The following is a 144179-nucleotide window of genomic DNA, read 5'->3' on the forward strand; positions in this document are numbered from 1 at the left end:
GATTCCGTGAGGAAAGCGATGTCAATATCTTCAGCGAGCAGAGCTTCAGCAATGTCAGTGGCGTGTTGTAATGCTGATCTGCAGTTAAGGAGCATACAAGAGAGAGGGTGCGGGGCCTCGATGATGGGGGGGAGTTAGGTGGATAGAGGTGTATTGAGCAGAGGGTCTGGGCGAGTGGACAGTATTAGGGATTCTGTTTGTGCCAATAATAACAGGGATGTGGAAAGGGGAAGACTTCTGTTTGGAAGCGAGGTAAGAGTCATTGATCTCCTCTGATTTCGGTACCGAGAAGGGCTGGCTATCCCAGTTGGGACTAAGTGTCTGACTCGCTGCTGGACTGGGTGGTCGATGGGTGCGTTGGGGGGGCATGAGATGTGTATTGAGTGGGGCCAAGGAAGGGAGGTGTATTGGGTGGGGTAGGGGCAGGAATACCCAGGGGGAGGGAGCACGGTGGCTTGTCTCTGTTGATGAGGTTTTGCTGTAAGTGAAGCAAATCAGCAAGTAAGGGAGTTAATTTTCCTCTCCATTCTGTTCAGTTGCTGTGTTATTGCACTGAAAAAGTTTGCGGTTTTAGGCGGGGGTCGAGACAGACTTGGGTCTATGGAGGTAGATTTAACAGGGGTCAGGGATAGGATGGAGTCCCTGGGATTAGGAGAGGGGAGAGGTTTTACACAGGGAGCCAGATTAGTCATGTTCCCATTCGAGTAGTTCAGGGGAGGAGAAGTGGGACTAGTGTCCAGGAGAGGAGGGCGAGAAATTCTAGGCAGGGCGTCCGAGTTCTGGGCCATGTCAGAGAGATTAGCGGTGGTGGTAGGTTGTGTACGTGGGAGTGCAGCAGCAGAAGGAGAGTGTGCAGAGGAAGGAGGGGGAAGAGGGGAGAGGAGAGAGAGACCATAGTATTGGGAGTGCATTCGACCCAGGGGGAGTCCGGGTCGGGGGAACAGGGACTGTGTAGGGGGTCGGGGAAAAAAGTGAGGAAGGGTTCAGATTATCAGAGGTGGGGAGGGGATTACAGTCGCAGGAGGGCTAAGGTCAGAGACCAAACTGTCTGGATCGGCCATGTGGGGATTGTTAGTTGTGAGTTTGTCGCTCCTGGTATGCTCAGTTGATGTGATCGTGGTGGGTATTTGGCGACGGAGAGTAATGATAGGGGTGGTGTGATTGTAGTGAGTGATGGAGGATGTCCATGAGTTGAAGAGAGGGTCTTCGGGGCAGGGAGATTGGGTCAGTTCCACGTTATTAGTGAGGGTAGTGAGGGGTGGGGGAGATATGGTTTGATGGCTCAGTTGAGTTAACGAGGAGAGAAGAGTGGGGAAGTGGCGGTCAAAAGTGGTGAGGTGCGGGTCGGTGGCTTGTATGAGAATGGTTCCAGTTCTGTAGATGGAAATGGTGAGTTCCCCTTTGAAGGTCGGGGAAATGGAAGTGGAGATTTTTTCACCATAGGGAATGACTACTGACTTCCCGACTTGGAGGTGAAGAGAGAAGGTGTTTTTCCATTTAGCCGGGCGATTGGTGTAGAAAAAGAGGTTAGTTTTCGTGCAGCTGTTGGACGCTGTTTGAAGTTCTTTTTAGCGTTACTGGTCCTTTTGTTAGGGTAGTTAATGGACCAGGAGTTGGGTCCGTAACGCACGAGCGTAGAGTTTCGGGTGGGGTTAGGCGGGCGCATGATTGGAAGGTAGAAAAGTCGAGACGTAGTAGGTGAAACCTAATAAGCATAGAAGCACATCTAAAAGCATGAATCAAGGTGCATAAAACATACTACAAACATTACATTTCCAAGCACCTATAAAAAGCAAAAGTAATAGTCCCCTGGGCCAACTGGCCATCTCTAAGGGGCTCCAATGCCCTCTGTCCAAAGTCAGGGCAACAAACCTAAACATGGCAGCTGCCCACTACTTGCTGGGCCAATGGGCATCTTCAATGATGGGCCTAAACTTTGCAGCTGGCATTAAGTGCTGAGCAGTTGTGCAGGCCAAGGTAGGGGCGAAGGAGTACATCTCACTCCTAAATAAAGCCCATGACCCCTAAAAGCGAAGAACCTAAACGGTGCACTGCCCACTACCAGTGGTGAGGGTTCCAATCTGTTGTTTGATTGCCTTACGGGAGTCTCTGCCTTCCTGTAGAATCAAATCAAGTTTGTCAGGGGGAGCCTTGAGAGACCGTGAAGAAGAGGATCCGGGAGAAGGGGGTCTATCCACAGTGGCTGGGAAATCTGTTGGGTTCCCTGTAACAGGATTATTGTCTAAAGTCTTCCCCTTAAGTCTCCCAATGGCGCCTACAGGTTTACGCTGGGTGTACACTGTGTAAGCAAAGCAGCGAAGTGATGGGCACCACACAGTGAGTTCTGAACAAGATGATAGCGTTCCAAGGAGTAACTGAGTTAATGGGTGTGTGATCTATCCCCTAAGAGGGCCAATGACATAGGTAAACAGGCTGGTATATGCCAGTGTCAGACGCAGGGTGCCGCCGCTCAGGCATAATACAATACCGGACACATCTGCCAGTCGCACCTCGCCTCCCATCTCTGCCCCAACTGTAGTGGCCGCAAATCATGCCCAGCAATTAGTGCGGGTCCCCCATACTCTCCAGGGGCCCAAAGAGTGCAGTCCTGTAGGTCGTGCAGCGACCCCTGTGGGCAGCACAGTCACTCCAGAACGGTGGCACTTCTGCCTTCACCACTTGTAGATCTGAGGGGATAGCTCCATTTAGGACCTTGCCATTTTTGCTTCCACTCCCTTAATGCTAGTAGCGGTTTGCGGGACTCAGCACCATTTTGGGCTGTGCAGGTTTCACTTTCACTCCCTTTTTATCCTTTGATTGTGGCTCAAAGGGCCCCAGGCACTCTGTACGCTGGCTCGTGCTCAGGATCCCTTGGTACAGTCTCATCACAGTCGCATATGCTTCGCACCTGTTTTAGGGGCTTTGCCAGCTCGAGTAGGGAGTGTCAGCAGTCTCTATTGCATCGCTGCCGCCACTCCCTTCCCTCATGCAGTCGCTCATTAATGCATTCGCTGCCACTCGTCGTTTATAGGGCTAGACTGTCTGTTGTCTTGGCTTACTTGTTAGGTTATCGGCTGGCCCTTCCCATCACTTTCAGTTTCCTTACCCCAGTCGGCTTGTTATTCTTTCAAGGGTAAAAAATGTAAGACCCGGACACCGCAACGAGATGTATAATTATTATGAATTGTCCGCGCGCATTCATCTGTGGACAGGCATATGGTTACAAGCACGACCGTCTCACGCAACACACACAAAATGCTACCCACAAACTCTTTCTGCTACACACAACACGCCCATGCAGACAACACCACTTTGTATACAATACACATGTCACAAACTGACAACACAAGCCAACGTCACCTTATACTTACATGAAACACCACAACACTGACACAAGTCTACAAAACACACAAGCCACAAGACATCGCACCACATACACGTGCATGAAACTCCACACTGCAGGCACATGGCTCCAAAGAACGGCCATCTCACCCAATTCACAAAAAATACTACTCACAAACCATCTGTCCCACTCTCAACACACACGCACACACCGACACAACTCAGGCTATCATCACCTCACACAGCGCAACTCACAACAGAGACTCAACTAGACAAGGCACTGCCACAGCGACAAACGCACAACACATTCCCCACGACACATGCACCCCTCCCCCCCCCCCCCAGCAGGCCAGCGACTCACAAGTGCACTCTGAGACGTTGCCCACACACAACAGACACGCACACATTCCACAGCACATGCACGCCCATTAGAAACACCACGCTCCTGTCAAGCACACCCCTACAACACAGGCGCACTTACAAGTTCACAACCACGCACGAACTCGAAGCGCACGCACCCACAACCCATGCAGAGCATGAGAGTGCCATCCCTCGGCCCCACAGCCACGTCCCACCACAGAACCCCCAAGGACCGCAGCACCCGCAATGGGCACCCACAGAGTGCCCTTCACAGCTCCCAGAAGCCCTTCACCTGCAGTCGGAGTGTCCCGGGGTTCGGTGGGGGCAGTGGGGGGCTGGTAGCGCGCAGAGCCAGGCGGTGCGAGGGCAGGAGGTGCTGGAGACAGCAGCTGAGGCTGGGAGTAGAGAAAGTTTTGTGGAAGAGGCAACTCTGCTTTCAGGCGCGTCACAGGCACAGGCGGCCACATCACCCTCTGCAGCAGGGTGGGTGAGCGGTGTGCAGGAGAGGCAGTGGGGTCCGCAAAGCAGGCCACTGGGTGCCACCCACCGCACGGGGACCAGTCACATCACGGACAGGGGGCCCAGAGCTGCACGAGGCTTCCTGCAGGGGTTGGGGCCACTGGGTGCCACCCACCGCACGGGCCCAGTCACCTCACACACGGGGGGCAGGGCTGCACGAGGCTCCCTGCTGGGTGTGGGGGCAATGAGGTGCCACCCATCGGGGTCTGCAGAGCAGGCCACGGGGTGCCACCCACCGCACAGGGCCCCGTCACCTCATGTACAGGCAGCCACATCACTCTCCCGCAGCAGGAACTGTGTGCAAGAGAGGCAGCGGGGGTCTGCAGAGCAGACCTCGGGGTGCCACCCACCGCACGGGGCCTGGCCCAGTCACCTTGCCCGGGGCTGCACGAGGCTCCCTGCTGGCATGGAGGGCACTGTCACCCACCGCACGTGGCCCAGTCATCTCACGCACACCTGGCCCCAGGGCTAAGGAGTCTCCCTGCTGGACGTGGAGGCCACTGCCTGGCTGCCACCCGCCACCCACCACACATCACCCATTGGCGTGCAGGATAAACTTTGGAATGCTGCAGAAAATATGACATTAATATTTCCACCATAGCAGCTGCTTACACGTTAAGAGAGGATGATGGTGTTATGGCCAAAGTTGCCTACTTTCGAACTGGGGAACCCGTTTCAAGTGTCAGCGTTTAATCAACATCCTGTGATTTTGAGCAAATGACTTAATCTCCAGTGCCTAAAAAACACAAGCATTAAAGTGAACTTGTGTAATGTAAAAGGCGCTCATGTAAATAGTCTAATACAGTCATGCTGAGCTCGTGCAATATAAAACTGCAAAAAAGATAATGGTTTAAACAGCACTTGCAGCATGACAGGAACTGACTTTCACCTTGCTTTTCTTGTTTTCACAAAATAAGCTGTGCAGAAAATACATATTCCTAATATGCAAACGCACAAACTGAGACGTTTTGCATGCAAAGAATCAGCCAGCCTCGTTTTTTAGGTCGAGCATGGGCAGCGTATGCACTTCTCTGCGAGGCATGCTGTATTCAGGTAGGGACTTGAAGCTTCGCCCACTTTCCACCCATATTTTTCATTGGCTTGTGTCATTGTCCACTGTAAACTGTGTCTGTTCCTTAGTCAAAAGGCTTAGCAGTCCTTCCTTAGTACTGCCTTGTCTCATTTTGTAACCTTCCATGGCGACACCCCTTTATGTGTGTTGTTGCTCAGTAGGCTTTAGTTACAGCCTCTGAGCACTATTTTCTTAAATAGGTTGGTCCTGCCTGCTATTGCAGGCAGTACACGTCCTATCCTAATGCTTTTAATTTATTTTTATAGCACATGCTGGCATTTGCAATGTAATAGGCCTTGCATTTGCAACAGTTTAAGCTATTGGCATTGTAAATGACAATGCCTTTTATTTATCTGTTTTAAAAACAATACATAAATAAAAGGCATTGTCGTTTACAATACCAAAAGCTCAAACTCTCGTAAATGCGAGACCTATTGCATTGCAAATGCTTGTTATATAATGTTTGTAGCATAGCAAGTAGGGTATGTTACATTCAAATGAATCTTTTGACCTGAAAGGAAGTTTTATACCCCAATACGTAACGGAGGATCCACTCCAGATGAAGCCATGCTACCTTAGGGAATTCCTGTGCCTCACGCTCTGGTTCAGCAACGCCTGTCTTGGGATTTTACGTAGTTTATTTTGAATCCCAAGATCTTTGCGAAAAGATCAAGTTCAGCTTGTAGCGCTTCCAGTGACTGTCTTGGGTTGGTGAGCAAATATCATCTGTACTTCGGCTAGTTTGTGTTTCGCACACCTCACAATGATGCCTTTATTATCATGGTGTACAAAAAAAACTAATGGCTAGAATGCTGGAATTAATCTCAACCCCTGGTAATTACATGGCGGCAACATAATCCACCGTTAATTTGCACACCATGCCACCTCAGTTTGGACCAAGCTATAGCCTATATGCAAATCAGTCTTGCTGCAGCTCCAAAGGAACAGTCCAGCCTGAACTGCTAAGGCAGGTCCTCCCCGAACCAGAACTCAAGACCAAGAAGGAGTAGTTTCTGTCCAGTAACTCCAGTTCTGTAATAGGGGTATCTCTGTTATAGTCATAATCTAGTGAATAGTCCCGCCCATGTGCGAGGACCCCGGCAATCAAAAATAATCTCTTAAGTTGTCAAAAAATTGCAGAACTGCAAAGACACTTAAGAGAGAATTTAAAGACAAATAATGCAGCCTATATCCACAGGCTACACTGTCCAGTACTTCAACTAGAAATTCCACCAAAAATCCACAAACAGCAAAGCCTGTCCAGATTTCCCTTGCTTTAACAGCAAAAACCCCTCTGGAATGATAGAGAGGAAGGCATGGACAGACAAGCCCCATAGGCTGCCATTATGTGGCTTAAATAGGGTACTGTGCCTTTAAGAGAACTTTCCAGAACTTCTCCCAGTATCCCAGAATGCATAGCAGGTCCCTCTCACTTTCAGTTCTTTTTGAAGGCGTAACACGCCAGACCTGTAGCATTCCTTAAATGAACACCTCTCTCCACCGGGGAGGAGGGAGGGCGCTTATGACTATAACAGAGATACCCCAACTACAGAACTGGAGTTACATGACAGAAACTACTCCTTCTGTAGTAGGAGATCTCTGTGTATAGTCATAATCTAGTGAATAGAATGGCAAGCCCACCCCCACACCAAGCGGCGGTGGAGAACAAAGAAATTACGCCACTATTGTGCGAACAGATTCCGCAGCGAAGCCTGCCCAACCTGAGCGTCTGCCTGGCATCAGCGTCCAGGCAGTAATGCTTAGCAAAGGTATGGACCGACTTCCAAGTGGCCGCCTTGCAGATATCTGCAATGGGAACATTACGGAGCAACGCTGTCGTGGCAGCTTTGCTCCTGGTGGAATGAGCCTTAGGTTTGCCCCCTAAGGTCTTATTAGCTTTGTAGTAACACAATTGTATGCAGGACACAATCCACCTCGAGATGGACTGCTTAGAGGTAGCAAGACCCGTCCTGACTGATCCATAATTGATGAACAATTGGTCGACCTACGAATATCCTTGGTTTTATCCAGATAAAATTTCAGCACCCTCCTAACATCCAGGGAATGCAAAGACCTTTCCGCTGGAGAGGAAGGATTCTGAAAGAACGTAGGTAAAGTTATAGTCTGGTTGATATGAAAATCAGAAACAACCTTGGGAAGAAACTTAGGGTGAGTACGCATAACAACCTTAGCAGCATGAAATACAGTATAAGGTTCTTGGCAACACAACGCCTGAATTTCACTCACCCTGCGGGCCGATGTAATGGCCAGGAGGAACGCCGCCTTCCAGGACAGGTGCTGCAACAAAGCCTTATGAATAAGTTCAAAAGGCTCCTTCATCAACCTGGACAGCACCACATTCAAGTCCCATGAAGGCGAAGGAAGCCTGACAGGAGGGAACACTTTCTTCAAGCCTTCCAAAAAGTCCTTGATCACAGGGATCTGGAAGAAAGAAGTCTGTGAAGGGCATTTCCTGTAGGCAGTCAAAGCAGCCAGATGAACCTTAATGGAATGGGCATTAAGGCCAGACTGCGCCAGATGAAGTAGATATGGAAGGATGACATCCTCCTTGCATGCCGTAGGGTCATAGTTCTTGGACTTGCACCAGATGCAAAACCTCTTCCACTTGTAAGCATAAGAAGTCCTAGTGGAAGGTCGCTTAGCCTCCTTCAGTATGTCCATACAATCCTCTGGGAGATTCAGATGGCCATATTGCACTATTTCAGGAGCCATGCCGCCAAACTCAAAGACGAGAGGTTGGGGTGCACCATCCGCGCCCCGAACTTCGTGAGAAGGTCCGGCCTGCACGGCAGCTTCATGTGAGGAAGGAGAGACCGGTGAAGCAGGTCCGTGAACCACCACTGTCTGGGCCATTCCGGGGCAATCAGTATCATCCGCGCCCTGGACTGGGACAGCTTGATGAGAACCGTCAGAATCAGGGGAATGGGTGGAAAAGCGTACAGAAAGCTGTTCGACCAGTCGATCCATAACGCGTTCCCCAGCTGGTAGTACCTGAAGGCGAAGTCTCGGCATTTGCTGTTTTCGGCGGTGGCGAACAGATCTACGTCTGGAGTTCCCCACCTTGCGAAGACTTCTCCTAGTACTTCGTCGTTTATGACCCATTCGTGGTTTTCCTGGATCAGTCTGCTCAGTGCGTCCGCCTGAACATTTTGCACACCTGGCAGATGGGTAGCCGTTATCGTCAGTCCTCGAGCCAGAAGCCAGCGCCAGATCGCCTGCGCCTCCTGCGACAGGGTGCGTGACCTCGAGCCTCCCTGCCTGTTGAGGTAATACATTGTGGTCGTATTGTCCGTTTGTACAAGTAGAGAGTTGGTCTGGAAGGACGGGTGAAAGGCCTTCAGTGCCAAGTGAACAGCTCTGAGTTCCAGGAAATTGATGTGGTACGTGGACTTTGTCGGGGACCACGTCCCTTGAATCTGTAGGTCTCTGGAATGCGCTCCCCAGCCCTGGAGAGAAGCATCCGTCACGATAACCTGAGTGGGAATGTCCTTGTGGAAGGGAACCCCTCTGAGGAGATTCTCCGCTGAACACCACCACGTCAGAGACTGAAGAGCGTGCAGAGATAGACGTATCTTGTCGTCCCAAGATCCTCTCCTCTGATCCCACTGATCCTCCAAGCACTCTTGCAACGGTCTCATGTGCAGCCGTGCATGGGGCGTAAGGAAGATACATGAGGCCATCAATCCTAGTAGAGAAGACACCGTCCTCACTGTCGTGGATGGAGCGGTCATGAGAGCCCGAGCCTTCCGAAGCAGTGATAATCGTCGCTCCTCCGAAGGAGACACGCTTGCTGACAGCGTATCGATGGAGGCTCCCAAGTACTGAATGCACTGGACTGGAGTCGGAACCGACTTGGACATGTTGATGTGCAACCCCAGCTTGTTCAAGAGAACGCACGTCCTCTGGAACTGTGCTTGCGCTTCCGTGAAGGAGGATGCCTTGATCAACCAGTCGTCCAGGTATGGGTAGACAAACACCTTGTTCCTCCGTAGGTGTGCGGCTACCACCGCCATGCACTTCGAGAATGTCCTCGGCGCAGACTTCAGACCGAATGGCAGTACTGTGTATTGATAGTGATTGGCGCCGACTTAGAACCGCAGGAACTTCCTGTGTTTGTGTGCAATGGGCACATGGAAGTAAGCATCCTGGAGGTCTCTGGCACACAGCCAGTCTCCCCGTTGCAGCTGAGGATAGATCTGATGCAACGACAGCATGCAAAACTTTTCTCTGCGAATCCACTTGTTTGCTTGTCGCAAATCCAGAATGGGCCTGAACTCGTTCTTGTCCTTTTTTCGAACCAGAAAGAACCGGGAGTACAGACCTCTTCCTCTTTGAGACAGAGGTACGACTTCTATCGCCCTTTTCCTTAACAGGATATCGGCCTCCGCCTGGAGCTCGCGCAGTTGATACTGCGAGCGGACCGGAGGAATCGATGGAGGCGGGCTGGTGAACCGAAGACTGTATCCATTGCAAACAATATTCAGCACCCACTTGTCCGGAGTAATTTTTCTCCACTCTGCCAGAAAAGATTGAATGCTTCCCCCCACCGGAGCGGGTAACAGTTGTAGTGGAAGTAAGTGCTCAGGGCCTAGACCCGGCCTGGCCCTTAGCCGCTGGGGCCGACTGATGGCCGCCTCTGACTCTCTGGCGTTTCTGGAATGGTCTTCTGAACTGCTGCTGTTGTTGTTGCTGCTGTTGTCCAGAAGACTGACCAGGCCCTCTGCCTTGACCACCGAACCGGCGTTGGAACGGACGGTACGTCTTCTTGGTCTCCTTGGGCTTCTCCAAACCCACCACTGTGAGCGTTTCAGCTTCCGCCTTCATGCGGGCCATTTTATCATCAGCGTGCTTCCCGAACAGGGTTTCGCCAGAGAATGGCAGATTGGCAACCCTTTGCTGAGCGTCCGGTTTCAGAGACGTAAGGCGGAGCCATGCATGTCGTCGCTGGTTTATTCCGTGGCAGAAACCATGCGCCGCCAGTAGAGAGGAGTCGGCTGCAGCGCTGATGACTTGATTCGCCACCAACATTCCTTCGTTTAGCACCTCTTGGAAGTCTTCCCGCTTGTCCCGTGGAAGGAGATCCACAAATTGTTGAAGGGATTCCCAGAGGGCTCTGTCATACCGACCCAACAAGGCAGTAACACTAGCAGCCTTCATTGAGGTCGCCGAGGTCCCACAAACTCTTCTCCCAGATGAATCCAACCACCTAGATACCTTATCTGGTGGAACAGTGGAGGAAGGCGTGGTGGCATGCTGTTTGCGCGCCGCCGTCACAATCACAGAGTCTGGAGGGGGCTCCAGCCTTAGAAAGGCCGGGTCCGAGTCCGGAGCCCGGTACTTCTTCTGCAGTCTGGAAGGTGCCGCCTTAGTCACCGCTGGAGTGAGGAAAAGATCCAGGGCCGGTTCTTCCAGGCCCGGCACCAGTGGCAGTAACGGCCAAGACAAATGCTTCTGATGGAGCGTCTTAAAGATGACCGATGTCTTGGGAGTGGGCACCGTCAAAGTAATGCCCAATTTCGCCGCACCCCGTAACAGCACGTCCTGGAAGGACACCAGATCGTCGATCGGTGAAACCCTCGTGTCCGGCGAATCCGACAAGGTCGGAGAGTAGTCCCTGGTCCCAGACGACCGGGTCCGTGAACGAGACCTGTGTCTCCTGTGGCGCCGTCTAGATCGTGTGGAAGACCTGTAACGCGAACGTTCCCTTCTCCTGGAGCGGGAGCGCGACCTCCCAGCATGTGGGCGCGCCACCGGTTTCCGTGGAGGCGTCTTCCGTGGCCTATCCTGGGGCTTCGGAGTAGGCGTACCCTTAGGAGGTGTCGGAAGCAGAGGCAGCGACACCGACCTCGGTGGCCTATGAGGAGGGACCGGCGGCGGAGGCTGCCCCGCAGGAGGCAGCGGAGGAAGGGAGGGGAGCGGCGGATTAGCCTGGAGGAGCCTCCTTCGGTAGAGGTGGAGGGGTCGCAGGCCTTGGTGGTGTATATACCACCGAGTATACCGTGCCCGTTGACTTCTTCGAGGGAGGGGCCTGTGATCCAGACCCTCCAGAGCGTGAGCGACGCCTCCGACGTCCTTCACCAGATCCAGCGTGACTTTTGGCGCCAGAATCCCTCTTGCGCCTTTTAGAGGAGGTTGGGATCCTCGGTGACGCTGATCTGTTCCTGCTCGACGTCGAGCGTCGTTTTTCAGGCATGGAACGGCGATCCCTCGACTCTGGCGTCGAACGCCGTCTCCTCGACGTCGAGTGTTTCTTCCTTGACGACGATCGTCGCCCCCTCGACGACGAGCGGTCAGACCTCGACGGCGAGCGTCGACTCTTCCTCCTCGATGACCGTTCCCTCACGGTCCTCGACGCCGAGGATCCCCCCCGACGTCGAACTGGTCGACGGCGACCGGCGGTGTCGCTTCGACGGCGAGCGCCGGTGCCTTCGTCGACGGCGATGCCTCGACTATGACGTCGACGGTGACCTCGACGGCGGCCTAGCCAGGCCTCTCGACGTCGATCTTCCACGCTGTCTCGACCCGGAGCCCCGGGGAGAAGGGGAACACACCGTCGTCATCCCTCTCGACGTCGTCGTCGATGCTATCGACGGAGACCAGGATCTTTTGCTGGTCTTCCTGCCTCTGGGGAGCCCCCCAGAGGCTTCAGCAGGGGCAGAGGGAGCCTGCCCAGACCCACCTGCAGCCTGCAGTCGCCTCTCTTCCAGGCCTTGGAGCCTAATTTTCAGCCTTTCCCTCAGGGTCCTTGTAGAAAAGGTCTGGCAGATGTCACAATCTTCAGGGACATGTTCTTCAGGGAGGCAAAGAATGCAGACGTCGTGTGGATCAGTCTTGGCCTTCTTCCTTCCACATGCTGGGCACTTGTCGAATAAAGCAGGCATTTTAGATCCCTAAAAGCCTGAACAAACACACAGAAGTGAAAAGGAAACACCAAGAATCAAATGAGAACACTTTTAAATCCAAAAAGTGTACAAAACTCCAATAAACCCTTGAAAAAGGGAGAGCTCAATGCACAGGGTCCTGTAAGCAGGAGCCGGAAAAAAGAACTGAAAGTGAGAGGGACCTGCTATGCATTCTGGGATACTGGGAGAAGTTCTGGAAAGTTCTCTTAAAGGCACAGTACCCTATTTAAGCCACATAATGGCAGCCTATGGGGGTTGTCTGTCCATGCCTTCCTCTCTATCATTCCAGAGGGGTTTTTGCTGTTAAAGCAAGGGAAATCTGGACAGGCTTTGCTGTTTGTGGATTTTTGGTGGAATTTCTAGTTGAAGTACTGGACAGTGTAGCCTGTGGATATAGGCTGCATTATTTGTTGTTAAATTCTCTCTTAAGTGTCTTTGCAGTTCTGCAATTTTTTGACAACTTAAGAGATTATTTTCGATTGCCGGGGTCCTCGCACATGGGCAGGACTATTCACTAGATTATGACTATACACAGAGATCCCCTACTACAGAACTGGTTTTGCCCTACTTAGGGCTCATAAGCCAGGTGTAGCTTGGTGAGTGTGCATGGGAGGCCTTTGCATACCTGTCCTACTTAGGGCGACATCCTAAAGTTGATATCATGGTGAGCATAAGTATTAAGAGGGGGCATCCCGGTGGTACTCCCAATGTTATTGGGATGTTAATAGAGTACTCACTGCTGATCTTGAGTTTGGTGGAGGGATGTTTAGAATGTGTCTGAAAACATGTTTTAATTTTTAGAGTCAATTGTATCTTCTCTCATATTTTAATTAGGTATGGCCAATCCACCATGTTGAAGGCGGTCTCTACATCGAGTGAGAGAAGGACAAATTGGTTGTTTAGTTGGCTTCCATTAGGGGGATCGCCAATCTGGTGTTGTTGCCCGCCTGTCTATTTTCAATGAACCTAGATTGCTGCATCTTGATTAGCTTAGGCCACAGTGAGTGCAGCCTCCCCACAAAGATGGAAGCAAATAACTTCACAAAACAATGTTATAGTGCGATGAGCAATGGAAGCCACAAGACTTCGGGTCCTTGTCTGGTTTTAGTAACAGGGTGAGAGAAGACATAAGCATGGTCTCAGTTACAGTTTTCGGCATTAAGAAATCACTGAATACTTTTGTGAGTGTGATCAACAAGCAGATTCATAGAAATTGTACAGAATGAGGCAGAGAATCCTCCAAGTCCAGGGACAATATTTTTAATGGCCTCACAAACCTTATCTGTTACGATATCTTCTCCTAGCTCTTCAAAGTCAAGTCTAAGGTCTAGAGTAGTATAACTAAGGAGGCAATCATCTTGTTGGTGTGAGTTTAGCTCTTGTTGGTGGAAAAGGTACGAATATCAGGCTGAGAATACTGAGATTATTATTTTCGGGGTTATTAAATATGTATTACCTCAGTCGTTGTCTATCTCTTTGATGTGGTTACAAGTTTATGCGTGCCTTCATTTATACGGAAACATTTGATCAGCCTGGTTCCCCTTTTTTGTAATACAATAGCTTCACATAAAGAAGCTTCTTTTAACAATCGTTTATCAAATTTTCATCAACTGTGTTGCTCCTCGAGGATCCTTGCAGAACAGTTTTGTTTAGGTGGGGCCTTTGCTGGTGAAAGTTATTTTTGCAAGCCTAGTTTTTTTGGCAGCTCAAACTTTCAAAGGTAGTAGTGTGAGAGTAACTAACCCCTGATGACCACCATTGCTGTTCCCAAAGTGTTGATTGGTTTACTTCCACATGATCAATCTTATTGACATATCAGTTTATAGTTTCTCTAACGTCCTCTCAGAAGGCTGAATCTCTTAGAGCTTTTACATTTATTAACTTTGGGGGTGGAGGGACCTTTGTGTTGGGAAGGGGCTCATTTATAGCCACACAAAGCCATGGTCAGATGGCGTTTTTATACCAACAGTATAATCTAGAACTCTAGGTTGTATAATTCTAGAGACAAGGAAGAAGTACATTTAGGAATAGGTTTTATGGATATTTGGTTAGAATGTACTGTACCTATTGCCTTCGTGCTTGTAATGTCAAATCTTTAACAAGTTAAAATCTTGTCCTTGGGCCACAGAAGTTTGGGGTGGGCCCCAAGTCTATGCATGTGCAAATCCAAGCATGCAAAACTATATTAAAGTCGCCTCCAATAAGCAGCTCTCCTGGCGAGTACTGGGCTGCTAGGAGGAAAATGTTGGCATAAACGTTTTCCCAATTGTCATTGGGGGCATGGATTGAGAACCAGGAGAGGGCCACTTGGCCTACTTTGTCCCCCAATAACTTCCGGTGAACTTCGCTCTATTCGCTGAGATTTCTGCAATCCGGAGCTTGCTGAGTGCAGAAAACTCCACTTCGCGATGTGCGGCTGAGTTTTTTTCCCACCTCGCGATCGGTACGTTTTCAAGCTGCCGCTCGGGTAGAATTTCTACCCGAGCGGCAGGAATACCAGCACAAATTGCAGTTCGCACTGCACTTGCGGAACTTCGCAGAGTTTTTTTGTAACTTCGTGGAGTTCCGCGTACCAAAACTCCGCGAACTATGCCCAGGCCTGCCAATAACCATCACCTTTCCCTCTCTATGTGCTTGTTTTCTACCAAAAAAATTGAATCATCATCTAAACAAAATTGCTACGCCTCTCATTTCTGAGGTCAAGGTGGAGTGGAATTGGAGGGAAACCAATAGTACAGTCTTTTGACATAGTTTGTTAGGAAATTAGTTTCCGGAGGATGATATATCCACCTCCAAGTTTAACCCACTGGAGCAGCACCCACCGGGGAACTAAGACACTGTACATTCAATGAGACCCAACGCTAATGCTGTTATTGTGTACTAGTGAGTTTTTGCTGATGCTGGACTAGATTTAATGTTATGAATAAACAAAGTTACCCAGAAAAAAGAATGTATATTCAAACCTGATCCCACATGGTGCACCCATCCAAATCATGCCCTCTCACAACCGTGCCCCACCCCACAAGGCCAGACTATGCATGTCTCGTAAAATTGTTTTCACTGCACTCGGATGTTGGTACTATGTAACCAAAACTCTGTTCTAAGACTATTTGCCTAAAGGAACACAGTCCAGTCTTATTCCCTTACAAGTACATTTTCTTTTATCCATTATTCGTCTCTATTCTTAGAATAAAAATTGTGGACAAAGCAAGACTTAAGTATAAAAAAGTTGAATTTGTTGTCTCAAACCCCAATTCTCAGAATGAGGATTTGGAGTTTTCCCCCCCAAAAAACACATATTACATTTTGTGACTGTAGAACATGTGCAAGTAGTGGAGGTTACGGGAGTTTGGGGGAGAGTTGGCCATGCAATATGCTTGGAACATGCACACTTGTAGAATTCTGTGCTAATTCACAAACTTGTTGTCCCATCCGACCCTGAAAATGCATGTGCACATCTTTCTGGGAATCCTGGGGCGTGATTCCAAGGTGGAAAAAAGTGTGAAACACTAATGTTCCTTTGGTTTGTAGGGGGTGAAGGGCTTTCTTTATCTAGAAATATCTTCTATATTCTGAACGTAAGAAATAAATTACAAGTGCTAATGTACTTAAATCCAATACCTATCTCTCTGGATTTTCCACCCTACAGTATATACAAACATTTGAGAAACAATAAGCATGGAAATCTGCAATTTGTGCAGATTATCATGCTAAATGTTTTTTTAAACTCCTTTAGTGTCACAATTTGTCTGGCTTTTTTTGTGGAATGGTCCCACTAGCAAAAGTACCAAAGTCAAAAGCATGCATCAGCAGCAGAAAGCTAAAAGCCCTAGAGAAGCCCAAGTCTTATCAGCCCTCGTAAAGGAAAGCATCAAATAGTAAAGAGGAAGCAAGCTGTAAGGCACAACAGGAAGCATGTCAAAGTAAGAATAGGTCAACATTCAACATTCTTTTATAATAAGGACCAGGTTAGTAAAAACAATCAAATAGTGAGGCTATAAATACAAGATGTATATAGGTATTGGAAATTTTAACAACAGATTGCGCTCTTTGGAGCTATTTGTATATCAAAGAACAAGGCTTGTATCTTTTCCTTAAAGCATATTTAAATTCACACGCTTATTTTAATATAGAAACTTGTTTTATTAAATATAAGACCACTTTTTCCACCAGGGACATGTCCCCCACATAATAACATTCTATTCCAATTATGGACTACAGCCTGATAGATAATGTATTTCCTCCTCTTATAGAAGAGAAATGAACTATTATGACACAACAAGTTTTAGTTTAATTGGATAAGTGAAGCTGGGGGGAGGGGTAACAGTGGAGTATGTCATCATCAAGCTACAAGCATTTCACAAGTGTAAATGTGGAAAAATAGCTTTTCAGAAAATACAGAAGAAAACTTTGAAGATATCTTAAGATTATCTTTAGACTGAGAGAAATAGGTTCTTTGAACAACAGTGTTTACTACATAATTAGAGTGTATAGTCTGAATGAAAAATTGTGTCGCACAATAAGTTAGATTCAGCTATACTCTGATAGGTAGTGCAAATATAGACATACATTCTTTGGATTACTGTTTTAAACTCTATCCTCTGACATAAAATCTCTTTGCCAAGTACCAAAATATAATATTAACAAAGTATACATTTTTCTAGTAACAATATTTTGTAATAGAAGTTAAAATGAATAACTTGTCAGCACAGTGTTTAACGTACCAGAAATATTATTTTAACTTCAATAAACTTCATCTGTAGTTGATAACCTAGTACATTTATATTTAAATAGTAAATTTTGAAGGCTGAATTAGAAGCTTACATTTTAGTGTGATGAATATTACAATTTACATCACGAGATTACAAATTACAGCACTCCATTTACTAGAAGGCATTAAAATACATGATTGTTCTCATACAATACCTGACTGGTACAAACTACCAATCAAAACCAGTACATACATACACAATGCATAAACTTGCAGTGGGGACTCTCGAACAAAAAAGTATTTCTTTCTGGAGGGCCATGTGATAAAAACAAAGCCTGAAATGAAATCTACAGTAATGGTTTCTCTGAAAATCTATTCACTGCTATCTCATATTACTAGCTGCTTGTATGCGTTTACTTGTTGTGGCTGACAGTCCATTCCCACTGGTGCTGTTGGTTGTGTTAGTTGAAGAGCCATTTACTACATAGTCAACTTTGTTTTCCAGTTTCACAAGGCGTAGTAAAATATCATCCAGGAGAACAGCTATTGTTCTTTTCAAATCAGCTGCAATGAGGAAAAAAAGGTTATTTTAAACACTGAAAATAATCGTGGGCAAAATTACACTTTCAAAATAAAGAAGGATGTTATACAGTACAATGTAATATAAAGAAGTAAACGGTCAACTGTCTTGTGTTTAGAGCTGAAGCAAACCTTTAATGTTTTACTTTTGCTCTATATCTTTCTCAAACAGTTGCATTGTTCTGTTCTAACATGTATGGATTCACACAATACATACAACTTTATTTTGCTATGGAGAGCTTCAAAAGTTGTCAAGTCCTCTTGTACAGTAGAACACTTCACAACTAGAACAAGCATTTGCAATGCAATAGGTCTCGCATTATTTAAGTTTGAGCTATTATTATTGTAAATGGCAATGTTTTTTGCTTTATGCTATAGTTTTCTTATGTACATAAAAAGCTACATATAAAGTATTTGTTGTTAAAATTATTTATGCAGTATTTAAATTTGTTTGCATAAAAGATTACAAGAATATCTTAGCAAAAAAGTTAAACTTTTTAATGGTAATTGACTAAATGTCCATTTGTACATTTTAATTTCAAATAGGTAAGTGTAAACATCACAAATATATTGTGCAAACAGTGCAAAATATTTTAGCCATAAATATTTTTGTTTTACGAGGTAGTTTGTAAGAAAATGATTGTAAAAGGCAAACACTGTAATTAAAATGTAACATATAACAGTACAGTTATGGCTAGTAAACATACATTAGTAGTATAGTATAATTGTAAACAAGATGTAAATAAGACTACAGAAATTAGCATGAATTATCACTTTAATATCAACTTTACAAACATTTTGAAAACACGATCACAGCTGGTAATCATGCATTGGCTTGTTATTACAAGCATTTCATTTTAATAAATATTTCTGATTCCCAAAAACAAATATGACAGTCTCTCAAAATAATGGCTTTTCAGTTTTAGTTGTATCTTTGATCTCCATGTCATCAAGTACTCATGAATATTACTGCCCCATGGACAGAGTCTGGCTTTACATGTCTACATATCAACATCCAATTCCATGAACACCCATCGCATGCCAGGGATGACCATCACCGCTGGTGAAGAGAAGCACAATTGGGTCAAGAATGCCCACAATACGTTGTGGTCCCATTATACCAGGGATGGGCTCAATAATGCCAAAGATGCCAACATCATGCCAAGCATTGCTAGACTAAAAGTGGGAATAATTCTAACAGGGACACCACCAATAAATTAAGAAGGAACACCATTACGCTAAGGCAAGCATTACCGCCTTCGGGTAAAGTCCGCGCTATATAAAAATGCATAAATACATGAATAAAGAAATACCGCCTTCGGGTAAAGTCCGCGCTATATAAAAATGCATAAATACATAAATAAATAAATACCGCCTTCGGGTAAAGTCTGCGCTATATAAAAATGCATAATTAAATAAATAAATACATACCGCAAAACATCCTCGTTACTCTGCCGGCCTGCGACCAGGAAGTCAGGCAGGCCGGCGCGACACCCGGAAACAGGAAGTAGGAGGGCGGGAGCCTACCCCGCCTCCCACGGAAGAGCCGCGATTGGAGCCGTGTTGGGAGCAGGGAGCACCGGAGCAGGCAGGAGCCTACCCTGCGCCCCGGTGCCGAAGGAGGGAAGAAGAGTCCTGCTGCCGGGCCTTGCAGCTGAGGAGAGGAAGCCGGTGAGTGCGTTGCTGAGCGGCGGGCGGGCGGAGGGAGAGGAGCATGTAGGCGCGGGGGGGGGGCGGCCTGTGTATGTGTGTGTATGTGTGTGCGTGCGTGTGTGTATGTGTCTTGGAGTGCGTGTGTGTGACTGTGGGGGAGGGGGTGTGTGGGGGAGCGAGTGTCTGTCTGCGACGTGTGTGTGTGTGTGTGTGTGTGTCTGTGTCTGTGTGCATGCATGCATGCGCGGTAGGCTGGGAGGGCGGCGCATGCGCAGTAGGCTGGGAGGGCGGCGCAGGACGGAACGTGCGCGTTCGCGCAGCCAAATCCGACTGCTAAAAATCGTGCCAGTTTTGTGTCCCTCATTCCCCGGCATCAGCCGACTATAAGTCTCCGTCCCTGTTCCAGGGCGAGACCTAAAAAGGAAATGCCCATCTGCATGGTAGTTCCACACACCACCTCCTTGGTATTCAGTGACATTCCTGTTTGCACAGTAGAACGTGTGAACTCGAATTGTAATAGGCTATGAAGATAAAGTTTAGGCAGTATGCTTCCTTTTTAGAGCTTGGCCTTACAGTTCCTACTTCAGATGCCAAGACTTAATGAGAAGAACACTTTCTCTTGAAGTTCTCCCCTGCCAGGAGCTCTAGAATTTGCTGTGACAATTAGAAATTTGAAAAGTTCTTCTACACACTCTGCAGTCCTTCTCCCCGCTAATATGGTATGCCAAGACCTTAAGTATTGTTACCCCAACTGTATGTGAAACACTAATCAGCGGTCACTGACAGTTTTTTGGGGCATTCACTGTGCAAATTAGCCAGCTCATACCACAGCTAAACTTAGCCAATAATCTCAAAATAAGCAAAAGATATAGCAGTCCTTCATAAGCCGTTGACTTCTTTCTAGTCATCCATCCTCTCTTGTGCTCTGTGCACTATCCATTCGTGAGAACTCATTGCTTTCTCGCACACACTTTAAATTCTTCACATACTTTGATAAGAAAGGGTGAAAAGCCAATCCAAACAAACATGTTTTCTATTGCAACTGTCATACTTACCTCGTGTTCCTCATCTTTCAGTTGTCTAATAGCTTGCTGGAGGAACAAACTACTTAGTAAAGAATATGCTTTCTTATTTCCTGTAAGCCTCTGGCATGCCAAATGCCAATTCAGATACATTTAGCCACACACCACATGAGCACAAAAAAGTGTTGCTGAAGTTCCTTGGGGAAGAGAGGGCTAGAAGGTAAACTCTAGCTTGCATTGCTTTTCCAACTGGTAATGTAGTTAGTGCTTCCAAATTGAACTCTGTAATTTTCACGTTGTTTGAAAGCTCCCCCCCCCATTTTAGCTGCCTGTACCCAGCATCCGCTACTCCCTTACATTCCCATTACTTGCTTGCCTTGTCCTCAATCAACTCTGAGTTACTCCCTCTGTTCCTTGTGCACCTCACACATTTAAATACTAATAACATGAAAATAAGTTGAATACATAGCTACAACATAAAGCTTCACTAACAGATTTCTGTAAACACAAGCATTGCATCATTAGTACATAACTACATTAGCTTTTCCAATCAATATTATAATATATACTACAACAACGTGTCTGATATCCTAAATAGCTGTAAGTTTTTGTCAGAATAGAGTGTAATCTCATCTGGAATACCCACAGGGGCATATGCCTAAAGAATCTAGCAACCATCCAGGCATGAGTTCATTATGTTGATTTATTGCATTTTCAAAAAATTCATTTCCACAGTACGTTATTGATACTTATTTAGATAGGGGCGTTCAGGACGACTTACAGTATCCATTGCCAACAATCCTAGATCATTGGTTTCTTTGGCTCAGGTTTCTGTTAGTCCAATCTAAGAATTACAGATATCACTGAAGTTATTAATGGTAGTCCATTTCAACGAACATTTGAAATACAATGTACGGTATGTTATTTGTGTCTGTTGTGCCTTAGAATTTCAAACAAGGGTTTTTAGGTAAAACAAGTTCAAGGCAGCATGTCTTCATAGTTGAAAAGATGGCAGGGCTTCTTGCTCGAAAATCCGAATTTGTAGCTATGTGCAAGACTAAAATTCATGAACTGTGCATGAAATCAATTAACTAAACGTTAATTACTGAATTAACGCAGGCTTGCTCATATCAATGACTTCTCTAAAATGAAAGCTACACAGTGATTTCATCAACCAGGCAGATTCATCACTGGTGGTCTATTACAAATAGAAATTAAACAATCCTCTACACCGGTTCTCACAACATGATGAGATCACAACTGGAGATCAGAGTGGGTTTGACTCGCTTTAACCGCATCGATGCGGTGCATTTTCCCGTTGTGTGCTGGAAAATGCAAAAACAAATGTTCCATGACGAGCTGGGCTCGTCATCAGCGTAGCAGGAGGCTACCTCATGACGAGCCCAGCTCGTCATGAGCGTGGAAGGGGTTAAAGACATCCAAGTTAATTGTTAGTAACGGGCGAGAGGAATGGGGAAAACAGCCTTACACGATCCTCCAATTTAACACAACCCCAGTAAATAGTATGTCATTGCTGCCAAGTCTGTCTGACGGATAAGTGTATCAAATGAATTTATCATCATCCAGTGTCACAAATAGTAAGTTTAGTCTTTGATCAGCTGGATGACGATTTGCAAAACCACTCTACAGATATGAGGTGAACGCCTTACATAAATCCTCCCTGATCCAGAAGGAGTAGGGAGAAATGAGAGGTAATAAATATTTTACAGAAATTTGAACAAGTACATTTTATCCAGGTTAATAAGCAATAATAGCCTATAAGACAAGTACATGTAAAGCTATTTCCTTGGCTTCAATAGAAGGAAGTTCATCGCTGCCCCTAAACGGTTGGTGGCCAAACTTCCCTGCTGAAAATCCTCATGTACTATCATTAGTTGTCGTACTAAGAAATACAAAAATTCACAATGGAAGTCCTCAGTAAAGCAGTCAGTCCCTGTGGCTTTATCCCCAGCGAGTCCCTGTGGCCTTATCTCAAGCAAGTCTTTCAAGATACATGCTAATATTTACTCCAGGGTGGGTATACACAAATGTAACTCCATTTGCTGGGCTATCCAGCCCAGAGAGCTTTAGCTCTAATATTGTTTAATTTCCTCAAAATGCATATGCTAGCAGAGTGAGCTATTTTGTATTACTCCATGAAGAATAGGTTCAAATCTCGGTTCACTACATCATCATCCACATAGAACCCTCTGACAGAATATGATCCTCTATCTTGTCTGTCAACCCGGAAAACTCTTGAAGACCTCTCCTCATCACACTACCATCAACCCTGCAGCAAATTCTTTTTATTGCGCCATCTGCAGCTGGTCTAAAAGCATCCAAACTCTCAATTTCATGTGTCAACAGTTAACACAGAACAACTTTTAGATGGTTCCTACTTATTCTCCATTTCTTACAATTGTCTCTCAAGACTGTCTATGTCTTGATGCAAAGTAGTTAAAATGCCAGCCTCTTGAGATCCTCTAAATGATCACTCTAAAGATATGTCTACAAACAACCTAGCACTCTGGAGTTTTGCCCTGTATGGCAACTCAAATGGCAGCACTCAATGTGGAGTAATTTTAAAACCACCATATGATTGGTGTGACTGTTGAGTTGACAGATCTATACACTGCCACAGTAGCCAGAGCCTTGGCATTACATTAGTATATGCAGCTCATATGTATATACCTTGCAATATGAGCAGATTGTCTCCTTCTGACGATGCATTGTGGACAGAAGGGAATACATTTTTTAGAAGGATTTGCTGCGGATTTCCAGAAAGTAGCATTTTGTGACTTTCTTAGTTTCTGGCTTACATTCTGTGAATTTTATCATGTATGCTGCTTTTGAATTGGAGGAGTATGCCATATTTTATGATGCTCAGGTCTTTGAATGTCGAACATGCAGATACTCACTTTGCATGTAACTGGTTTAGTGATACAATTTGCACACTTCAAAGTTTACCATGGAGCCAATCGAAAATGTTTTCTAACAAGACCGTCATTCAGAGCATATACACAACCTGGTGGATTTTTACATTTGTATGGGCCTTCATTTAGTTCCAGGTGTACTGTAAGACACTCTTATCAGATGTATTAGGCCTAAGGCAATGCCTGGGTATTTAAGGGTAATGGCCCTAAGACATTCCTTGTACCTGGAGGACGTGACCGTCTTTAAGGGATCTGATGTTAGTGCAAGGTTGCAAGGTGTTCGTCCCTCAAGCAACCACTCGGTGACTCTCCCGCCCCCCACCCCCTCACGGAACAGCAGGTAAGTAGTAACCCAGCACTTTCAAAAACTATAGATCCGTTCAACAAGGCCAGTTTTGCCTCCGTGAAGCCCTGCTTCAGACCATCCAGCCTTACGAAGTGAAACACAGTCCAGACATGTACTGCCCAATCATCTGAGGGTAACAATGACACAGATATCACATCAACTGACCCGGGTACCAACAAATTCCAGTGGGCTCCATCCACCAAGCCCAAAAGGACATTGTACTGTACTAGAACAAGACTATGTGAAGAAGGGTGTACTACTGGAAGGTGTAATGAGAAAGGATATTTTGTACACAAGATCTCTGGAATGTTCATGATCTTCACAATTAGAAAACTACATACAGAAAAGTTTATGAAATGTTTACGTGGTTTTGGGGGGGGGGGGGACTGTAAGGAATAAAAAAGAAATCACAAGACAGTTGTGAATGCAATGTTCCTGCCCCAATATTGAAGGTAAAGTGACAGCAACTTCACAGATGGATTCTGGTATGGTGCATGCCTGGTCAAAATACTATAAGGACACCAAGACATGTACTGACAGATTCTCAAGGGCAAGCTATGATACCTACAAGACCAGTTGGAATCCATGGCTAGCGAGGGGAAGGACAAGCTATCAGGTGAGGGGTGGCCGACTAGGTCCAGAGCAGGGTATGCCTTTTTTAGGAAATATCAACTGTGTCATATCAGCAAAAATATGCAGGGGCCTGCTTTTAAATATCAATCTTAACATCTTTCTTAGATTGTTTTCCCTTCCTAGTCTTGCATAAGCACTGGCCTATGTATAAACCGGCCGTCCAGCTGCTTTTCAAACTCCAAATCAAGAAGTAACAGAGTGTTGCAGCAGCAGGACTAGTCCAAGGATTCAGTCCTGAAGTCTTTGGGTTTCAGCTCCAACACATGCCTCATCTGGCTTGCGTCTATGCTCACCTTGTTTGCATTTCTTTGATAGTTATTATTCTTGAGATACCTCCATGACCAAGTGGAGTGCAAAGCACATATAATTGGGATCTAAATAAAAAATAATCTCAGAAACATAAGGTAATGGTCTCCAAGGTATAATACTAACTGTGATGGGAAACCTATTAGTCTGTACTTAACTCTTCTTAAGTTTTGTTATGTAGGATCACTTTTACATCACAAGAGGCTCAGAGACAGGGACATGGTGTGTATATAGTAGAATGAATGAAACATATAGTAAAGATCATTCAAAATAAAAAATAACAAGCATTGGCATAGCCAATAGGTCTCGCCTTTGGGACCGTATAAGTGTTTAGCCATGCAACAGTTGATGTTGTTGCACAAAGGATATTGTGCTGGATAACTAAATACTTATAAGGTCAAAAAGGCGAGACCTATTGGCTATGCAAATGATTGTTACTACTTTCCATTGCTTTTTTCAAAGGGAAGGCAATGTCATGTCCAATACAACTCAAATTATGCTGAATTTCAAAGTATGGAATAATCACAAGCTGTGTGGCTTGATTCAATCGCGCACTGTTCACCTGGTGTTGAAAACACCTAATGCAAGTAATCAAAAATGAATAACACAATTTATCTATTCATACTATTTTCAGTCATCATTTTCAAATTCAAACAATGATTTTACATGAAAATATACATGTTCTTTGTAATTTCCAAAACATAACAATGCAATTTCTTGATCATTGATGCATAAATCACAATACAATTGATTAAGAACTGATAAGCATAATCTTTGAAAATGCCCAATGCATTTCGGAACCTAACTGGTTCCTTCTTCAGTGGCTGATCTGCAAAATGAAATATTAGGTATAATATGTTAATGCCCATGGTACTCAAACACCTAAAATGTGTACATGTACTTTGGTACTGTGTGTAATATTGTCCTACCTTGTTAAAGTTGTGTTCGAAGAATAGAAAACCTGGAATCTACAATAACCAGAAACACCATAAATGACACCTACCATCATATCACTAAGACGGAAATAATGTGAATATTAGAAAACCACAAAATCATTGGAAGCTTACCGATAGGTTCGCAACCTAGTGTCCTATTGGCCTGTCAATACAAAAACATGCCAAAGTTTAAAAACACTGTAGCTACGTGAAACCAATATTCACCAGACTATAACTGTATAAATCCATTATACACCAGACATGCTGGTATTGTAAATGTCATACCGGAGTTGCTACGGCACAATGTTATGCTGTGAACAGAAAAAATCTGGTAAAAGTATTAGAACCCGACCACACGGGGATCCATCACATCACGCTCTGAAGAAACGCTGTGGTGACCATACCTTATCTCCTCTGGTGTACTGAATCACCTAGAGGAAAATACCAAAAACATATAAGTCAACTAACGTTGGCCCGGAACCTACGGGGATAGTAACTGGATGTTATGCGCTGTGAACAATTATCCAAGCGAATTTCTTACCTCTATCTTGGATCTAATCCGGCGTATACACACGACGAGTGGACAGAACCTCTGTTTCCGTGCTAAACCCCGCGACGCCAAATTACGTGGTCGGATGGTGTAGAAAACATAAACGACAGACTAACGAAGATGCCTGTAACCGAACCATGAAGGACTCCGGCTGCCATATATAAATGGAGTTACTGCTGAATGTGCGCCGATACCATGTGAAATACACTGAGCGGTACTACTGTAACCCAGAACCGGTTATCCAAATCACAAATAAATGAATAAATGAACGCAAATGTAATAAAAACACGTTCAATCTGCGCGCTCCACAACCTATATGCTGAACAATCCGTACAGTCCATTCTAGTAGCTAATGATTTTTGCCAATCAGTGATATAAAAAGCTGTGATATGGTCTATCCTTACTTGTACTTGATTCCCATCATAGTGGTCTATGTATGCAGTGAGATATAGAAAAATGGTAGTATGTAGCTGATAATGGAGTAACATCTGATGATCAGATAATACATGTCTCATCTGTGTAATACTGAACTCATGTTCGTACTCCTCATAATCACTATGATTTCTACATATAACATGACAGATCAAACCTCTCATTAAGACCCATTGGGGTCATGGTGTTCAGAGTATTAATCCAATATGCCTCTCGTTGTAGGAGTATTTTATGATTATCAACTCCTGATCTCAGTATCACTTTTTCTATGATTAGAAAGCGTAATTGGGAAATAGAGTGTTTCTCTTAAAACCAATGGGTTGCTAACGGTGAGGTCATGTTTTGTATGCGGATCCGGCTCTTGGGCTCCGTGATTCTTATTTTCAATTTGCGTTCTGTCTTGCCGACATACATTTTGCCGCACGGGCATTTAATGCTGTAGACAACGTTTTGTGAATTACAGTCACTAGTGTGTCTTAAGGTAATTGAATAACCTGTTGTCGGATGTGTGAATGTATTTCCAAGTATGACATTATTACAATGGGTACAGTTTTGGCATTTTACGGTTCCTTTAAAAGATTGGTCTGAAAGTCGTGTATTGGTCTGTTTTAGTAATTGACGTAAATTCTTTCCTCTAGTGTAGGCATATATAGGAGGGTCCTTATAAATGTTATGAAAGTCTGGTTCCTTGGAAAGAAGTTCCCATCTAGTATTGATAATTCGTTTGATGGCATTGGATTGAGTTGTAAATCTGGATACAAAGACCATTTTACTCGATGTTTGCCAGAGTTTAGGTCTTAATAGGCCACGTCGATTAATTAGAGCCACTCTAGTCATGCTGGATTGCAATGTATCCTGAGGGTACCCTCTGTCATTGTATTTTTGAAGATTTTCATCCATTTTAATTTGACATGTTTGTGAGTCAGAGCAGATTCTCTTGATTCGTATCAGTTGAAAAAATGCTAAGTTATTGATTAAACTTCTTGGGTGGAAACTGGTGTATTCTAATGCATTATAGCGATCAGTTGATTTGGTGTATAGTTCAGTTTGCAATCTTCTCCCGGTCAGTGTTTTGATAACTGTCACATCCAAGAACTCTATCGATTTATCATCAATCTTATGGGTAAATTGTATTCTAGGGTCCACCAAGTTCAAATGTTGTATCATGTTCTCTAATGCCTCTATTGTATCCATCCAAATCAAAAAGATGATATCAATGAAACGACAATATAATCTGATATTAGTCCACCATGCTTCATAATTCATCAGATGTTGTGACTCAAACTCAAACCTCGGAATTGCAGCATATATTAATTAATCGCCTAATAGTAGCTTGACTCTATTATTGACATATATGGTTTCATAACCATTATTGTTGCACTTTCCGATCAGGCAGGTTCACTCATTTATTAACTGCCTTATAGTAGCATGACTCCCTTATTGATGTGCACTTTTCGAACAGACAGGTTCACTTGTGACCACCTCCACCAGGGATTCAGCGAACACGAATCCTCGGGTCTTTCGTAGTTCCAAACCAGCACTGTTGCCTTGACAATCACCCAAGCCCCCGCTTCTTGGCCTTATTCGGCACCCGTAACATTTGGCTCACACGCGTTACTTAGGCAACCAACATGTGACGAGCACGCAACTCCGCCTTTTCCGGAAGCCGTCTCCTTACTTATACTTACACGAGACACTACGGCTCTGTAGCAGGGCAGCGGAGGACCGATTTAGGTTAATGGGCATTCCACCACGAGAGAACTGTGAGTAAAACAGCTTTGCTTTACAGGGTCAGAGGCCATCACGGTATCTGGTTTCTACCGCCAACCGTAGCGGTTCCATATTCTTATCGCTCTCGATAACGTTTGTTTTTCACAGAATATGTCTCAGTAGTGGGGACACCACCTTCCGCCCTCGATGATAAAAGACACTCAATCAGGAGTAAGCCATACATTTCCAAAAAATTTAATGTTTGTATGTCTTTTACGTTTTATGTCAGTAAGTCCTTGTGTGTCCACAGTATTTTTACAGATAATCTATGCACTTTCAAACAAATTCTCGCGACCACAATAGCGGATAAGCGAGAATGTGATACCACATCACCACTAAGACAGTAATACGTACGCAAGTGTATAAAAGTAGTGAATGTCCCAGAACACGCTGCCAATGAGCGCGCACCTCTTGATAAGTATGAGTGATTTGGCTCCACAACTAGCCCCGAGCGGGCTCTATTACACGTGATAATTTCACTGAAAAACCTCCACAACGTTCCTAATGAGAGTGGCATGAAGCATGAAGAGATACATGACATGACACTGCACATCGTAACAGGCATGTAACATAGTTCACGTCTGATTGATGTCGGTTTTTCTTCTTCCTTCCCACAGGTCTTTTTTTTATTTTTTCTGACTCAGACATTGTAGCTAGAGTCTTTTTACCATTTAGCTGATTTTTTGCTAAAATTTGGTCACAAGGAACTAGGATTGGGTGTGCCTTTTAGGGGGCACATACCATCCAGCTCCCTGTTATAACGGTCCTGATGAAAACCTGGTACATCCCAACTAAGGTTGAAACATGTAGACCAGCACACACATAGAGATACTTTTGGTCCTAATTTACCCTCACGGTATCTCGTCTCACCTTTTTAATATTGTCCAGTTACTTGTAAATAAAATTTATCGTCCCACTAAGTTAAACCAGGACAATTTTTAACACTTTTTTCTGCACCCACACTAACAACCTGCTCCACTGTACTTCAGGTGTTGTAGCACACCCTGGTGACGCTAGGCCACCAGCGTGGAACCCGATGATGAAGCATGTCACCACTAGGCTGGTGAGTGAGGGGTTTTTAACAAAAGGATGAATTCTTTCCTTTTGCCCATTCTCCACCACATTAGGAAACTCTGTTTTGGTTTTCCAATGATGGTCCTCCTCGATTTGTTTATTTAGCCTTTCCACAGGGGAACAGGAGTACTTTCCGTTCACCAGCGGTGAACACGATCCCTTGCTCTCCCTTTTGTTAGTATATGTGACTCAAACTGGGCCATGAGAATGTTTGCATATGCGGGTGCCCCGGAAAAACCCATGGATGTACCTGTTAATTGGGCATAATAGTGCTTATTCCATGTGAAATAACTGTTCTGAAGGCAAAATGTAAGAATTTGGAGTGACAAGATTTTGTTGGTGGAGAGGTCTTCATGCTGTAATAATGCCCATTCAACTGATTCCAATCCTGCGTTGTGTGGTATGGAGGTGTAAAGAGCCACCACATCTATGGTGCAAAGTAGCCATGTGTCTTTCATGTCCTGCTCTACTTCTTCCAGTTTTAAGAAAAAAACAGTAGTATCCTCAATGTATGAGCGCCATCGTTGAACAAATTGTTGAAGAAAATGATCTAAATAACGTCCAAGGGGGTCAAATATTGACCCACACCCTGAGACGATTGGCCTGAACGGTGGGTCTGTAAGACTCTTGTGGATCTTCGGGATCATGTATAGACTGGGACACCGTGGATAGGTGGTTGTAAGATACGCTTGTGTTGGATTATCGATCCACTCCAGGTCCACTGCATTCTGTAGAATTTAATCCAATAGTCTCTGTAATTCAATTGTGGGTTCTGAATCCAATAGTAGATATGTGTTCTCATCCTTGAGATGTTCATCCACTTTATTGGTGTAAAAACGAGTGTTCCCCTTATCAGCCGGTTGTATCGTCAATTCAGTGTTATTTGCAATTGCCTGTATGGTGCGCCGATCAGATTTTGTGAGGTTATATCATTTGACCTTCTTCAAATCCAAAGATTTGATATCCTTTTTAATCATGATTTCGAAAGTATCAAGCATTTTATGGGATACTGGTGGTTGATAGGTACTCTAGGGTTTAAACCGTCCATCCGTTGCGGATTCTGTCTGTTGTGCATGATCAACCACATTAGTGAAGAAGTGACGTAGACGCAAGGTTGTCATAATCCGATATAGAGCTACTTCCAGTTCAATTTTATTTGGTGTATTGGTGGGCACAAATGAAAGACCTTTGTTAAGAACTCTAAGCTGTTAGGTTGAAAGTTGTTTGGATGATATATTGATAAATAGACCAATGTTTTCCCGCTCCGTAGAGACTTGCCTGCCTTTTCCTCGCCTTGTCCGACGTGCCTGCCTCTGGCTCCTATCTGTTGTGATGGTGGTAGTCCTTGATCTTGTACCTGGGACAAAAAAGACATTGTGCTTGTCGTTGGTATTGCTTCAATGGATGCTGGTATTGAACCAGTTATATTAGATCCCGAGGTTCCTGATTGCACTGGTGCTATACTTATAGAGGTGTCTTTATCGGTTACCAAACTTTCTTCAGAAGACTGCGTCATGGTTTCTTTGTTCGAATCTAGGTCGGGCATAGATTTCGGCCCACATGAAACTTCGTTAAGTTTATAGTCAATCGTTTTGATTCAATCCTTAAAGATTTATTTGCGAGGTGTTTGCTTCCATTCTGGTTTCAAGTTCAGTCTTAAGAGTATGTATCTCATCTTCTAATTCCCGAATTGTTTTCGATAATTCCTCTATAATTAGTAGGATGAGATCCAAGGAGCATTTATTAAGAATGCTATACCACTTATCCATGAATTTAGCATTTAAATGAAAACGAAACATGGGTTTGATCGATAATCGTAATCCCCTAGGAATCCTTTTGGCTTTATGATATTGCACCAAAGTTGAGGCATGCATCTTCTGGTTCAATTGTCGTCGGGTTAAATATTCTAATTGTTTGAGTTGCTGGGATATTGAGCCTCCATGGGCATCCATAGAACGTACTTCCTGTATGAGTGAATACATTTCGTTAGCTTGATCTGTTGTATATGCCAATGTGTTGGCTCTGTTATCTGTAATACTGGTTATAGAATCAAACATCATTTTGTGGGTTGGGTGCTACCCCAAGGGTTTGACAAGGTCTATATGAGAAAATATTTAGTTATGGGGTGCACTCCTAATGATCAATTTAAATCCTAATAAACTTTATCCATAGGTGCTGTGACTGACAAGGGCTGTCACTTCTTGTGAACTCAAAACAAGGAATTATCACAAGCTGCGTGGCTTGACTCAATCGCGCACTGTTCACCTGGTGTTGAAAACACCTAATGCAAGTAATCAAAAATGAATAACACAATTTATCTATTCATACTCTTGTATTTTCAGTCATCATTTTCAAATTCAAACAATGATTTTACAAGAAAATAAACACGTTCTTTGTAATTTCCAAAACATAACAATGCAATGCAATTTCTTGATCATTGATGCATAAATCGCAATACAATTGATTAAGATCGGATAAGAATTTCAAAGTATGCCATTGTGTTTCGCTGTCTGAGGACATTTTTGTACAGTTTGTAGTCTTCCTGCTTTACTTGCACTTAAGACTTACTTAGCCTCAGATGACTCCATAACTACCCTTATTTTCTTTTTTTTTTTACTACTGAAGTGTTTAGAGGCAGTAGGAAAGTGGCATATAGCACTTCCTGCAAGGTAGGAATGAATGAATAAATCAGATTAGTATACTTTTGCAAAAGTGTGATGGCAAATAATATGATCTCAAACATTTCAGGATGTATTTGAAATTTTGATCACTTCGACATCTTTACACATCATACCCACAAGTGGTTTAAACCTCCCAATCGAAGCCATGCAAGGTATATAATATGCTTGTAAAGAAAACGCTATTCTCCTTGCTGCAATAAAAGAGATAAAACTAAGAGCACAATTTTGTTTAATTATGTGGGTATATTTTATTGCATGCATGAATAAAAGTACGGAGAAAAAAAACCCATCGCCGGGGCTTAGTTGAATAAAGACGCCATTTTTTGTGTGCCTCAAAGTTTTAAAGAGGCAAAACCTGGAATATTATTCACCACAGATACTACCTGCTCAGCGAAGTAGATGACCCCCAACCTCAGTCCTAGACCGGACAGCAGATCGGTGTCTTTTGGTTGCTGCAACTATGAACCCACCACAGAAGGGGAGCAGAGAGCATGCGCGCTCGCAATGCGCCCACACATTTAGGTCTCACCCGTGAAAGACTAGGCTAGAGTTCGGCAAAAGCCAACCAAGCTGAGCCACGTGAGAAGAAAAACAAAAGTGAAATATTGTTAGAATTACACAGTGAGGGATGCAGAAAGAAGAGTGATTTTGCATCAAAGGCTGAGCCCTTATATGAATCAAATTGGGAATTTAGCCAGAACACGCAGGGCCTCTCACCTGTTAATTTGTCTGTATGTTTAAAGGGCATGTGGGTTGAATATTAAATAATAACCACACATTTGCATGTGATGCCTTGAAAGCTAAAAGGAAGGGGTGTGTGTCACTGTGCCCCGCTTTGAGAGGCGGGGTGCATGTCTAGGAGACATGATTTCTCAGAGGGGGCTGACTGCCGAGAAACTGAAGGGCTCCTAGAAAGAACTCTTCAAAGCAAACCGATGCATTCAGCAACACACTGCATGAGGGCCCGGCAGATCCAGTCTTTGTCTCCTCTTAGCAGAGGCAAGTGACATCTTGAACTCCTCAAGAAGATTAAATAGTAAAGCCCAGTCGGAAGTATGGAAAACAATCAGTCTCTGCGTGGTAACAGGGACCAGACATACACAGCGTTTCCCTTGCGGGAGCGACCAGGGACACTATTTGTTTGCAAGATAATTACAAACAGATGTCGCCAAAGCTCGCTCCCGCAAGGGAAACGCCAAACGTGCATGCGTTGCAATACAAAGCAATGCAAAACATGCACGTTTTTGCCCAAAAAGCTGATAGATTCCAAAAGGTTCCCTCCTATGCAGCGCATGCGAGACCTAAAAATATTCTGTATTTTAAATATTATCAATACAATAAATATTACTGAACACATCAATCATACAAATGATTGATAAACAAATTGATTGCTGAATAGGTCTGGGGATTACTGCCAGCCTTTTGGCTTTGCAAACAGTTATTTAGCTATCTGATTTGCTAATGGGGGTCTCTTACTGTTGTGCCTGCACCTAGTTTTTGGCCCTGTCTGAATCCGATTTTATTTTTTATCTCCCACCTACAATTGTCTTCGCTGCATGTCAGGGCCATAATAAATTAACAGAGGCTGGAGTGTGCTCACCCCATGTCCTTTGAAGTATGCTGTGGTACTGAGTATTTGGCAAGGTTAAGTAATACTTTGGGGTTTTTTGGTCTTTCAATGTTTTTTGTGTCTTTGGAGAAGCTGCTGCATTGATCTTGGAGACATGCTGTATTCAGGTGTGGGCTGTAAGCTCCGCCTACTCTTTGCCCATCTAATTGGCTCCTGTCACAGTCCTTTGTAAAGGTTGATCTTTGATTTGTTAATAGGCTTATTAGTACCTCCCGCTCTTCTTTTGTTACCTCCCATCAGGACACCCCCCTTTTACCTGTGTTGTTACTCAGTAGCTTTCAATTACAGCCTCAGAGCACTCTTGTGTTAATGAATGCAGGACACGCTCTCCAGCAAAGTATTTTATTTAACTAGCGCGGCCGGCACAAATAATAGCGCTGCTCTTTACTTCTGTTCCTTGGGATCGCTGAACGCAGCTGCATGCCTTTTATAAAGAGCATTTGCAATGCAATAGGTCTCTCGCATTTACACGAGTTTAAGCTATTGACATTGTAAATTACAATGCCTTTTATTTATGTTTTAAAAACAAAACAAAAACTAAAGGTAATAGCTCAAACTTGCGTAAATACGAGACCTATTTAAGTGCAAATGCTTGTTTAGGTAAAAGTGCCTGCCTTTCACCACAACAGAATCAAGTCTTTTTTTATTTTTTTTAATGTTTTATTGAGCAGAGCATATGGTTCATAATACATTAGATACTTGAAAAAAAAGCAATTAAAAACAGCTAAACATCTTCTCAATTTAAGCAGCAGAAAAGTTCAGATTTTCATAGCAGCAATAAGAGAAAACCAGTTTCCTGATACGCCTGTAGTGGATGATCAAAAAAGTGCAAATGCAACCAAACCTAAATACATACAACGTATAAAATTCAAAGTGAAAAATGTAATTTTTTTTAACAACTAATTCTATAGTTATTCACAAAACTAGACTTACATTCATTGACCATATAAAGTGCAAGCGTGCAAAGTGCAAGTTTATAAAAAGCTAAATCAGTCCTTCATGAAACAAAGTGCAAAATGCCATTTATCTTTAGAAAAAGTAGCCAAAAAAATATATATATTTCCTACTACATTTAAAGTGCAACCGGACTAAAGTGGTAGTGCTCTATTATTGACCAATTCCTTCATAGCTGCTAACAAGCACATGGCCTAAATAAAACTCATACCCATTAGGAATACAATTTGATAACCAATTCAAATATATCCTAATAAAAAGTTGCTACATTAGTTTGCAACTTCCAGTATTATAATACCCCTTTAATCTTATCAAAATCATTAAAAACGTCCAATTTCTTTCATTTTTTTAGTGGCTCCTACCCTCCCTGCATAGGCTCTCTCAAATTTGCGGGTCCTTTTCATTTTGGTAAACCATTTCAAATGGGAGGGGCCTCCCTGGATTTCCAATTTTGTAAAATTGGAGAGCGAGCTACCGAGCTCGCAATACATATAAAAGCTAGTTTGGGCTCAGATTGAATTATATCCCCTCTACAGAATCCAAATAAGGCAACTTCGGCCTCAAACAGAATTTATTTTCCGATTGCTTGCTCTATATCTGAAAAAACTGTCTCCCAGAAAATCCTTAAACCTGGACATGAAAATAAGTGTGGTGCCACCCGCCTTCCCCTTCTGTTTGGCATCGGAAACACCTATTTTCTACTCCCGGGAATCTTTTGCTTATAATAGCTGGCGTTAAATAAGCGAGCCATCGTGATAGAAAAGCCATCCAAGTCTCAAGTGACGTGCCTGGCTCCAACTCTACCTGCGCCACTCATGCATAAGAAAACAGCAAATTAATTAAATAACCAAGCGCGGCCACTAAATTGAAAGTTGACCGCGCTGCAAATAAAAAAAAAAAAATAGTGCTCTAAGCCATGATAAAGCAGACTGTGTAGCATCACCAGTAAAAGGTCTAGTCCTTATGGGCATTAATAAATGGAGACAAGGCGGTACCAAGTAGGGACTAAAAAGCCTATTTACCATTCAGAAACCAGCATTTAAGAAGGACAATGACACAAAGCCAAGAAAAAATATGGGCGGAGAGTGGACGAGGCTTCCACAGCATACCCTACTACAGCATGCCTCGAACAGCGCATGTTCTAGGTTCGACCTAAAAATGTATTTACTTTTTTTTTACAATGCCATCACCCGTGCCTTAGCTTTAAACAGCTTAAGCTAAAACGAGGGTGCAGCAATACCTTCAAATAACAAGAAAAGGAGTTGTCCTAGCTGTCATTCAGATGCTCTTAAAGCAATTTAACAGACTAAAGACCATAAATTCAATTAGGATGGACTTCAAGCATATATTTGCTAAATCATTCTTTTATCCTTAATCCACATTATTTCATGGGTCAGATAAGTACGGAATAGCATCTGAATGTGGTGGCTGGGACAACTCCTTTTTCTTGCTAAAAAGTAAATAAATAGAAAAAAAAGTAAGGCTGCCATTTCTTTTTGTTTGCTTACATTCGTTACAAACGCAGCACTCTTGCTTCAGCTGTAAACATCATAGGCTAAAGCGAGGGTGCCGCGATTGCTCAAAAAGTAAAGAAATAGAAAAATATTTGTTTCCATTTCTTTACTTCAGTCAGTCAAATACACTTTATTCGATTTGTTAAAAATCATAAAAGGCATAAAATCACATACATGGTTAAAATAGTATATTTTAAGCATTTAACCATTCTTTACTTTTTAAGCAAACAGGGCACCAGCGCTTTAGCTTACGATGTTTACAGCTAAAGCACGAGTGCCACACAGGTGTTGGAATTGCGAGAGTTTAGGTATTGGCATTGTAAATGACAATGCCTTTTATTTATGTGTTTTGAAAACCCGCAAGAGGTATGCACCGCTTGTAGGTTTTCAAAACACATAAGGAAAAGGCATACAATGCCAATACCTCAAAGTCTCACAGATGCGAGACCTATTGCATTGCAAATGCTTGATTTATTGTTGCACACATCTCACAGTTGCACACACCCACAGACTGCTTTAGAACCATGCTTCTGCCTTCTACATAGGACAGTGTTTGAGAAGGAAGGTTTTAGACAGTCCGAGATGGCATCTCAGTGGAGGACTGCTGGCAAGGCCCTAACTTGAGTTATGGAGGACAGCTTGGAGGCATGATCAGAAACTGAGACAGCGTCTGAGGGAGAAAAAAATGAAGAAGAATTCAAGAAGCTTCCATCACAGAAATGTAAGAAAAATGTGGAATTTTAGACACAGTTTGATGTTTTGTAGGGCACAGTGGGTAAGAAAAACCTTTGGGATCCAAGCAAGACACCACCCTGGAACCCCCTGAAATCTACTTTTCAAAAATGTCTGTGGTTGATAGGTTTCCATGGGTGGTGGCTGAGCATGGTCGTAATACCGTATCTACCTATCGCTGATCTCTCCATGTAGCGCTTTAGGGCATTCTGTGTTGTGGTCTCTTGGTTCACTCACACAAGTGGGGTACCGTTGTTAGCAGCAGACACGTGCAAACTCAGGGTGATATTAAAGCTGTGGCTCCCCACAGATTCCAGAACTTTCAGACACAGCATGTGAGGAAAATTTGTGTTTTCAGCCAGACTTTAAAGGTTTGAAAAGACTTCTGGGTAAAATTACTCAGTAAGAGTCACAGAAGTCATGCCACCCTGGATTATCCCGGGTGTCTAGTGTTCAGAAATGTCTGGTTTTGGTAGGTGTTCCTGGGTGGCGGCTGAACTAGAGCCCAAAATCAAAAGCTACCCATGTTGTAAAAATAGAGTAGAATCTGCTGGATAAAATATGAAGCCTCCTGGTCATGTTTTGGGGTCTTTTGGGTCGCAGGTGCTAGGTACATTTTTCATATTTTTTATTTCAACAGTTACCTTCTTTGGGAATACTTTGAGGGACCTACACAAATGAATAGGCTCTTAATTCCAATCTTTTTAAAAATAAACATAAGGGACTGCGCTTCCGCAATTTTGATCTGCTTTAGTAGCTGACTGCATCTTAATCAGCAAATTCAAATACATGAATGTGGTTTCAAAATGGATTAATTTACTACATGCTGTATCATATATTGTATTTTAAAAGCATAATTCATGCTGTTCAAAATGCAAGCACAATGTTCAAAAGGTTTAATTAACTATAAATAAACTACATGTTTACTGTCTACAGCGTGTCTACATAAGCTTGATAATCGTTTAAAAGGTGTTTTGCACAGAATTGTACAAGTATGATCTATTAACTCTAAAGTACCTGCAGAAAAGCCACTGGAGGCTAATTGAAAACAGCTTTGGGATCATTACAGCTTAAAGAATAACTCTGGACATTCTTAACTCTAATTTGTGTTCTCCAATATCATCTTATATTTTTCACTTCATTGCAAAGGATGTAGTTTGTAAAAATAAGACTTAACATTTGTCCATTTTATTTTTTTATAATGGTTTTAATTAACTGTACAAGTAGACTATTTACATTACAAAAAAAGACAGTGACCGTAAAAGAGCAAGTGACTAAATGACATGGGTTACATGGTGAAGGTGTTCTTCCCAGAAATTACTATAGATGATAATGTCATCTAAGTAAGCAGCGGCGTACTGTTGATGAGGCTGCAGGATCTTATTCATAAGTCGTTTGAAAGTTGCCGGCGCACCATGTAACACCTTGAAGTGATACAATCCTTGGGGCATGCAAAAAGCGGTCTTCTCCTGATCTTTATGTTTTAATGGTACCTGCCAACATCCTTTGCATAAATCAAGTGTGCTGACAAACTGCGCTTTCCCGAGCCTTTCAACCAGCTCATCGACCCTAGGAAGGGGATAGGCATCAAACTACGATATTTTATTTACCTCTCTAAAGCCTACACAGAACCGGATGGACCCGTCCAGTTTAGGTACTAATACGATTGGTGAACACCATTCGCTTTTGGAGGGTTCAATAATCTCCATTTGTAACATTTTAAGAATTTCCTGGTTGATGGCCTCTCTTCTGGCTTCAGGTATATGGTAGGGCTTTAACCGTACCGTTTTCCCTAGGATCGTGTGTATCTCGTGTTCTACTAAGGTTGTTCTACCCGGTGTTAGGGATAATACTTCTTGGAGCGGGGCTAAGGTTCTTCTTAAGTCATGTCTTAATGATTCTAATAAGTTGATGTGAAAGATATTGATGTGAAAGATTTCAGTGGTGCTATCAGTGGCGGCTGGTGACATTTGAAAGTGGTGTGGCGCAAAAATGATTGTCGTACTGCACTGCGGCGAGCGAGCCCGACTAGCAACAGAAAAAGAAGTGTGTTTTCAGTAGCAGAAACCGTTTACCCTCACAACAGTTCACCAACCTTTGGGGAATCCATAATGTATGTTTAAATACTCATAAATCCACAAAGAGTTAATCCAATAGCAAGTACAGTAAATACGTATTTTCCACTTTCAAAAGAATATTCGAACTCGACCAGTTAAAAAGTGAGAGGGTTTGTTGTTTGCGTTAGGACTCCATATTCAACCTTGAGTGCGGGGACAGTCTCTGTCACAAAAACAGGAAAACACAAAAGTGATCCAGAATGCATGGCGGGCATTTAACAAGTTTACACAGGCAAAACCTTTAATAAATCAGCCCAGCGAAAGCACAGACACAAGATGATCACTCACAGACAGCACCACCGCAGCAGAGTGAGGTATTCATTCACAGGAAGAATAGGACCTCCCATCACTCTGACAGTATCAGCAAGATGGATAAAGACCTCGCAGCACGCTTCCTGTATCCTCAACTGGCACTGCCTAAGCACTTTTTCACTAGCACTTTTTCACGTAGGCATTATGACAGTTGATACTGATGAGGTGATTCCAAAATAAGGTAATCTGCTTACAGCGCATCATATAATTAACAATTTAAAAAGAAACAGGTAACCTTCACTCCCACAAACTACTTCGCAAATGTACACTGTGTTACAGATTGCATATAACTAAGATGATGATGCCGGTGTATATATTTACAGACATATACTGTTTCCCATAGAAAGCTTGGATCAGCATCCTTTAAAAAACAAAGCTCAGGTGTGGCCAAATGTCTAGCAAACAACCCACATTTTCCATACACATAGACACGTATCCAAATAAAACCCGGATGCTTCATATTTCTATGTGGTGCCTTTTGCTTGCATACACTCTGGTGTGATTGCATGTTGAGTTTCTGTGCATGAACTATCATTTTCCCTTATGTATTCCATGTGCACTTCCTTTAAGATCACGCTAGTCATCGTTTTCTATTTATTTCAAAGATACTCAATTCTTTATGCAGTTTGTTAATTTGCACAATCGGAAGGCAGGCATCGTTTTAGTTGGGAACTGAACGAGCACCTGCATAAAACTAAAACTGACCCAAAAATGTCACAGGTTCCTCGTGATCACAATACTTTAAGGACGGGACGTAGCAACCAACTTCTAAAACGTATTTTGACAGAATATTGCATGTGCACAGTTTTCTGGAATATGTATTAAGTATTATGTAAACGTCACAAAGCTGAAGCGTTGTTCTGCAGGGCAATGCTGGTAAAATGCTGCTTGCATTACGGAGTAAAATTACATGTCTCCCAAAATGCAGAATAATGAAACAGCCAAGTTTAATGAAGTGCTTTTTAGTCTCAATGGACAGCTGTGTTCAGGATTTCAATTCTACGAGGTCTTGAAATGCTACTGTAAGGCGAAGTGCGGTACTAAAGGAAATGGTCCTAAACAAGGTTTTTGGACGAGACGAAACTTGAAACCACTGCTAATAAATCACGCCAGTCTTAGTTGCGGTACATCTATGTGCGCATTAATTTATAACAGATTTAACAATGCACCTCGATGCCCCAGCGTCTAATCACATCAGACCAACGTTGGCTGCATGTGTAGTTTACGCTGGAGAATTTAAAAGCACTTTGTGAATGACCGTGATCTGCGTTCTATTTCCCTCACCCTGCTGCTATATAGGGCTCTCGTCAGGTAGAGGCATGTGGCGCCAGTCTGCAAAGCAAAGGCCGCAGCTGTGGCCAGAACTTGAAGAAAAGTTCTCTGGTCTTCTTAAGGTTCATAATAGCGGGAACGCCGCCGGAACGCACGCAACGGTTCAAGAGCTCTGAGCTAGCCTGCCATGCCTACACAGACAAGTGAAGTCACGGCTCGCAAATACTCGCGGGGGTCGGGGGAGGGAAGTGGGGGGTCACACGGGGGTCGAGGCCGAAGGGGAAGTTTAAAATTAAAAATGAATGAAAGAAAAAACTTACAGGTCCGCGCCACCTCTGCTCGACTGCTCCTGGGCCGGGGTCCCGCCTCCTCAACAAACAGGAACAGCTGCGACGTCACTGGTAATCCTTCTACGTGGCAGGGCCAGGATTGGCTTAAGGGCAGAGATACTCCTGCCCATTAGGAGACCGGGGGCTGCGGCATGAAGCAACCCTCGGTCCCTTAAGGGGAAGGCTAGGGCGCATGCTCGCACTGATCGTAAATATGATCAGCCCAACAAAAACATGAGCAGTAGTAATGCAGTGACGTGACTATTTAGTGCCGTGCCTGCTGTCACTCAAACGCCCTGAGAAAAGGAGAGCTGCCGCAGCCCCCGGCCCCACCCCCTTCAGCATGACGTGCCTCGTTCTACTTTTCCGACGCTAATTCCAATCAAAGGATTTCTGATTGGAATTAGCGTCGGAGTCTCGGAGAAGTAGAACAAACAATTTGAATGGGGCCCATGGCTTTAGTGGGGCAACGCCCCAGCGCCCCTAATGGACGCACCGCCACTGGGTGCTATTCTTGGGATCCATCTCTAGTTTATAGGTAACAGGGGTTATTTTGTCTATAACCTTGAAGGGTCCTTGCTATTGGCTAAGCAATTTATGTTCTGAAGAGTGACGGAGTAGTAGGACCTGATCCCAAATTTCTAAAGATCTTTCTTTGGTGGACTTGTCATACTGCTTCTTTTGGGCGGTTTGTGCCTGTTCCAGGTTGGCACCCACAATCTCCCTTTCTTGATTTAAATGAGACTTCAGACCGACCACATAATCCAACAGGGCTTTAGAAGTATCTGTTTCCTCTTCCCATTCCTCTCTAGCCATGTCCATGAGGGTACGTGGTGGTCTCCCGTACAATAACTCAAAAGGGGAGAACCCTAGACTTTTTTGTTGACTACATCTGATAGCAAAAAGTGCTAAGGGAAGCATGTCCTCCCACTTACGGGCTTCAAGGTTTAACAACTTCCTTAAGGTGTTCTTTAAGTTGGAACTATAGTGCTCTACCAGCCCATCTGTTTGTGGGTGATAAGCTGCTGTACGTATCGGTTTGATGTGTAACTGTTGACAGACCCGTCTCATAAGTCTAGAGGTAAAGGGGGTGCCCTGATCCGTTAGGATCTCTTTTGGGAATCCCACTCTAGCAAATATATTTATCATGGCTTTGATGACCTGGGTAGTGTTGGGTTGTCTTAGGGCAACAGCCTCGGGAAATCTCGTGGCATAATCCACCAATACTAAGACATAACAGCATCCGCTTTTCGAGGGTAGAAGAGGGCCTATAATATCCATTCCTACCCTTGAGAAAGGAACATCTATTACTGGTAGGGTTTGAGTGGTACTCGAGGGGGAATATATAGGCTGGTCTTCTGCCACACTGCACATTCCCTACAGTATTTTCTAACCTCGTGATGAATGCCTGGCCAATAAAATCTCTCTAGAATAGCTTTCTCAGTTTTCTCCGCACCAAAGTGCCCACCCAATAAGTGGCTATGGGCCAGATATCGAACTTTTTTCCAGAAGGGTACAGGAACCAACAGTTGGGAGGGAAGTGTTTTTCCTCCTTTGCGATATAACAGCCCTTTTGAAGTAAAGAATTGAGGACCTACTTGAAGGGGGTCTTCTTGTTCTTGGGTTTGTTTCCAGGCCTCTTGTAATGTACTGTCTTCCCTTTGAGCGGAGCGAAAATTTCTGTCGTGCTCCCATAAAGGAGATTCTGAATTGGTCAGAAGGACCGGTTTTCCTTGCTTCTTTTTTCTCTTCTTCTTTGTTGCTTACTTTTTCTATCCTTTCCCGGTTCTCACTCGGGATTGGATTCTGAAAAGAATGGTGCTTCTTCTCTCCATTCTTTTTCTGCATCCCCTAGTAGAGTGTTCACATGGGGATAGTCAGTCCCAATGGATCACAGGTTCAGGGAGGTGGGGAAGTAGACCAACACACATGTTTACTGGGGCCTGGGCTGGCCGATGTTGAATTGCAACGTCAGTCATGGGGTACATTTTACAGTCACCGTGAATACACTGGATGTTTACTACACCCGTGGTAGTGGTTGTTCCTCCCAGGACCACTTGAGGCCTCATCAGAGTCTGCTTCCTGTGTCTACGAGAGCATCTCTGGGTTCACTATTAACAGCGATTTGTCGATGGAAGGACTGTTGTTCTCCATTGGGACCACAATACAGGACACTGCTATAGCCAACCTCCACGGCTTCTTCTTTTTGTGGGCACACCCGTGCTAAATGTCCAAATGTTCCACAGTGATAGCACTGAGGGCCCGAGGGAGCGGCGGGTCGGGGCATAACTGGCAAAGGGCTCGGGATCATGGCTACTGCTTCTATTTTCTTAGGGTGTAAGGATGGTCGAAGGGGGTCTTATCGGGGTATGAGTAGTTTGTTTCCAAGAACCCTTATCTTTTCCTTTTTGTAGCTCTTGGCCTCTGAAATATGCCACTGCAACTTCTACGGCTTTGTCGAAGGACAAGTCAGTGTGTTGTCGGACCCATCTCTGAATCAGGGTATGTAGGGAGGTAAGAAATTGTTCCAGGTATATTTTTTCTATAATGGCTTCTTTAGAGGCAGTCAAAGGTTTTAACCAGCGGTCAGCAGCGTCATTGATACGGTAACAAAGGGCCCGGGGATTCTCTTGTGGACCTTCTTTGATCTGACGAAGCCGCATTCTATAGGTCTCTTCATCTATGCCCATTCTTTCTAGGACACATCGTTTAATATCGGGTAGGGAGTGAGTCCAAGGGGATTTGCGGCTTGATAGGCAGCCTGTAAATCTCCACTCAGAAGGGGCCCAAGATACTGTCCCCAGCGATCTTCTGGCCATTGAGTGGCCCTGGCCATTCTTTCAAAATTGGCTAGAAAGAAATCGGGGTCTTCCCCTTAAACATATTTTTGCACCACCACTGATGGGGGAGCGGCATACCCTCGAGGCTGTCCTAGTGTCTCAGCCAACTTTCCGATAGTGGCTTCTTGGGACTGCCCTTGGCTCTTAAGGGTCTTATGTAGGGCTTCCCTCTCAGTCTCTGCAGTTCCCAGGAACCGGGCCATGATTTTCTCAAGGCGATCTTGTCCCTCTGCCATTTTTTTTTACTATGGCCTCCATTTCCTCCAATCCCACTTCTGACACCAATTGTCGGAGGGCTGGTCGGAAGCAGAAGCGAGGAGGCCGTATGGGGTCAATAGTGAGAGGTTTTATTTGGGGTATGAATACAAGTTGCTAAGAGAAAAGAGAATCTTGTGAGTCCAAAATAAAACATAACAGTTTGTTGGCTCCAAAAGGATGTAGGGATGTCTTCTGTGTCTGGGTGGCGCCGGATGTGAGAAGGTCTTCACTGTAGCTAAGAAACCTATTACGGGTTTCTTATGTCTCCCGGATCCGGGAGCAGCTCAAAACAGAACAAGAGAAAAGTAGTGGTCAGACACGAGTCCTGCACCGAAGCCCACCGTCGACAAAACCATGTGAGGGGGTGGGTAAAGTTAACTAAAGTGCCGGCTTGGGTGTTTATTTGGGAACTGGGGAAGGGTTGTGTGCTGTACTCGGAAGGCAAGGCTCGGAGGGACTTAGGCGGGGGTGCACATGGATCCTAAAAGAAGGCGAGCACAGGGCGGGGGGGGGTTTAAAAGCTACATGCCCCTCGTTTTTCCCCTTCCTCCCCGCCGCCCATAGCACACTCCCTCCCTAAGCCCCTTTCCCGTCACGTACCACTATGAGCCACAACTCTGCGCAGTTGTGGCGGCTCGCATGTCCTCTGGGACCCATCAATCTTTGAACCATGTCTTTGGACCGTCGTCTTCTGGTTCTCCCGCTCCGCTGTCGTCGTTCCTCCTTTCGAAGTCTTCTGTTTCTTGTCTTCTGGCGTCCACGTGGATTCTCGGAAAAACCTCAGCTCGATAATCTCCCTCCGGGGTCTTCCTGGCTGGCGCGCCTTCTGTGGTGTTCTCGTTCTTTTTTTGCCTACCCTGACCTTCCGAGAGCATCCCTGATTGGTCCGCTCGGGTTCCCGTCCCGCCTTCCTGATGGCCAACAACATCCGGATCATTTTAATCGTGCTGCGGGAGGAGGGAAGAAGTGTCCATTAGTGGTGCCGTTTTGAAGAGGTCTTCCTCTTTTGCAAGGTAAGGGTTCCACAGACCGGGTTGTGGGATTTCTGTGACCTGGGTAGGCTTAGGCCCGAGGTCTCCCTCACAGTCTCCCAAGGCAAAACATACATTCTACGAAGACAGATATTTGTTTGGCCCTATGCAATACTGATCACCTATCGGGTAATAACCAAGATAGTGGGCTTATCACACATTCAGGCTACTTTATCACGCCCAAGGCACAACGTGCACTCCACAAACTAAAGATTCATCACTTCTGGAAAAGGGTTCCATGCACTGAGAAAGTCCTCTGCCAATTTTAGAGTATGATTAGACAGAGCTACTGTGAAAGCTTGAAAGGGGGTGTGACAAATCACTGATTGTCAGAACATAGGAAAAACTTCTGGCCTTAAGCTCGGAACCTGAAATCTAGTCAGGTGGAATTGTTTCTTGGCCTAAATCTAGTAGCAAGTTGAACATCTAGTATCTAGTTGATTACACCAATTGAATGTGGTAGTTATGACAGCCTTATAAGATATGGGGCTTGAGCTATGGCCTCTTTGCATCTTACCGTAGCATGCAGATCCCTCCAACTTCAACTGGGAACCAGGTCAGAAAAATAACAGATATTGCATTTTTCTTTAGTATTTGAAATTGGAACTGAGCAATGTATGTATTCCCTTTGTTCACAATCTCCTCAGAGCTGGTTCACGTCAGCAGTCATGCAATGCTGCGGATTCAGATTATATGCCTCTGAATGATTCATGCTTTTTTTTTAATAAACAATTTTTGCTGATTTTAATGTAGAAGAAAAAACCAACAAAAATAAACCATGCACACAGTGTAATCATAGCAAGAGGAATCACCAGAACATAGTAAAAGGCAAATTACAGCTTATCAGTCATTGGCCAAGTTATAATAAGACCATCAATCCCCCCAAACTTCGAGTGTTTAAGCGGGCAACCCCATGCTTTGTAATCCGTTCCTCCAATTTGGCGCACCCATCGACTGCAGCCCCACACTATGCTAAAGGCAGGAACTTTGAGGTCTGCCAATATATAGCAATATCTTGCTTGACTATTGTTCCAGTGCCCATCAGGGTACACTCCCTTCTAAGGTCACCCACATTCTCAAGAATACTCAACAGAGCAATATGGGTAGAACAGTCATTTGGCTTTTCCAGTATTTCAGAAAGGATGGAGAAAACATTGGACCAGTAGCGCCCAATTAAAGGATATTCCTGTACCACGTGAAAGAAACCACTGTCATCATTGAAGCAGGCAGGTGAGGTTAGTGTGCCCATTCCCCACAGGCGCTCACGAGTAAAATAAGCAAGAGACACACAGTTGATGGACAGAATGCAGAATAAATCAAAACATTCACCCCCAGTCAAGAGATCTGGGTTAAAGCCATCATTCTTTTGCTCACCTTGCCACCCCAGTTTAGACCTGGCCATATGCAAATCAGTCTTGACCCTGTGCCTCATTGGAACAGTCCAGCCCGAACTGCCAAGCCAGGTCCTTACTGGACCAGAAACGAGCATCCTAGGACCGGTTTAGGGGTTTCACCCCATATCAGCCAGGATAGCTTGATTCCAGTGGAACAGTGAGCCCGGGACCCACGTCTGGGCATACCCGGCGCACTTAGGGCGAGGAAGCAAAAGACACATAATTGATGGACGGAATGCAGAACAAATCAAAACATTAACCCCCAGTCAAGAGATCTCGGTTAAATCCATCATTCTTTTGCTCACCATGCCCCCCCCAGTTTATACCTGGCCATATGCAAATCAGTGGGTTCCTTGCTCACTGTGCCACTGGATTCAAGCTAGCCTGGCTGATGAAGGGTGACATACCCTGAAACCGGTCCCAGGATGCTTGTTTCCGGTCCAGGGAGGACCTGGCTTGGCAGTTCAGTCTGGACTGTTCCCATGAGGCATAGGGTCAAGACTGATTTGCATATGGTTGGGGCAAAACTGGGGTGGCATGGTGAGCAAAAGATTGATGGCTTTAACCCAGATCTCTTGACTGGGGGTGAATGTTTTGATTTGTTCTGCATTCGGGCCATCAATTGTGTGTCTTTTGCTTATTTTACTCGTGAGCGCCTGTGGGGAATGGGCGCACTACCCTCATGTCCTGATAGTGAAATACAGTGGAAGCCTTCCAATAGTGAATAACGAATATGATAGAATGGGGAATACTTTGTACACATCTTACAAGTATAACTTCCCATAGGGACTAGATAGAAAGATGGAGTTTAGTATGCCTGAACTCAGAATATAAAAATGCATCTTTTAGTAAAGACAATTTTTATAGTGTGAGTGTTTGAAAATAACCACTTTTAGAAAGTGAATATTTTCTTGCTTAGCCATCCTGTGGGCCTCTGCTTGGTTGTGGGTTGACCGTCTGGCATTGGAGTAACAGGGGGCTGGGGATGGGCATTCTCTTCAGAAAGCCAATGGGGGTGGGGTGGGGGGGTTTGAGGTGTGTCTTACCGTTCCTGGATGAGTCAGGGCTGAGCTCAATAGACTGGGCCACATTGAGAGTAATGTGAGGAGATTTCCTTGCACCTGAATGGGACTGGTCTGCCTTGGACAATACTGTTGCCACCTCCTGCCAGGAAGCTGGGCCAGAGAGGACCAAACTGGTTTAGACTGAGCACAGACACACTCTGCCCTAGAGAACAAAGAGAAATGCAGTATAAATATGGGGGGGCCGGACCCCAGAATTTTAGAACTCGCTTGGATCAAGGAACCTGCCAAGAACAACAGCTGGAAGAAGTGCCAGGAGGAGTACTGCCCCGTTGCTGTGTTGTTGCTTTGTTGGGTTGGCCTGCAGTTGCTGCTTCTGCCTTAGGCAGTGAAATGACTGGACAGAACTTTCTTCACTTGTTGCAGAGTTTCTTCAAGGGCTTGAAATTGAGCTTGCCTCCTGTTCACAAAGTCTCAGGGACAGCAAACACTTCACTTACCTCTGGAACTGTGGGTTTCAGTTGCCACAGAAGGGGAAAGCAGCCGACACCATGACCTACACCACAGCTGGCTCCGTGTCCTGAAGACACCACAGCTGGCTCCGTGTCCTGAAGGCACCACAGAAGGCACTGCTGCACTTTGCACCGCAACCCTTGTCTCACCGATGACGACCGCCACCACAACCAAGCTGCTGCTTGCACTGCGACCTATGGGCACCGGACTCCGCACACCGCCTCGCTTCACTCCGCCGGCCTGGTCTCACCAACGTCGCCGACCTCAACACCCATGTCTGCACGGTGGTTTGGGGCAGGGCTCAAAAGTCACACGACGCACCTCTCCACACCACAGCAGACCGACGCCAGCTCCCATCAACCGGCACGGTCACGTCCACCGTGACCTGTCAGCACCGACACGAGCACCGCTTCACTCTGCATTTTAGCTCTGGTCTCACCAATGCTGCTGGATGACCATCACCGAGCCACTGCCTGCACCGCAACTTGAGGGCACTGCACTGCTTCACATCGCAACCGCAACAGTTGCCACGACCGGCCAGCACAGACACAGTTAGCCGAAACCAAAGGTACTGTTTAAGAGTCTGCTGATTCAAACACCTGTCCACACAGACGCAGTCGGCCGGAACTGTTGGATTCTGTTGTTTTCAGCATCCTGGTAGCCCCGGACAGAGCTACCCACTGCATTTTAAAGTCATTCTTGCAAAGTGCATATTTTTGATCACTCTATGTTGGTCTTTTATGACTTTGGTCTTGTTTGCACAGATACATATTGGTTATTTTTCTAAAAACTGGTGTGGTGTTCTTTTGTAGTGTTTTCACTGTATTACTGTTGGTTGTGTGCAAATGCTTTACACACTGCCTCTGAGATAAGCCGGAACGCTCATGCCAAGCTACTAAAGGGGTGAAGCAGGGGTTATTTCAGTAGTGTATCCCTCCTCCCCCCTCTCCCCCCTTAGTCTGACTAGAAGGAAGGGTCCCTATTTGGACAACGGTGCAAACCATTGCCAATTGAGACCCCCATTTCAAACATAAGGTGACTCATAGTTGAAGGATTTTTTTTTAAGTTGCAGTAGATGATCTTGACAATGGGGATTAAACTGTAAACAATCATAACAGCAGCCTCTGGATTTTACTTTAAAATACAGATTTTCTATATTAATCAAAAATAAGGTCGCCGTTCTATTTAAGGCAGAATAACTTATTTTCTTTTAACATAACAAAACATTTGGTGAACTGAATGTTTTGAAACTGCTTCCTGGCTGTTACTTTTTCACTGTTGTCTTTGCGAAGTAGGGTCCTTTTCTTGATTCACATACATAGTTGGATTACCCGATCACAGTGACTAAAGAGAAGTGTGGCTTTGCAATCAGCGTGGAAAGGTAAAGGCACATTTGGTTAGCAAGCTACCATATTATGGTTGGAATACCCTGAGGTTTTGGTAGATTGCAATGTTCACATCAAAAACAGATTAGGAGTCTTGCCAGGAAGTGGACAATCAAAGAAGAGACAAGTCCGGAATTGGGCAATAAAAACAACATTTTTGTTGGGACTCTTTTTCTGTGTACAGTTTTTGAAAATTAAAGCTGATGAAAGTTAAGTTGTTGATGAAGACTTGGTTTGCTACAGAGAGAACAATAAAATCTGTTTCCATGTCTTTAATAGAATTGCTAATTATATATCGGTAAAGACAACTGGGATTTTGATTAAATTACTGGGAACTTAATGGTTGCATGTGAGTCACAATATCTTACTGTAAAAAATGATTGCTAGGCAAGCACATTCCACTACCGGACAGGTTTTGAATGGGAGTGAAAGAAAACATGCTAGTGTGTAGAAAGGTAAGGTACTTTTGCAGGTCTAATTCTAGACAATTTTCTAAGTATACATAATCAGTTAGCTTCTCTGACAAGGAAGGTCATATCTAACTGGTACTACAGTAACGTTACCATTTCATATCGGCACTTCAGTGCACCTAGGGCGAGAACGATACAGAAAGTGTGTAAAACAGGATGATTGGTCACAATTATTGTCCAAGTAAGTGGACTTGAAATGTTTCTGTAATCTCAAGCAACATAGTGATAATAAAAATGATCAACGCATTAGGAAATAAAGGTTATATAGTGTGGGCATCACCTGTGTGTTCTTGCACAAACACTGCAATTAAGCTGCCTTTTAGAGTGTACACCTGAGAACATTTTAAAAAGTATGATTTTCTGGTCAGGATGGACTCAAAATTAAACTCAACATTGTCAAGTGGGAGAGTTGCATCCAACTAACACCATCCTCTGCAACGAAACTATAATATTTAGTAAACATTTTCATCATATAAGGCAAAGTTAAGTCTCATACGTTATACAAAAACTCAAAAGATCAAGGAGAAAAGGTAAGTAGATACCCATATAAAATCTTGATGAATCCAACAATCAAAAATAGGCAGGGTTAAGACCAAAAAACTTAAATGGATCTTAAAAGCTCTAGACTGTCCAGTTTTGCATTCAACCCAAAACACGTAAAATATTGTATGTAAAAAAGGTTTTACCATATCCTGCCATGGAGCCTCCATTTCCACCATCTACCATGTCCTTATTCTCCTCTGCAAGTGCTCGCACGTACTTCTTACTCAAGTCCAGTATTTGTTCACGCAACTCTGAACTGCTTTGCTGCCTTGGATGCTGAAATGTATATCGCAGTAACAGGACACCCCACATTAATCCAAAAGCAAGCAACAAAAGGCTCAGTTTCTGAGACATGTTTTTTCTAGAAAACGATAGAAACATTGTAGTTCAGGAGAAGTCGCCTGTAAGATTGTTCATCAGGGACCTGAAAGGATTTTCTGGTCACTACATGGTAGTTAAATAAAGAGACCTACAGCAATCCGGATTCTTCATGTAATATCACGTTGATATTCAAGAAGCAGTGGTGAAATACTGCAAAATATAAAAAATAGATAGAAACAATTAGTGTATTTCAAAATGAACACAGAACATTAATTATTAGTATTTGATTGTAATGGGTCGGTTATAATGCATGAAATGGATATATATTGATATTAGTCAGTTCTGATTATTCTAATCTGGCTAGTTAATCTACAGAACAATATTTCATTGATGGGTCGCTTAGCTATATAATGATGTGACCGATTCATTGCATTTAATTTTCTGTGTTGTAAGATTTGAACAGATGTTAAATAAAATAAATTGTAACTGATTGTTAATATAATAATGTGCAAACAGGAGAGCGCATACACCAACATTTTTCGGTGTGATGTTACACTCACATGCACCAGTACAAAAAAGCATTGGCAAAGCTAATAGGTCTTGCCTTTGAAAGCAGTTAGCTGACCTTTCAGCTTTACCGATGCCGCCAGCAGCAAATAAGGAAAAAAGACAAAATAGCTGTCTACAGAGTGATGACATATGTGCGCAGGCACCACTACTCAAGCTCAGGAATGTGTCATGACACTGTTGTAGTCATTTTTGTCTTTTCACATTAAATTTACTGTTCCAAGATGGCGTACACTAATCTTGGAGTGGACAGTTAAAAAAATAACAAGCATTAGCAATGCAATAGGTCTCGCATTTACGCAAGTTTAAGTTACTGGCATTGTAAATAACGATGCCTTTTATTTATGTTTTAAAAACCAAAACATAATTAAAAGGCATTGCCATTTACAATGTCATTAGCTCAAACTCGCGTAAATGCTAGACCTACTGAATTGCAAATGAATGTTGATGCTGGGAAAGAGGAAACTGAGATGTTAAATGTGGATATTCAGACAAAAGATGGGTTAAGGTAAACATGGAAAGAAAAGAAACGTGGAGAGCAGATGGTGCCCTCAGATGCTGTGTGCTTCCAAGCTGTCATGGGATGCCACAGCAGGGTCAGACTAGATTGGAAGGCATTCCATCGCAGAGCTTGTGAGGGCTGAAGGTGACTGCTTCAGCAGTGCAGAATTTAAGAAGTGTCTTTAAACCCAAACTGTATCCCATCTTGGTCACAGGCTTCAGAGAGGCCAAATACTTTGGTGGAGCACCGTGGCTCAGGAATTTTATCTACCTTTAAAAGGATGAACCGCTAAATCGGTCTGCAGGTATTAAAAATCAGGGAGTTTATAGGTTGCTCACACAGATCTACAGTAAGCACCTTAACCCACTGATCTATATCAACTGCATACACGTATTGGGAGTGTGTAGCCAAATAGATGGAACACTGGCTTGAAGCACTACATGTATATTATTTTCCTCATTTCAGTGTTTGTGTCAGATAGGATGTGCACCTCGCAACTAAAAGGGGAGAGGGTGTGGTCCCACGGCTAGACTGCCAACTTCGGAGCTGGAAAACCAAGGTTCGAGCCTCAGGGTCGCCTACACATCCTGTGTTTCTGGGCGAATCACTTAATCGCCCTGTGCCTACCAAAAAAATGAATATGTCCTTGTGTAATGTAACTGGAGCTCATGTAAAGCGACCAATACTTGCTGCGGGTCGAGATCGCAATATATAAATCTGCTAAAAAATAAAACTAGAAGACGTGTACTGCAATAACATTTTCCCTATCTAAACAGCTTCCCACTCCCTGTCTTCCCCCTCTCAAATACTCCACGCCCCTGCCAATCTGTATGTGAACAAATAGTGTTTACCACACAGAAGTTAAATGATTGGCTTTGCCACGGTTTGCTTGGCTGGAGGAGACAGCTGTGCACTGCACTGTCAACCCAAGACACAGTGCATACATTGCAGTCACTCCAAGACACAGTGCACTACTCTCACTGCCCCCCACAAACAACGTGGCCTTGCCTGACACCTACAAGGCACCTCTATTCCTGAACTTAAACCAACACGCTGGGGTTCGACTATTATCAGCACTTTACAGAAGAAGGGATGTTGTGAGGTATGAACATGTTTCATGTGTGGGGCCGGCCAGGAGCGGAGCCCAGGGCAGGCTGGCCCACGCTCCACCCTCTACTGGCGTGGCTGTTGGAACAAAAGGATCTCTCCCAGCGCCACCGAGAAGGCATTATGAGCGCATTCTTTAATATCTCATCCGGGAATAGCTGCCCACAGCTTGAGTACTTGATTTCAGTGGCAATTTGGTCGCCATTGTCTGTCGTATCTATCAAGTTTCTTTGAGTGAAACTCTCAAACCGTGAAACACTGGTGATAAAAAAAATATTAAAGACGGGCTGATTGTATGACGGCTCAAAATAACAGACACAGCCATCGTGGTGTGTGTGTGTGTGTGTGAGAGAGAGAGAGAGAGAGAGAGAGAGAGGGGGGGGATGGAATAGCCGCAGCAGGATGCTGCATTCGGAGCTGTGTGTTAACGCAGAGGGAATCAACTGGAAAAAAACTGCAGAAAAAGGTCCTTCAGTTGGCAGTTCCACAAACGCTGCATTTCGTATGCGATACCTTGAGACAACACTGACTGAAAAGTCAGAAGCACTGTGCATTCTGGGACTTTAAGTTCCACACTCTGAAAAGCACAGACACTAGCATTCTATCCATACACAGACTAAAAAGGCAGAACCAGCGAATAAATTCACATTTTACACCAGTCAATCGGCAGCTGTGGACAGGAGTAGTCATTACAACGGGCATTTTAACAATCTTTCAGCTATTTTTGGGACTCTTTCGCCACCCTTAACAAATGACTAGATTCTGCTTGCGTTTCTTATTTGCAAATTGCTGAAAGGTGGTGCTTTTTCAGAGAGTTGTTGGGACATCCGAAGAAGCGGGTGAGGGTCGGGGACAAGGAGCGGCATTCAAAAGATGAAACCGGACCCAAAACAGATGGCAGCCTGCACGCCACTTCTGGCTCCCGAGAGCAAAAAGCTCTGGGAGTAAACATTTCCATAAAAACCTGGGACATCGACACGCCTTTGGCCAATTGCCTGCTTTCAATTTTGAAAGACAGACGCAAAGGCCAATAGCGTGTGAGCACCACACACACGAGCTTGAAGAAAAGCTGAAGTGTTTACAAAAGGCCTTTTCCTAGAGCAGCGCATGCACGCTGTGCTAGGCTCGACCTAAAAAGTGAGTGTAAGCTTTTTATAAACAAAACAAAACAGAGCAAATTGCTAACAGGCTTTTCAAAAAAAGAAAACAAAGGAAAACGGGACAGAGAGGGGTAGGGTAACAACAAAGAAGCAGGTGGATGGTGGACAAGCAAAACAGTGCAGAGGACGGTAGAGAATGCTGAGCAACACAACAGTAAGCAGGAACACGAAAGCAACATAAGGGGGATTTTTTAACAAATGAGAACAAGCACTGGCGTTGCCAATAGGTCTCGCATTAGGAAAGTTTGAGCTATTGGTATTGTAAATGACAATTTTTTTTTTGTGTTGGTTTTGAAAATAGCGAAATTAATAGCTTTGTCATTTACACTGCCAATAGTTATAACTTTTGCAAATTTGATACCTATAGCATTTGTAATGCAATATGTGTTGTATGTACATGACTTACATGTATTGATATTACAAATAACAATGTTTTTTAATTTTTTTAAATAAAAGTTATTGTAATTTATAATGGCAATAGCTTAAATTTTGTAAATAACTTTTGGGAAGATTATGTTTAGGGTATTTCATTGTGACAAAAATCCAAGAACAGAAGTGAAATAACATCGTTTTGTGACATTTGTAATGAAGCTTGAAAAATTGACAGAACATATTTGAACTAGTTGTTGTTGATTGGTTGCACAGATTGATGCTGTGGTGGCGCCGAGTGATGTTGTGGTGGCGCCGAGTGATGTTGTGGTGGCGCCGAGTGATGTTGTGGTGGCGAACGAGTGATGCTGTGGCGTTCAGTGATGCTGTGGTAGCCCATAGTGATGTTGTGGTGCCCCTGAGTGATGCTGTGGTGGTGCTGAGTGATGCTGTATGCTATGCTATGTTTGTTTTGCTATCCTATGTTTTGTTTTGCTATGCTATGTTTTATTATGCTATGATATGTTTTGTTTAGTTTTACTATGCTATGTTTTGTTGTGTTTTGTTAAGCTATGCTATGTTTTGTAGTGTTTTGTTATGCTATGTGTTGTGTTTTGTTATGCTATGTTTTGTTATGTTATGCTGTTTTGTTTTGCTATCCTATGCTTTGTTTTGCTATCCTATGCTTTTTTTTGTTATGCTATGCTATGTTTTGTTGTGTTTTGTTATGCTATGCTTTGTATGCTATGCTATGCTTTGTTGTGTTTTGCTGTGCTATTGTTTGGTATGCTATGCTATGTTTTGTTGTGTTTTATTATGCTATGCTTTGTTTTGCTATGCTATGTGTTGTTGTGCTATGTTTTGTTGTGCTATGTTTTGTTATGCTATGCTTTGTTATGCTATATTTTGTTATTCTATGCTAAGCTTTGTTTTGTTATGCTATGTTTTGTTGTGTTTTGTTATGCTATGCTATGCTATGTTATGCTATGCTATGTTTTGTGATGCTATGATGTTTTTTGTTATGCTATGCTTTGTTATGCTATGTTTTGTTATGCTATGCTATGTTTTGTTGTGCTATGCTATGTTTTGTTGTGCTATGCTATGTTTTGTTGTGTTTTGTTATGCTATGTTGTTTGAGTTTTGTTATGCTATGTTGTTTGTGTTTGGTTATGCAATACTATGTTTTGCTATGCTATGTTTTGTTATGCTATGCTATGGTTTGCTATTGGTTGTGTGGTTGTGTGTGTGGTTGTGTGTGTGTGTGGGTGTGTGTGGGGGGTTGTGTGTGTGGGGGGTTGTGTGTGTGGGGGGTTGTGTGTGTGTGGGTTTGTGTGTGTGTGGGTGTGTGTGTGTGTGTGTGTGTGTGTGTTGTTGTGGGTTTGTGTGCCTGTACCAAGTGCCTTATGGCATGGTGCAGCACCATGCAAGAACAAACGGAATTCAGTCTGCTAATTATATAAATCCTTTTTTGTGAAGCTGATTTTCTTTGATTTCTAACCAAAACGTGCAAGAGAAACGAAGACATTAGGAATGAAAGAATTGGCAAGGACTTAAAAATCTTGAAATCGCTGGTTTGAAGCGCCTGCCGTACCTCTGCGGTGATCAGGGACGTACAGAAAAATAATCGTGCACTGAGTGTGCTGTGTAGCTCACAGCATTGCGGCTGTGAGTCCTTACGGAGTCTGATAACAAACAGTAAATTGAGGAGGGGCGCTGTGCGCCCTGATGGCAGATAAGTGTGAAGGGTAGAAAGAAACGCGAGAGCGCACGAGCAGGCTTCTGCTGCAAACACGCTGAATTGTTTGGGTCTGGTGTATATAAGGGGCTGCGGACCCAGATTGGTGGGGGGCGGTAACCCTGCAGAACGCTTGGCCTGTTTTTTGGGGGTCTCTCTCTGTGTTATGAGCCCAATGGAGGAGAGAAGCAGATACAGAGAGAGAGAGAGCGAGAAAGTCAGACAGGAAAGAAGGAGTCAGACAAAGAAACACACCAGAGCGCGGAGAGTCAGAGAAAGAGAGGAAGGCAGGAAAGAGAGCGAGATAGTCGGTGACGGGCAGAGGTGGGGTGGGGGGAGCAAGCGAGAGTGGTGGCGATCAGGGAGTGAGACGGTGCAAACACGTGGGTGTTTTGGTGAGCAATAGAGACGCCCAAGAAAGGAATAGAAAAAGATGCGTGGAGGGAAGCCGGATGGGGGCGGGAGAGCCTGGTCGAGGGGCGGGAATGCGAGCGAGGGGAGGAGAAGTGTGGCAGGACTTCTCTTCTCATTAAGTGTCTTCAGTTAAGGTCATTCAGCTGGGCTGCAAGCAGACACTTACCCATAGATAGTGGAAAAGATGGTGAGAAGATGTAACAAACCCTTCAATGTACGGTTGTGGTATGGTAAGACAAAGCTTGGAAAGGTCGGTAAAAGGAGTTTGGCAAGGATGTCTTCTTGGGTTATAAACAGAGAAATAAATAAAGCAGGCAAGAACAACAAGAACAACAAGAGCGTAAAGGGAAACTGAAAGTACGGCAGGCCACCGGCCAGCCATGAATAATTAGGGGAGGAGAAGCCGCACAGCACACGCTGGGAGAAGCCCTTTGATGTGCTGTGCGGCCGTGAAAAAATGCAATTAGGAGGGAGGGAGGCTGATGCGCGTGCTTGTTTGGTCACGTGATTCACGTGAACTCAAAGAAAACCGCACGAAGAAACCCTTGGTTTCACGAGCATTTTGAGCACTTGAATTCTCGCTCCGCTCAATGCGCATGCGCGCATTGATAGGTCGCGAGACCTAAAAAAGCAGCGAATTATGGGAAGCGGTTGAGGAAGCAATGGATGAGCTGGGAAGATCACAGAGCATGGGATGTGCAGGGAAGCAGCAAACAGGGGAAAGAGAGCAAGGAAACACACACACACACTCATGGAGTGCTGAAAGAAAACCAAGAAAGGAGTCCCCTAAATGTAAGCAACAAAAGGATACCGCTCATCCAATCAAAACACAGAGACTGAAATGATACTAGGTAGGACAAACACAAGACTAGGGAGGAAAGACATCAAATCTGGAGAAGGGGTGTGAGACACACAATCACAAGTAAGGATCCGCCACAAAATCTACACAATGCATTGGATTGTTCACAAAAGGACTTTCACAATACTCTGCTGATGCAGTCTAGTGGTGGGACCTAAAAAGAAACCCCAATGTTCCGTAAAGTGAAAAGTCAACAAACAAGACCAAATGGACTTTGAGGCAGGGAAAGTGGAAGATGCAGGAGGCTCTCAATAAGGCACAGGAATGATTCCCTAACAGAGGTCTACAATTAAAGTGACCAATATAGAACAACTCCGTACTCTGTTGATCTGAGTACACTACTATAAAGACCCGTCCACCACTAAGAGTGCACAACACTGTAGTTATTCCAGTTGCATTTTTTGTCCTGTCTCCGTGGCCATAAAATTCAAAAGGTTTCGGAAGAAAAACAAACAAGCATTTACAATGCAATAGGTCTCGCATTTGCAAGAGTTTGAGCGATTGGCACTGTAAATGACAATGCCTTTTATTTATGTGTTTTGAAAACCTGTAAGCTGTGCGAAAACACACACTTTGTACTTATAGTCGTTGCTTACGAGAAGCAAGGCTGGCAGTGACTGCCTTTTTTACTGCCAGTTTTTGTTCTTGTAAGCAAGGAGTATAAGAACAAAACACATCTTGCAGGTTTTAAAAACACACATATGAATGGCGTTTTCATTTACAATGCCAATAGCTCAAACTCTTGCAAATGCGAGACCTATTGCATTGCAAATGCTTGTTTTGATATTCATGAACACAGTTTCCCTATGGGGAAAAAAGTGTGCAGCGTGAGTAACAGCTGAAAGGAAAGGCACGTGATGACCTCTGTGAAAACAAACGTGGTTATATAACAGCTTGTCACTTTTTACACGCTTATTTGTGCTCAAGCAGCTACCTGTCCCCCACCACCAGCAAACTGCAAGACACTTTAGAACTGTTAACATTCTGCCCATGTATGTAGTGTGTGTCTACCCCTTAAGTCCCTCCATTGTGTACACTGCACCGAGCAGCTGGATTGCAACACCACGTACGTTCATATAAGGATGCATGTGTCACAATGCCTTGGGCCAACATAAACGTTTCCAGAGAGAGAGAGCCAGAGGTTGTCTAATAGAAATATGGGAGCTTGTCCACTGCGTGCCAGTCACTGAAAGGTATATACTGTGAGTACCGTCTGTACCCTGAGACACACTATACTTTCTAAAAACTGGAAAAATGTAAATACTGATAAAGAACATAAACAATATGTGCACCACAAAATGCAGTGATACTGCTTGTTTTTACTATATATTTTCCTTACAACACCCACAACCGCTACCTTTCTCAAAATACCTTAGAAGCCCACCTAGATAAAACAGTGTTAGGAAGTGGGGCACAGCTGGCAAGTGGCCCCGTATGGTGAGTCAGCCTGGCATCTTAACCCACAGAAAACTGCATTCAGGGACTTGTAGTTACAATTTTAACACAAAGTATGGTTGAAAAAAACTCCGGGTGCAAAGCACTATTAAGCTAAAGAGCCAAGGAATGAGGATGCTTAGCTGGTATTTACTACATAGGCTTCTTAAAGTTACTTGTAGATACTGATATTCACCTTCCTAGCAAACACAACTCTAATTTAAAAGATAGCATCACCAATATGAGAGCAGACTAACGCTTCACCTGATGTGGGGTATGCTACCACCACACACACCCGAATCAAAAGCTGAGATATGGAAGACATCTATCTGCCTTTTCAGCTGGTGAATCCTTCTCACTCAGATGCCTGTTTAGCGTGCACCACCTGTAAGAGCAGCGGCTCGGCACTCGCCAGCAGTCACGCACTCTCACCTGGAGAAGGAAAGTCAGTCCGTCCACATTGGCAGTATTGATGTCCATCCCACGAGCCAAGAAGTCGCTTCACATGTTCCTGCACCTGGGCGTGCCACTCCAGTGTTCAAACGTCAGATGCCAATGCTGCCCCGATTGGGGATTTGGAATGAGGAATACCGCCGTCTGGAGACCTGTTAAAGTTTCCTTATCATAAACTATAAAAGCTCTTTGTAATCAGTTCTTTAAATTGTACCAAGTTCCTACTAATGATACAGGTGTGATGTGCTTTAAAATGCACATTTCCAATCATAGCTTGGACTTGTTTTGGATTTATTTCTTTGGCGAGGCTTCTCCCACAGTTACGGCTGAGTGGGTCACAGGTAAGCACGGGAGGGAGGTGGGAAGAAAGGCAACACAAAGTACGGCGGGAGAGGCTGGGAACAGAGACAACATGGACATAAAGAAAACAACACGGACAACTGGAGGGGGGTGGGAAGAAAGACAACGCAGACTACAGAAGGGGCGGGAACAAAGATAACACAAACAACAGGAGGGGGCGGGAACAAAGGTTACTGGTGCTACTGGCAATGCGATGTGTGCTCAGTTGTAAATTTGTTAACATTAGTATTTAAAGCTATTGCAATACCACTTCCGACGTCATTGCGCTTCTAGTAATGCATGTTTCCTTTTACTGCAGGCAGATTACGTGCCAAACCCAAGACAACAAATATTACCGCTGGTGCCCCTACTCTGTCAATCTACTTGCAGGCATTGCTGGTCCACATTGGAAACGTGATGCCAATGGAACAGCAGCATGCATAACCTATATGTAGATTGTGTGCGCACATCAGGGCTCGTATTGTGACGTTATGTTGCACATCTCACTAGCAAAACTTCAGGGTGGGTTTGCCAGGATTGGAAAGCATGCCAGGTTGTATATGAGTATAGTTAGCTGAAGCTTCTTGCATGGTCTTCATGACTACGATGGATTAACAATGCAAATATAACCAGTTCGAGAACCAGCACAACATGGTTCAGGGAGTGCACGGACTTCTGCTGAAAAGAGTCTCAGCTTCTACCGTGTTTAAAACGTGTTGCACATCTCACTGTTAAACAAAGTATGGTGGGCGGCCGTGCACATAAACGTTAGATGCATGGCCGCCACAGTAATGCAACAAGTGCTGCATAATGACTACCCCAGCCTGGCACCCAGCCTACCTCCGTGGCAGACGCAGCCTGCCAGCTCCCAGCTTCCGCATCTCCGAGCGAAATGATCTGGAACCGACGGGGGGAGGGAGGGAAAATGAAAGCGCGACATGCGCGCGCTGACTCACCGCCGCAGCCCGGCTTGGACAGGAAGCCAGGCAACCTGTGTTGGGACGGGACTGCAAAAAGACAGGAAGCAGACGGGAGCCTACCCCGCGCTCCTGTGACCGTGGAGCCAGCCGAAAGATTTGCGTGTGAGCTAGCGGGGCTCCCGTGCTCGTGGAGAGCCCCACCTGTTGCCGAGACTGACCCGCTGGCTGCCGAGGGAGAGAGGGACACGCGGAAAGAGCCCGGTGAGTGTGGATGGGGGGGGTGATGTGTGTGGGTCTGTCTGTGTGTGCGAGTGTGTCTGTGTGTGCGAGTGTGTCTGTGTGTGCGAGTGTGTCTGTGTGTGCGAGTGTGTCTGTGTGTGCGAGTGTGTGCGAGTGTGTGTGTGCGAGTGTGTCTGTGTGTGCGAGTGTGTCTGTGTGTGCGAGTGTGTCTGTGTGTGCGAGTGTGTCTGTGTGTGCGAGTGTGTCTGTCTGTCTGTGCGAGTGTGTGTGCGCGTGTGTGTGCATGCGCGCGTCCTGATCCATTGTGACTGGGAACAGCATGCCGGAATCAGAGCGCGACCTGATCCGATTCCGGCATGCTGTGCGTGCCCATCTCTTGTCTCCTTGTAAGCAGAGCCGCCCACTATAGCTCTCGCTGCGGCAGGGCTTCGCCCTGTAACGCAGGTGCGAGACCTAATAAAAAAAACAGTGGTATAGTTTCCAGAGAGAATAACATATCCTCACATTTACCGTTCTGCGCCAGTTCAGTGCAGGAGAAAACGCTGCCTATATTGTAGAATATAAAAGCATAAAGGATTACTTTAAAAACAAGCATTTGCAATGCAATAGGTCTTGCAGCATTAACGTTTGAGTTACTGGCATTGTAAATGACAAGGCTTTCCATTAATTTTTTTTTTTTTTGCAATTGGTATATAAACATTGTTTGTGAGTGGTTAGCTGTTGCTAACAGACACCCTCACAGACCTAGAGCACTGCACGGCTCATATAATCGAATATGCACTGAAATCGGAACGCTGCAATGCTGATTGAATGCATAGGGCCCAGGGCCCATGCACACCTGATGTGCAGCCGAGGCAGAGCAGAGCAGAGGGCCCCACATAAATTAATCAGTGATGCCACAGGCCATGGTGCCAAGTAACCCAAGAGCAAACAATGTGTCACGTGAGTGGATGCCTGTCATCAGCTGTGGCCCAGCACCACACTGGCCCCCCCCACCTGATAAGGCATACCTGGTGAATGTACATGGTTTCCTTTTTCAAGTCGACCTGCGTTTATTGTCAACGTGAATAATACACTTTTCAACTGAACCTTATTTTCTTTTAAGGCCTCAGTGTGTTATCGGCTCCAGTAACTGTATTGGATACATTATAGTGAGGTATATCAGATACTGTGCGGTCAAATACGTGGACTTCTGCAGGGCATGCGTACGGCTAAATGTACCTGTTGTTTAAATATATGTATTGTCTTATTACTGTTAAATGAATTGGTGCAAATAAGGTTACGTGTGTAATGTAGTACTTTTAACTATTAGATCAATGTGGGACTAAAATAAAGGCCACAGATTACAATCTACAGTATTTCGGATTCAGCCAGTGACTCACAGACGTCAGGAAGTAGCTCAGGTGGTTCATGCCAACGCCCCCCACAGTTGTTACTGAGAGCCCACAGAATCGCAGAGGTACAGAGCCCCCTACACCCAGCGCTTTATGTCGGTCATAACCCGGCGCATCCCTTGTCTTGGAAGGCGCGATAGCTCCGCGGGTTTCTGCGCCTGCTGCAGCAGCCTGTCGCAGTTGTGAATCGCGGCCTCGGATGACTGTCTTGGAGGAACAGGTTGGCGGGCGTCACTGGGTTAAATATGATGTATCCGAAATGCTCATTAAAATGCTGTGCCTCGGGGTATTTTTCGGGACAGTTTACAAAAGAACTGTGTCTGGAAACGTGCAGGAGAGAAGGACACAGTATCCCAGTAAATTGTGGAACCGGTGCTGGCATAGAGACATACCAGGAGGTAGGGAGGGGGCGGTGGCACTTGGCATTACGGTACCCCAGGCTTGCCCTGGCCTCCACCCCAGCCCCGCCGGCCTCTTGTTCCGTACACACCAGTTGCAGCTCCCAGTTTTCCCACGGGTTCAGGCCGCAGCCTCCTGCACCGTTCCATTCACCCTCAATAATCCGGTATTATCCTGACACAGACCCCGGGGCAGGGGGAGGGGCACCTCCCTGCTGCTGCCAGTTAAACACTCGCTGACACAAGCGGTGCACGTCCCCGAGGCCCTGTTTAATGCCCAGCAATGCAACTCGCCCTGCCACCTGCTTCAGCTGCCCCCTCCCTCCTCGCCCCTTTCCCTCCAGTTGAATATTTTACTCTCGGTCCCTGGTTTCTCCTGAAGCCACCTCCCTGACGAGCCTCCACTCTGCTGTGTCACTTGTGGGGTGTCCACTAAACTTCAGCATTGTCCGGATATTATTCTCGGCGTACAGCGCCAATTCCCTGGCGCCATTCTGTAGCGCTGTTAAGAATAGGTGTTTATTTATTTATTTTTATTTTATGCGTTTTTATATAGCACGGACTTTACTCGAAGGTGTCAGAGCGCTTCACAATAGGAACAGTAATGATACATGAGGAGAAAATTACAAGTGAGCATGTTACAAATGCAAACGTTACGTTACATGAGGCAATAGTGACAATTGTGCATGTATCAAGAGCAAACAAAATACAAGAGGTAGCAAACGATTCATTACAAGAGAAAAAGTGACGTGTGCATGTTACAAAAGAGTACAAAATACTCCCCCACTAGTGTGCACCCTGCCTTTCCGCCTCCTGGATCATTGACATTGCCAATAGCTTAATCGTTAAATAAATGGCATTGTCCTTTACAATGCCAATAGCTTAATCGCTTGCAAATGCATGACTTATTGCATTAACGCCCACACAGAGCCACACACACAGAGCCACCCACTGTCATTCATATAGAGCCACCTACACAGAGCCACTCTCACACAGACAGACCCACCCACACAGAGCCACCGACAAAAAAGCTATCCACACAGAGCTACACACACACACAGAGCGCTACACACACACAGAGCGCTACACACACACAGAGCGCCACACACACACACACACACACACACACACACAGACAGAGCACCACACACACACACACACACACACACACACAGACAGAGCGCCACACACACACAGATTCAGAAAAGGGGGTGGTGATGAACAGAGTGTCTGAATTAAGCAGACCACTCTTACCCAGTCCAAAGATCAGGGCTTGATCCATCACCGTTATTTAGCTCACTGCCCCATCCCAGCTCAGAACCTGGCTATATGCAAATTAGTCTGTCCCTGGCCCAGTGCATCATGGGAACAGGGCAGACCAAACTACCAAGCCAATTCTTCACCAGAAAGGAGACAAGCTTCCGGGGACCGGTTTCTGCCATTTCAGGCGTCGTCGGCCCGGCTTGCTTGAATCCCGATGGAGCAGTGAGCAAGGGACTCATGTCTGAGTATACCCTTCCACGCTTATGGTGGACAAAATGATTCAGAAAAGGGGGTGGTGATGAACAGAGTGTCTGAATTAAGCAGACCACTCTTACCCAGTCCAAAGATCAGGGCTTGATCCATCACCGTTATTTAGCTCACTGCCCCATCCCAGCTCAGAACCTGGCTATATGCAAATTAGTCTGTCCCTGGCCCAGTGCATCATGGGAACAGGGCAGACCAAACTACCAAGCCAATTCTTCACCAGAAAGGAGACAAGCTTCCGGGGACCGGTTTCTGCCATTTCAGGCGTCGTCGGCCCGGCTTGCTTGAATCCCGATGGAGCAGTGAGCAAGGGACTCATGTCCGAGTATACCCTTCCACGCTTATGGTGGACAAAATTATTTTTATTTTATGCGTTTTTATATAGCACGGACTTTACTCGAAGGTGTCAGAGCGCTTCACAATAGGAACAGTAATGATACATGAGGAGAAAATTACAAGTGAGCATGTTACAAAAGCAAACGTTACGTTACATGAGGCAATAGTGACAATTGTGCATGTATCAAGAGCAAACAAAATACAAGAGGTATCAAACGATTCATTACAAGAGAAAAAGTGACGTGTGCATGTTACAAAAGAGTACAAAATACTCCCCCACTAGTGTGCACCCTGTCTTTCCGCCTCCTGGGTCATTGACATTGCCAATAGCTTAATCGTTAAATAAATGGCATTGTCATTTACAATGCCAATAGCTTAATCGCTCGCAAATGCATGACTTATTGCATTAACGCCCACACAGAGCCACACACACAGTGCCACCCACTGTCATTCATATAGAGCCACCTACACAGAGCCACTCTCACACAGACAGACCCACCCACACATAGAGCCACCGACAAAAAAAGCTATCCATACAGAGCTACACACACACACACACACACACACACACACACACACAGAGCGCTACACACACACACACAGAGCGCTACACACACACAGAGCGCTACACACAGACAGAGCGCCACACACAGACAGAGCGCCACACACACAGAGCGCCACACACACAGAGCGCCACACACACAGAGCGCCACACACACAGAGCGCCACACACACACAGACAGACAGAGCGCCACACACACACACAGACAGAGCGCCACACACACACACAGACAGAGCGCCACACACACAGCCAGACAGAGCGCCACACACACAGCCAGACAGAGCGCCACACACACACACACACACACACACACAGCCAGACAGAGCGCCACACACACACACACACACACAGCCAGACAGAGCGCCACACACACACACAGCCAGAGCGCCACACACACACACACACACACACACAGCCAGACAGAGCGCCACACACACACACAGCCAGACAGCCACACACAGACAGAGCCAGACCGAGCGCCACACACAGACAGAGCCACACACAGACAGAGCCACACACAGACAGAGCCACACATCTTCTCACCTGCACGCACAAAGGAAAGGACAAAAATGCACACAGGCTTCGATCAAACACCTTCCAGATTAACTGCCCAGACTGCAGCAGCACGCACAAAGGAAAGGACAAAAATGCACACAGGCTTCGATCAAACACCTTCCAGATTAACTGCCCAGACTGCAGCAGCACGCCCAGCTTCAGACCCAGCACTTACCCACCAAATACACTTCCGCCACAGAAGCAGCACTGGCTGGTGAGACTAGCCAGCCACCAGGGTAAAACCAGACAGAGCAGATGTTCTGAAGTGGCCACTACCCACAAGACAAGGAAGCCACCAATTTCCAGGACATGAGTCACCAAGACTAACTATTAGTCAGTCAAAGCTCTAGCCTGTAGAAGAGGCAATCCAAAAACCAATTGTAACCCAACCGTGTCCTCTCACAGCCCACACAGCTCTTTCAACCATCGGTTTCTTCGAATCATTACTCCATTGTATGCAGACAATACAGTTACCAACAAGAGTACTACAACTCCCAAAGGTGTGTTTTGGGGGGAGGGGGGTGTAAACAATGCAGATTAATATCCGGGATATATGACACACGCCTTACCAAAAGGTAGTATGGCAACAAGGTACAGCAAATCCAGCACGTAATAACTACCTCAACAAAAATCGCTTGATATCCAAACGAAACCAGTCACCCACGAGGGAAAGGGCACGGCGCCTGCGTCGTTTACAGTGAGCCATCCAAAGGAACCACTTCTAAGGAGCAATGCAGTAGCCAGACGGACCAGGCAAAGGGAATCTAGAGGGCATCTTTTTTCTGCTGGTCTCAGCATCCACTTGAAGAACAGATGCATATAAACAGGGATTAAAGAGGTTTCAGTGAATGACGGATGTGGTAGAGCCGATGTTAACGGCAAGTCCGTAAATCTGGCCAACGGTGTTACGTAAAAACAAGACTGGCAAATAATGGCAGTTACAACTGACTATTATTGGCAGGGAGGCAGTGGTCATCACACGCACTTTCTTGGCAGGGCGACAGAAAAGCCAAACCCTAGACCATAGGACAAGTTGAGTGGAACATTGTATTTAAACTGCCTCTGATAAGGCAAACTACTCAGCAAACCAAGTATAACTTAGTTATGGATCGCCAATTAACTGGGAAAACGTAGGGGCACAACAATAACATCTCATGCGCACGCTAAACGGATTTGTTTTAATGGTGGGTGGCAGCAACCGGCCCACGGGGAACGGCCACTATGTACCGGTACAGGAGAAGGCACTAAGCGTGCCGTCGCACACTAGGTAGAGACCACACGCGTTGCAAACGGGAAGCAGCGATTCGCCTCCCACAATATCAACACACTTGAACAAACAGGCAGACACACGTCTTTGGAGAGGTCCGAGCTTATCTTTTAACGAGGTATACGGAGACTCGCTGCACCACGCCACTTAAATAAATAAAACAAATCAAGAGAGAAGTGCGATTAATGCAAATAGAGCACAACGGCAAGCTCTCTTTGTAAGTGAGTGGGTGCGGAACTGAAGCAATCAGGGGACTACAATACAACGGGGGTTAAGGTGGGATCGCCCCCGCCACATCGGCTTTTGCACCCGTGCCGGACACCAACAAAAAACAAGCAGCAGACAGCCAAATTAAACCCATTGTTGCTTTAGAACATCGGGAGGTCCCGCCTGACTCGGGTATATTGGCATATATGCTCAGGTTACTAGGATAATGGCGTCTAGGACTTCTCAGACAGAGGGGGCATGCTCTCGGGAACCATGGATGGTCACGAGCCGCTTTTACCTCACTGGGCCGCCGTAGCAATCACACTGCCCGATCAACTGCATTTTCAAAAAGCTTCAGCTGCGGAATCTTCAGCGAGGGAGGAAGCGTTCGTGCATTTGGTAGCGATTAGGGGTCCTTTATAACACGAGGAACGGCTCACCTTCACTGCGGGTGAATAAAAAATGGCGGCCGCAAGCTTCCGAATTTTTGGGAATCGGGGGCCTGGTTTTGTGGTTCTGAGTGACAGACTACGTCACTGTCTAAAGAACAGCAAAACTTACGCCCCGAATCCGAAAGAGACGGGGCTAAATTAGAGTGACGCATCTCTCCTCCAATGGCTGGCCTCCGTTTAGGAAGCCAGCCAATGGAGGAGAGACAGGGCAGGGAGGCGGGTTCCAAAGCGCTACTAAGGGACATTAAATCTCCGACCCCAGACTGCGCAAGCGCAGCCTTTAGGTCCTCGACCTAATAAACACACCACATATGTTCTTTTGCTCTCTATGCCACCCCATGCTAATCAGCCTTGACAATGCTCCTCATGAGAACAGTGCAGCCCAAAATGCCAGGCCATTGGATTCAAGCTTTCCTGGCTGATGAGGTGTGATACCACGAAACCTGTCCCAGGATGCTTATTTCGGCTCCAGGGAGGACCTGGCCTGGTAGTTCTGGCTGGACTGTTTCATGAGGAGTAAGTTCAAGGCTGATTTGCATATGGCTGGGTCCAAACAGGGGCATCATAGTGAGCAAAAGAACAATGGATTCAACCCAGATCTGTGACTGGGGGTGAGTAGTTGAAAAGTTTTCCCACTCCGTCCACCATGTTGTTGTGCTTGCTATGTTCGCTTTAAGTGGCCATGGGTATGCCCAGTGCTATGTTCGCTTTAAGTGGCCATGGGTATGCCCAGGCGTGGGTCCCTTGCTCACTGTGCCACTGTATTCAAGCTAGTCTGTCTGATGAGGGGGCGATACCCCGAAACCAGTCCCAGCGGTCCAGGGAGGACCTGGCATAGCAGATCGGGCTGGACTGTTCCCGTGAGGGGCAGGGTCCAAACTGGGGTGGCATAGTGAGCAAAAGAATGATGGATTCAACCCAGATCTGTGACTGGGGGCGAGTAGTTGAAAAGTTTCAGCACTCCGTCCATCATCTTGTTGTGTTTGCTTAGCTCCTTATGAAATGCCAAATAAAAAGAATTGATTAAACAAAAAAGAAAGAGGTGGTGTCTAACTGCGATGCCATGTTCATGAGATACCTGCAGCTCTCTTTGGGGATGCTGTTAAAAGTAGAAATACTATCTTCATTTAACATATGTTGGGACCATGAATTTACTGTAATAGTTCTGTGCAACCTAGTGCAATGCAAAACTGAAAGAAACACGAATTTTAAAAGGTAATTCTGCTTGCCATATTAGTCCATTAAATGATTGTAATTAACGAATGAATGCAAACACAGGGTAAATTAAATGAAAATGAGAGTCAATCAGAATAAATTAATTTACATTGTAGTGTATTGTAAGTGCATTTACATAGCGCTACCACAGTTTGCTTTTTTCAACCATGCTGTTGCAAAATCCGAAACACATTTAATGTCTTTGAAATGATGGCAGTTAAGAAAGCAGGACTGTAATCATCATAAGCACCAAATGTATTTTTGTGGAAAAATCATCATGGTAAGGTTATTGCATGCACACTGGTGCAGATATGGTACCCCCAGGTCAAACAGGATTACTTTAGAAGCCATCCCAGAGTCATTGGAAGATCATCCAACTACCTTAGAAGTCATTTACACGTTATCAGACATCATCAAGCTCTTGAAGTCATCAGCAAGCTGCAGAAGCTCAGCCTGATGATTTGAGGATGACTTGAAAATGAGTATCTGATGACTTTAGTAGGTGTTATTATTCGTGATGATTTATGGATGACTTATTAGTATCTCCTGACTTCAGAAGGTGTCATTAATCCTGATGATCGGAGGATGACTCGTAAATGACTCTCCGATAACTTTACAAGATGACATTGTTCCTGATGACTTTGGGGTGATTTGAAAATAAGCATCTGAATACTTCAAAGGTACTATTGTGTTTTCAATAAGATGTTTTTGCGTCTGGTGATTTTAACCGCATGCGTGCGGCGGCTTTTTTCAAAAAGCCGCGTTACATGACGAGCTCAGCTCGTCATCAGCGTGCGAGCGGCACAACTCATGACGAGCTCAGCTCATCATGAGCGGGGAAGGGGTTAACAGGAATTGCTTGTCTATTTAAAGAGCACGTCCACCACTTTGGTTTCAGTTTTCCAGAAAAATGCAAACTGTTGGATAATTGCACAATGAATTGCAGATAAACGTCTGACCTCCTGCAGGTGGGAGCCCCAAAACCCAAACACACCCTGAACCCCCAAATTAACCCTTGCACCCCAAAACCCAAACACACCCTGAACCCCAATATTAACTCTTGCACCCCAAAACCCAAACACACCCTAAACCCTAAAATTAACCCTGGCACCCCAAAACCCAAACACACCCTGAACCCCCAAATTAACCCTTGCACCCCAAAACCCAAACACACCCTGAAACCCAATATTAACCCAGGGCTCGACAAATTCACTCGACCGCTCGCATTTGCGAGTGAGATTGATTAAGGACGAGCTATTTTTAGGTCCTACTCGCCCTTTCTGGCGAGTAGGAATACAAACTTGACACTTGATCTCTGCCTCTAAAAGCAGAGGAAATGTGACAAGATAGGAAGATTTAAAGGCATCTTTATTGCTCACAAAGTAAATGAACAATAAAAATGCTTTTAAATCTTGTTCATTTGTCACATTTGCTCAGTTTTCAGAGTTTGAGGTCAAGTTCATTTAAGTTAGGTCGAGGAGATTTTGTAGTTTACTAGACCTGCAGGTCTAGAGCATTTTTTATGATTTGTCGAGCCCTGTAACCCTTGCACCCCAAAACCCAAACTCACTCTAAACCCTAAAATTAACCCTGGCACCCCAAAACCCAAACACACCCTGAACCCCCAAATTAACCTTTGCACCCCAAAACCCAAACGCGCCCTAAACCCTAAAATTAACCCTGGCACCCCAAAACCCAAACACACCCTAAACCCTAAAATTAACCCTGGCACCCCAAAACCCAAACACACACCGAACCCCCAAATTAACCCTTGCACCCCAAACACACCTAAACCCTAAAATTAACCCTGGCACCCCAAAACCCAAACACACCCTGAACCCCCAAATTAACCCTGGCACCCCAAAACCCAAACACACCCTAAACCCTAAAATTAACCCTGGCACCCCAAAACCCAAACACACACCGAACCCCCAAATTAACCCTTGCACCCCAAACACACCTAAACCCTAAAATTAACCCTGGCACCCCAAAACCCAAACACACCCTGAACCCCCAAATTAACCCTGGCACCCCAAAACCCAAACACACCCTGAACCCCCAAATTAACCTTTGCACCCCAAAACCCAAACGCACCCTAAACCCTAAAATTAACCCTGGCACCCCAAAACCCAAACACACCCTAAACCCTAAAATTAACCCTGGCACCCCAAAACCCAAACACACACCGAACTCCCAAATTAACCCTTGCACCCCAAACACACCTAAACCCTAAAATTAACCCTGGCACCCCAAAACCCAAACACACCCTGAACCCCCAAATTAACCCTGGCACCCCAAAACCCAAACACACCCTGAACCCCCAAATTAACCCTTGCACACCAAACCCAAACACACCCTAAACCCTAATATTAACCCTTGTACGCTAAAACCCAAACACACCCTAAACTCTAAAACTAACCCTGGCACCCCAAAACCCAAACACACCCTGAACCCCCAAATTAACCCTTGCTCCCCAAAACCCAAACACACCCTGAACCCTCAAATTAACCCTTGCACCCCAAAACCCAAACACACCCTGAACCCCCAAATTAACCCTTGCACCCCAAAACCCAAACACACCCTGAACCCCCAAATTAACCCTTACACACCAAACCCAAACACACCCTAAACCCTAATATTAACCCTTGTACCCTAAAACCCAAACACACCCTAAACCCTAAAATTAACCCTCGCACCCAAAACCCAAACAAATAAAAGCCCTAAAAACCCCCAAACTGTTTATGAATGCGGAATGCCGGGAGGCGCTGCTGTGATTGCAAATGATACTTTCTGTACCCCCAGGCTACACTTCCTTCGTAGAGTATTTGCATAAACACATAGTTTAGTGGAATGCGATTGTTAGACTCATTAAACAACTGCGGACAGACCTGCTCATGGCCCGAGGAATAGGTCTTGCAAAGGAAAACAAGCTTTGTCGTCATGGTGACTACCGAATTCACTCCATCACAATACTAAAATACATTTTTAAAAAGCACAGCTGCCTCGAACACAATGCCACAATCACCTACTGTAAACCATCAGTCTGCCGGCTGGCTGGGACTCGAACCGCAGGTCCTCAATGGAGAGCAGCTCTCTCACATTTGCCTATACTTAAAGCCGGAGGATTCCTCTTGCAAAAGTCTACGCACATCCGGGAGCGCCGGAAGTAACGTCATAGTTCTGCGGCAAGAACGAAGACCACCGTGAGTGCAATGACCATAAAAGGGACAGATGGGTTGGCATCGGTCTCTTTATTTTTCCAACTCCACTTCCTTCATCGATTCCAGCGTATACTCAGGTAAGTGCTGCAGCTGCTACCAGGGGGTAGATGTTAGTCCATCGGGGCAAGCCCCACGCTATATCTGCACGCGCCCATCCTGGGTCAGAGCCCCCATTCATAGCGCTGCCTTTCTTAAAAAAGAGCAGCATCGATCCTCCGCTCTCGGTCCCAGCTGCTCAATTTCCGTCCCAGACCAGCTTCCTCATTTTTCGGAAAGCACGAGTTTTCATTAAGGGGCCAAATTCAGACGCAGCTCCCTGCATGTGTGTGCTTTGTACGTGTTCCAATGAATGCCTGCGTTGCAACGTGTGTGCATTATGTGTGTTTGATGTTTGTCTGTATCAGCCTGCCTGCTTGTTTAATATGTACCTTTTGTGTTTGAGCATGTGTATTTTTGTGTATGTGTGACGTAGTGCGTGCCTGTGTAAGTTGTGGAAAATTGCAAAAAGCCTTAAAAATGTGTTTTACAGCAAGTTCTTCGCCGTAAGGAAAAATACATTACTGCCCGTGTATTGTAGGTACCATGTTGGTTCCAAGTGCACCTGCGTGTATTCAAGATTCTCGACCAAATGGAACAGTTTTCGATCTACTGAAAAGTTGTCACTCAAAGAAGGCTAAACACATTTATTTATGTGAATACTGTATATTGTTGAGCCTTACTTGTGTCCTTGCAACTTGTAGTGAGCTTTCATTACTAAATGAATGTGCGCTCTATTGTTGAATCCTGGTCACGTTCCCCTAAGCTGTGTAGTGTGCAGACCAGCACATCTTCTAAAACACTGGCAGTTTTCATGGATGCGTTTCAAAGCATAAGGATAAATGCTTCAAATAACTTAGCCGTTGTAATGCTGGTTCCTTATTTTGTTTGCTATTTTTGTAATTGAAAGGGCTGGTTGCCTGTGGCGATTGAGGTTTACGCCCTATTTAGGAAACGTAGTCCGACGCATTCCATCATCTCGCAAAACTGGCTATCATTCTGGTTTCGTTCCATGTGCGTGCAATGTTTTTAACTCGTTTGTATATATTATTGAGACCGGGCCAATTACTTATTCCCTGTTTGCGCCATTCTTGACCGCTAAGATCTCTGTAAAAAAGAAGCCGGTCTTGTTATTCAGGAGCTACTATTTGCACAATTATTGGCCTGGAAAAGCACAGGGTTACTGAGTTGGGAGGAATTCAAATACCTCAAAAAAGAGCATGCTACCGTCCCGGTGATTTACTTTTTACCCAAAGTTCATAAAAATATGGAAAAACCACCGGGGTGGCCCATATTTGCAGCATGCGATGGCCTATTGATAAACCTTTCAAGATATATAGACTTTTTCTTGCAAGAATTTGTTAGGAGTCTTAAATTGTATGTGCAAGACACATGTGACGTTCTGAGGAAGATATAGAATGGAAGTCCTTACATAGTCTGGAGTATCCTAAACTTGGCACAGGGCCTGTATAGTGCACAAGGGGATTTGATGCAGAAAAAAGAAATGGTCTTGTAAAGATCTTCCCCCCACTTATATGTAATTAAAGGTTTTTCACTCACTCAAAAAATGTAGTTATTTGGTAGTGGCTGAGTGTCTCATCAGTGCACAGTCAGACTTACACTCTATTTTGTTATTTAATTCCATCCAAGTGTATATTGTATGTGTTTGTGTATGTAGCCAGTGTAGTATATATACATTATATGTATAGGTGAAGCAGAGTGATAGAGGGACATGGGTTCCATTTAGAAAGCCTCTGGCCTGTACCTGTGCACATGATGGGGATGGCGTTTTCCCAGACTGTGGAAGTGTATTAGGACAGATCCAGGAAGGGGGCGACCTCGGTACTGAAGTGAGGATGAAGGAGACAAGGCTCCTATAGCAATCGATTAGGTCCTTTGCCATGGGGGGTGTTAGACTTGGCATCTTTTGGCGTGTTTCCTCTGAGTTTTTGCTTTCTGCTCTCCCAGTTTTGACTGTTTTTGCTGGTATAACGTTTCTGTGCGCTTTTCGCACTGCTGATCAATGGTAAAACGCTGGTGCTCATGTGGTAAATTGTGTTATGATTGGATGTGTGACTTACTTGTCAGTCCCCAGTAACGAGCACTGCGGGTGCCGGAACTTGTGAGACCAGCGCTACTCATGGGCCTGCTGCACGGATTGTGCCACCCACATACGTAGCCCGAGAAAGGTATAAGTGAAGGAAGTTTGGTAGGCCTGAACTCGGTGTTTAAAGACACAGCCTTTAGCGAGGGTGCCCTTTTGATTCTGAGTTCATAAAGGCCACTTTTAGAAATTGGGTATTTTGCTCGGTCATCGCGTATGCCTCTGCTGGAATGTGGATTGGCTGTCTGTTTTTTGGACGACAGATAGCCAGGGAGCAGAGTGGCTACCCATAGTCTAAGTAGGTCAGGAAAGGGCTAAATAGACCTGGGTTACGACTGGGGAAGAGGGAGATTTCCTTGCACCTTAAAAGGCCTGGCCTGCCTCTGACAAATCCGTCTTCACCTCCTGCCAGGAAGTCCCAGACCCCTGAACTTTAGACCTCATCTGGATCAAGAAGACTGCACAGAAGGAGAGCTGGAGAAACTGCGGTAAGGACCTACCGCTTTGCTGCGTGCTTTGCTGGGCTGACCTGCCGTGGCTGCTTCTGTCTTGGGTAGTGAAAAGCCTGGACTGGACTTTCTGCAACCAAATTGGTGAGACTCTTCAAGGGCTTGAGGTAGAGCTTGCCCCCTGTTTACGAAGTCTCAAGAACCGCAAAGACTTCAGGTTCTTCGACCTGCAGCACTGGGGACTGTGTGTTTTGTGCTGTCACCCGAAGAACGCCACCTGACGACATCTACGACGACCCTGCCGAACCCGTATCCTGAAGGCACTGCAAAGGGCACCGCCACACCGTGACCCTGGTCCCACCAACGACGCCATCACCGAGCCGCTGCACGCTCCGCGACCTGTGGGCACGGCACTCTGCTCCGCCTTGCTTCACGCCAAAGCTTTGGCACCTCAGAGGGCACTGCCGCCACGCCACACCCCGACCGTGGTCTCACCGACTACGCCTGCTGATGCCATCACCGAGCCGCTGCTCGCACCGCAACCTGTGGGCCCGCACTCTGCACCGACTCGCTACACAACAACGCCATGGCCTTCCTGACACCGCCACTTCCCGCCGAAATCGACACCACTGCCTGCACAGTGGTTCGGGGGCACCGCTCATACGTTACACAACGCACCGCCCTCATCCCACCCTGCAACCTTGGCCTACCGACGCTGGCACCATCGACTCTAGTTCGTAAGCCGACAACAGCCCTTCAGCAACGATAACGCCGCTGTTTGCACCGTAACATGCTAGCACCGTGACAAGCTCCGCCTCCATTTCGCACCGCGACCCTGGTCTCACTGATGCCGCCACCGAGCACCTGCTCGCACCGCGTCTTGGGGGCACCGCACGTCGCACCACTGCGCTTCACACCGCAGCATCCGACGCCTGTTGGCGCCAGCGCTCCGGATCCCATCAGAAAGGAGCTCGACCTGCAAAGCGAGTGACTTCAAGGGCCCCATCGCCCTGCATCTCTGAAAGGTACTGTTTATGGGTCTTCCCAACACCGTAGGTAGCCTGCGACCCCACGGTCAGCCAGAACTGTTTTTAGATATGTTGTTCACGATGTTGTGATAGCCCCGGACGGAGCTATCGACATCAAGGAACTATTTTTAAATCATATTTTGATAGGTGACGATTTTGAAGTAAGTATTGTGGATTTTTATCATATTTGGTCTCGTCGTAAGTATTTAAAAATTGGATATTTTTCTAAACTGGTGTGGTGGCATTCTGTAGTGCGTATGCTGTTTTACTGTTGGTTATGTGCAAATGCTTTATACACTGCCTCTAAGATGAGCCTTGCTGCTGGTGCCAAGCTACCAAGGGGGAGAGGGGTTGGCCTAACGGCTAAGGCGCTCGACCTCGGACCTGGGGATCTGGGTTCGAGTCTCGGTAACGACACCAAAAACCCCCTGTGATTCTGGGCAAATCACTTAATCTCCCCGTGCCTAAAATGAAAGTGTGTCCTCATGTAACGTAACTTGGTCTATGTAAAGCGCTCTGATAACTGGTTCGGTTCTAGTTCGCGCTATATAAAACTGCAAAAAAAAAAAGGGGGTGAGCAGGGGTCATTTTAGAAGTGTAACTCCCTTATCCTGACTAGAGTGGTGGTTTCTGCCTGAGTCTGAGCTAGCCAGAAAACCCATTTCTAACAGGGGGCTTTTGACTAGTCACCCAGTAACTCCTTTTAGGTGTAGTATTTTTCACAGACTTGTGAGCTTTCCTGGTATGAATTATTGGTCTCGAATATTAGGACTTTGTCCATGTTATAATAACTCAGAACAATCGATAATACACGTCCTTCTATTTTGTAGATTTTATAGTACTTTGAGGAAAGTTTGGATCGTCCCAGTCCTAAAGGAACTGGGCTTGAGACAGTCACCCTGCATTGCTTGTGCTGCAGCTCCTGGATGATGTACACAGAGCCTGGAGGATAGGCATGTTTTTAAATAAGTACTTCGCCTCAGGATATCTGTTATTTTGTAATTAAGGAGACTAGTATGATTAAGTTTCAATATGAAATCTGATTATGTATTGTGTATAACATTTCATAGAATTTAATGAATTAATTGTTTTTATGTACTTTAATGATTGACTCAAAAAGCAATTGAATAAAGTCTCTTCGATTTTGACTAGTCTTCCTGTAGCACTGCCACTTGGCGAATGTGTGGGTGAAGGGAGCAACAGTCTCTTGTTCAGAATGAAAAGGGTCTACGTAAAATGACTCTTTTGTCTTCTTCCTGGTTCTGTCTTTGTGGCTGTTCACAGCCAGGTGCAGATAGTTCACACCTCTTTGTTCCTCTGTTGTGGGTGCTCCAGCCTGGAGACTACCCTGATGTGAGGCGCAACACCCCACACAAAGGCTGTGTCTGCAGAATAGAGAGGCAATTGAAAACCGAAGCCACCCCAAACCAGTCATCCTGCTTGCAGGTTTCTTAGAAAAAATGCACTTCGTGTTTTTTAGACAGAGTTTTAAGAAGTTAACCATAGATTGAAAGGGACTTTACTTCTTAAGTAAGATGTCTGCAGCGATGGGGGATAGTGGCAGATTTAAATATGTAAATGTCCCAGGAATTCCTTTGTTCCTCCATGAGTCAAAGAAAAATCACCAAATCCATTCCAGTGCCAAACAAACCAAAAGATGACCCCAGGGGCCTCCAACATGCACTTTTGTGGATCTCAGTGAGATCAAAATTATTACTGTTGCTGCATTTCACAGTGCAAAGTAAAATTTGGACAAGTATCTGCTTACGGTGCCATGACCATGAATCAGTGCGACAGTGCAGAAAGTTGACATACCAAATAACCTATGTACATGTGTAGTGAGACCAGCAAATGGCTTTTACTGGTCCAACTTAAACAGTCAGTGTATCTCCCCATTCATCTCCAACTAATTTCACCTACTCTATTCTGCTACATCGATGTAATGTACCTCTTTACTACTAAATTTAACTTTTCTACAACACTCACTTCATTCATACATAATATAGATTTTAGAAATTGCCTCTACTACTACAGTTAGCGTGCTCTCATGCTGCTCCCCCAAAGGCGTCATCACTCGTGCTCTCCAGACATGGTCTCATACTCATCGCACTAAAAATGAATGGGAAGTGGATGTAAAAGGGAGAGGCAAGATGGCGGCTCGGATGAGGCCGTAGCTCGCACCACACCACCGAGGCCCGTAGGTTTAAGAAAGGGACAACATGTGGAGGAAAGACTAAAGAGACTATGTTAAGCCAGACCACACGCGGACTACTCGGGATAAAAAAAAAACAGCGGTCTCAGGAGCCAGGGACATGAACTGTATGGAGTACGGGGGCGAAGTATTGGAGCCTACCTGTTGTGCTCTGGTGCCGCCAGCTTCGCTGCCTCTGCCGAACTTGCAGGGGCGGAGTCTGCGGCTGGCGGCCTACGTCGGGCTGGCGCTCCTCGGCTCGCGCAGGCTGCGAGATATGTTACTGACGTTGAGCAAGTAGGAGTGGAGGAATCTGGTGTAAAAGAGTTAGCAGGCGACTCTGGTGACTCTGGAACAAGGGTTGAGCAGTTGCAACAAACAGAGGGCACCGCGGCACCCGGGGATACAGAGGAGCAAATTGAGTTTGGAAATGGCTCCAAAAGTAGCATCAGTGAAGGCAAAAACTAGGCTTGCCTTAAAAAATCCAATGGCGGATAAATCACCAAAGACCAAACGCTAACCACACCACCAACATTATTAAAACCGCATGGAGTAGAAGATACTCGGACAACCGCATGGAGTAGAAGATACTGGGACCAAGACAGGATCAGGAGCCAAAACCCTGTCGGAGAAGAACAAAAAGGAGGAATGGCGACGAGACCGACTGGTCATACGGTAGTGGACCTCCTGAGGGCCAGCGGCACCCCGGAGGCAACGGTGGCAGCTGTGTGTGGAACTAAAGGTACAGCAGGGGCATCTGCTGCATAGAAACAGAGCTCCATCCCAGGAAAATCTACAAAATGAACAGGTATTGGTGGCTGGGGGAGATGGGGGACGGCCAGGACCTAGAGGTAACCCCGCTGAGCTCAAGGATAATTGTATGGAAACAAATACTAGTGCTCAAGTTGCTAATGGGGGACAGTCGATAATGCAGATGCCCCATCCCAGATACTGTTGCAAGTTGAGTTAGAGAAGGGTGAGGGAAGCTAAAGTACTAGAAACCCTGAGAAAGATTTAGAAAAGGAGCTGGACTTTTATTCTGTTTCAGATGGGGGGAGAATGTACAGATGAGGCCACAGTTCGTAGTAACCCAGAAATAAACGATAGCGACTTAGAGCACGACCTCTCAGAGAATGGGAGACTCCGGACCATCCAGAAGAGGAAAAGCAGACGAGAGAGCTTTCGTGGGACTACACCCCCTTGGTACAATTGACCGGTACCCCGGAGCTGGGAGCAAACCGAGGCGATGCTAACATACCAAAACACATCAAAATTAGAGTAGGGTCAGAGGCCAGAGTTTAACGACTAAGCAGGATATACAGCCCCAAACTAACATCAGATAATACAAAAAATATCCTGCAGTCAACAACTAGGAAGACCGAGAATGACCGTGCGGCTACATAGGCTGATCAGCAAAAAATACACAAAATTTGTACGGATTCCCATCACTCACCGGTCCCGGTGATATGCTTCATCACCTGGGTCTCCTTTTGTAGGGTTACTACTCCACCATAGTGATGGAGGAGCCCAAGGATGTTTTACAAAGTATTAATTACTACAGATGTGAGCAAGTTTGATGTAAAGAGTGTATGGGAAGAAGGTGCAGTGCAAAATAATGTGATGTGAATCTAAAATTGAGAGGGGGTGAAGTAATATAGGGGAGGAGTCTGGGAAGAGCAATCTTGGTTTCTACTTTAGTCACATGGGGTTTCCTTCCTTATGAATGAATTGCTGTAGACTTATATTACGCACAGGAGAAAAATTTAACAAGTAAAGGAAAGACAGAAAGATGAGGTGACGGGTGGTACATGGGCACTCGGGTTGGTGCATAGCAATCATCACACACAGACTGATGTCCGAGTCTCTCGGAGGGGAGGGGGGGAAGGTGGGTGGGGATGGAGGGGGGTTGGGGGTAAATATTCAGAAAAATGCACACAGAGAAGAAGCTTAGGCAAAAGTCAGATATATATTGTACAAAAACAACTGACTAAAGTAGTGAATGTAATGGTGAAGAACTGTGAAAGAAGGACCAATATATATGTTAGAATTGGTTGGAGCAGGTAGAATTAAATTCGGATGGGGAGAATAAAAATCTGTTTGATAAACGTGGCAGAAGTGAACTATGTGGCCAAAAGGGGCAAGTTGTGGGAGTTGGTGAAAGTAAATGCATTTGATGTTATCTGTCTGCAAGAGACCCATCTTCCCTGGGGGAAAAGTCATCTATTGAATGTTCAGGGGTATAATTTATTGACAGCCACAACACAAACCTCAAATGTTCGGGGAGTAGCCATTTTGGCTAAAATGTAATTGAGGCCAGTTAAGCGTAAGGCAGCTGATAAGTATGGGAGGTGGGCTATAGCTGAGCTAGGAGTAGGGGTCACCATATGCTCAATATATGGGTCAAACTATGACGACCAGTGTTCCCACGAAGCTGCGCACCTGGGCGCCCGCGCACCACAGTGCCCCCGAGCGCGCACTGCTGTGTGTGTGGCGCTCACTCACATCCCCAGGGAGCATTCGTGCCGCCGCCGCTGCAGTGTGAAAACCGGGCATTTCCAACTTATAGAAGAAGAGGCATTTAGAGTGCTGCTGTGGGACTCATTGTATGCTTTTGTTTAAAGCATTTGTGTTAATTGCAGAGCCTGTCACAAGCTGCAATTAACACCAATGCTTTAAAACAAAAGCATTCAATCTGACCACAGCCACACTCTAGAAAACGAAAGAAATGCGGCACAAAACACAGCGTGTGCTTTTAGAATCACCTAAAAGCACACGCTTTGTTTGCAGACCTACTTCATTTCTTCTCTTATTGCGGGGAGATTGTGTGCCTTTTTGTAAAGTTTTAATGTTAATTGCAGTGCATGAAGGGCGCGACCATTAACATGAAAACAGTGGCAGCTAGTGACATTTGAAACTGTCGGGGAGTAACATTATAGTTGTACAGCACTTCTACTTAGTTTTCGTCACCATGCCTCTATTTTTGTCCCTTTTTTTAGATCTCTACTGACTGCCAATAAACAATGCGGAGTTGTTCAAATATTTCCGTGTTTGTTCACAACATCTGTACAAAACGGCCCCTCCATTATTCAAGAACTACAATCAATCAATGTTTACTTGTTGGGCAGCAAATTCCCGAAACTGAATGCCCCAGCCCTGTGACCAAAAGTCCTATCAACCTTGAATTTTAATAAACTGGCTCATAAGGTAACAAACATCACTATAATGTAAAAAAAAAGTCAAGCTGTGCCTTTGCTACTTTTAAAACAGCTGACGCCATGGCCATGTATATGTTTATTAAAGAAAGTGGCACTGTGCATGAAAAAGTGAGTTCTTGTGAGTGAGATGAGAAGGTGAGTAGAGCAAAGTGTAGTATGGATTACTTGGCTCTGTACAGAAGAAGATTATGCACAACTACTTAGTCTACTGAGGCTTTTGTTGCAGGAGAGCATGTGCAAGAGTAGCAGGCACCCTTGTCTGGAAGCAGGACATCATAGGAAAGATACACAGGTCTTCATGGGCATTTGCTGCTAAGCATTTCACCAGGAATCTGCTTGACAGATGGTATGCTTGAAGATCATTCAGTTCAGAAAAAGAGATGCACTCCTGGTCGTCAGTGTTTCATCCATCTTTTGGTCTGTGTTGTATTTTCGCAGCGTGCGTTCACCTGCTTATGCGCTTTGCCTCGGTGCGCTGTGTAGAAATATCATTTACAAAGTATCTCCTTTTCCGATTCCGTCAGGTTGCACAGCTCGTCTTATTAATTGACTTAATTAATTAGTTTCGTCACTTGTGTTATCAGATCATTTTCAGTTAAAATTGACTTTTTATATTTGTAGATCCCCCCCATAAGAAGGAAAAGTACTTTCCGAAATGCATTGGGCCGTTTTAATAAACACTATGGGATGTCGAACCCACATTGGACTTCTGAGCTTTTGTTCACCGAACTATTGAGTAAAATTAATTGGTAACACAAGTGAAGAAACTAAAATAGTTAAACTAACGAAGAATGAGTAAGCGAAAAGCGGAGAAAATATTAATACAATTGATTCAATTCATAAGACGAGCTGTGCAACCTGACGGAATCGGAAAAGGAGATTCTTTGTAAATGATATGCTTGAAGATCATATCACCAAGGCTATGTGCAGGTAACATGTTGGAAATCGAGTCAAGGTGACAGTAGCATCCTGTCCAACAAAAGATGGTGACAAAGAAGAGCTGGTCATAAGGGCCTGTGTGGAAAGGGCAATTAACGAAAGCCAATGCAGCAGTACATTATAGGGTAGATCAGGACATTACCATGGCCCTGTATGTGAAGAGCAGAGGGCCATGTGCAGGAAGGACAGAGCAATATACAGCAGGTGGCTGTCTACATAAAGTGCAGGTCTCCGCTGCCATGTGCAGAAAGAGAAGGTCGCTAGGGTTCGGTGCAGCTAGAGAGCGTACGCAATAAGAGCAGGGAACCAGAGCCATGTGCAGCAGGAGATTCTGTAGCTTATCACTTGACCAATTCTAATAAGTATGGGATTCACCAGGGCTTGTTGTGCAGCAGGATACCATGTACAAATTGGTATGGTATAATGTGTCAGGATAAGACCCACCGTACCTTTGAGTTGCCCACAATCCAGTCTGGCACAGGTCACTTCATAGTGTAGGACTGGACCTGAAGGCGGCCCCATGCACTGCATGTGCTGCAGGGGGCAAGGTGCATCTCTGCAGTGGACGGTCATGCATAAGAGGATCGGGTCAGTAGCCTGCAGTATGCATTTACAGGAGATCATATGCAGAGAGGTACATATGATTGACTGGACATGAGCAGTACCTGCAGGGAGAGGTGATCACAGGATCACTAACCATAAAGGCATCAGCACTCTGTCAGATTAGGGTATCTGCATGAATCAGTGATCATCAGTACTGATAAACACTGGCAGGAAGAGCTGATTAATGGAGCCCTTGGAAGAAAAGAAAATCTCTTTGTGACTTGGGTGAAAGGCAGAGGTTGGAGGTACAGATGATGATGATGATACTCATCCTTCATTGAGGTGCTGGATGATGGATCTTTGCATGGGAGGAGAGACGGGGCTAGGAGGATGAGGAGAAAGGGTAAAGCACATATTACTCTGGCCTGGGGCACAGAAACACTCAGACACTTGTGTACCTAAGGCTAAAATTCCTAAAGGCATAGTGAGCATTCCCTACAGTTCAATTAGCCTTTTTAGAGGATCACAAAAGCACCGCCCTGGTTAAGGTGCCTGTTTCCAGTAGGATGTTATATTTGTAATGAACCAGTGGGTCCATGTCACACTGGGAGTGTGCCCAGCATCAATGATTATAAACATTCTCATATCCCCTAAACTGTCTCAATGAGATGCCACAGTAAATCTCAGATGTCCCTGAAGCCTGGTGTCAACTTCATCACACAAGCACACACACAGCCCACAGACACAGATAACACATGCACATATAGCCACATGCAAGCACACAGCCACATCCACAAAAGCACACGTATGCAGACATAAAATCACACACAGTCAGGCGTACAAGCACCCAGGCACATATGTGTCACAGATCTGAAAAATTATTAAAAGAACCTCTAGTCTCAGCTATTGACATTGCCTTCCAGGACCTAGCCCTGCAGGGACTCTTGTCGGGTGCATCCATTCATTAAATATCTTTGGGTGTGGAAACTCCACATTGCCGACTTCTGGAAACAGAGTAGCCAATCACACCAGATGATAACTAACTAGAAAGAACCGTGATTCAAGATCACGGCAGAGCTAGGAAAGTTGGTAGAAATTAACATTGAGCCTATTATTACGAACGCAAAAAGGGACTTGGATAGGGTAAATAATTTACATATGTCCATATTAGGTAGAGTAAACTACATAAAAATGAATTTGTTGCCGAAATTTTTGTATCTATTTAGAACTATTCCGTTGTTTTTTAGTATGATTTGGTTCAATAAGGTGGAGAACATGGTAAATCGATTTGTGTGGTCTCAGGGAAAGACAAGAAGAGCCCTGAAATATGTCATTGCCACGGGATAGGGGGGGATGGGCATTACCAGATCTTAAAATGTATTATTGGGCGGCAGCTATGCAACAAATGACCGGTTTGCTAGGAGGAGCTGAGAGGGAAACTGAGTATCCTACAGGGTCGTCAGAGGTGTACGGGATAATTCTCGGTGACGAGACAAACAATGCCCTCCTTAGATATTCGGAGCCAAGTTATTTCAAGCGAACTAGGTTTAAGACACTAGAAGCGGCGGACAAAATATGGAAATCGTTTAAGAAAAGTTTTGGCTTAGGAAGGTTTCATGCATACTCTAGAATAATAGAGGATCCTACGCTGCCACCTGAAATATTCGCCGACACTATATTTAGGGAATGGGCTCGGTCAGGAATTAAAAATATGGGGGATCTAATAGGTGAATCAGGGATAAGGCAATTCACAGAAATCCAGCAGGAATTTGGGGTCAGCAGTAGGTGTTTTCTTAAATATCTACAAATAAGAAGCTTCCTAGGTAATAAACGAGGGGGACCGATGGGCTTTAAAGGAAATTCGATTCTGCAGATGATTGAGGGGGCAGAATCTTGTACAATTAAAAGATTATATGCAGAATTTATAGAGCATCGAGGGGATGACCTGGAGAGATATGAGACTAAATGGAGGGAAGCCCTAGGAGTATCAGAGGGAGTGTTCTTAAAGTCATTAAAGTTAGGAAGAGAAATTCTTTGCTCAGCTGCGTTGCAGGCACAACACTATAAGACTATATACAAATTGTATTATACCCCAGCTAGAATCGCCCAGTGGGGAGGTACACAGGGGATTAGATGCCCAAGGTGCGACAGCACGGAGGCAGATATACTGCAAATGTTTGCGGGGTGCCCAAACCTCTCTCCACTGATAGAAAGTATTGAATCATTCTTTGATAAATCATTGGCATATAAATTGAAGCTGACACCAGAAATAATACTATTAGGAGTAGAAGGGAGTAATCTGCAATATCCAAATGAGGGCTTTATATTTGTGGCTATGGCAGTTCTACGCCTGTGTATAGCAACTACATGGAAAGACAAGACACCACCCCCGTTTCAGCACTGGATGGCTAGGTTACTGTGCATCCATAACCTAGAGAAAGCTATTTACGCCAGAAGGGGGGAAAAAGGGTAGAATACTTGGTCTACAGTTGTGGAAGCCTATCGCAGAGTGGAAAAGTAGAATGGCTAATGTAGGGGGGTGAACAACCAGAGGGGTTAATTTGTACTCATGTTTCCTGTTTTTCGACTTTTTGGCGGCTTTGTCTCTGTCTTCGACGATTTTTCTTGCTCTCGTTTCTTGTTGCCCTCTAGTTTCTTCATTATAGCGCCGTCAAGCTCCTTTCTTTATTAATTTGTGGTCTAATGATCCTATTATATTGAATTACATCTCATGTTGTTTTTTTTTTCTTCTTTTTTTTTTCTTTCTTTCCCATAAATATGTTTTCCTACAAGATGTATAAGTATATCTATTGTTAAAGGATATTGTCTGGTGCGGGGGGGGGGGGGGGTTAAAATGTGCTGTAAAAATATTTAAAATAAAAGAAAGAACCGTGATGCACCATTAACCATGGTAAAGCACTGTGGCTCACCACGGTGTACAACAACCTCTCATTGCAGTTCACTATTACGCTGCTGTGTACAACAATTCACAGTGCACTACAATCTTCCCCTAATTTTTTTTTTATCTTTCAGGCTAACCATGGCAGTCCAATACAACATGCAAACTGTTTTTGACAGTCCACAGCATTCAAACCTAAAATATACACAATCCAAAATAAAGTGTTTTGAAGTAAATAAGCGATTATTGCTTTAAACCAGATCATACAAACAATGTCTGAAAATATGGATTATAAGCTAGTTTTTAAAAACGCCTCCTTCCTCTGCTGCCACTCGGACGACGATCAAGTCCCAGGATCAAGTGACAAGACCAATACTGTGCCTCCGGTTCACGAAAGTACACATGTTCAGAGGGCACGGCAAGGGCTGAGAAGTTGACTGTTTTGTCAACCATCTCTGTCAAGGTTGATGCAGGGTCTTAGGAGGGAATGGGACCACCAGGCTGTAAAACTATAACATCCTGCGCAAGAGGCTCGGGGTAGTGTGACTTCTCTGCTGGGAGGTGCAGGAAGGAAAAACAAAGCTACCACCCGGTGTGTTCAATGTTCAAACGTGTGTGCTTCTGGTCACCAAAAGGATGGTGTAATTGTAGGAAAACAGCAGGCATGACCTGTTCCACGGATCACCCACGTGATGGCTGGTACCCCCAGAGTAGACTCACAGGAAGGCTGATTGGGCCACGGCTAATTGATTGGTTAGATTCTGGCCTGCTCGCTCAGTGCTGTTCATGAATATTCTATCTGACGCATAGCATTTTAAATTTGAAGGCGCATTTGCATGCTCATATATGTTAGACAATTTTATCGTGCTGGTGCTGCTTCATTGGCCGTGTGCCTCAATTGCGGTATTGTCAGAGGGGCGCTAGAATACAAAACTAATGCATTTTAATTAGGTGATGCGGACACTAGCATTAAAATGCGTTATTCGAAAGCCCTACCCTAACCCAGCCCTGAAACTGCAAAAAGTAAAATTATAATTACAACTTTATTATAATTTTATTTTTTCCTGCTCAAAGAGAGCATTTGTTAAAGTTTTCGATGTTAATCGCAGCGCCCATCATGAGCTGAAATTAACATAAACTTGAATAAATGCACACCGTTACCCCGCAGCCCAGCTCTATTAAGAAAAGAAAATGCAGCAACATAGCTGCCAAGGTTTCAAATTGCTATTTGGGACGGTTTCAAACCTGCCTTAACACCGTTCACGTGGATCTGCATGTGAGCAAATGCACCGTCTTTTCACTTTTTTAAGCAAAAGTTTGGAGTTCTGCACCCACCCGCGAGGTCTGGTTATTGGCGCACATAGCCTTGGTTGCAGCGCACATAGACCTTACACTGCCGCACACCGAGGAAAATAATTAGAGGGAACATTGATGACGACTCTCAAATTTTCAAAAATCTTGAGGTAGAACTTGCAACATGGCCTACACCCATTGTTTATGTGGTGACCTGAACATTGCTCTGGATCCCTTACCCGGCGTCAATAAGCAGGGGAGCTATCAAGGGAGAAAACTAAAGGTCTATAGAGCACTTACATCACTGATGAGGAGCCACGGGTTAGTGGATATGTGGCAGGCAAAAAATACATCTCAGGGTCTGGGCAGTACATTCTATTTGTTTCCCCATAAGAAATATGTGAGGATAGATTATATTTTTTGTACACTAGGACTTGTTAAGAAGGCTGATATAACAATTCTACCCAAGAACATATCATACCACAATCCACTAGTCTTGGGGGGTGGAAGTAACAGTTGGAAGTCAGCAGAGGGGACAGTGGAAGTTTGACTAACAGTTACTTGTCAATAAGGATTATATCGAGTATATAAGAAAATGGGTAGTTGACTACTTTGATATTAATAGATATAGCGCCTCAAGAACAATAGTCTGGGACGCATTTAAGGCTGGCGTTAGGGGAGAAACTATTGCTTATGTGGCCAGAAAGTGAGCAATGTGCAGGGAGAAAAATAAGGAGTTAATGAGAAGGCTGAAAGTAGCAGAAGACGAGCATGTACCTACAATAGGGCAGGGAGAGGCAGCAATGCAGGAGCAGCAGCAGATTTTGGTCCTCAAAGCAGAGATTAATGGGTGGCTTGCAGAAAGAGCAGCAGAGGAATTTCAGTCTCATCGTAATAGTCTATACGAGAGTGGAGAGTCAGTGGGAAGGATGTTAGCTCTCCGCACAAGACAAAAGCAAGTACGGAATCATATTGCAACAATTAAAGTGGGTGGTGTAGAATATACCGATTTAGCCGACATAGTCAAAACCTTTCAAGAGTACTAGCAACTATTATATGCCGAAGAGGGCGGGAGAGGCAATATAACGTTAGAGGACATCAGACCGGTGATATCAAAAGAGGAATTGAGGGAGGTATTAAGCAAAGATCGTAAAAATGAACTGGAAGCAGAGATCTCACAAGGGGAGATCGATAATTCATTACAGAGTCTCGCTGCTGGTAAAGCTACAGGCCCCAACCAAATACTTCTTGAACTGTATAAAGCACTGGGCAACATAATACCTCTTCTTTTGGGTTTGTTTAAGGGGATCCAGTACAATAGAAATATCCCAGAATCATGGCGAGAGACTAGAATTGTTATCTTCCAGAAGAAGGGGAAACCCCCAGAGAACCCAGGGTCATATAGACCGATCTCCCTAATTAATTCAGATATTAAAATATATTCCAAAATTTTTGCAACTAGGCAAGGAGGGGTCATTGGTCATCTGGTCTCCCCATGGCAACATGGGTTTATACCAGGAAGGCAAACAACTGACCATGTTCAGAGAACAATCTCCCTGTTTGATATCATGTCAGTTACGGGGGATCAGATGGCCATAATCCTCCTAGACGCCGAAAAGGCATTCGACCATGTTACATGGGCATTTCTGTGGGGGATCTTGGAGCTAAAGGGATTTGGCCAGGGATTTATAAGATCAATCAGAGCCATGTATAGTGGTCCAAAAGCCCGGATTCAGGTAATGGGTAGAGAGTCAGGGGAGGTGTTGATAGGCAGGGGAACCCGGCAGGGATGCCCCTGCTCACCCATTTTATTTGCTTTATATATCAATCCTCTCCTGGAAAAACTGCTTTGAACAGACACAATTAAACCAGTTTTTACTAGGGGATATCAAACAAAAGTATTAGCCTGTGCAGATGTGGCAATTACAACTACTGACCCTGGGGAAGCAATCAAAGAAATTACACAGATAACAGGGATGTTCGGTAAGATATCAGGATATAGCTTGAACGAGGAAAAAACTATTGTAGTCTGCATGCAGAATCTGGATTATGAGGACAAGAAGCGAGCGGACTCTGCAGTCTATCTAGGGGTCCACTAATCAAAACTGTAGCTCTGGGGTTGAAAAGGATTGACGGCCTCCACTTGTCAATTATAGGGAGAGGAAATTTCTTGAAAATTAATATTTTACCTAAATCTTTATATCTGTTTAGGTCCATTCCAGTATCAATTGATGATAGTATGCTTAAACACGTAAACTCTATGTTCTCGAACTTCATCTGGCAGTATGGCAAGATAAGGAGGTCTTTGAAATTAATGGCATTGACGCAAGGGTGAGGTGGGTTGGCAATCCCAAATATTGCATTATATTACTGGGCAGCCTTCTTACATCAAATATCTTTCTTATTGAAAATGGGTGAAATGAATTGCCTGAATACCAGGGAAAGAATCCCTACAATATTCGAATTAGCAGTAGGAAAAGTTGCAGTAGGATTGCTTTTAAAACCAGTTGAGCATGGCTATTACAATAAAGTGAGGTTTAAGATTATTAGGAGTGCAGGGCGTATAATGGAAACAAATATCCAAATTTATGGGAATTCCTCGTGTGACACAGTATACACCCCTCTGGTATGGCTCAATTTTTTCAAAAGCAACCTCTGACTTTGTGGGGCAGGAGTGGGAGGCTAAGGCTAAGGGTATAACCAACATCGGAGAGTTTTTTAGGGGAAATCAACAGCCGCAATTTCTGGATTTACAACAGAGGTATGGGATACAGCCTAATCAGTTTTTGAAATTTTTACAGAGTAAGAGCATACTAATGGCATATAGGCCTAGGGTAATGATAGAGAAGATTCTTTTGATGGAGATAATTAGAAACAAGACATGTAGAATAGGAGTGGTATATAAGCTATTGTTGGCAATGATACCAGATGATTTGGAGAAAATCGAGACATCCTGGGCAGCAAAACTGGGTAATCCAGATTTAGACATTTATAGAACCCTGGAGCTGTCTGCAGAAACTTTCTTAGCCTCTAACTTAAAGGCACAGCTATATAAGACCGTATTTAATCTGCATTTTACACCGGCAAAGCTCTTTGCATGGAGAAAGAGGGAGGACGATCATTGTCCTAGATGGGGGGCGGGGGGAAGGATCAGCCACATTAAAACATATGTTCTTTGATTGCGATCAATTAATCTCTCTAAAATCTGGGATTCTGGGTTTTTGGAGAACCATGTTTGGTAGGGGCTTTGATCTTACGCCCACACTGGTAATCTTGGGACATGACGGCTCACTCAGCTGTAATAAGGAACAAGAACACTGTTGGTTTATAGGCATAGCAATATTCCGTATAATGTTGGCAGCACGATGGAAGGATAAGGAACCACCCACATTTCAGATTTGGCTAGCGCGGCTGCTAGGAGTCTGGAAGCAGGAGGCAGCTCTATATGCATGCAGAGGGAGAAACATTAGAAAGCGGGGGCAAAAATCTGGGCCTGCATTGCAAGTTGGAGTGGGGATGTTGTGGGGTGGGGATAGAAATAGAAATAGGCTTATTGTATGTAACAGGAGGTTAGATGTTTATTATAGGCCACTCATCCAATATATGGAATGAAATAGCCACTATTGGTGATTATCTTGTTTCTTTTTCTTACTTTGTCATGAAGTTATGCAATGTATTACTATTTTGTAGAATTCAGGATCTATTGTTTTGAATATAGGTGCTAATTTGTGTTTCTGTGCCGTGAAGATGTCTTCTCAGGTGTGAATAAAAATAAAATGAATGAAACAAGCTCATGAAACCACGGATCAAGTGAAAGAGTTAAAAACAATTTTTTTTTAAGGTTTAAGAAAGCAAATTAAATTACTGTGAGGATTAAGGAAACTAAACCCGAAAGCCTTCTCATGAAAATAAAAATGTGCGTTTAAAGAAACAAATGTGTCACCCGCCTTACAGATCTAAACATAAACAATTCCAAATATTTTAGAAATATTTAGCAGATCAATTTGCTGTTGTATTTTTCAATAGACAAACATAATGTAACGCTTGTGGATGCCTGACGCTTGTGGATACCTGACGCTTGTGGATGCCTGACGCGAGTTGGAGGGAACGGGCCAAGCGCGCGCTCATGGATAATGTAGTACCGAACTGGAGACTTAAAAGGCACCAACAAAAAACAAGTCAAACATCATCCATTACTCTGTTAAATACCAACCCTAAACACTCCAAATAAAAAAATTAACCATGTGTACAGTATCCATCCACCAACTTTAGTGTCTTCCAGAGCTCATATTAACCGTTTTAGGTGTACTCTTTTTTTCCTCTCCCCATAAGGATGAAAGACAGAGTTGGCCCTGTAACGGTTTGAAACATCATTGGGAGAAGTGCCCTGTGTTTACGACTGATGTTGACTCAGTGAGTCTACATCAGAGAGATGTGTCCAAATGCAGGTCCGCGCTAGCTGTGGGTGGCCCAAGAAGTACAAAATACATCTGCAATAGGGAAAATAAACCTTTTAGCACAAACTTTGTAGTTGTTAGTATGTGTCCCTACAAGGGGGGAGGGATGGCGGGCACAGATATTTTAAGGAAGAGGCAAAATAATAACCTAATGAGTGTGGAAGGCTGCTGGCTGACAAAGCCACGTTATGGCAAAAACAATACTTCTTTTGGCTGTGGAAGACTGCTGGGAAAGTTGCTGGCTTATAGACGATTGTGCATGGCTTCCGCAGTAGACGGCTGCTAAACTTCCTCTCCCCCTCCCTGAATATAATGAACTGCTGCTCTAATTGAATTGGCTGGGATGGGAGGAGAAAACTTCGAAATAGTAGTCCTAGTGTGAATGGGGCTGAATCAGTAAAAAAGAAAGCAATACTTATCAATTGAAATATACACCGGCATCGCAAACTAATACACACGCATCACCCGAAAAAGTAATTTTGATGTGGGTAAAGGTATATATTTTCAAGAAATTAGCATTAACGGCACCTAAGCACTTCCGTGAAACAAGCACTGGCGTTGCCAATAGGTTTCGCATTTAGAAAGTTGGAGCTATTGGTTTTGTAAATGACATTTTATATTTATATATCGTTATTGGCATTGTCAATAACAATATATAAATATAAAATGTCATTTACAAAACCAATAGCTCCAACTTTCCAAATGCGAAACCTATTGGCAACGCCAGTGCTTGTGTTTGATATACGAGTCATAGGTTCCAATCGCTCAGCGACAGATCAGTGTGTAAATGTACTTACTGCAGATATCTTTGGGTAACCCGTTTATCACAAGTTCAAAATGTAATAATCTTGTATCAATTGTGCAACATTCTGTGGCTGGTAATTAAATAGGCAAGCCTTCGATACCTTGCACAAGTTTTAATGGCAATAGTGTATTATTTAACAAACACATACAAATATGTTTAACTGTCAGTGAAGCGTATAGTCGGACTGCATACTTTATATGAAGTTACCGTAGGTGAGAGTCCGACAAAGTTACAGGGCATCTTGATATAAGTGACCTTGGCCCCCGGACTCATCCCCCCATTAAATGCCACCAGTTTCCGGCCACAATAAATCATTAATAAGTCACGCACAAGTATCGTCTCGCAGTGAATACAACTAAAAGTAAGGCCAACATAAATCAAGCAGGTTACTGCCGGGTTGGAGGTGTGTTGCCGAGAAAGTGAGATTGTGAGGCAAATAGCAGCATAAGAGAAACACTGGCGCGTGGGAGGAGCGAGGTGAGAGTCATGAGCAAGAGACAACTCGGTGTTTATGAAAAAAAGGGAAAGGCAGGGAATTCTGGGGGGTGAGACAGAAGCAGGAGAGGCAGTGGGAGATTTTATTTATTTATGCATTTTTATATAGCGCGGACTTTACCCGAGGGTGTCAGAGCGCTTCACAAAAGGAACAGAAATGAAACCTAATGAGAAACATTACAAAAGAACAGATTACAAAAGCATACGTTACGTTACATAAGGTAATAGTGACATTTGTGAGCAAACAAAATACATGAGGTAGTAAAAATTGTGAGCAACCAAAAATACATGAGGTAGTAGAGGTAATAGTGAGACAGCGGGAGAAAGGAGGAAGAGACAGCGGGAGCGAGGAGGAAGAGACAGCGGGAGAGAGGAGGAAGAGACGGCGGGAGAATAAATCTGCATACTGCCTGCTTGTAATTTACTGGCTGCCCAGCTGCGGGTGAGAGAGCACTGCGTTTCGTAGTCTGCTTTCCATGTGAGAATGGAATGACGGAGCCCAGCTGCGGGTGAGAGAGCACTGCATTTCGTAGTCTGCTTTCCATGTGAGAATGGAACGACGGAACAATAAATCATTAATAAGTCACGCACAAGTATCGTCTCGCAGTGAATAAAACTAAAAGTAAGGCCAACATAAATCAAGCAGGTTACTGCCGGGTTGGAGGTGCGTTGCCGAGAAAGTGAGATTGTGAGGCAAATAGCAGCGTAAGAGAAACACTGGCGCGTGGGAGGAGCGAGGTGAGAGTCATGAGCAAGAGACAACTCGGTGTTTATAAAAAAAAAGGGAAAGGCAGGGAATTCTGGGGGGTGAGACAGAAGCAGGAGAGGCAGTGGGAGATTTTATTTATTTATTTATGCATTTTTATATAGCGCGGACTTTACCCGAGGGTGTCAGAGCGCTTCACAAAAGGAACAGAAATGAAACCTAATGAGAAACATTACAAAAGAACAGATTACAAAAGCATACGTTACGTTACATAAGGTAATAGTGACATTTGTGAGCAAACAAAATACATGAGGTAGTAAAAATTGTGAGCAACCAAAAATACATGAGGTAGTAGAGGTAATAGTGAGACAGCGGGAGAAAGGAGGAAGAGACAGCGGGAGCGAGGAGGAAGAGACAGCGGGAGAGAGGAGGAAGAGACGGCGGGAGAATAAATCTGCATACTGCCTGCTTGTAATTTACTGGCTGCCCAGCTGCGGGTGAGAGAGCACTGCGTTTCGTAGTTTGCTTTCCATGTGAGAATGGAATGACGGAGCCCAGCTGCGGGTGAGAGAGCACTGCGTTTCGTAGTCTGCTTTCCATGTGAGAATGGAACGACGGAAAAATAAATCATTAATAAGTCACGCACAAGTATCGTCTCGCAGTGAATAAAACTAAAAGTAAGGCCAACATAAATCAAGCAGGTTACTGCCGGGTTGGAGGTGCGTTGCCGAGAAAGTGAGATTGTGAGGCAAATAGCAGCGTAAGAGAAACACTGGCGCGTGGGAGGAGCGAGGTGAGTCATGAGCAAGAGACAACTCGGTGTTTATGAAAAATAAGAAACGCAGGGAATTCTGGGGGGTGAGACAGAAGCAGGAGAGGCAGTGGGAGATAGGAGGAAGAGACAGCGGGAGAAAGGAGGAAGAGACAGCGGAAGAGAGGAGGAAGAGACGGCGGGAGAATAAATCTGCATACTGCCTGCTTGTAATTTACTGGCTGCCCAGCTGCGGGTGAGAGAGCACTGCGTTTCATAGTCTGCTTTCCATGTGAGAATGGAACGACGGAGAAGTAATGGACTGTTCTAATTAGGGCCTCGCAATGCTGGCAAATGGCCGGAGGGAAGCCGGATGGGGGCAGGAGAGCCTGGTGGGGGGGGTGGGAATGCGAGGGAGGAGAAGTGTGGCAGGCGGGTTAGGGAGATGCGTGGAGGGAAGCCGGATGGGGGCGGGAGAATCTAGTGGGGGGGCGGGAATGTGAGCGGAGGAGAAGTGTTTTAGGCGGATTAGGGAGATGCGCGTGTGTGTGTGGTCACGTGACCCGCTTTTGTGGCCACGTGACCTCACATGCACTGTGAAGAAACTGCAGTGGTTTCACTAGTCGATCGAGCCCTTGAATTTTCGCCTATTACATTCGCAAGCGAATGATAATAGGCGAAACCTAAAAAGTTAATTGCTGTTGTGGCTTGATAAAACAGATGGGTAAGAAACACTACTAGGGCCTAATGTGGCAGGCACTGACGTGACAGTCGTGGATTCTGCGCTGGATGTAGGGAGAGAGAGGGACAGAGGAGGAAAGGTGGGAGGGAAAACAGCCTGGGGGAAGCTGGCTGGGGAGGGGGAAGAGAAATCCGAGTGAGGCTGTGGAACGGATGGCTGGGCAAAAATGCGAGTGAAGTGTGAAGCAGTGGGCGTGGAGGCAGGGGGATAGAAGCGCGTTCACGAGCACGTGCACTTCTACAAATCCGGATCGTAAAAAGTCAGCTTTGTGGTTTGGCTGCAAAAGGTCTCTCTACGAGACCTAAAAACGAAATACGCAGGTTTCCCTATAAGGACATGTAAAACACAACAGTACATGTACTACCTTTAACAGACACTGCACCCTGCACATGGGAGTACATTGGGCCTACCTTAGGGTGACTTACAGGTAAGAAAAGAGAAGGTTGTGGCCTGGCAAGTGGGTGCACTTGCCAGGTCGACATGGTAGTTTAAAAACTGTGTGCACAGGCACTGCAGTGGCAGGTTTGAGACACATTTGAAAGGCTACTGGTGTGGGTGGCACAATCGATGCTGAAGATCCAATAGTAGCATTTGATTTACAGGCCCTGTGCACACACAGTGCTCTTTATTAGGGACTTACCAGTATATCAAATATGCCAATCCTAGAAAACCAATCAGAATTCCAATTTACATAGGGAGCACTTGCACTTTGGCACTAATCAGCAGTGGCAAAGTACCCAGAGTACCTAAACCAGCAAAACCAAAATCCAGACACAGGCAAAAATACAGATGTAGTGGCAAAAAGTTAGGGGAAACCACACCAAGGATACCAGGTCTAACACGTGCCCCATCCAGCTGAAAAGTGGTGAGAACTACCCACCCTCCTGGGAGCTCTCATCACTAAGGCGGAAGAATCTGGACAAACCATCAGCATTGGCGTGTTCTGTACCAGGGCGATGTTCCACCATAAAGTCCATCCCCTGTAGGGAAATGGACCACCAACAATTTTGGGCTCTCACTCCCCATTTGCATCAACCATCTGAAGTCAATGGTCTATCTGAACCCGGAAATGAGTCCCAAACAAGTAGGGTCTTGGCTTTTTAAGAGTCGAGACTACAGCAAAAGCTTCACTCAATTGAACTCCACCTCTGTTCCCTGGGAAGTAACCTCCTGCTAATAAAGTCTACGGGTTGGTCCAGGCCCTCATTGTTCAGTTGTGAGAGTACCGCTCTCACACCATGCTCTGAAGCATCTGTCTGCACAACAAATTCTTGAAGTTAGGTGCCTTTAACACGGGCACCGTGCACATGACCGATTTCAGGGCATCAAAAGTGTTCTGACTAGCATCAGCCCAGATCACTTTCCTTGGCTGCTTCGTGGAAGTCCGTTCAGTCAAGGGGGCAACAATGGTGCTATATACCTTGCCAAACCTCCTGTAATAGCCGGTGCCGGTGTAATTGACATTTAATGTACCAAGTGGAGCATGACATGTTCATAATTGATTTATTGGATTCATTGCCTTCTTTGTCTGTGTTTGACTGTAATTACATAATACATTAAGGCTGTTTGGCCGTGTTTTATGTCACTGTCCGCAACCCTCACATCCCATCACGTTACCACCTCCCTCCCCCCCCCCCCCCCCCCCCCCCCCCCGGGGCACTTGTAAATATTTTGTATAAATGCAATTCTATGCTAATTAAGATATACCTACATTGTGATTAAATAACAATGTATGTGAATTAATTGTTGTTTTTTAACAATTTGCATACATATTGTGTTTTCGTCTGCTGGGACCCCCTCTTCTCAGTACTTTAGCTGCCCAGGTCCCAGTGACTTATAGTGGGTGAACCCTTTTTCTATATACCCCGCGTTTGTGTACTTGTTCCACTTTGGTACCGATAAAGCCTGACTTCTATGGTAACGCTGTCAGCCTGGGGTGGTTCGTTTATCTAGTTCCGGGGCCTGGTGCCCCCTCCACAGCCCAGTGGGCCTGGTCTCCCCAGTTCCTTTCAGTTTCGGGCTGAGTGTGCCGGGAACACCCTGTGCATATAAGAGATCGCACGGGGGGAGGGGCTTCATTGCCAGCTCAGCTGCATGCCCGCCTCCGAGCCAGTGAACCTGAGCTGAAGAGCCGACTACTGCCAGTAAGTGTTGTTTGGGTGAAACAGTGGGCGCTTGGGGGCGGATGTTCTGTGATTTATTTGTAAGAATGGTAAGAGGGGACTTTCTCCCCAGCCGTGAACGCGGAGAACCGCCAAGAGGGGAAGGAATCCTTCTGCAGCAGCTGTAGTCGACTTTCTGCAGTTTATATAGCGCGGAGTGAGCCCTAGAGCCTTGGAGCGCTTTACACGAGAGCCTCCCTATGTGTCACATCTCATGTTAGGAGGCTCGGGGATTCGCTCAGGATCACAGGGCGTTGGACCGATGCCGGGATTCGATGCTCCCTCTCAAGGTTGAAGCTCTGGGTGATAAACCACATCCCCGCCCCCCTCTGCCCTTAGCTGCCGGAAGGGGACAGGTCATCTCGGGGGTGTTCACCATCCAGCGGTACCAGGCAACTCCAACCGGAGCCTGGAGGGCTTTAAACACTGATGGAGTCGAGGAAGGCGGAGGTGGGACGCAGCGGGGCGGGGGCGGCCGGAGGGAGCCCACTCATGCGGGCAGGAATATAACACGGATTTTAGGTGGCCGGTCGGATGGGGTGAGGGTAGCTCATAGAAGGAGCCCTGAGTGACATCGGTAGCTCGTGTGTGTGTGTGTGTGTGTGTGTGTGTGTACAGGGGCGCCCTCAGCTCTGTGCTCGATGGGGAGGGGAGTTTAACCTCTTCAGCGCGACCGCGTTTCCCCCTCCGGTGCTGGGCGGTAATAGAAACGGGCGTGGTCATGACGGAACCGTTCCGTCATGAGCATGGAAGGGGTTAACACTTTGCATAAAGGGGGCGGAGCCACAATCACAGGCCAAGCCAAACTAATTGGTGGGCGCCCCGTTACTGTTCGCATACAGTAAGCAACATCAACTATATTTTTTAGACCAGTTAAGATTTGTCTCAAAATAAAAAAATCCAAACTTTTACAACAGAGTTTAAGATTGTTGCTCAAGATTTTCTCACAGATTAAATTACAGGTTTTACAAATGTTGCATTCTAAGGTACGTTCAGCCTGTTGACGATCGTGCAGGAAGGAATAAGCAATGCGTCACGGGGCGAGGAGGGGCTGGTGACTCTCACGCCGTGGGGGTATCCCTTTACCTGCACCCTGGAGCGCCTGACATCATGTCGCAGGTGAGGCTAGGGTTCTGGCGCTGGCCCCGCCCACCCTCTGGAACGGCCGCTCCCGCCCCCTCCCTCCCTGGCGGCTCAGGCTGAGTGAGGGTGGCTCCATTGTACTCCCGTGTGGGATCTTCGAAGATCCCCCGTATCGCTGCCGTGGAAGCCGGAGTTTAGAGACCGGAGAGGCCGCTCATCCCTGAGCTGTGAGATTGCTGCTATGGCCGGGCTGCCCGCTCTGTTCCTGCTGCTGGTGAGTGTTTATGCCACCGGCTACCTCAATTCCGGTCTCTTCGCTGGTTAGAGTTTGGTGTCTTGTTTCCAGGGAGGAGTTTTCCGGTGTGGAGAAAAAAAATGTTTCCCCACGATTCTACTTTTGGGGACTCTTGCTGAGTCTGCAGAGTTTGTACGACCCTCACTCGTTTTCAAAGCTAACGCACCCACGTGTACATACCTTGTTTTAACATCATTTTAACAATTCCCTCCACCGTGGAATGTTTTTGTTTCATCCTGCTAATTTAGAGTTGTTTGGTAGCACGTTTGTAATTGTTCAACATAAATCCGCAGGGGCGATCTTTGAACTGAAAAGGCTGTTCAAGAGCAATTTTTGGTTTGTAGATCGTAGACCTATTGAGACATGTTTGTTACTAAATTGTTACTTTGATCTTTACAGTTATGTTAAAAAGTAATTGCACTTCCTGTTTGTTTATGGTGTAAACACAGTAATTAAAGTTTATATTAATGTATTTCAACTGTTCTCTTCAGAACTGTGTTGCTTCAGGCTAGTGGGTGTGAGGACTTGACCAGTTTTTCTGGAGGCCAGTCACACCTTTTTAACTGACAGTCAGTCACTCTTTCAATTGGTGATGGTTTGCAGAATTCCTCCTCTTCGGTTATGGCGCAGACTGGAAAAGAAAATCACTTTATTGAAACGGAAAGCTGTTTCTGTTGCGGCGGTAGGGAGGGCTATTTATTTGTGAGGTGTGGCCCAAGGGACAGTGGTGCTGATTTTGGAACAAGAGAACTAGGTTCGAGCCCCGACGTCTCCTAAACATCTTGTGATTGTAGGCAAATCGCTTAACCTACCTTGCCCAAAATAATTCGACCACGTATCATGTGTAATTGGGTGGCTATGTAAAGCGCTATAAGTTCTTTGTGCCAAGATCGCACTGTATGAAACTGAAAATAACTCTTAGCATTACTGCTTCTAACTCAGTGCATTATTTTAATCGCCCTTTACTTTCCAATTGGTAAGAATAGTTAGTCACGCAGAAATCGGGTGCAATCTTGACAGCAGCAGCTCATATTAATATTGTATATTTACAGCATAGATTGCAGCAGGACAAGCTGGCCTCGTGTGCAGCTCCAGTACAGTCCTGACAGCAGCAATGCATGTTACAGTCATATCCAGGACAGACACAGTATAGACCGGGGCAGAAATACAGTGTAGCAGCAATACACACTTGAATCACAGACCGAACAGGCAGCAGTAGTATTCCCTTAATTACAGCCACCTAACAAGTGCAGCACAAATAGCAACCGTGCTGGCTTCCTTCAATGGAGGGAGAGTCCGACAGCAAGCACTCTAATGGGTTCAATAGAAGAAAACAAATAGTCCAAGAGAAGAAGTCCGGTGCAACTAAGAGTGATCTAATGAAGCAAATGGTACTCCTTCGGTGCTATGGTTGGGGAGCACATGATTGGAATTCGAAGACACTTCAACTCTTTTGATCAAGGCCAGTGATGGATCAGGAGAGCCCTTGTCTCTCTCTCGCCATTACTTTTTCCTCTAGCAAGATAAACTTAAAGAGTCAAGAGGCTAGGTAGGTGCTTTCAAAAGATCTAGGCTAGTAGACTGCAAGGGTGAAGGAGGGAAGATGCAACTAAGAAATAAGAGAGTGTGGGATTTTCCACATTTGAGCCGGAACCATAACTCTGTGCTAATTCTGCAAGATGTGATCCTCTGCCATGTATTCATATGAGGAATTAAGTATGAGCCAATTCTGCCTTTTAATGCCCCCCCAAAAAGATTCCCAGACGATTCTTTGGCCATGTGTAGCCAGTTGGTTCTCAGTGAATGCACCGCAACGTTCTGTGCAGAGGACTTCTGCCTGTGCAGCTTCCCTCTACCCTCGCGGTGTGCTGGTGCTTGTTCTTGCCTTCTGCCCCCCTGATTGTGGAAGAGGTGTGGCGCCGCGGCGACTGACGCTGGAATCTGGGGACCACGGTTCGATCCCCGGCTCCGGCGGCGGGTCAGCCCAGCACCATGTGACTCTGGGCAATAGCTCGCTTAATCTTCCCGACGGCCCCCCAGCGCCTAGAGACCCTTACGGGTGATTGTGCGCTTTACAAATGTGGACTTTATTGTGCCGTTTTTCTTGCCTTCTGCCCCCCTGATTGTGCTGTTTTTCTTGCCTTCTGCCCCCTGATTGTGCCGTTTTTCTTGCCCCTGCCCCCCTGATTGTGCCGCTTTTCTTGCCTTCTGCTCCCATGATTGTGCTGTGTTTTTTGCCTTCTGCCCCTGATTGTGCCGTTTTTCTTGCCTTCTGCTCCCCTGATTGTGCCGCTTTTCTTGCCTTCTGCTCCCCTGATTGTGCCGCTTTTCTTGCCTTCTGCTCCCCTGATTGTGCCGCTTTTCTTGCCTTCTGCTCCCCTGATTGTGCCGCTTTTCTTGCCTTCTGCCCCTGATTGTGCCATTTTTCTTGCCTTCTGCCCCTGATTGTGCCATTTTTCTTGCCTTCTGCCCCTGATTGTGCCATTTTTCTTGCCTTCTGCCCCTGATTGTGCTGTTTTTCTTGCCTCTGACCCTCTGATTGTGCTGTTTTTCTTGCCTCTGACCCCCTGATTGTGCAGTTTTTCTTGCCTCTGACCCCCTGATTGTGCCGTTTTTCTTGCCTCTGACCCCCTGATTGTGCCGTTTTTCTTGCCTTCTGACCCCCTGATTGTGCCGTTTTTCTTGCCTTCTGACCCCCTGATTGTGCCGTTTTTCTTGCCTTCTGACCCCCTGATTGTGCCGTTTTTCTTGCCTTCTGACCCCCTGATTGTGCTGCTTTTATTGCCTTCTGCCCCCTGATTGTGCCGTTTTTCTTGCCTCTGCCCCATGATTGTGCCGTAATTCTTGCCTTCTGCACTGATTGTGCAGCTTTTCTTGCCTTATGTGTGTGGCTCTGTGTGTGTGGCTCTGTCTGTGTGTAGCTTTTTTTTGTAGGTGGCTATGTGTGTGTGTGTGTGTGTGTGTGTGTGTGTGTGGGGGGGGTGGCTCTGTGTGTGTGGGGGTGGCTCTGTTGGGGTGGCTCTGTGGGGGTGGCTCTGTGTGTGTGGGGGTGGCTCTGTGTGTGGGGGTGGCTCTGTGTGTGGGGGTGGCTCTATGTGAATGACTATGTGTGGGTGGCTCTGTGTGGGTGCAAATGCAAAATGTCTTGAATTTGCGAGCGATTAAGCTATTTGCATTGTAAATGACAATGCCATTTATTTATGTTTTAAAAATAAAAATGTCATGAGCAATGCCAATAGCTCTAACTTTAACAATGCCGAGACCATTGCATTGTAAATGCTTGTTTAAATAAGACTCCAAACAGCAAAGAAAGATCGGAGTATATTTAGCGGACAACAGAAAAGCTGAAAGACACTCGCCAATCTCTAAATGACTGCCTGACTCTAAGCTTCTCCCATATACAGGAAGATTTTACCACAAGAGGTTTACATCTTGTGTGAGGATGTTGGCTATGCTACTATGCCAAATGCAGGGGTATCAAAATTTGCATTAAAACAAGACCTTTATCATTGATGCAAGCAAAATAATCTGGAATGGAAATCTACATTTTAGCATGTGTTTTGTGAAGATTGTTTAAAATTATAATGTAAAATTTGTTTTTTAGTGGAACTTTTAATGACAAATGTCTTTTACATACATTTCGTTGTCTCAGAAGAGACAAGTACGTCATGGTTGAACCTGGGGAGTAACAGACCGGCAATAAAAAGACAAACCATTAAATAAATAAGAGTTTATTTGATGTTGTGAATAAAACCAACGCAGTTCAGAGGTTTCTGTGAATAGAATAGAATGGGTGCCCTGATCCAGTCATAAGGAGCAGGCTACAGGCTTTTGGAATAACTTTCTGTTTAAGTGTAATTATCAGTTGACATGTTGGTTCCAGATCCTTTAAGTTGTTAAGATCGCCTAGCAGTATCAATCAGACCACTTATCATGCCTATTGACTAAGATGCTGGGTACTTGGCCTAAGATGGCCTCAAAGCCCCCGAGTTTGCTTGAAAGAGCAGTCAAGTACTACATCTAAGAAGTGTAAGGGGAAACTAAAAACCCTTACACTCAGTTGCTAAAATCTCAAAAAGATGGTTTTAGTAAGCTTCAGTAAATTGAATGTCACTTAAAATAACCGTTTAATAGCACCTTAAAGTACAACACACAGAGTAAAAATGTAACACAGCCGAAAAAGCAAAATGCAATAAATACAAAATATCAATCACTGAACACCTGAGTTAAACTCACAGGTAATTGCATGCTCACTAAAAAGGACTGCAATTCTCTCTAGCATAAAGCAAGGACCATGTTATGCTACAGGGAGGGAGTAGACTACAAATCTCCTCGCCACAGACTTTGACTTCCACAGTCACTAATAGCGATTGTAAAAATTGCCCGCAAGTATTACAATCTACTTTGTGGGAAACAATGGACTAAAGCGATCTTATAAGAAGGGATCTGACTGCCAATCCATCTACCAAAACTGATGGCCCTCGCTATACTGTTCACAAGTACTGATTGGAATCACTATTAAAAGTACAAAAACAATGCAATTGGTCGTGTTACAGTTTATGCAGCACACTTTTTAACAGCTAGATTTGCTCTTTCTCCCAGTGAGGGCATTCCTGAAAATAAAGTCTGATATTGCATGGCCCAAATGTTCTACCGACAATCCGCTACGAGTTTAGAAAGAACAGAATTTTAATTCTGACCCCTGTAACTAGGGTTTGGAATTGGTATGTTGGCTCTAAAAGAAAAAGGGACTAACAATGGACATCACAGGGTTTCTCCAAGCTCTGCTAGCAGACCTTCCACAGGGTAGTAGGCTTATCCTACAGGAGACAGAAAGCAAACAGCAGCTATACCGCGGAAGGCACAAGGACAGATTCCATGCAAGTATGGTCAAAGTGAGGAACTTCCATTTTCTGCTGTGATGCCCAGATGTATGATGTAACAACGCGATCATTTAGATCGCGGTGCATTACATCGCTGTTTTTACAACGCAAGTCGTTACAACGACTTGCGCTGTAGGGTGCTGGACTTAGGAATAGTATGATTTACTATTCCAACTCCAGCCTATGTACAGTAGGGAAGGTGTTGAAATAGTAAATCACCATATTCCTTAGTCTAGAGCACCCTCCAGTGCAAGTTGTGGTAACGACTTGCGTTGTAAAAGCAGCGATCTAAATGTACTGCAGTGTTTTGACCGCGTTGTTGAGGTCGTTTCCCGTGATGCCCCAACCTATAAATCTAGCCCACAAACTGCACAACAGCCCATTGCTCCCACTTTATTTTTTTTTTATATATTTCTTTTCATGAAATAATTCGACAAAAAAACACATCAAGTAGTTACAAGCAGGTGACTCCATCGTTTCTCAGTGGCATTTTACACATTTCAAATTATACAGTTATTGTAGTAAGTAGATCAAGGAGATTCAAGCACATCTGCATCCATCTGACGGTCTGGTGGGACACAAGTATCCACCCTGTAGTAGTTCCAAGCTTCCCACACCTTATTCCATTTCCCAGGGCATCCCCTGGCAATGTAGACTGATTTATCCCTGAACATGCACTAGTCCAGATCCTCATTCCACCTCCCCACTTGAGGCGGTTGGCTAGCCCCCCACTGTTGAGCGATGCTACGCGTCGCTCCCATGAACGCTAACGTTGCCCATTGCGTGGTGTAAGTTATTGCTCCCACTTTCATTGCATCCTGTACCACTGAAAATCCATCCTCCCAGGTAAATGTGATCGTGCTGCCTTTGGCGTGGTGCAGATTTTGCTGGGCAAAAGCAGGTTTGTTCCACCATGTGTTGTAGGAATCATTGGCACACTTAGACTTTGGCTCCCTGAAGTATTGCCAAAAGTAAATACAGAGGGAACTTCACAGGAAAAGGAAGAGGTAGCGGCAAGGGGTAGATGCTACTTCTAGCTATTGACTTTTGTCCTTACTGATGTTGGTGTGTGTTCTATTGTCAAATCTCTACTTAATGAATCTGTTTTGTCTACAAATGTAAATATAACAGTTTATTTGACTAACAAACTAAACTGTGCTCTCTCTTTGATGTACTCTGCAGGGTTTGAAGTCTGGATAAGGAGAGAAAAAGAGAGGAAAACCTTTGACTTGGGTCAGTAGTGCTTAGGGTGTGCAGCCCACATTGACTCCTAAGTGACACAACATTGTGTAGTCAAAATGCCCATAGTAAAGGCGGAGGTATTCCTGATTAGGTCTCGCCTGCCAATGCGCTTGAGCATTGCTGTCGAGAGATATAGAGGAGCACCAGAAAATCCTACCAAGAGGGCTTTGGAATGCGGATTATGGCCAGTGCATGTGCGCCGGGCGCGCGCTCGCCATTTGCTCCCCCGCTCCCCCGCCCCCCCATCAGACTTGAAAGGAAGCAGCTCGCACACCACCATTTGTCTGAGCCTCGGCATCAGACTTCAAAGGCTGCCGCTCCCCCGCCCACCCCCCGCCACAGCAATGCCGAGAGCTTGTTTCACCCGCCCCTTCTCGCCTGCCCTCTGCATCATCTATCGTTTTACCTGCCTTTTCCCCCCCATTTCCCTCTTTCCTACCCCGTCCCAGTTAGCACCCTCTCTCCCCATCACGAGACTCTGCCCCGCCTGTTTCCATTCAACCCCCTTATTGCTTCAGCTCGGAAGTGCTCTACAGATGTTTGGACTTTTCAAAAGGCTGCCGCTCCCCCGCCCAACCCCCCGCCACAGCAATGCCGAGAGCTTGTTTCACCAGCCCCTTCTTGCCTGCCTTCCACATCATCTATATTTTTATTACCTGCCTTTTCCCCCGTCCATTCCCCTCTTCCCTACCCCGTCCCAGTTAGCACCCTCTCTCCCCATCACAAGCCTCTGTCCCGCCTTTACTTTTATCTGGAGCTTACATTCTCATCCCAAACCAGCTCCAGATTAGCACGCCCGTGAGTTTTGCTGTACAAAATTAACAACCCATGTAATAGAATAGACTGGGATTAAAATGGCCGCCACAAAATTTGCTTCATAGATTACAGCAAGGGGATTTTTGACATTGACCACGAGTGACTTAAAAACATTACCAACAAACAATGTTTTTAATCATAGTTTATACAAGCATTACACATCAACACTGTGTTCTGCGTTGACCAAGCCTGACCAATAGGTTGTTTCCGTACCGTTCATACATAGATTAAAATGCCGAACTTCATTGCATAAATAAATGAAACGTAAATCACTTGCCGCTCGCTGTTGTAATATATATCTGTTCGCCACTACTTTGGAAAGGTTGCCTTACCGTTACCAGCTGACTCTCCTCATTTCTAACCCTCTTGTTTCTCCCAGCTAGTTTAAAGTGCACTGGATATCAGTAGGTCTTTCGTGACGCTTTTAAAGGTACATACACACTTCTCACCGAAGACACCAACTCCACCCTCCAACTCCACCCTCGGGGGAAACCGCCACATCCCTCGGGGGAAACCGCCACATCCCTCGGGGGAAACCGCCACATCCCTCGGGGGAAACCGCCACATCCCTCGGGGGAAACTGCCACATCCCTCGGGGGAAACCGCCACATCCCTCGGGGGGGGGGGGAAACAGCCACATCACTCAGCCCAACCACATCATCACTCAGCACCACAACAGCACTGTCCTTGTTTGCTACCAACAAGCATTGCCATAGCCAATAGGACTCACATTAGGAAAGTGTAAGCTATTGGCTTTGTGAATAACAATGCTATTGATTTATATATTTTCAAAGCCAACACATATTTAAAAAAAAGTGTCATTTACAATACCAATAGCTCACACTTTCCTAATTGCAAATGCTTGTTTTAAAGTGTTGTTAAGCTTAAGAGTTAAAAATTAAGTCCTGAATAATTGGTTAGTACTGGTCTCTAAAGCATAGTTGCCATAAATCTTTCCCAAAAAGGAACAGCAACTGTATACAGGCCACCTAATATACCTGGTGTGCCAGATGCAGGCGTAATGTCATGCACACGGTTGGAGCAAATTGCTACTATACAACAGACCCTCCAACTCCTGGTGTTCGTTGCAAATTGCTACTATACACAGGTGACTTCTTAATAATTCTATACTCCAAATGCTCCTCATCCATACTTGCTGGTACCCTCAATGTAATATGAACACATGCACTGGCCTCAGGGACAGTTGCTGCTTCTCACCGGTCCTGATAAAATGGGTTTGCAGATCTTGTCACCACAGACCTGACCAGTGTTGTCGGGATACACGCTCACCCAGATTTAGTCAAAAAACCCTACATGTCAACAGAGTTATGTTAGAGGAATTAATCAACGTTTACAGACAGTTGAGAAAGAACATCTTACATACTGGGCAAATGCCCCCCTGCATCAAGTCATACCTCCACCAACAATGAATCCACAAAACATACACCCTGTTATGTCCAAATAATAGGGAAGGGATTCACTTTGCGAAAGCAAGCAGAAACCTTCAGCTAGATGTGGCATATGCACCGACCACCTCCCAAGCTAAAACATTTTCTTTTACTCTGTGCCTTCCCTTAGGATAGTAATCCCTCAAACATAATGTATAACCTGGAGCACACATTTGCTGACATCTATACTTGCACACATAGAGTGTCATTCATTGCTATGATACCAAAACGAATGGGGCATCCCTACTACTTTTCTTGGCATGCAATTGATCAGAACAATGAAAAGGTTCCTGAGAATATTTTAGGGAGCATAAAAAGTGGAGTAGCTATCTATTTCATTAGTCAGACATCACTGAACTTCAAGCAGAAAGAGAAACGGAGTTGCCCACAATAATATTGATGGAGCAGATTTCATCTGCAGTCAGACATTGTTTATTTTTATGCTTCAGACAGACTGCATTTAAATTGCCACACACATTTTGGTGCAAGTTAAAAACATGGCACATGAAAGTGAGGCCTATTCAGTCTGAAATGCTTTTGCTGAATTAACATGTGTTTTTTTGCAATGTAGAGAAAAGTGGCCTTTATAGCTTTGTAGAGTAATAGAATGTGTTTCTCTCTTCCCAGCTCATTCCTTGCAATCTATATTCACTATTCCTGTCTTAAAAGACTTCGGCTTGTTGCATATTTTGATAAACATGTTTAGTTTAAAACACCTCTTTTTTTATAATGTGTGTGAATTAATAATGCACCAAACACTACACATGGGGCTAAATGCTTTTTGCATGAAAAGCTATCTAAAACATTAAAGCATGTTGCTGTGTGCGCTGTATTAACTGTGTGCGCTGTATTAACTGTGTGTGCTTTTAAATTTTACACTAAAGCATAGAAATGCTACATTGCACATTTATTTTGCATGTTATAAATAATAGAAAAGCTGCTTGAAACTAATAGCTTGGCTAGGTAAACATTTATAAGGGGTATTAGTATGAGGGAGAGGAACATAATGGGCTGATTTACATGAAATTAATATTCTCTTTGTGTTTGTTTTATTTTTGGGGCCTAAGACAAAATGGCTGCCTGAATCCAGCAAGGCTATGACTTGCATGAAAGAAGAGTGCATGCGCAGATCTGTTTGACTCAAACCACGAAGAAGTCAAGGCCTCTTTGTACTTTGAAACATTCTTGTGATTGTGCCAATGTACCAGTTAAAGTATCTGTCCTGCTGCGCTGCGACAGGAAGGAAGGAAAACGTTAGAATTTTTTTTCCTAGTAAAAGTTGCAAACATATAAAATGTATTAAATCATTTGCGCTTCTTTTGTTAAAACTGGTATGCTCTAGAATTTTCAATGAGTCGGTAAGGTTGGACCTCATGCCACCATGACTGACCAATCACGTACAAGTTTTCCTGAAGATGCAACATTTTTATGTAGTCTGCCAAGTATAAATAATGACCTCTCTGGAGGCGTGGTTGGCTTTTTGCTCACTGGCTGGCTTTTAGCTCAGCTGGCTACTAGGCTAATTAGGCTTTGGGGGGGGGGGGGGGGCGTGTGAGCTCTTGAGAGAAGGAACAGATTAGACCAGATATTCTATGGGTTAGATACGAGATCGTCACGGGTGCAGCCTTGGGCGTCCGAGGAGAGTCAGGTGGGGGGTTCCCTGGTGATTTTTTTCCAAAGTCCTGGCACGTCATATTTTGGCACAGCAGGCCACATTCCTTTGAGGCCTGTGAAGGGCAGGCTGTCTCACTCCTTGTTTGCTTTTTACACTCAGAGATGCATAGAGCAGCAACAGATAGAAAGGCTTTTTTGATTTATATACTAAACTTTAAGTTTATGCTTTGACTAATTAATTAGGTCTGAAAAGATTTGTTTGACTTATGCATTTATTTCTCTTAATGGGAGATTTTTGCCTACTATTTAACTATTGATTAGCTTTGCAAGACTATTTGTCTTAGAAACTCTTTAAGAGTTATGACTGATATTTTGCGCCACATTTTCTTTCCTACATGTATTGCTTATATGCAGACTGTAATGTGTTCTGTATTAATGCTATTTTTCCTGTTTTTCAAATTCTGTATCTGATTGATATTTTACTAAATGAATAAAGGGTCAGAGAAAAACTTAACTTTTGACTAGAAAATAAAACCTTTTAAAATACTCAACAACTCTCTTTATTGGCTTAAATAATAATTGCATTTTTGACTGTTCAGGTTTATATGGTGTGAAGGGCCCAACACCTTTTCAGCGGTAAATAGAGGTAGCATGAGGGTTTTGCATTGAGAAATTACCTGAAGAAATGACTGCTCAATCAATATCACCAAAACAGTGAGAACTGCTTAAAGATAAAGGCCAGGGAAAAGAACATCAAGAAGAAAAGGGAGCTTAAGTTTTTGGGCGATAACCCGGATCCTCTCTCACATCTGAGGTAAACAAGCTGTCTAGGTCTGATCCCATCGCCCACATCTGCCAAAAAGAGCCTAGGGGTGTGGCTAGATGAGTCTTTTAAATGTGATACTCATGCTGTTAAACTAGCTGCAACTACTATGGGATCCTAAGGTTGTTGCACTAAATGTTACTCTTCCTTCCTCCCATTGCAAAGAGAATTGTGGTCTAGGCGCTCATTCTTTACAGCCTGGACTATGGCAATTCCCTGTATTAGGGAGTGCCTAAAGCCGCAATAAAAAAAAATACAGGTGGTACAGAATTCCGCAGCATATTTATTATATAATTTCCCAATACATCAATCTGCGAGTCAAGCCCTGCGTCTCCATTGGTTGCCGATTGTGACGAGGATTACATTTAAATCCCACTGCATTGCACACAGGGCACGGTTTGACAAGGGACCAGCGATTTCTAGATCACTGCTTTCCTTTTACAAACCTGGGAGATTGCTGTGTTCCTCCAATGCCTTTTTGGCCCAAAGTCCTCTGATCAAGAGAGCAAAATCAGGATGGCGAGCTTTTCATTCAATGCATCTAAACTGTGGAACACCCTTCCCATCTCTCTTCAAATTCTTGAAAAGGAGCTTCCTTTCTGTAAGGGACTAAAAACCTTGCAATATAAGGGTGCGTTTCTGTACGTTCCTCTTAGCCGCGCTGGCAAGCCTAGGGGTAGCCATGCGCTATATAAGTCTGCTTAGAATAGAATAGGGATAAATCTGTTTATACCTCAGTAAGAGATCTTCACATATATGGTGATGCCTCTGACCTCCAAATTAATCAAAATAAATGGCAATATGTCCTGATTAGTCTGAGACAACCAGCATTTCCAGCAGGATCGCCTCTTGGTGATGCAGATCTTCCTTCCAGCACTTTTGAATACATATAGCTACAGACCCACATTTATGCTGAAACCTCAACACATAGCACTCATAATGGCCCAAACTAATGCCCTGGGATAATTTCCCCCACTAGACTTTTAAGATGTAGTGCTCTGTGTAAGATAGTGATACTCCTCACGTTTCTTTGTATTCTTCAACATGTCCCTTATATTCTATTGGATACTTACTTTGTGGATATAAACACAATGCTCACAAAATTCCTATGGTTGCGTTTCCAATCGCCAAATGTATCCAATTATCTTACGATGGGTGACTCGGGGTTCTGGACCTCAGTGTGTACAATTGGGCTTCACAATTGACTGTAATAAATGGCTGGATCTTTGGGGACACCTCTGACACTTCATATAGACTAGAGGGATCTCTTGCATGCCTAGGAGCTGGATGCAATTCTGTATGGCTCTTCAATCCCCAGGGGGCTCGCTGCTTTGACTAGAATATTATTAGTCTGGTGGCAGAAAGCCTTTAAACACATTGGCTACTTTGAGAAGATCACAAGGGAAACCCCCTTGTGGCTGGGTACTAGGCTACCACAAGTTTCTAATCTCCCTGGATTTGGGAAGTGGGACCTCGTCGATTATATCAAAAGTCTGAGATGTTTGGGAGGGGGAACAACTTAAGATATTCCACCAATTGACTACTAAATTGGATCTTTACCCCGCTCAATTTCTCACTATCTCCAGTTTAGGCACGTATTTCATCACTACCGACCCCTCATGAAAGCTCTCCTAGAATTTAATCCCCTATCACTTAAAATTCAAATGGAGCTAAGTATTAACAAAGGATACTCGCTCAGCTAAAAATCCCTAGTTGTACATTCTTCTGATCCTTTTCTATTGCTGGAAGAAGGATGGCAATCCGACATAGGCTCGCTAGAGGATGAGTGGGTAGAGACAAAGTGGATTTAATTCATATGATTTGGAACTTCCCATACATTGAGCAGTACTGGCTAGAGATACATGTAGTGGTGGGATATCTGCTGATGCCTCACCCTGCATATCCTCTCTTGTGGATTGAGCTAGATGGGGGCAGATAACACCTGCGGTAGGTGCTTGGTTGCAATGGGGTTGTTAGTCACTAAGAGGGGCATCGCCTGCCACTAGATCACACCCACTGCTCCTGGCCTTGACAAATTGACACAGGGGATGGACATTTATGCAGTGGCTGCCCTCAGAAATGTAATTAAATATTGGACAGACCGGTGTCACAACTCGACTGAGATATGGAGTGGGAAGGGAGGAGGTTACTGCAACGTGTGACAACATTTCCTACATTCTGTATTGGACCTTATAATCAATGTGATGATATGTATGTGTAGATCTGTTTTTTGCTTTACGATAATCAAAATATTTCATTAAAAAAAAAGTCTCCCTCTTATGAACCTTTCAGTCTGGGGGTACTCAATTCAAGCTAGTACTACTTCCCTTTCTTTTCTCTCTGCAGATTGTCTCCTGCCCTTACCACTTGTGCTCTCCATACATTGTTATGCTAGTCTATATTTGCCCAAAAGTGCTACTATCTTATTGCCTATTGTCCTTCGTTTATATGTCCTTGACTTGTTTGTGTGGGGGTTGTAGTCGGCTCCATTGCTCCTCTGCCAGCTGGCGAGGGGCAGAGACAGGGAGGTTAGCGCTCTAGTGAGCCAAACCTACATAAACAGCCTGTCCTGCCCGCCGCGTTGCAGACGTGTGCAGGTACCTTGCTCCTGCTTGAAAATTGCTTTGTGAGGGACACTAAATTGAGAATTTGTCCGTTTGTTTTAAAAAATATTAATTTTGCCTCGTTGCACATTATTGTTACCTGATATGCAGGGGGTTCATGTTCCCTACGTGCACGCCGGTCCACCGCGGTCTATACCATTTGTGTGGAGGGTGTAGGCATCTCCATTGCTCCTCTGCCGGCTGGCGAGGGGTGGAGACAGGGGGGTTAGGGTTCTCGTTAGCCAAACCTACATAAACAGCATGCCTTCTCCGCGCAGCGGGCGCGCCATAGGCAAGCCCGTCTGCGCCAGTCCGAGCCAAGTCACCGTCGGGCACCAGGGATGCTGCCACTCCTCTGCAAGGTCCCAAGCTCGAGTTAATGTACTCAAAGGTGGAACTTTTAGAATTGGGTATGACGAAACCGGCATCCTGTAACTGTATTTCAAATTCTGAAACCCTCTCTAGAAAAGGGCCCTCCTCCTGTATGTCGTGTGGCTTTTGTATTATAGGCGGTGGGGTGAAGAGTCCTTCCATTACTAAAAGCAGAGTTATTCCTTTGGGAACGGGGAAGTCTCTTCAGGGCTTTCTTATTAATACCAGGTCCCTGATTAAAAATAATGTAGCTTTTAAAGATTTTGTCCTACAACATACGCCTGATTGGGTATTTCTAACTGAAACCTGGCCCAATGACCTCTCCGGTCCTGAGCTCATAGAGGCTATCCCTTCTGGATATTGCCTCACCAGATTAGACAGGGTGTGTCGTCGAGAGGGGGGTGACTAGGCATCCTGTTCAGGGATATCTTCACCTGTCGCTCTGATCCTCTTACCTCCGCCCAATATCAAGCTTTATATTTTTCTATAAACCCGACCCCCACAGAAAGTTTCTCTGGTGTTCACGGTTATAGGCAACCGTGCCCTAGGGCCTCTTTTAGCCAGGACTTGTGCAATCGGCTGGAGCCCTACCTAGAAAGAGTGAATTTTACTCTTCGCAGGGATTTTAATTTTCACTTGGAAAACAATGTAAGCCACGACACACAAACCCTTTTGGAATTTATGAATGGCTGTGGCTTCCCACAATTAGTCAAATCTCCCTCACATGTAGCAGGCCACACCCTAGACAGGATTTTTTCCAATGATCATCGGATCAGGGTGGGAGAGCCCCTTCCGTTAGCCTGGTCAGACCACTTTGCTATTCCCTTTGAAATAAGGGTATTAACACCTGGTAAGTCTCAACCTGAAAATTTGAAAGTTGCTGACAAACAACATTTTAATCTGGTTAGCAATGAAGCTGTCGCGAATCTTCTCACAGATCTTCAGCTCTCAGAACATCTAAGTGCTAACTCAGCTGCAGGCAAGCTTTCTAAAAAGTTACTAGCGGTTATGGATACTCTAGCTCCCACAAAACGTTATTATTTGGCTAGAAAAAAGCCTTCTGCACCCTGGTTCTCTGACAGATTGCGGAAGCTGAGACAGGAGTGCAGAAGGAAGGAAAGACTCTGTCGCAGGGTTCTCGCTCCCTCGGGTAGACAGTTGCATAAACAATGTCTGAAAGCATATAAAGCAGCTATTATGGAGGAAAAAGGAAGGTACTATTCAAAAATTTCAAAGGCCCCCAAAACGCCTAAGGATCTTTTTAATATCATTAACTCTCGTCGCGCCTCCGGCCATTGACCCAGTGGAGCCGTCTCAGGAGCTTTTCGATAGACTTTCTACCTTCTTTTGCTCTAAGATATCTGATATATATGTCCTGTTGGAAACTTGAATCAGACTCCTGATGCCCTGCCTGAAACTTATCTAATGGACAGCTTCAGTAATATGGCGCCTCCCAGTTTACTCGCTTTTCCAAAGCTACCACCAGAAACGGTAGAGCACCTACTAGAAGGGGTTAAGTCAGGATCGCCTATGGATCCCTGTCCTTTGAAGCTTCCTAAAATTGCCAAAGCTGCGCTTATTCCGCACCTCACCACTGTCCTAAATCTAGCTGTCTTGGAGGGTCAATATCCTTTGGCCTGGAAAGCGGCAGTGGTTAGGCCACTCCTAAAAAAGCCCTCACAAAACCCGACAAAACTAAAAAAAATTCCGTCCCATCTCCCTATTGCCGGTCCCAGCGAAGATTTTAGAATCTCATCTGAACTTTCATTTAAGTGCCTATTTGTGGGTTCGCCATATTTTGGATGGCTCGCAACATGGGTTCAGAAGGTCTCATAGCACGGAGACTGCTCTCACTGCGGTATTTGACAATATGCGGGCGCAGGTGGATGCAGGGCATACCACCCTTCTAATCTTACTTGATCTTACTGCAGCGTTTGATACCCTGTCTCCCTTGAGACTGGTGGAGCGTCTCAGGTAGATAGGTGTTGGGGGCTCTGCCTTGGATCTTCTTGCCTCCTTTCTTGGTGAGCGGCCTCAAAGATTAAAATTGAGAAGCTATTACTCGGATTCTACCCACCTTGTTTGCGGAGTGCCTCCGGGTTCTTCCCTGAGCCCTACTTTGTTTAATATCTATGTGGCCCCGCTTGCAAGGGTGGTGAAATCGTTTGGGCTGCAGGTGTTGTCTTATGCGGACGACACTCAAACAATGGTGTCTATCACGCATAATGTCAGTGACTGCGCATAATTTTAAAAACTGCATGCAAGCAGTCTCGTCATAGAAAACTATCTAAAATTGAATGGCGAGAAGACGGAGGTCCTGATCTTTGGGGACAAGCCAGACATCTGGTCAGGGGAGGGTTGCCTGATTACCTGGGCACTTGCCCAACTCCCGTTTCCCATGGTAACAACTTGGGAGTTGTGGTTGACAATTACCTCTCTGAATCTGCAGGTCACCAGGACAGTGGCCACCTGTTTTGGACTTATTAGGCTCATAAGGAAAATTTCACAGTTCCTTTCATTTGCTGCACGCAAAAAAGTGGTGGTTGCTCTAATATTGTCCAGATTGGACTACAGCAACGCCCTTTATCTAGGCATCAACAAAGGACTGCTGCGTCGTCTGCAGCTGGTGTAGAATGCGGCTGCAAGGTTGGTGATGGATCTACCCAAACATCACTAAGTCTCGTCTTCCCTTCTTTTGCTGCATTGGCTCCCGGTGGATCGAAGAATTATGTTTAAGACCCTCTGTCTTACTCATAGCGCCTATCATTGCCTGGGCCTGGTGGGCATTAAGGCCTTATTCCAACAGTATGCGCCCTCAAGGAATCTTAGGTCAGCAAGCAAAAATCTCCTCACGGTTCCTAAGTTTAAAAGGATGAAATGGGGCGGGAGAGCTTTTTCAATTGCTGCTGCTAACGTGTGGAACTCTCTCTCTAACGTGTGGAACTCTCTCTCGGATGATCTTTCGGGGCAACGATCTCACACAATCTTTCGAAAGAGCTTAAAGACCTGGCTGTTCCCTGAGAGGCTGGATTGAGTGTGATATTGTTTGCCTGCATACAGTTCTGTATTTAGTGCCTTGAGGTCCTTGGGCCAAGTCCGCGCTTTAAAAATAGTCTATTCATTCATACTTGCCACCTAATGCTGACCCAGAGCTGCTTAAGCATGTGCATTGTGTGATGTCTGCATCTATTATTATTACTTCTATCGCTGTCTGGTTCTAATCTCACAACTTTTTAAACTTTCACTTCCTTTATAATTGACTTCTAAAGGAAAATGCTCCAGTGTATTGTTTTCATACCTATCCCCTTCTTCATTTGCTTCAAAGCAGTTTTGTATTGCACAATTTGAAGTATGATTTTGTGCCTATAATGTAACTCTCCCTTATAATTCTACCTTTGTTTGTTGTATTGCACGCACACACACACACACACACACCCAGACACACACACTGCCAGACACACACACACACACACTGCCAGACACACACACACACTGCCAGACACACACTGCACAGGCACACACTGTATACGCACACATACAGACACACACAAGTAATTTCTCAAATTAGAGAACTGTTCTGGCCCCTTAGGAACCTTTTGCCACCCCGTCTCCAAAAACCCCACAAATGTGTTGCTCAAATAACAGGTGTATTGAAAAGCTACACACAAAGTATTACTCTCCTTTGCCTTCTCAGTACCAACGGACTCAATTAAAACAAAGAACCTGTAGAATGCTTGATTTAAACGCCTGATATAGCTAAAGCCAGAAGATATAACATAATACTTTAAAATACAAATAGTAAACTTAAGAATAACACAGCATAATATTGTGACCTTGGGTATATGATAATAAAAAATACAGCTGGAAAGCACATAGTGGTGATTGTTGGAACAAGAAAGATCCAACTACCTTGTCTCGAACACTGTAGAACTACAGAACGTTGTTAATTTCCCTTCTTCTTACACAGGACATTTGGCATAGATATGCTTTTTGCTGGCTCTGGACTATGGCCATAGGGTAGGAAACCACGCTCAAATAGCACAGTGCAGACTGGCATTCTCCTCTAGCCAGCTAAAGGTGCTGCGTCCCCCCAAGCAGGATGGTTGCACCACACTTGAGGTGCACCATGCAGGAAATGCTACCTGCTCAAACTCTCTCACTCACAAATATCCAACCATATCCTGACAAAAAGAAGGGGCACAGAAAGTGAGAGAACCATCTGTTCCTAACGAGCAAGACTTTCTGTTCTACAGTGTAAATGCAGGCCCTACGCACAAGGCAGGGCATCTACTGGATCCTATTTTTTCGAATCTTAATGAGTTAATATGGCACAATGCAACCCCCATTTGTTGGTCGGACCATTATTTAATTAAGTTCAGCCTTAAACTACCAGCTGCGAGCTTTTCACAGTCCACTTTCCAAACTACGTCAAGGAAAAATTGGAAACATTTAAATATCTCACACTTCAATAAGGCACTGGGCGAAAATCCCCCTCCTTAGGGCCAGAATATGGAAAGTATAGCAAAAGCAACCCATGTGTGGCTTGGCGATGCAGCCGATGTATGCCTACCCCCCCCCCCCCCCCCCCCCCCCATCATATAAAAGGAAAAAGTCACCATCCCCCAGCCCCTTGGTACAATGATTCATTGAAAGTTGAGAAGACCAAATGTAAATCATTGGAGAGACTATGGCGGAAAGATTATGCACCGGACAAAAAAGCGACATACAACAATGCAAGGAACAAATATCATGCTGCTTGCATGAAAACTAAAGCACTGTATGTGTCAAATACCATTATGGAAGCGACAAACCGATCAAGAACTTTGTTCAATACTGTCAAGGAACTGGCAGGTGCGCAGACTACAGCAACTGCCCGACCGCTAAATGAGAAACAATGTCAGGATCTCGCACAGTTTTTTACTGACAAAATTGACAATTTAATTACAGAAATAAAAAGTAATAAGACTGACAGCCCCATCCAAGTTGACTCAAACAGCGTCTCTATTCCCAAAGCTACTCTGGAATACTGGCCTCCCATTACAATAGATAAACTGAAGACCATCCTTAAGACCATTAAATCAGGATCTCCTAGTGACCCAATCCGTATTAATGTACTGAATGAACTGGACGCTTCTTTTTTGGAGAAAATACTAGACACTTTAAATTCCTCCTTTGTACATTCTACGGTTCCTACGCTGGGGAAACACGCAATGATAAACCCTCTACTAAAAAAAACAACAGCGGATCCTGAAACACTGTACAATTACAGACCTATATCGCTTCTCCCTGTCTTCTCAAAAATATTGGAAAGACATGTCCACTCGGTCCTAACTCACTTTACGTAAGAGAACAATCTCCTCCACCCATCGCAATCAGGTTTTCGAGCCGGTTTTTCCACGGAAACAGCACTGTTGGGAGTCACCGAAAAAATTCGGAAACTCCTTGATGATGGTCAAACGGTAGCCCTCATTTTATTAGACCTGAGTGCTGCCTTCGACACCATATCACACAAAAGGCTGTTAACCAGATTGGAAAATATTGGTATCCGCGGTGAAGCACTAAAGTGGATTAGTTCTTTCTTGGAACACAGGACGTTCCAAATTATATCAGCCTCAGCCTGCTCAGGAATTTTCAGTGCACCGCACGGAGTCCCCCAGGGCTCAATTCTGAGCCCGCTATTTTTTAATCTGTATGTCAAGCCTCTGGCTGACCTGGCTGACAAAGTAGGACTTACCTTATTGACCTACGCGGATGACTCACAAATCATCTTTTCTCTCTCGGAATCCAGCCCACTATCTCCTCATCTTAAACAAGGCCTCAGTGACATATTCGACTGGATGACAAGCAACCAGTTGAAACTAAATGGAGACAAAGGTCCTCATATTGGGAAAACATAAAGACCTGTGGAACTCTTCCCACTGGCCTACCCAAATGGGAAATCTCCCGGTACCTACCACCCAGGTTCGCAACCTAAGGGTCATTTTGGACAGTACTCTCTCCATGAAACAGCAATCCGGCAAGGTGGCAGCCTTATGTTTCACCATCTTGAAATGGCTTGGAAAAATCCTCTGGATGCTGCCCATTTCCACCCAAAAAAACGTAGTCAATGCCCTCGTCACATCCCGGCTTGACTACGGTAACATCCTGTACCTGGGTTCAAATAAAGCCGTAGTGCGGAGATTGCAACTAGTCCAGAACTCAGCTGCTAGGCTGCTGTTTAAAATCCCAAAAACCACTAGAATCTCAGCTCATCTGCGAGACCTACATTGGCTCAGGGTGGAGAACCGTATCAAGTTCAAAGCCCTGAGCTATATGTTCAGGATAAAAGCGGGCACAGCGCCTAAATATCTTCAAGCTTTAGTCCAACCTTACACACCTAAGCGTAGCCTACGGTCACAATCCACAGCCAATTTTTGCGTGCCTAGGTTCAAACTATCAAGAATGGGAGGCAAATCATTCTCACACTTAGGTCCATCTCTCTGGAATGAGCTACGCCCCCCATATACGCAAGGAGGTAAACTACTCGAGGTTCCGCAAAAACATCAAAACCTGGCTGTTTGATCAATAACATCTCCTGCCAGGTCCTATGCCTTACCACTGTGCTACGTCATGGCGCCGGTAAACCCTTGTTGGGTAGCTGCGCGCATTATAAGCTTAACAAATAAAATAAATAAATAACCTGTGGCAAGTCTTCTGGTGCTGAAATGGTAAAAGGCCATTTTAACTGTCATCTGGGTTAAGTACCTTTGTGTAGTAAATCATGATTTGCGATCATATCAACCTCAACAATATTCATCCTTGGAAATGTTTTTGTAAAATAGTGTCTTGGCAAGGACAGCAGTTCCAACAATCTACATTATCTAGGACTATTTTGTGAAGTTTAGGCACTGCAGTGTAATACCAATGTAAGTGATTGAGGTATGTATTTAGTGATTGATAAAGGTAACTATTAAGATCATTGAAATTATGCCTTTTTATGTTGTGGCCCTGCATCTCTAAAGTTATCTTTCTAGTAATCGTTTGAAAAGCACAATGTTTTCCTTTTGTCAAGAAAAGGATTAAAAACGTTATCTTCAAGCAAGATTATGCGGGTTTTTTTTATACTCATTGGAATTTTTTCTTTTGGGATGGCATGGGTCTTTGGCGTTGAAGGTCATTTAAATAATGTTTGTTGTAGTGCTGCTGTTGCATAAATGCACTAGTGCTGACTCAGAGCTTAATAGATCACAAAACGTTTCATGTAAAATTAATTACAATTATACAGGACATCATTCTCTAAAAGTCAATTGTACTGTACGTGATTCTTTAAAACTCAACCGAAATAGTGCAAAGCCAGAAAAATGCAACATGTGCTAAAAAGAGAACCCCCGCATAAGATACCCTAAATTAGTAAGAGATAAAAAAATTCGAAAATATATAAGTTATTTTAAAAAAACAGCCCCTCCTATTAACATGTAAACTGTTTTGTAAGTTCTGCAATATTTTGGAGAGAATCTTTAAAAAGGAATCTAAACAGTTTGTTTGGACTCAGTAACCTTATTCCTGAAGTTCACCGTGGCTCTAGACTTTAAGTGAGACAGATAGTGAGATCCCTTAGCAAGAACAAGGGGACAGGTTGGACAAAAGCACCAAACTTTGTGTGGAATTTTGTTTGGTTGTATGCTAATAGTTTTTGGTAGGATCTATGCGGTCAGTGCTCATGGATCCTGTCACGTAACATTGGACTTTGCAACACGACTCGAGGAACAGGGTAAGCATTAATACTTCTGTTACTGACTTCAGAAAAGGACATGAAGGAAAAGTAAAACAAGACCTTGAATATAGAACTCATTTAATTGCAGGTTTCAACTGTTACATTAATTAAAAAAAATATCAAAAGTAAAAACAGCACTTTGAAATCTGCAAATATGTTCTGTGTTAAATAAACTTTCCAAAACAAATCCTTTTGAGAGCTCAGCTACTGGTAAAATTGTACTTTCAAAGTTCAGTGCAGGTCCAGAACGCCTTCTTGCAAGCACACTTACCTGTGCAACCAGCTGCATCTTTGCAGCCACACTTGACAAGTACACCAGAAGCCTTAGATGCCACTGCTTTCCACAATGGGGTCCAACACTGACTGTCTCTGTCCATTTTCCACCTACATCCCTCCAGCAGAGTTAGCTCCTGTTGAGATATGTCACATGTGGACCAGATCCCTGCTTGGTAAACAGCATGATTTGTATGTTCAAGAACAGCAGGCTGTGTTGTGGGATGGCTTACATTGTCTTGTTTTGCTGACAAATTTCTATGCCAACTTCATTCACTGATTCCAGTTGGCAGTGGCAGCTCCTACGCAAGGGCGTAGAAGCATCACCCCATTGGCTCAGCCCCAGCAGCTGAAAAATAAAACAATATTTTACTACTGTTTTATTTTGCAGCTGCTGGCTCTGAGCCAGCATGTGTAGGGAGGGATGGGCCGTACCATGGGAGGGGGGAGGAGGAGCGTTGTGCCCTTCTAAGTGTGCATGTCTGTTTGGCCGGCCGTCCTAGACCGGCCAAACAGACATGCACTCTTAGGTTTCTGTAACCCGCCTGTATTCTACAGCCAGGTTTGAGAAAGGCACAGAATCCATGTGCCTGAGCGGAGCGTAAAACCAGCTCACGCAGGCCAGTTCCCACACTGCTCTCATAGTATGAGAGAAGCGTCTGGATTGGAAGGGGAGTCTGTTGTCCCAGGGACTGCCTGGAGCAGCAGAATCTAGGAGCACCAAAGCGCAAAGTGGCTGCAGGAACAAGTAAGTTAAAAATATATATATATTCAACCTCCACCCCTCCTCTCCCCACTCCATATCCGACACTCCTGGTGCTCTGCCTCGCCATAGTGGTAATAGCCTCACCTGCCAGTTGGCTTGTTCTCTGGTATAAGATTACAGTGAAGCATTCAAGAATTTGGAAGCTGTCACCCTGAATTCCACTGTTATGAATGGATTCCTGGCAATGTTGGCGAAGGCTGCTGTAACTTATGGATACGATTTCCTGGCCATCCATCCTGATTTCTTCCCTTTTCAAAGGAATTCTGAGCCAGTGTCACAGCCAGTGAAGCTGTGAAACACTGGCAAGGCAGTGCAATTCTCCTTTCCTAAAGTCTGAGCAATTATAGTAATGTGGATGTAGGAAAAGTTCCTCCCTGTACCGAATGCTACTCAGTTATTATTGGCATTGGGACACAAGTCTTGTAGCTGGTGAAACCTTCCTGTCAGAATCACTACGACATTGGTGTCCAAATTGCAGACCAAACTAGACACGTGGCCTTGTTGCAGGGTAAGTTGTACATGTAAGACCAGTCCTGTATCTGGCTCTTCTTGGTTACAGGCTGGCAGAGATAGGTAACTGCCTCTGACCAGAACACTGTCTACATATTTTGTCACTACTTCCTTGCCAGGGGGAGGGGGTGGGGGGGGGAGAATTCACTGGTCTTGCTCTTCTAAACCAGAAATGTGAACAACTCCTGTTTGTTGTCTGCATCATGCAAGATGTTTTGTCACTGTACTGGAATCTTATTTTGACTTGTAATCTTTCTTCCTTCCCTTTTCATCTCTGACAGAGTGTTTGATGCTGCCATTGACATACCTGTCCCAGACAATGTACACCCTTCTCGAGCTATCAAGCTACTGCATTATCATCGAATTCACATTTCACAAATTCTTCCAAGATGGACGATGGTAGATTCTCCATGCCACGTAAATGGATAGGGATCCAGCGGGTATAATTCTGATGGTCCAAGGCGAAGAACCATGGGACCAGGGCTTACAGTGACTACATACAAAACAAAGTCCGTTTCTCGATGAGCTTTAACAAGGAGGAGACCAAGGAATTCAAGCCTGAAGGTGGTATCACAGTACTGGAATGTTGGGCTCTTTCTGACCATTTCCTGTCTCCATGCTTCCTGTGATTCCTCACTGTCAGGGGACTGATGTAAGAAATGTATCTCTGAAGTTTCTTCCAAACAGCAGCACACACCTGGTATGCATGTTTCGTTCTGCTGATATATGAGCAACTGAGAAAAGAACTGGCTGTTCCTGATGAGACACATACTGCTTTTACCAGGGCGTTTGTCCACCCAGAGCCTTCCAGGTAGTCGCCAATGGCTTTTCATTTAGCTAACTCTATGTGGCGGCCACTGAATATCACCACATACGTGTCTTCTCCATGCGTCTTGGGGTATTTCCACTGTATGTGCTTTGCCAACGCAAACAGAGGGGAATCCATTGCAACTAATGGGATTGAGGAACTCTGTATACTGACAAACAACATACATGACATTCTTGGTCATGGCCGCTGAAGCTGCCCGCTCATAGAAGAGAACAGTTGGTCCTCACAGATCATTTGGATACATTAACTCCATTAACACATCCTAAAGCAAACTAACTATGCTTTACACCCACCACAACAGGATTGGAGTGAATATCGAACCAGCTGTGGGAAGAGTGAAAACAATTACATCACACAATAAAAACATTCAAATGTGAAGAAATAAAATGTCAGCTATATTTAAAATCAATAATATACGTAAAAAAATTGCATATAAAGGTTACTCCAAAGACGTGTAAGAGAGTGCTCAGAAAATGTGTTCATGCATAACTTCATAGAAAAGAAGACAAAAAGAAATATTCAAATTTCATTAGGAACCAATCCTGTCTGTACAACATTTTATATCATAATTTCAAATGCAATGATTGTATATATATTATTGATTCTAAATATAGCTGATTTTTTTCTTCACATTTGACTATTTTTATTGTGTGATGTAATTGTTTTCACTCTTCCCTCTGCTATTTCGATATTCACCCCAATCCTGTTTTGGAGGGGCTGGGGGTGGTTGAAAGGCATAGTTGTGTTGCCTTAGGATGTGTTAATGCATCCACATTATCTGTGTGGACCAACTGTTGTTTGTATTATTCGATACCCAGGTCCTACGGATTTATGGATCACCCCATTGTTGTGTAAAGGTTCTCACAGAAGAGAGTCAGAAGCTATGAAAGAGCAAGCTATTCTTTCAAAGATGTCTCTGCCTACAGGGAAGCATGGTAGGCTGACCAAGCCAGACTGTCTTTCTTTTCTAGCTTTCTCCTTCTCAATCGTTTGGAGAGATGATTCAGCCTACAGTTTCTCACCCTTCATTGCTTCCACCATATCTCCCACAATGCGGTGCCCTGGAGGGAGGGGACAGGACACATTAAACCGATACATGCACTTTCCTCGGGGGAGGGGGCATGGTAGATTAAACTGATGCATGCGCTGTCCTCGAGTGAGGGGGCATGGTAGATTAAACTGATGCATGCGCTGTCCTCGAGTGAGGGGCATGGCAGATTAAACTGATGCATGCGCTGTCCTCGAGTGAGGGGCATGGCAGATTAAACTGATGCATGAGCTGTCCTCGAGTGAGGGGGCATGGTAGATTATACTGATGCATGCGCTGTCCTCGAGTGAGGGGCATGGCAGATTAAACTGATGCATGAGCTGTCCTCGAGTGAGGGGGCATGGTAGATTATACTGATGCATGCGCTGTCCTCGAGTGAGGGGCATGGCAGATTAAACTGATGCATGCGCTGTCCTCGAGTGAGGGGGCATGGTAGATTATACTGATGCATGCGCTGTCCTCGAGTGAGGGGGCATGGTAGATTATACTGATGCATGCGCTGTCCTCGAGTGAGGGGGCATGGCAGATTAAACTGATGCTTGCACTTTCCTCGAGGGAGAGGGGCATAACAGCTTAAATTGATGCATGCTCGGTCCTCAAGTGAGTGGGCATGGCAGATTGAATTGATGCATGCAATGTCTTGGTGTGAGGAGGCATGGCAGATTACACTGATACATGCACTGTTATGGGGTGAGGGGCATGGCAACTTACATTGATACATGCGATGTCCTGGATGGAGGGGGCATGGCCGATTATACTGATGCAAGCGCTGTCCTGGATGGAGGGGGCATGGCATATTACATTGATGCATGCAGTGCCCTGGAATGACGGGGCATGGAAGATTACACTGATACATGCGATATCCTGGAGGAAGGGGGCATGGCAGATTAAATTGATGCATGCACTGTCCTCGAGTGAGGGGGCATGGCAGATTAAACTGATGCATGCACTGTCCTGGAGGGAGGGGGCATGGCAGATTAAACGGATGCCTGCACTGTCCTCAAGTGAGGGGGCATGGCAGATTAAACGGATGCATGCACTGTCCTGGAGGGAGGGGGCATGGCAGATTAAACGGATGCATGCACTGTCCTGGAGGGAGGGGGGCATGGCAGATTAAACGGATGCCTGCACTGTCCTCAAGTGAGGGGGCATGGCAGATTAAACAGATGCATGCACTGTCCTGGAGGGAGGGGGCATGACAGATTACACTGATGCATGAGCTGTCCTCAAGTAAGAGAGGCATGACAGATTAAATTGATGCATGCACTGTCCTGAAGTGAGGGGGCATGACAGATTAAACTGATGCATGCGCTGTCCTGGAGTGAGGGGGCATGGCAGATTACACTGATGCATGTGGTATCCTGGAATGATGGGGCATGGAAGATTACAATGATGCATGTGCTTTCCTCGAGGGAGGGGGCATGGCAATAAAACTGCTGCTTTCGCTGTCCTCGATTGAGGGGGCATGGCCGGTTAAACTGATGCATGCACTAGCCCAGAGTGAGAGGCATGGCACATTACACTGATGCATGCAGTGTCCTGGAGTGACAGGGCATCACAGATTACACAGATGCATTTGCAGTTCTCAAAAGGGGGGACATGGTAGATTACTCTGATGCATGCTCTTTCCTGGAGGAGGGGGCATGGCAGAGTACACTGATGCATGCGCTGTCCTCGAGTGAGGGGCATGGCAGATTACACTGATGCATGCGCTGTCCTTGAGCAAGGGGGCATGGCAGAGTACACTGATGCATACGATGTCCTTGAGCAAGGGGGCATGGCAGAGTACACTGATGCCTACGATGTCCTTGAGCAAGGGGGCATGGCAGAGTACAATGATGCATGCGCTGTCCTCGAGTGAGGGGCATGGCAGATTACACTGATGCATGCGCTGTCCTGGAGTGACAGGGCATCACAGATTACACAGATGCATTTGCAGTTCTCAAAAGGGCGACATGGTAGATTACACTGATGCATGCTCTTTCCTGGAGGAGGGGGCATGGCAGATTACACTGATGCATACGATGTCCTTGAGCAAGGGGGCATGGCAGAGTACACTGATGCATGCACTGTTCTCAAGTGAAGGGGCATGGCATATTAAACTGATGCATGCGCTGTCCTGGATGGAAAGGGCATGGCAGATTACACTGATGCTTCCGCTGTCCTTGAGTGGGAGGGCACGGTAGATTACACTGACTGCAGAGCGGAGATCAGATACATTTATCAGTGCTCCCATGAACAGACCAACAGATAACTTTGGACTCACTAATAATGCTTTGAGTATAGTTAACAAAAGGATTGGCATACTGTAAGGTTTGGTGTGCACTTCAGTGTTACTAGGACAATAAGCTCATCGCTAGTGGTGTCTAATACCAGGTGTGCACCCAGCGGCAGACCTATGGAAGAGGAGCTGTGCCTGTTGACTGCCTGAGATCCCATCTCAGGGGTGGTTCTCCTATCAATAGAGAAAGCAGTAGACCCAGCACAACTGACATAATGTCGTCCACCCTATTTAGAAACCTCCGTCTGCCCGTTGGTGTGTTCTAAACCTACAGTGAGGCAACCGCACATGCAGCGCTAGAGGCTGAGGGAAATGCTGAGCTGGCTCTTGCTCAGCATTTCTGTTTGTTTTCCAACAAAAACTCCCGAAGCAGGAGTTTGTCTTTGAAGCACAATCAGTCGGCCTAGCAGACAGGAAGATTTCTTCCTGTGCATCAGGCCATAGATTGATGTTCTTGACAGCCACAATAGTTTTAGATAGGGAATTCTAGTGATGGTCTCCCTGCCCTCACTGTTACCTGGCACTCCAGTGGCCGAAATGCAATCAGCCCAAGAGTCTACACCATCTGAAACAAACCCTGTGGTACCCAAAACTCTAGAGAGGTGTGGCGCAGCAGCCAGAGTGGCTGACTCTGGAGCGGGGGATTCACGGTTCGAACCCCGGTGCTGGCGGCAGCTCAGCGTTATGTCACTTTGGGAAATAGCTCACTTAATCTTCACGAAGGCCCCCAGCTCCGTGAAACCTTAAGGGGAGATATGCTTGGGCTGAACAAATATGCATTATTATTATTATTGACCTCTAAGAGGCATGGGGAGTAATGAGTTTTACATGGCAGGTTCACCCACTGCCAATCTCTAATATACCACGATAATGTTTTAACTTTACGAAGCTGCGGCTTCCTGTTACTCTAGGAAAATCAAGTTACTGGCTGACTTGATACATGGTACTCCTATTTTAATTATCTTTATAAGCAGGATCCAGGGGATGACTGCGTATCTGACTGAGGGGGCTGACAATTTATTATGTAGTGTCTGTGACATGCTGGAGCTATCGGAGACGGCTACTGCGATTAAAGCTATAGCAAGGGGAAAGGCCCCGGGGCCTGATGGTATTCCAGGCGACCTTTTTCTATCAGATATTGATGGTTGGGCCTCATATTTTAAGACTCTTGCAAACTGCATTCTCCAAGGGGCTAGCATTCCATCCAGCTGGAAGGCTGCTGAAATCGTTCTTATTCATAAAAAGGGCCCCTTCGTAAACTATAGACCTATTAGCCTAATTGATGTGGCCCAAAAGGTCTTTGTGAGGCAGATCTTGGGGACACTGAAAGGTTGGATTGTGGACCACGATGCTCTTTCTCTACAGACGGGTTTTCACAGGAGTGTAAGCACAATTGACCAGATTTTCAAGCTTTTGCTACTCTATTGGGAGACCGTTACTCTCCATAAAGTGCATCTATACCTGGTCACCCATCTTGCTGTTCCGCGTGAAAGGGATAGGATAGGTATGCGCCATATTTAATATTATATGACGCATTCATGCTGTCTGCCTGCGCTGGCACACAAACTGTTGCCTAGTGACAACGCAGGCACCCGTGCACTATTGTGCAAGGATGCCTGCATTATAGGCAGGATTGTTTTTGTGCAGGTAGGGACACTTTCATTTTCCTCTTTCTGCAGAATGCAGCACACATAGAAAGAGGAAACAACGAGGAGAAATAAACCTATTTCCACTGGGGAAGTGTAGTATTTTGATGCATTTCTAGGTCTACCACTAATAGTAAATCTGGGAATGCACCAAAATTCATGGGTGGATGCATGGAAACACTCACCCTCCACCCATGTAACTCCTCCCTGGTGCAGAGTAGCGCAAGGCAGCAATTTGAGCTGTCTTGAGTTACTCCACATTTACCAAGCCACTCCGGCCCACACAAGGTGGCCTAGCGTGGCTTGGTAAATATCATTTAAGATTTTGCGTCACACTTGCACCCCGTTGCATGGTGCAAGGGCGATGCAAACCCAAGATAAATATGAGCCTTACTTTTTAAAACCCTGCCACAAAGAAATTGGCAACAAGGAGAAATATGGCAGTAAATCTATTCTGCTTAATTGGTTGCAAAGTCTACATTTTAAAATATCTTATGGGGTTAAGACACCTGCTGCAGATATCTCTATGTGCCAGCTAAATCTCAAGGATTAATAATAATGGTGATATAACTCTGGAAGATAAAGTATTGGCTAGAGAGAGCGGTGTTTAGACTAGTTACAGTTTTGACTCAAAGTTGCATAGAGTGTTATGTCTCCTGCAAAGCATATAATGTAACACGCAGATGACAGATTTTTATTTTATGTAAATAGGTAAGTAAGTTACTGCTTTTAACACAGAGATCTGTTTGTTACGTGCAGTTCATAAATTATAATATTTCTAATATCGCACAGTGAGTTATGAAGGACGTGGCTCCTACACCTTGTAACCTTCACTGTATCATGTAACACATCCTGTACATTGATTTACACACATGATTTATTGTCAATGTATAATGTGATGTAAAGCACTCTGCCACCCACTATTGGGATGAGTAGTGCTATAAAAGAAATACATCAAAATAGTGGTATTCAAATTGTTACTTGTGTAAATACTGGGACAGACCAACACATAAGACATTATTACGGTGCATGCATATCTCATATACAGGGACTGAACAAAGTCAAAAGCATACCTCTTAGGTACCTGTGAAGTGATAAGCTGTGTGACTTTGTTTACCCTCCATTGTATTTAGGTGTGAGGCTCCCGCTAGCCAGGATACTCCAACAAAAGGAGGCCTGAAGGGCCCTTAACTTTGGCGTTTCTTATGGGCCCAGCTGAAATCTGATACGTCCCTTCCCTGACTGCAAGTGCAGCTCGAAGCAAAAGAAGACAACATGTAGGCGCTGCTGAATGTGTCCCGTTACACCAGGATAAGTTTGGCATATTTCTGTGGGCCCAGCCTCTTGACAGGGTAGACGGAGTCTACTCTGTGAAATGAGTCTACCCGCGTGTACCTTCGACTTGTGCCCTGCATATCTTTTGTGTCTGAGGTTTTCCAGGAAGTAATTCAGGCTGCACCGAACTGAATTACAATGTTGATATCATTGTATTTTGCAAGCCCCATGCTGAGGCACTTGTGAAAATCTACACCGTCTTGGCAGAAGCAAATCTGTCATTCAAAAAGACAAATGTGAGTTATGACAGATAGCCCGATAGTTTAATGACCTGTTCTTGCATGAAGGTATTGGGTCTGATCAAGAGAAAGTGACAGCTCTTCCTGCCTTGCTGGCACTCACACACCTATGTTTACTTTGGGAGTTCTTGGCATGGTCAGTGTGACATTTGTCTCGAATTTTGCATATATCCATGCACCACTGAGAGAACTGACTAAGAAAAGCTATGATTTCTACTGGTCTTCGCACTGCGAAGCCATGTTCGAGGCTATTCAAACACACATTACTGAAGCCAGCAAGGTGGCCAATTTTAGTTTCAATTTTGTCCGTTTTGATAACAAGAATAGTACATAAAAGCAGCGTACACTAACATAAGTAGAATCTTCACATACCCATGCATCAGTGCGAGCAGTATGGAATTAAGCAATGCTCTAAACAATAAACTCCCTAGTTCCCTGGTTCCTACCTGGTCCCCTACCCTTCAACCATTGGCATTTCAATGGCTATTACCCATAATTATTTAGTCTAACTGAGGTGAGCGTACATTAATGTTCAGATGGGACCATATTCCCCCTCTCGAGGAGCTGCGAGCTGTTAGGCTCAATTTTAAGGACAGGTATACCAGCAAGGACATCCAGTCTAAGTCCAAGGCATTGACTTTTCCTTCCAAGATCGTCTTATTTTTCCATAGCAAGCATGTCCCACAGCTTATGTCTCCATTCCTTTGCCCCTGGAGGGCTAACTTTCCCCGATAGTGCAGTGATGGCTTGCCTCACGCCACAAAATGTCAAAGAGTTTTACCTACCTTCGAGGTAGGTAGAGTCGGTGAATGTCAATTAGGGAGGCCAAGTATGCTGTATATCAAATAACTGGGGATAGTAGTGTCAAAGATGGAGTCAATAGTGTTCAACACTTCCGTCCAATAGGTATGCAATTTGTGGCAATTCTATAGAATATGAATCTACTGCCCTGTCTCACCACATCCTCACCAGTGCGTTTCTGAAATGCAGATATCACATCTATGAAGTGCATAATACCAGAGTATAATTATTTTCCTTCCTAGTAGTGCTTATAGGTGTGGTACAAACCCAGGTGTAGATACCACACCACTCCTTATCCAAAAACACCCTGCCCAGATCTGCTTTCCACTTCCTCTGCCAAGAAAATCATACTCCTCCACGGAAGGCGAGTCCGAAATAAGCCACTTGAGAAAATTTCCGGAGTGCAGCCATTTCTCAAAATTTGTGAGGTGTCTAAAAAAGGTACAGCTTGATGGAGCACCCAAAGTCTGATTTTATAGTACCTGCCCCTCTCAGTTTATAGGAAACTGTAGACTGCTTCAAGCTTCTCAAAGGATTTGATATCTTGTTATCAAGGACCTCCCATCCCTAATGCAACCCAAGATTTTCAAAGCGTTGAAGCACCTAACATCTATTGGTGGGAAGAAACTGGATATGTTAAGTATTGGTTACAGCGGAGATAGGAAATAGGAGAGTACGGAATGGGCAAGATTCAAATCAAAGCAGCTATTTTATCTCTATTAATAGTAAAACCCGTCATCCCAGTACCTTTTGTCTAGCCACAGAGCTTTGCAGGTAGGTGAAACGGCTGCGGTTTAGTGTAAAAAGCACCAGAGCGTCTCCAACTTTCTCTGTCACTCCACTATGTAGCACAGTTGAGCTGCTTGGTAGCATTGGATAACCATGGACCCCATCTCCGGAAAGCCATCAACATCTCCTTCGAGACAGCAACCTTCTCGGGGAGCTGGAAGCACGCCGAGATCAACGCCTTACTCAAGAAACCCAAGGCGGACCCCAAGGACCTCAAGAACTTCTGACCCATCTCCCTGCTCCCGTTCCTAGCAAAGGTCATCGAGAAGACCGTCAACAAACAACTGCCCGCTTCCTCGAGGAGAACAGCACCCTGGACCCGTCCCAGTATGGGTTCCGCAGCAACCACAGCACCGAAACTGCCCTCATCGCCGCCACCGATTACATCAGGACCCTGCTAGACAACGGAGAAACCGCGGCCCTCATCCTCCTGGACCTATCAGCCGCCTTCGACACAGTCTGCCACCGCACACTACGAACACGCCTCCACAGCGCCGGGATCCAAGAGAAGGCCCTGGACTGGACCCTCTCCTTCCTCTACGGCAGAAACAGAGTGTCCGCCTTCCCCTTCCGCTCCAAAGCCACCGAGATCATCTGCGGCATACCCCAGGGCTTATCCCTCAGCCCAACGCTGTTCAACATCTACATGGCACCGCTCGCCCACGCCGGCCGACTACACGACCTCAACATCATCTCCTATGCCAATGACACCCAGCTGATCCTCTCCGTCACCAAGGACCCCCACACAGCCAAAACCAACCTCCACGAAGGAATGAAGGCCGTTGCCGAATGGATGAGGAACAGCCGACTGCAGCTGAACTCGGTCAAGACGGAGGTCCTCATCCTCGAATCCACCCCTTAGGCCTGGAACGACTCCTGGTGGCCGACCGCACTGGGAACTGCTCCAACACCCACCGACCACGCACCCAACCTAGGAGTCATCCTCAACTCCACCCTCTCCATGACTAAGCAGGTCAATGCCGTCTCTTCCTCCTGCTTCCAACACCCTCCGCATGCTCTGCAAGGTCTACAAGTGGATCCCCACCAAAACGAGAAGAATGGTCACCCAGCCAGGCCCTTGTCAGCAGCAGGTTGGACTACGGAAACGCCCTCTACGCAGGAGCCTCGGCCAAACTCCTGAAACAGCTTCAATGCATCCAGGATGCCTCTGCACGTCTGATCCTCAACATCCCTCGCCGCAGCCACATCACACCCCACCTGAGAGACCTGCACTGGCTCCCTGTCAACAAGAGGATAACCTTCAAGCTCCTCACCCACGCACACAAGGCTCTCCACAACACACAACCAGCATACCTCAACAGCCGACTTAGCTTCTATACCGGCGGCATATCGTTCTTCCACCTCGCCGCCAAGACATGAAACACCCTCCCCATCCACCTACGACTCCTCAAGACCTGGCTTTTCGAGCAGTAGCAGCATTCCCCACCCCCCAGCGCCTTGAGACTCTCACGGTTGAGTAGAGCGCTCTACAAATGCTATGATTGATTGATTGATTGAATACCCTCGCTATAAGTCGCCATTTTCTGGCACACAATTATCAAAGACTCTCTGAAACTGCTTCAGCTGTGAGGTAGGTATAGAAGAAGCAACGTTTGGAATAAAAACAGTAGCTTGGATACTGGCCTCAGTATTGAGAGACCTCCCATATGCCATATTCTTAGGTCATTTTAGATGTGTTTATGGAGAAGGAATAGCTTGCACCTGTCATCTGCTCTACAGAGGGGGAAAACCTTCCCACCCAAATGCATCATCAAATCTATGGTCCATTTGATTTGGAAAATAACTTTCAAAATGACTAATTGGTCCTCAGGCACTGACTCCTTTGACGCCTGTGATTTTAATAGGCATTTAATATGTTTCATTGATTTTTATATACACATTAACAACATATGACCATAGCCTTATAATCTCTACATAACATTTTTATTTTTGCTTATAAGCCTGGTCGCAAACACCTTAGACATACATGTCCAGCTTCGGCAAGCAGCTTATTGCAAACAAAAAGCACATTCCATGAAGACTGCCCAGTTAGAGTCAAGTGTTTTCAATTAGTCCCTACCCCACAGCATCCAGGACCCTGCACACATTTTAATTTTCATGTTTTATACTACTTTAGCACTGCCTCCCACTTGTTTTGTCTACAGTTTCCCTGGTATGGCTACCCTTCCGGTCAGAGTCTGGTGTCCATGTCAACCATATGGGTGGTCAAGTACCATTTGAGTGCATAATTAGTATGTGAATTTTTAACAGCCTACTTTTTTATCATTAATGCACCAGATAAGATCACAAACAGTCTTCAACCTGCCATGCTGTCATCTTTGTTTGCTAGCTTTATACAAATGTCCCACTTATCAGTTTGTTGCTGAGAATGTCTTCTCTATTTGAGTTGAGTCACTGCGTTGGCATTTGCTTCCAACAATTTAAAGCGTTCTTTCCTCCACTGGGCCAATAGAGGCACACTAGCGCTCTCCCACTGCATCATTGTTTGAACTTCAGCAAGGGACATTACCAAAGCTGCTAACCTACAAGGCATTCTTTGGGTTTTTAGGCACGGAGCAATTCCTATAAACAAGTCTTTGGTAGCATGTCCATTACAAGGTCAATTGCCTGCTGGATGGATTGACTTATACCTGAACTATAATTCGTCAATCAGTTCAGGTCCAAACATGCATAACATACCTGCATTAGTCTCCTGGTATTTATCTGATGCCATTGGGAAAATGCTGTGTAGCCTACTGTACATCAAATATGTGCAATGCAATATATTTTGCTGTAGGAATTTAAATCTTATATTCCTCTGTACTGATTTGGGTTATGCTATTGTCCTGTACCATTCCCATTCTGTCAATACCTCAACTTGACCTTCTTACCAAATGTCCCTTAGCGGCGTTAGCTCTACCTTTGTAATGTCTATTAATGCCTTATATATTGATGTTAGCAATTTTTGGGCGGCAGCCAACATCAGTAAAGATGGGGTTTAGTCAGCATAAGTAAGACATCATCTACTTATTATAATTATTTTTAGGTCGTCTCTACCGACCTGCATACCCATATATCATAATTTCTCCGTATTATCTCCACAAAACGCTCCATTGTAATAGCGAACAAGAGTAGAGAGAGAAAGGGTAGCCCTGCCTTGCGCCTCTTGTAATCGGGGATGGGAGGGAAGGCTTCTATTTACCCTGACATATACCCCTGGCATTCAACAGCTTATCAGGACCCAACCTATAAATCTGGGACTCAGGCCAAAACTCTAAAGTGTTTCACCGAGGAAGTTTCGATTAACCAGATCAAACGCTTTTTCAGCCTCTAATGGAAGCAATATTGTCTGGCTTATGGGTGTTCTTAAGTATTTGGAAGACCATCTTTGAGTTGTCTGTGAAATATCTGCCAGTTATAAAGCCCAAAAGGCCTGGGTCAGTCTGAGTGGGGGGCATCAGCCTAGTGTAGAATGTTAGTAAATATTTTCGCTATAAGGTTGATGAGTGAGATAGACCTATATGAACTACAGAGTGTCTGTTCCTTCCAGATTTGGGTATAAACAATATTACTGCTTCTGACAAGGAGGCTGTGAAAAGGCATAAGATGCAGGAATTAAAAAGACACATTTAAGTTGGTACAAGTGTAACACACTAACAGCCAGATTCATCATCGGCATGTTTTGCGAGTCTGTAATAGCGAATAATAAGGAATCGCTATTACAGACTCGCAAAACGGGATTCATGTAGGAATCGCAATATTTATTGTGATTCCTACAGCTTCCTTATTTGCGATTAGCTAATTGCTAATTGCAAATAAGGAATAACTCCCCATTCCCTAAAGGCCCATAGGAATGAATGGGAAGACATATCAATGTGCGAATCGGTAATTAGCGATTCGCATTTTGAGTTTGCGATTTCAAGGGTGCAGGGGTGTCCAAAGGACACCCTGTTGCACCCCTGAAATGACATTGGATGCTGGTGTTACGCACACACATGTCCTTGGGACATGTGTGTGTGTAAAATACAACTTAGAAAAATGCACTTAAGTGCATTTTTCTAAGTTTCCGCTATTTACCACGAGGTTTGACTTGGCAGTAAATAGCAGCCCAAATTTGCGAAATCGCAATTTTTAAATGTTTCATGAATTGCATTTAAGGAATCTCAAATAGAGATTCCTTAAATGCAATTCCTCGCAAATATGTGATTTCGCAATTAGCGATTTTTGCATTTGGGATGATGAATCCCAAATGCAAAAATTGCGCTTGCAAAGGGCCAGATTCACAGAATCTGGCCCTTTGCGAGCCGATTTTTCTTTCATGAATCTACCTGTAAGATTCGTATAATAAAGAGATATGGTCGTCTGGGCCTGGATCTTTGACAGGTTTCAAAGGAGTGATACTAGAGAAAACCTCCTCCAGTGTCATAGTGTTTTCTAATTGTGCTGATTGTTCTCCAGTAAGTTCAATCAGTGAGTTGCGCAGGTACAGTTTTATGAGTTTCGGGAGGGCTTCTTCCCTGTTGTAAAAGTTCCTACAGAAATTGAAAAAACATTAGTAATATTTGTATTGTCTGATATCCATTGCCCAACAGCCTCCCATACCTGCCCTATTCATTCACCCTTTTCACTCCCAGTGTGCAGGCAAGCATCCATCCTTGTCTTATCACCTCCACTCTAAAAGCAGTATTTAATACAGCACATTGCATATTAAACTCTGTCCATATCTAATGCCCGGTCCTGTGCTCCTAGAGTCAGCAGTCAATTCCTGAGTTTGAGGGCACTACTCATATCTAATATCCCTCGTTGGATAGTGTCAGATATGATGGACTTGAGGAATTTATCTTGTCCACGGTTTGGTGCACATAGATTAGCTATGGGATGCGTAGTAGTACCTATCATATGAACCAGTGTTACAGACCTGTCATTTTCTATGGCTTTCACTGTTTGGACCTAACGGCAACACAAACTGGCTATCAAAAATGGCAACCCTTCCTACATTGGCCAGGCCCAAAGCGCAGAACCGACGTGGAACCATTTAGAACTATGACAAAGCACAAAGGAAACCCCTCTCTCCAGCAGGAAAACAAGTCTCATCGTTTTTGAGCATCAAGTCATTGACCTCCATGTCCCATCCCTCATAAGTGTACCTTATTTTCCCTAAGGATCAAAAATGTCAACTCTGGCCTGTCTGTGTGGATCAACCTTCAAAGCGATAGTTGGCCTTCAGTGTGAGAAGTTAGCCTGGCATATGAAGTCCACTAGTTCTAGTGGGCACCTTGCACCAGTCTAATCAACCCTTATTGATGGTAGTTGTAAAGTCAACCTTATAGAAAGCTATCCTAGTGGTAGCATGGACCAGCAGTCATCAGGCTAAGACTTCAGAGAGCGTATTAAGCAAGTTGTTTTACCAATCATAATCCCTTGAGTACCAAATGAAAGGACACCACACAAGGTATATATCAAATATATATGTATTTATTCTAAACACAACCCCTCTGCACTCTTTATGAGGTCAGAGGTAAAAGTACAATACAAGTTACTCAATTACTATACGATAAGTTGCACAGTATATGTTATGCCCTAGGGGCCTCACAAACCATATACTAAAATAGTGGTATAAGAACCACGAGAGAATTAGAAAGCAGGACTGGGGCCTGTGAAATCGCTGGGGCTACTCTAAACAACCAAAGGTTAGGAAGTAGGAGGCCCACGGGAGGCGCGTGCAGTGTCTAAACACAGCCGCAGGTTACAATTGACTTTCTATGGGAAACAAAGAAGTTACAAATATACAATTTAAGGACACTTCCGGATGGACTACGATGGAACCCTTTTAAACTAGGACACTTCGAGAGTCAAGACCCACGGGAGCACCGGAGTACTCATGTTACCTCACCCAGGGAAGCCGGGTGCATAGGTGTCTTTTCGTGTCGGGTTTCGTCCTCGTTTTCAATGGAGAGCTGCAAAGATGTGCTGCAGGCGACCAGAGGAGAAGTGTCCGGGTGGATCCTAGGGTGGATCGAAGATCTGTAGAACCTGAAAGCAGAAGGGACAGAGTCTGGGTCACTTGCCAGTGACCTGGGCGGCGATAGGAAGATGCCACCAGATGTCAGGTGATTTCAGGTGAAGATGTGAAGTTTGTCTCTTCAGCCACGAGGACCAGGAGGCGTCGACGACGACCAGGAGCTGGATTTGAGCTGTCCCACGAAGGATCTAGTTGACTGCGGTGTCGGTATCCGGACTGGACCCAACAAGCCTTGGCAAACGCAACCTACGCAGGATGTCAAGATTGGCTTCGGAGCAGACAAGCAAGGTCTGAGGAACTTTTCCTTTGTAGGGAAGTTGGAGCAAGCCAGGAGCAACCACGAAAGCAAGTTAGATGTAAAGGAAAGTCTTCGGGGGGCTAACTAGCCAACGGACTAGGAACCGCGCAGACGCGTCGAGCTGAAATGCAAAAGCGGGACCCACGGGTCACTCGTGGAGTAGGGGTCTCTGAGCTTCAGTGCAAATGGTGCTTGGGTCTGGGGCTTCAAGCACCCCAATGCACAACTTCGAGTTACCTCTTGAAGTGAGTGCAGCTTGCAAAATGCAGGATGTCCAGGAGTTCCGGTCCCACGTCTCTCGTGTCGCCACGGGTCTCAGCTTTTATGTGAGCGAAGGTCAGGGATGTCTGGAAGTCTGTGTTTTGTGTCACAGATTCTTTGGGATCCGGCGGGAGCCTCGAAAATGCAGCCCGACAAAGTTGCTGTTGGTGCCTGTTTGAACAGGGTGGTCACTCCTTGACCGCAAGGGAGATGTCTTCCGTCTTCCAGTCGAAATGGAATGTCGAAGGTCCAGGATTTATGTTTCAGAGTTTCGTTCAGGGTAATCGAAAATCCTAGTGACTGGGCTCCTATACTTATACTAAGTTTAGGGGCTCGACTACCCTTAAAGTCCCTCCTGTGGGTGGACCTGGGAAGGGGGTGGTTACACCCCTTTCCCTTTGTCCAGTTTCGCGCCAGAGCTGGGGCAGAGTGCCCCAGCAACAGGTTTAAACTGGCAAATGCATGGAGCACCTTGTGTGCCCCAGGCAGTGTCTGGAAAGCATTCACTGAATGCAGCCCTCCCTGCCCCAATACACTAAAGCCTGTATGGGGAGGTGCTGGCACCTCCCTGGACAGGAAACCTATTGTCCAAGCCTCCCCTGAAAGAGTTTCGTCCACCAACAGAAGGTCAGACTCGTGTCTGTGGCAGCAGCATCCATTTTGTGATGCTGAGGCTCTGTTTAACTTTAACCGGGTAAACCAGTAACTACATGTCTTCTCCCCCTAGAAGGTGGATTGCTACCCCCGCTGCCAGGACTGGCTTGCGGGGGGGGGGGGGGGGTAGTATTCCAAAGTGTTTGACACCTTACACGACATGTTTTGATAAAGCCAAACCAAAGTTAGCATTAACCGCGAGGATTATAATGCACTTAAGAGTATATGGTGTGGCTATATCATAGAACAGCTATAAGGAGATGGTTACGAAAGCTGCAGAGGGGCTCAGCTCATGCTAGGTCACCCACTCACATAAAACCAAGCATTTACAATGCAATAGGTCTCGCATTAGGAAAGTTTGAGCTATTGGTATTGTAAATGACAGATTTTTTATTTATGTTTTGTTTTTGAAAATAGGTAAATTAATAGCTTTGTTATTTGCAATGCCAATAGTTATAACTTTCGTGAATGTGACACCTATAGCATTTGTAATGCAATAGGTATTGTATTTAAGTGACTTACATGTATTGATATTACAAATAACAGTGGCTTTTATTTTTTTTCAATAATTAATACTTAAATAAAAGTTATTGTAATTTATAATGGGAATAGCTTAAAGTTTTGTAAATAACTTTTGTGAAGATCATGTTCAGTGTATTTTATTGTGACGAAAATCCAAGAACAGACGTGAAATATTAAAATCTTTTTGTTACATTTGTATTAAAGCTTGAAACATTGAGAGAACATATTTGAACCCGGTGTTATTGAATGGTTGCACAGAGTTATGTGATGGCGAACGAGTGATGCTGTGGAGTTCAGTGATGTTGTGGTAGCGCATAGTGATGTTGTGGTGCCCCTGAGTGATGCTGTGGTGATGCTGCATGCTATGCTATGTTTTGTTTTGCTATCCTAGGTTTTGTTTTGTTATGCTATGCTATGTTTTGCCATCCTATTCTTTGATTTGTTATACTATGCTATGCTGTGTTTTGTTATGCTATGCTATGCTTTGTTATGCTATGCTATGTTATGCTATGCTATGTTTTGTTATGCTATGCTATGTTTTGTTGTGTTTTATTATGCTATGCTTTGTTTTGCTATGCTATTTTTGTTATGCTATGATATGCTATGTTTTGTTGTGTTTGGTATGCTATGTTTTGCTATGCTATTATATGTTTAGTTTTACTATGCTATGTTTTGTTGTGTTTTGTTAAGCTATGCTATATTTGTTGTGTTTTGCTATGTTTTGTTATGCTATGTGTTGTTGTGTTTTGTTATGCTATGTTTTGTTATGCTATGTTTTGTTATGCTGTGTTTTGTTTTTCTGTCCTATGCTTTGTTTTGTTATGCTATGCTATATTTAGTTTTGCTATCCTATGCTTTGTTTTGTTACGCTATGCTATGTTTTGTTGTGTTTTGTTACGCTATGCTGTTTTGTTGTGTTTTGCTATGTGTTGCTATGCTTTGCAATGCTATGTTTTGTTATGTATGCTATATTTTGTTGTGTTTTGCTATGTTTTGTTATGCTATGTTTTGTCATGCTATGCTTTGTTTTATGTTATGATATGCTTTGTTATGTTATGCTATGTTTTGTTCTGCTATGCTATGCTTTGTTATGCTATGCTATGTTTTGCTATGCTATGTTTGGTTGCGCTTTATTATGCTATGCTTTATTTTGCTATGCTATGTTTTGTTATGTTATGTTTTGTTATGCTATGCTATGCTTTGGTATGCTATGTTTTATTATTCTATGCTAAGCTTTGTTTTGTTATGCTATGCTTTGTTATGCTATGCTATGTTATGCTATGCTATGTTTTGTTATGCTATGCTATGTTTTGTTGTGTTTTATTATGCTATGCTTTGTTTTGCTATGCTATTTTTGTTATGCTATGATATGCTATGTTTTGTTGTGTTTGGTATGCTATGTTTTGCTATGCTATTATATGTTTAGTTTTACTATGCTATGTTTTGTTGTGTTTTGTTAAGCTATGCTATATTTTGTTGTGTTTTGCTATGTTTTGTTATGCTATGTGTTGTTGTGTTTTGTTATGCTATGTTTTGTTATGTTATGCTATGTTTTGTTATGCTGTGTTTTGTTTTTCTGTCCTATGCTTTGTTTTGTTATGCTATGCTATATTTAGTTTTGCTATCCTATGCTTTGTTTTGTTACGCTATGCTATGTTTTGTTGTGTTTTGTTATGCTATGCTGTTTTGTTGTGTTTTGCTATGTGTTGCTATGCTTTGCAATGCTATGTTTTGTTATGTATGCTATATTTTGTTGTGTTTTGCTATGTTTTGTTATGCTATGTTTTGTCATGCTATGCTTTGTTTTATGTTATGATATGCTTTGTTATGTTATGCTATGTTTTGTTCTGCTATGCTATGCTTTGTTATGCTATGCTATGTTTTGCTATGCTATGTTTGGTTGCGCTTTATTATGCTATGCTTTATTTTGCTATGCTATGTTTTGTTATGTTATGTTTTGTTATGCTATGCTTTGGTATGCTATGTTTTATTATTCTATGCTAAGCTTTGTTTTGTTATGCTATGCTTTGTTATGCTATGCTATGTTATGCTATGCTATGTTTTGTTATGCTATGCTATGTTTTGTTGTGTTTTATTATGCTATGCTTTGTTTTGCTATGCTATTTTTGTTATGCTATGATATGCTATGTTTTGTTGTGTTTGGTATGCTATGTTTTGCTATGCTATTATATGTTTAGTTTTACTATGCTATGTTTTGTTGTGTTTTGTTAAGCTATGCTATATTTTGTTGTGTTTTGCTATGTTTTGTTATGCTATGTGTTGTTGTGTTTTGTTATGCTATGTTTTGTTATGTTATGCTATGTTTTGTTATGCTGTGTTTTGTTTTTCTGTCCTATGCTTTGTTTTGTTATGCTATGCTATATTTAGTTTTGCTATCCTATGCTTTGTTTTGTTACGCTATGCTATGTTTTGTTGTGTTTTGTTATGCTATGCTGTTTTGTTGTGTTTTGCTATGTGTTGCTATGCTTTGCAATGCTATGTTTTGTTATGTATGCTATATTTTGTTGTGTTTTGCTATGTTTTGTTATGCTATGTTTTGTCATGCTATGCTTTGTTTTATGTTATGATATGCTTTGTTATGTTATGCTACGTTTTGTTCTGCTATGCTATGCTTTGTTATGCTATGTTTTGCTATGCTATGTTTTGTTGTGTTTTGTTAAGCTATGCTATATTTTGTTATGTTATGCTATGTTTTGTTATGCTGTGTTTTGTTTTTCTGTCCTATGCTTTGTTTTGTTATGCTATGCTATATTTAGTTTTGCTATCCTATGCTTTGTTTTGTTACGCTATGCTATGTTTTGTTGTGTTTTGTTATGCTATGCTGTTTTGTTGTGTTTTGCTATGTGTTGCTATGCTTTGCAATGCTATGTTTTGTTATGTATGCTATATTTTGTTGTGTTTTGCTGTTTTGTTATGCTATGTTTTGTCATGCTATGCTTTGTTTTATGTTATGATATGCTTTGTTATGTTATGCTATGTTTTGTTCTGCTATGCTATGCTTTGTTATGCTATGCTATGTTATGTTTGGTTGCGCTTTATTATGCTATGCTTTATTTTGCTATGCTATGTTTTGTTATGTTATGTTTTGTTATGCTATGCTTTGGTATGCTATGTTTTATTATTCTATGCTAAGCTTTGTTTTGTTATGCTATGCTATGTTTGCTTTGCAATGCTATGTTTTGTTATGTTTGCTTTGTTTTGTTTTGCTGTTTTGTTATGCTATGTTTTGTTATGCTATGCTTTGTTTTATGTTATGTTATACTTTGTTATGTTATGCTATGTTTTGTTCTGCTATGTTTTGTTGTGTTTTGTTATGCTATGCTGTTTTGTTATACAATACTATGTTTTTTGTTGTTGTTGTTCTTCAACATTTCCTTGGCGTGAGGGTCCCGCAGTTCCCCTTTAGTCAATCAGGCTCGCTTGCGACTCAACACACATTCAGACCCTTCCTTTACACCCTACCACTTTCAAATGTCACCAGCCGCCACTGCTAAGCTTGCACTCACAGAAGGCACAAACAAAGTGCGTTTACTTAAAAAAATAGCAGTTGATACAAGTGGTATCATTTGAAACTGCCCACTAATGCCATAAGCACGATGGAAGAACAAAAACTTGCGAACCCAAGGAGGAGGACCAAAGGAAGTTTCAGACGGTACAAACTAAAAGCCTTGTGAAGAATGTCAAGAAGAGAAGAAAGAAGACAAAGACTAAGGTGCCAGGAGCTGGAAGTAGCTGATGAGGGAGGAGCCTTTAGCTGTGCATAGGCACCAGACAGCCCTTTTGAAACTTGTTTTGATGACCTAATAACGTTCTACTATAGTGCCTTACAGCCAGAACATCGAACCTGCTTTTAAAAAAAAGGAATATAATTAAATTATGCCAAAGGTCTGCAGAAACCGTATTATTCTCCAATGACCACACACAAAGAGAAACATCCCAACTGCTCAGGTGTTTAGTATGAAAGATCTATTCTATAAATATTGATAACAGATGTCACTGATTCTTCCAAAAACCTATGCATGAAAAAGAACTATAATGAAGTGCTAGTTCGCTAGTACTTTTGAAAACAAAATGAGGTTTTTGAGAGATTAAATTAACCTTGATTAGAGCAGCCATCTTTCAGGACAGAGAGAATATCAGCAATCTTAACTTTGGCAGATGGTCAACCACCAAAAGCGCCTCAGAATATGCCAGGGGTATGGAACGCAATACAAATGCTGCAACGTAATGCAGCCTAAATCATGCTACCATTTCTCCCCAGCTCAGGAAAAAACAATAGGGTAAAATGTGTGCTCTACTATCAGTGAGATGCAGCCTGCCTGCAGAGTATTAATTATCTGTTCGCATAATCTGTGATCAAAGGCAGTTTCGCTGGTTATTTTTCCCATACCCAGGACATCAGCCAGCAAAAGAAATAATACAACATAAGCTGCGTAATTGGAGGGACTGGGTTTATTTCCTTGATACAGGGGCTCCATTACGAGCCATTCAATTGCCAACCATCCAATAATCTTGGAGTTGGTATTTATTGCATCTAACTCAGAGGTAGGCTCATCTTGACAGACTGGAGTACAAAGAACGTGATGATGAACAAACAGCAACTATATTACAGATAATTTAAAATGTCATTGTTGATCTTTGGTCATACACAATCTGTGTGAGTCTAACATTGCACCACAAATATTTCTTTTCTAAGAGCACTACTTAAATTTTTTTTTTACTAAAAGAAAAGCCAAATTTGTATTGGACACAGAGAGAATATTTAGTTCCTGACTCAGTCTGCTCTATTAAAAGAGTCTTAAGAGATACCCTCCATATCTAATAATCGACCTGCTTACACAGTTGTGACTTACAGAGACGGATCCCAGATGAAGGCTATGCAAAAACACACGTAGGTTAAAAATACGCCGTCAGTTCCTGATCATGGCTTTGAATTGCTATCAATGAATTTTTAAGATTGTATAAATAGTTATTCACTGTTCATAAAATTGTCTTATATGTTCACTCACTGATTGTTTTTGTCTTAAAGCTCGCTCTCGGTATGTTTTGTCCCCCCCAAAAAGAAATTCTCATGTAAAAAATGAAAAATAATTTAAAATATTGATTGATTTATATATAAAAATATCATATATCGATGAATAAAAAAAGAAAAATGATGATTCAAATGTTTACTGATCAATAAATATCGATTTTTGTAAACATATTGAGATGAGTAAAAGTAAATTATTTAGTCGCAGGGTGATTGGGTTGCCTGTTATTTATGTGATTAACCTTGCCAAGGTTCTCCTTTTTCCAATTTGATGAAGCATGCACGTCACATGCATGCAACTGCCTACTGAATGATGCAGCACCAGAAGCGTCATAACGCATACTTGTCGGGTCATGTGTTTTCTGTTTTTTTGCCCGCTGCTGCATAGCATCAGCGCATTGTTTTTTACAGATGCTGGGCAGCATCACATAAACGCTTTGTAAAAGTCAATGGGCTACAATTGTGAAACCCATTTGCTATGCCAGTGCTTGTTGTTACAGTTGTTAGTCAACAAATCCAGTTGGTCTCGACGTGTATGCAGCACTGGGACGTGACATTTTAAAGCATTCAGCTAAAGTGCAGGAAGGGTCCTCTCGAATATCTAAAGATCATTCCTATAGCAACACCATTGTTTTTTCTTATTTACATAAAGTCACCCAGTGCGGTCATCCAATATGCAATTTGTCCAGCTTGGAAGAATGAAAGGCTGAGCATTCCCGCCAGGAATTTAAGACTGCAAGGGCTATATTTGCCAAGATACGAGCCGGCTTTTTTATAAACCCATAAGATTGTAGGTTAGAAAAACATTTAATGGAATAAAACAGAAGGGGGGATGTGGGGTGGCTTTCGGGACCACACAGGTAGTGGCTTCGACAGATATGCTCCTTTCACAGACCTGTGTGGTCCGGAAAGCAAACGTACAATGGAATCTTTGAATGCATTTTTTTTCCTTGCTCCGGTAAACCTAAAACCTAATACGTCACAAGCAGCCTTTTTAGCCGTTATACAGCATAGGTCTGGTAGGGGTGCACGCGCCCCACCCTGGCCCGGGCCTCTTCCCGCCATGCCAGGCCGCCGAGTGGCGCGTGATGGCGGGGACGGGCTGCCCCATCCCCCCATCTGCAGCTCTCATGTTTATTGATTTTCTTTCATTATGCCGGTTCACACAGTGCGCACCTCAGTCCCGGTGCTTAACTTCTATTAGGCCGACAAACACTGATTCCTCTCAGCAGCCCCCCGCCCCAGCCCCGATACCTGTCCCGCCGCCAGAGGCCACGGGGAGAGCGGCTCGAGCCTGCAGAGGACACGTCCAGGCTCCAGGGTTGGCAGGAGCAGATAAGATTAAGAAACATAACAAGCATTACCCCTTCCTCCAGCGCTTCCGCCGCCTCCGTGCT

The 144179-nt window shown here is 44.5% G+C and overlaps 1 protein-coding gene and 1 long non-coding RNA gene across 4 annotated transcripts; one reads left to right on the forward strand and one right to left on the reverse strand.

Annotated features, from left to right (window-relative positions):
- Window positions 1-16338: 16338 nt before the first annotated feature.
- Window positions 16339-71646, reverse strand: CCDC126 (coiled-coil domain containing 126). 2 transcript variants are annotated; one of them, XM_078663555.1, is made up of 3 exons: window positions 71520-71646; window positions 50301-50688; window positions 16339-17491 (listed from the first exon to the last, which is right to left on the reverse strand). In XM_078663555.1, the coding sequence occupies exons 2-3, from the start codon at window positions 50536-50538 to the stop codon at window positions 17310-17312; spliced, it is 420 nt and encodes a 139-aa protein (XP_078519681.1). In that variant the 5' UTR covers window positions 50539-50688; window positions 71520-71646; the 3' UTR covers window positions 16339-17309. The 2 variants fall into 2 exon arrangements, with proteins under 2 accessions (XP_078519681.1, XP_078519682.1); XM_078663556.1 differs by lacking the exon at window positions 71520-71646 and adding an exon at window positions 59058-59226.
- A 12-nt stretch (window positions 71647-71658) lies between these two features.
- LOC144784631 (uncharacterized) lies at window positions 71659-107820 on the forward strand. 2 transcript variants are annotated; one of them, XR_013601688.1, is made up of 4 exons: window positions 71659-71788; window positions 80516-80723; window positions 103970-104020; window positions 107361-107820. It is a non-coding gene; the product is annotated as an uncharacterized LOC144784631 (long non-coding RNA). The 2 variants fall into 2 exon arrangements; XR_013601689.1 differs by lacking the exons at window positions 103970-104020; window positions 107361-107820 and adding an exon at window positions 85250-85330 and having other exon boundaries at window positions 71660-71788.
- Window positions 107821-144179: the final 36359 nt, after the last annotated feature.

The sequence above is a fragment of the Lissotriton helveticus genome, chromosome 10 (assembly GCF_964261635.1).
Source record: "Lissotriton helveticus chromosome 10, aLisHel1.1, whole genome shotgun sequence".
NCBI classification, from domain to species: domain Eukaryota; kingdom Metazoa; phylum Chordata; class Amphibia; order Caudata; family Salamandridae; genus Lissotriton; species Lissotriton helveticus.

Excerpts from the sequence above, each read along its gene's own strand:
- CCDC126 (XM_078663555.1), bottom strand. The coding sequence starts at position 50,538 with ATGTTTCTATCGTTTTCTAGAAAAAACATGTCTCAGAAACTGAGCCTT. Across the intron at positions 17,492-50,300 it reads AGGCTCCATGGCAGGATATG|CTGATTTGAAAAGAACAATA; the intron begins GTAAAACCTTTT and ends TCCTCATTGCAG.